Consider the following 144,179-nt stretch of genomic DNA (forward strand, 5'->3'; position numbering starts at 1 on the left):
AGTTCCTTCAGCCCTATATGCATATAAGGCAGTTTTTTACTCTCTTTATGGAATTGTATTATAAGTGTTCTACTCATGGATAGAATATTAGTTTATGAAAATCTAGAGTGGGGCTATTTCTAGGAAATGCAGGTGGCAAGAGAGAATGACTCATGGGACACCCAGCTGCCTTTGCAGCATTATTTTTGTTTCCCAGTCCTTCTACAGACTCTGTAAGCTGGGGAAGGAGGTTGAAGATGGATAGTTCTTTGAAGTATAATTTGGTCCTAGCTGACTTCAGTTTCCCACATAAGCCCTAAACATATTTTTTATCTTTTAAATTTTTTTTTTCTTTCAATCACGATGGGGAAGATGGCAAAAATGAAAATTGATTTGTTATTTCAGTCTAGTCACCTTGAAGGATAAGAAAGCAGAAATAGACCCTGCCTTCTTTTGCTCATGAGAATGTGTTTATTTTTTACCTGAACAGAAAAAGAAAAAATATTAAATGGTGAATTCTATTGAAATTATACTTTAATTGTTTTATTTATTTAAAAATGTAATTCTATGTTTCAGATGCATAGATTTCATTGATAAGTATCAATGTTAATATGACACAGAGTGGACTAGCTCAAGATATGAGATCAAGATTAATCTAAAGCTTTATAATTTTTATTAAGTTTGACGTAATTTAAAAGAAATACAAAACAGTTACTGGATGTCTGATCCTCTCCAAATGTCCTTGACATTTGGACCTGCCCAAAACACTGAATAATGAGCACAGTATGCCCTTACACCTTCTGGATAAGACCAAATGTCCTGCAGGGATTAAATTATTTACTTTTTTCTCTTGGTTTGAGAGTCATTATTTCAGCAGATACTGATGATTTAAGTACTCTGTTTCTTACCTTTCCCTTGGATTTTTTTTTTTCTTTTTGGAATCTTCACTGGCTCCAAACAAAACTAAAGATCACAGCTTCTTTCATCTCCCCCACCCCATCTCTTCCTATCATAAACTCCTGCAATGTGGAGCCCTCATTCAACTAAATCCTTGAAATGATCACTGTCCAAAAAGCTTAGGAGGTTTATGATATGCCATCTGCCTCCCCCTTTCTGATATTAGGGCACACGTGTGTCCTTGGATGTGTAGGGATGGGAGGAGATTAAATTGATCCATACACCGCAAGGAGAAAATAAGTACCGGATGAATATGCCAAGGGATGGGTACATGTAGAGAACCTCAACACCTGTAAATGTTCTCAGAATCCTTCTTCAAATCTTCAAAACAACTTGATATGATAGACACACACTGTTTTATGTGTAATGCCTCATCTGCTGAGAAATTTTGTTTGCTTGAATTTTAATACCATCCTTGGTGGATGAGAATCTCATGAGTTTTCCTGGTTGATGGGAAGTTCTTCCAAATTCTTCTTGGCTGACAGTGACATGGTAAAAGAAGCAAGCACAGGCACTAAAACAGCATTCTATTTTGTGAAACTGGATATTTTATTTAAAGCCTTTGAGTCTCTTTCCTTTATTAGTAAAATATAGTTATTATTTCACAGAATCATTCTATGATGATACCCATAAATGTGGGAGCTACTCAGGAAATGATTCTTCTGGAGGGAGAAACATAATTGAATAGTTATTTTGCTAGTTAACTGCTGTGTGAAAAGTGAGTGTGTCACTTAGTTGTGCCAGACTGTTTGCGACCCTATGCACTGTAGCCTGCCAGGTTCCTCTGTCCATGGGATTCTCCAGGCAAGAATGCTGCAGTTGGTTGCCATTTCCTTCTCTAAGGGATCTTCCCCATCCAGGGATTGAACCCAGGCCTCCCACATTGCAGGCAGATTCTTTACCATCTGGGTCGCTGTGTGCTCTAGGACAAATTACTTATAATCTGAAAACAAGTTTTAGCTATTTAATGAATGTAATCATAGTAACTATTTCTTTAATTGTTGCCCATGGTGGATTCATGTTGATGTGTGGCAAAACCAATACAACATTGTCAAGTAATTAGCCTCCAATCAAAATAAATAAATTTATATTAAAAGATATAACTGACACATTTTATGACATTTTTAAAAAGACTAATTTTTTATTTGGCTTCCCTGGGGTCTCAGTTAGTAAAGAATCTACCTGCAATACAGGAGATCATCTGTAATGCAGGAGACTCGAGTTCAATTCCTGAGTCTGGAAGATCCCTTGGAGAAGGAAATACTCCAGTTTTCTTGAAAGGGAAATCCAAGAGTCAGACATGACTTAGTGACTAAACCAAGCCACCAATGATTTATTGACATTATATTGATTTGATTCTAGATAGTGCAAGCCATACTTGATGTGGAAAAATACATACTGTAATTAATAAATTCCCTGGTAAAGGATGGAGGTGGCATGTATCTTGCCTTCATTGTTGCATATATTGCTTCAATAATCTCTAAATCCCTATCTCTTGAGAGTATAAATGTAGCATTCTTCTTCTGAATTAAATATATAAAGAAATATTTTTTTCATATATGAATTTGTATAAACTCATATACACACCCAGTTTTATGTGAACAATTGTTAAAATGCTACTTATTTGCTTCTAAATGATTTTTTTTAATGTTTTTAACTTAACATAAACTCATTATGTTTTTGTTTTTGTTTTTGTTTTTTCATTAACTTTGGGTTTCACTGAGTATGTCTTAAGGACCACTCCATTGTAATACAGAGTCCTGGCTCATTCTGTGGAATAACTATAAAGTGTTCTGAATCTGTTTTGAGAAACTATGTATACTTAATGAGATTATGTTCATGTCCAATGCAATGAACATGGATTTAGGGAAAATCCGGGAGATGGTGATGGACAGGGAGGCCTGGGACATTGCAGTTGATGGGGTGGCAAGAATCAGACATGGTGGGCAACAGAACAACACACAAATGAGCATGTCAGCTTCCCTACATCCTATCAAATGAATTTTTTAAAAGTGCTGATTAATTTGATGAGGAAAATGTCAGTTCAGTGCAGTCACTCAGTTGTGTACGACTCTTTGTGACCCCATGAATCACAGCACGCCAGGTCTCCCTGTCCATCACCAACTCCCAGAGTTCACCCAGACTTATGTCCATTGAGTCAGTGATGCTATCCAGGCATCTCATCCTCTGTCGTCCCCTTTTCCTCCTGCCCCCAAACCCTCCCAGCATCAGAGTTTTTTTCCAATGAGTCAACTTTTCGCATGAAGTGGCCAAAGTACTGGAGTTTCAGCTTTAGCATCATTCCTTCCAAAAAAATCCCAGGGCTGATCTCCTTCAGAATGGACTGCTTGGGTCTCCTTGCAGTCCAAGGGTCTCTCAAGAGTCTTCTCCAACACCACAGTTCAAAGGCATCAATTCTTCGGTGCTCAGCCTTCTTCACAGTCCAACTCTCACATTCATACATGACCACAGGAAAAACAATAGCCTTAACGAGACGAAACTTTGTTGGCAAAGTAATGTCTCTGCTTTTGAACATGCTATCTAGGTTTGTTATAACTTTCCTTCCAAGGAACAAGAGTCCTTTAATTTCATGGCTGCAGTCACCATCTGCAGTGATTTTGGAGCCCAAAAAAATGAAGTTTGACACTGTTTCTACTGTTTCCCTATCTATTTCTCATGAAGTGATGGGACCGGATGCCATGATCTTCATTTTCTGAATGTTGAGCTTTAAGCCAACTTTATCACTCTCCATTTTCACTTTCATCCACAGGCTTTTTAGTTCCTCTTCACTTTCTGCCAAAGGGTGGTGTCATCTGCATATCTGAGGTTATTGATATTTCTCCCAGCAGTCTTGATTCCACCTTGTGTTTCTTCCAGTCCAGGGTTTCTCATGAGGTACTCTGCATAGAATTTAAATATGCAGGGTGACAATATACAGCCTTGACGTACTCCTTTTTCTATTTGGAACCAGTCTGTTGTTCCATGTGCAGTTCTAACTGTTGCTTCCTGACCAGCATACAAATTTCTCAAGAGGCAGATCAGGTGGTCTGGTTTTCCCATCTCTTTCAGAATTTTCCAGTTTATTGTGATCCACACAAAGGCTTTGGCATAGTCAATAAAGCAGAAATAGATGTTTTTCTGGAACTCTCTTGCTTTTTCCATGATCCAGCGGATGTTGGCAATTTGATTTCTGGTTCCTCTACCTTTTCTAAAACTAGCTTGAACATCAGGAAGTTCACGGTTCATGTATTGCTGAAGCCTGGCTTGGAGAATTTTGAGCATTACTTTACTAGCGTGTGAGATGAGTGCAATTGTGTGGTAGTTTGAGCATCTTTGGCATTGCCTTCCTTTGGGATTGGAATGAAAACTGACCATTTCCAGTCCTGTGGCCACTGCTGAGTTTTCCAAATTTACTGGTATATTGAGTGCAGCACTTTCACAGCATCATCTTTTAGGATTTGGAATAGCTCAACTGGAATTCCATCACCTCCACTAGCTTTGTTCATAGTGATGCTTTCTAAAGCCCACTTGACTTCACATTCCAGGATGTCTGGCTCTAGGTCAATGATCACACCATCGTGATTATCTGGGTCATGAAGATCTTCTTTGCACAGTTCTTCTGTGTATTCTTGCCATCTTTTCTTAATATCTTCTGCTTCTGTTAGGTCCATATAATTTCTGTCCATTATCAAGCCCATTTTTGCATGAAATGTTCCCTTGGTATCTCTAATTTTCTTGAAGAGATCTCTAGTCTTTCCCATTCTGTTGTTTTCCTCTATTTCTTTGCATTGATGGCTGAGGAAGGCTTTCTTATCTCTTCTTGCTATTCTTTGGAACTCCACATTCAGATGTTTATGTCTTTCCTTTGCTCCTTTGCTTTTTGATTCTCTTTTTTTCACAGCTATTTGTAAGGCCTCCCCAGACAGCCATTTTGCTTCTTTGCATTTCTTTGCCATGGGGATGGTCTTGATCCCTGTAGCCTGTACAATGTCATGAACCTCATTCCATAGTTTATCAGGCACTCTATCTATCATATCTAGGCCCTTAAATCTATTTCTCACTTCCACTGTATAATCATAAGGGATTTGATGTAGGTCATACCTGAATGGTCTAGTGGTTTTCCCTACTTTCTTCAATTTAAGTCTGAATTTGGCAATATGGAGTTCATGGTTTGAGCCACAGTCAGCTCCTGGTCTGGTTTTTGCTGGCTGTATAGAGCTTTTCCATCTTTGGCTGCAAAGAATATAATCAATCTGATTTCGGTGTTGACCATCTGGTGATGTCCATGTGTAGAGACTTCTCTTGTGTTGTTGGAAGAGGGTGTTTGTTATGATCAGTGCATTTTCTTTGCAAAACTCTATTAGTCTTTGCCCTGCTTCATTCCGTATTCCAAGGCCAAATTTGCGTGTTACTCCCACTGTTTCTTGACTTCCTACTTTTACATTCCAGTCCCCTATAATGAAAAGGACATCTTTTTTGGGTTTTAGTTCTAAAAGGTCTTGTAGGTCTTCATAGAACCGTTCAACTTCAGCTTCTTCAGCGTTACTGGTTGGGTTATAGACTTGGATTACTGTGATATTGAATGGTTTGCCTTGGAAACGAACAGAGATCATTCCGTCATTTTTGAGATTGCATCCAAGTACTGCATTTCAGACTCTTTTGTTGACCATGATGGCTATTCCATTTCTTCTGAGGGATTCCTGCCCACAATAGTAGATATAATGTTCATCTGAGTTAAATTCACCATTCCAGTCCATTTTCGTTCACTGATTCCTAGAACATCGACATTCACTCTTGCCATCTCTTGTTTGACCACTTCCAATTTGCCTTGATTCCTGGAACTCACATTCAAGGCTCCTATGCCATATTGCTCTTTACAGCATTGGACCCTGCTTCTGTCACTAGTCACATCCACAGCTGGGTATTGTTTATGCTTTGGCTCCATCCCTTCATTCTTTCTGGAGTTATTTCTCCACTGATCTCCAGTAGCATATTGGGCACCTACTGACCTGGGGAGTTCCTCTTTCAGTATTGTATCATTTTGCCTTTTCGTATTATTCATGGGTTTCTCAAGGCAAGAATACTGAAGTGGTTTGCTATTCCCTTCTCCAGTGGACCATATTCTGTCAGATCTCTCCACCATGACCCGCCCATCTTGGGTTGCCCCACGGGCATGGCTTAGTTTCACTGAGTTAGACAAGGCTGTGGTCCTAGTGTGATTAGATTGACTAGTTTTCTGTTGAGTATGGTTTCAGTGTGTCTGCCCTCTGATGCCGTCTTGCAACACCTACCATCTTACTTGGGTTTCTCTTACCTTGGGTGTGGGGTATCTCTTCAAAGCTACTCCAGCAAAGCGCAGCAGCTGCTCCTTACCTTTGATGAGGGGTATCTCCTCATTGTCTCCCTTCCTGACCTTCAATGTGGGATAGCTCCTCTAGGCCCTCCTGTGCCTGTGCAGCCAGGATCCTAGGACGCAGGGTTGGTCCTCCCGGCCGCCACCCCTGACCTCAGACGCGGGGTAGCTCCTCTCGGCCATTCCTGCGCCGTCAGCTTGGCACTCTCGGCTGCTGCCCATGACCTTGGACATGGGGTAACTCCTCTTGGCCGCCACCCTTTGGGCATGGGGTCCTCCCAGCTTCTGCCCCTGACCTCAGAAGTGGGGTAGCTCCTCTCGGCCGCGCTTAGTGCGCTGGTCATCGCAGCTGCCTGTGCTTAGTGCGCTTAGAGGAAAATGTAGCATGTCATTATTTTCATATATATTTTTTGGATTATTATGAAAATTGAACACATTTCCAGGTGATTATAAACTACATGCATTTCTTTGGACCTTCATATTCACAATTTTTGACTGTTAGTACTTTTCTTTTGATATGCCTGCCCTGTCTTTTCAGATTTTATATATTACCTAAAATTATGCATAAAATCCTCTAGATTCTGCAAAATTGCAGATCTAAATTAGAGTATGACCTTTTTTAAATAAAACTTTCATATAATGAGATTTTCACTTTTCTTACCTTTTTTCTCTATGACACTAAGATTTGCCTCTTTTTAGATCTTTTCACACAACAATGTGTAAGTCATTTTCTTATATTTTCATCTAGTATAATTTTAGGATTAACACTTTTAGTACTTTAACCCATGGTGAATATTTTTATGACTGATAAAATGAATTTATTTTTTTCAAAAATATAATCAATTTTCCTAAAACTTTTACCAAAATATCTATAATTTCTATACTGTTTTGGGATACCTTACTTTTCATGCACTAAATCCCCATATATGGGTCAGTTTCAGTACTATTTACTCTGTTTCTCTTCTTTTTGATATCTTATTCTGCCATCCATGTTAATTATTATAGTTAAAAAACTTAAAGTTTTTAATGGTCTTTTTATGAACACAGTAATTGCATTCCACATATAGTTTAGGCCATTCATTCTACTAAATATGTATAGTTTATGAAAAACTAATGTATAATAATTATCAGATATAACTCCTTCCTCACCAACTCCATTTGGAGATATGCAATGTCCAGATAGTAGTTTCTAAAGGGCATTTAAGGATTGCAGGTTGAGTCTGTATTTCTAGTTCAAAGAGTCAAGAGCAGTGGTGAAACACAGGCAGTACTGACTGAAAATAACTCTTGGGTCAATATTTATCTGAGCATCATGGGAAAATGTAAAAAAAAATCTCATGCTAGGGCCTCAAACCAAAACAAAAGCAAAAATGTTTGCTGTTAACCTAATAATTTTAGACACTGTTAAAAATATTAGAATTAATGCTGGAGTGCAGTGTATTCAGTCATGGCAACTCTTTGTGACACCATGGACTGTAGCCTGCCAGGCTCCTCTGTCCATGAGATTTTCCAGGCAAGAGTACTGGAGTGGGTTACCATTTCGTACTCCAGGGAATCTTCTCATCCCAGGGATCAAACCCACATTTATTGGGTCTCCTGCATTGCATGTGGAATCTTTTGACTAGCACCACCTGGGAAGCCCAGAATTAATGCTAGATAAAAGCAAAGTCATGATTGGCTATGGATTGGATGTCATGGTTAGTGAAAAAATGTAATATAACTCTGAGTACACACACACACACACACACCAAAAAGCAAAGATAATTGAGTAATGTAGAAATAATCTATTTCTATATTGTTAGGACTTAAAAGGATAAACACTTTAAGGGAGAAGTGTTTTGCTTTGAATATAAAATTATAAGTATACAAAGACTAACTAAAAAACAACAACAACAACAAAAAGATTTCCTAAAAAAAGAGATATAGATTCTCAGATGAAGAGAAACTAAGATTTTATCTTAAAGGACTAAAGGAAATTTTATAAACAGAAAAGAAATGACCAAAGAAAAGAACTGAATGTGTGTGTGTGTGTGTGTGTGTGTGTTTATTTGTATGTCTCCAAGGGTGAGAAGAAATTTACAAGGCACTTTTTCTATAATGGCAATAATAATTACACAAACAGGTTTCATTCTATCAGTGCAGATTAGTCTACACACACACACACACACATTTCTACTTTAGTCTTATTAATATTCTATTGTATGTAGGCACTGTATTTATTTCATCACTACACTCTTGATGAAGACTTAAGATATTTTAAGATTATTGCCCTTAAAATTTCTGTGTCCTAGATGCAGAAGTTTTAGTGTTTTTTTTTTTTTTCTTTTTTAAATTTATGGTAAGAAATAATTGTTGGTTCTTTGAAAACTCTCTTCATGCTTATTTGTGTATTTGTTGGTGTATTTCCTTTTCACTTCAAAGTGTATTTTTCCCACCATATTTGTGTGTTATTAAGAATTTCTTCTACATATTTTTTTTTCTATTGATTCCATTATTTGTCCTGTCCATAAATCTTGAATTTCCAAGATAGGGGCAGATTTTTATCACTGCTTCTAAATCAAAGGAGTAAAACAGGTGAGCGAGGGGAGTTGACCTTCATTTTCAACCCCTCTAGAATAGGAAAACCGACTCCATGTCCTATGTAGTGTCACAAATTCCTTAGCGATGTTTAATCATGGTCTTTTGTAAGTGTTCATGCTTGGCCCTTCATTTTGCCAAGTTAGAGTACAATATACTACCAAGAATGTATGCTTTAGATTTCTTTTGCAATATTCTTTTGTTTATAGGATATGAGTGGGATTAAGTGACCTTTTTAAATAAGGTTGGAAATTTGCATACCTTTAAAAAAAATCTTGATGTTGCTTTGTAAATTTGGCACCACGTCTAGTCCCAATTTTTATATTTCATAGTCTTGTTTGATTTGTTCAATTTCAGTTTCAGAAACAGTAAATAATATTGGTAGAATTTATTCTAGTTCATCAAAATTCAAGAAATTGTACGAAATTTAGTAATTCTTGATTGTGGACCAAAAACAGGTCTGTCCTTAGGTGAACTAAAGTTGTTTCCATTCAGAGAAAAGAACATATGACCAGTTCACAGTTACGAGAATTCTCTTGGGAATTCTGGCCATTCAGAAAATAGAGCAGCTGGGAAGCTACTACCCAAGTAGAGGCAACTTTCCCAAACCCTTGTAAGTCACGGGTTCCAGTTCTCCCCAGTGGGAGAGATTAAACCCTGAGCCTTTGAAGTGGGAGCACTGATTTCAAGACCCTAGACTAGCAGAGAATTAACCCTATGGAGTATCAAATAGTGAGAACACCTGCAAAGGAAAACACTTGACTATAAGACACTGCATCATCCAAACACCAGTAATATCCTGTGCAGGACACCTCTTTCAAACAACAAACAAAGAAAATGCAAACCCAGTCATCAGCAGATAGGATTACCATGTCGCTCAGCCTTGCCCATCAGAGAAACAAAACAACAGCAACAACAACAACAGAAACTTAGCATGAATCTCACTCTATACAAAGCTTACAAACACTACTGCATCAACCTAGGGGGGGATAAGCCAAAAAGAAGAAAGAATTCAACTTTGAAGCCTGGGGAAAGGAGACCTCAAACACAATAAGTTTAAAAAAAAAAAAATAACGAAAAGGTAGAGAAATTCAAATGAAGGGACAAGTTAGAAACAGAGAAGTCCAAATAAACGAAGACAAAATAGGCAAATTACCCAAAAATAATTCAGAATAATGATAGTAAAAATGATAAAAAAAAAAAAACACCTTGAAAACAGAATGGAGAGAATGCAAGAATAAATTAAAAATACCTATAAAAATTAAAGAATAAACATACAGAGACAAACAACACAATTACTGAAATTAAAAATATTCTAGGAGAAATAAGTGAGATGGAATATAAAATGGTGGAAATAATTTCTGAAGAGCATAATAAAATAAAAAGAATGAAAATAATTGAGGATTGTCTCAGAGACCTCTGGGACAATAACAAATGCACCAACATTCAAATTATGGGGGGTCTCAGAAGAAGAAGACAAAAAGAAATGTGAGCAATTTTTTAAAGAGATTACATTTGAAAATTTCCTCAACATGGAAAAAGAAATATTCTATCAAGTCCAAGAGGCACAAAGAGTCCATACAGGATAAACTCAAGGAGAAACACACCAAGACACATATTAATCAAACTAACAATGATTAAACAGAAAGAAAGAATATTAAAAGCAACTAGGGAAAAGCAACAAGCAACATACAAGGAAAATCCCATACGTTTAACAGCTGATCTTTCAGTAGAAACTCTGCAGGCCAGAAGGACATGGCAGGATATATTTAAAATACTGAAAGGGAAAAGTCTGCAACCAAGATTACCCAGCAAGGATCTCATCATAATTGATGGAGAAATAAAAAGCTTTGCAGACAAGTAAAAGTTAAGAGAATGCATTATCATCAAGCCAGCTTTACAACAAATGTTAAAGGGATTTATATAGTCAAGAAATACCAGAGAAGGAAAAGATCTACAAAATCAAACCCCAAACAATTAAGAAAATGGAAATAGGAACATATATATGAGTAACTACTTTAAATGTAAACAGATTAAATGCTCCAACCAAAGACACAGATTGGCTGAATGGATACAAAAACAAGACCCATATATATGCTGTCTACAAGAAAGCTATGTCAGACCCAAAGACACATATACACTGAAAGTGAGAGGATGAAAGAATATACTCCATACAAATGGAAAGCAAAAGAAAGCTGGAGTAGCCATTCTCGGATCAGACAAAATATACCTCAAAATAAAGAATATTGCAGAGATAAGAAAGGACATTACATAATGATCAATCCAAGGGGAAGACATAACAACTGTAAATATCTATGCACCTAACATAGGAGCACCTCAATACATAAGACAGACACCAACAGATATAAAAGGAGAAATTTATAGTAACACAATAATAGTAGAAGACTTTAACACTCTACTCATGTCAATTGATAGATCATCAAAACAGAAAATTAATAAGGAAACCTAAGTCTTGAGTGATACATTAGATGAGATGGATCTCACTGATATCTTCAAGATATTCCATCTAAATGCAGAATACACCTTCTTCTCAAGGGCATATGGAACATTCTCCAGGACAGACCACATCTTGGGTAACAAATCCAAGCTCATAAATTTAAGAAAATTGAAATGATATCAAGCACCTTTTCTGACCACAACACTATGAGACTATCAATTACAAGGAAAAAAAAATGCTGTAAAAACACAAACACATGGAAATTAAGCAATACTTTTCTAAATAACCAACAGGTTACTGAAGAAATCAAAAGGGAAATTTAAAAAAAAGTCTCGAAACAAATGATAATGAATATGATATGATATGATATGATAATGATAATGAAAACACAACAATTCAAAACGGCAAAAGCAGTTCTAAAAGGGAAGTCTATAACAATATAATCCTACCTCAAGGGACAAGAAAAAAAGCAAATAGACAACCTAACTTTATACCTAAAACAACTGGAAAAAGAAGAAAAACAACAGCAAGAAAAACAAACAAAAAACATAGTTAGCAGATGGAAAGACATCAGAAAAATCAGAGCAGAAATGATTGAAAAAAGAAATGAAAGAAAACAATAGTAAAGATTAATAAAACTAAAAGCTGGTTCTTTGAGAAGATAAAATTGGCAAACCTTTAGTCAGACTTGTCAAGGAAAAAAGAGAGAAGAATCATCAACAAAATTAGAAATGAAAAAGGAGAGGTTACAGCAGACAATGCAGAAATAAAAAGGATTATAAGATTATTATGAGAAACTATATGGCAATAAAGTGGATAACAGAAAAAATGTAGATTCCTATTAAAGTTCATTTTGATGTTTGGCAAAACTAATACAATTATGTAAAGTTTAAAAATAAATAAAATTAATTAAAAATATAAAGTTCAATATTCCAAGATTGAACTGGGAAGAAATAGAAATTATGAACAACGCAAATACAAGCACTGAAACTGAGGCTGTGATCAAAAATCTCCCCAAAATAAAAGCCCAGGACCATATAGCTTAACATGAGATTCTCATCAAACATTCAAAGATCTAACACCTATCCTTCTAAAACCTTTTCAAAAAATTGCAGAGGAAGGAACATTTCCAAACTCATTCTACAAGGCTACCACCACCCTGCTATCAAAACCAAACAAAGACAACACAAAGAAAGAAAACTTCAGGCCAATGTCACTGATGAACATAGATGCAAAAATCCTCGACAAAATTTTAGCATACATAATTCAACAACACATTAAAATCTCATACACCATGATCAAGTTGAGTTCATTCCAGGAATGCAAGGATTCTTCAATATACTCAAATCAATCAATGTGATACACCATATTAACAAATCAAAAGATAAAACCCATATGAACATATCAATAGATGCAGAAAAAGGCTTTGACAAAATTAACCACTCATTTATGATTAAAACTCTTAAAAAAAATGGGCATATAAGGAACCTACCTCAACATAGTAAAGGCCATATATGCTAAGCCTACAGAAAACATTATTCTTAATGGTGAAAAATTGAAAGCATCCCCCTAAGATTAGTAACAAGACGAGGGTGGCCACTTTCAGCACTATTATTCAACATAGTTTTGGAAATCCTACCTACAGCAATAAGAGAAGAAAGAGAAATAAAAGGAATTCAGATCAGAGAAGAAGTAAAGCTCTCATTGTTTTCAGATTACATGATACTGTACATAGAAAACGCTAAAGATACAATCAGAAAATCACTAGAGCTAATCACTGTATTTAATAAAGTCAGAGGATATAAAGTCAATACAGAGGAATCACTTGCATTTCTATACACTAACAATGAAAAATCAGAAAGAGAGATTAAGGAATCAATTTCATTCACCATTACAACATAAAGAATAAAAAAATCTAAGAATAAACCTACCTAAGGAGACACAAGAACTGTACAGAGAAAAGTATAAGAAACTGATGAAAGAAATCAAAGATGACATAAACAGATGGAGAGATATTCCATGTCCCTGAGTAGGTATAATCAATATTATGAAAATGACTATCATTCCAAACACAATCTACAGGTTCAACGTGATCCCTATCAAATTACAAATGTCATTTTTCACGGAACTAGAACAAACAAGTTCACAATTCATATGGAAACACAAAAGACTCTGAATAGCCAAAGCAGTCTTGAGAAAGAAGAATGGAGCTGGAGGAATCAACTTTCCTGACTTCAGATTATACTACAAAGCCACAATCATCAAGACAGTATGGTATTGGCATAAAAAAAGAAATATAGACAAATGGAACAAGATAGAAAGCCCCAAAATAAATCCGTGCACATATGGTACCTGATTTTTGACAAAAGAGGCAAGAATTTGCAATGAGGCAAAGACAGCCTCTTCCATAAATGGTGTCAGGATAATTGCACAGTTGCATATAAAAGAATGAAATTAGAACGCCTCCAAACACCATACACAAAAATATCAAAATGGATTAAATACCTAAAAATAAGACCAGAAACTGAAAAACTGTTAGAGGAAAACATAGGCAGAACATTGGATGACATAAATCAAAGTAAGATCCTCTACGACCCACCTACTAGAGTAATGGAGCTACAAAAGTAAACAAGTGGGACCTGATTAAACTTAAAAGCTTTTGCACAACAAAGGAAATTACAAGAAAGGTGGAAAGACAACCCTCAGAAGGGCAGAAAAAGCAAAATAAACAACTGACAAAGGATTAATTTCCATAATATACAAGCACCTCAATCAACTTGAGAAAAAAAAAAAAAAAAAAAAACCTAAATAGACATTTCTCCAAAGAAGATATACGGATAGCTAACAAACACAGAAAAGATGCTCAATATCGCTCATTATTAAAGAAATGCAATTCAAAGCTACAAGAAAATAACACGTCACACCAGTCAGAATGGCCATCATAAAAAGTCTACAAACAATAAATGCTGGAGAGGGTGTCGAGAAAAGGGAATGCTCTTGCACTGCTGGGGGGAATGTAAATTGATACAGCAACTATGGAAGATGGTACGGAGATTCTTTTAAAAACCAGGACTAAAAGCACCATATGAACCAACAATCCCATTCCTAGGCATATACCCCAAAGAAATCAGTGCTGCCTTACAGCACTATTTACAATAGCTAGAACGTGGAAGCAACCCAGTTGTCCATTGACAATGGATGGATAAAGAAGTAGTGGTACATATACACAGTGGTATGTTACTCAGCCATAAGAAGGAACACATTTGAGTCAGTTCTAACGAGGTGGATGATCTTAGAGCCTATTATACAGAGTGAAGTAAGTCAGAAAGAGAAACATAAATATTCTATATTAAGACATATATACGAAACCTAGAAAAATGATAGTGAAGAATTTATTTCAGTTCAGTTCAGTGCAGTCCCTCATTCGTGTCTGACTCTTTGCGTCCCCATGAATCGCAGCACGCCAGGCCTTCCAGTCCATCACCAACTCCCAGAGTTCACTTAGACTCATCTCCATCGAGTCAGTGATGCCATCCAGACATCTCATCCTCTGGCGTTCCCTTCTCCTCCTGCCCCCGATACCTCCCAGAATCAGAGTCTTTTCCAAGGAGTCAACTCTTCCCAGGAGGTGGCCAAAGTACTGGAGTTTCACCTTTAGCATCATTCCTTTCCAATAAATCCCAGGGCTGACCTCCTTCAGAATGGACTGGTTGGATCTCCTTGCAGTCCAAGGGACTCTCAAGAGACTTCTCCAACACCACAGTTCAAAAGCTTCAATTCTTCGGCGCTCAGCTTTCTTCACAGTCCAACTCTCACATCCATTCATGACCACTGGAAAAATCATAGCCTTGACTAGATGAAACTTTGTTGGCAAAGTAATGTCTCTGCTTTTTAATATGCTATCTAGGTTGGTCATAACTTTTCTTCCAAGGAGTAAGCGTCTTTTAATTTCATGGCTGCAGTCACCATCTACAGTGATTTTGGAGCCCCCCAAAAATAAAGTTTGACACTGTTTCCACTGTTTCCCTATCTATTTACAATGAAGTGATGTATGATGCCATGATCTTTGTTTTATAAATGTTGAGTTTTAAGCCAACTTTTTTACTCTCCTCTTTCAACTTCATCAAGTGGCTTTTCAGGTCCTCTTCACTTTCTGCCATAAGGGTGGTGTCATCTGCATATCTGAGGTTATTAATATTTCTCCAGGAAATCTTGATTCTAGCTTGTGCTTCTTCCAGTGCAGCGTTTCTCATGATGTACTTTGCATATAACTTAAATAAGCAGGGTGACAACATAGAGCCTTGACATACTCCTTTTCCTATTTGGAACCAGTCTGTTGTTCCATGTCCAGTTCTAACTGTTGCTTCCTGACGTGCATACAGATTTCTCAAGAGACAGATCAGGTGGTCTGATTTTCTCATCTCTTTCAGAATTTTCCACAGTTTATTGTGATCCACACAGTCAAAGGCTTTAGCCTAGTCAATAAAGCAGAAATATATGTTCTTCTGGAACTCTCTTGCTTTTTCTATGATCCAGCGGATGTTGGCAATTTGATCTCTGGTTCCTCTGCCTTTTCTAAAACCAGCTTGAACATCAGGAAGTTCACGGTTCATGTATTGCTGAAGCCTGGCTTGGAGAATTTTGAGCATTACTTTACTAGCGTGTGAGATGAGTGCAATTGTGCGGTAGTTTGAGCATTCTTTGGCATTGCCTTCCTTTAGGATTGGAATGAAAACTGACCATTTCCAGTCCTGTGGCCACTGCTGAGTTTTCCAAATTTGCTGGCATATTGAGTGCAGCACTTTCACAGCATCATCTTTCAGGAATTGAAATAGATCAACTGGAATTCCATCACCTCCACTAGCTTTGTTCGTAGTGATGCTCTCCAAGGCCCTATTGACTTCACATTCCAGGATATCTGGCTCTAGGTGAGTAATCACACCATCGTGATTATCTGGGTCATGAAGATCTTTTTTGTACAGTTCTTCTGTGTATTCTTGTAACCTCTTCTTCATATCTTCTGCTTCTTTTAGGTCTATACCATTTCTGTCATTTATTGAACCCATATTTGCATGAAGTGTTCCATTGGTATCTCTAATTCTCTTGAAGGGATCTCCAGTCTTTCCCATTCAGTTTTTTCCTCTATTTCTTTGCATTGATGGCTGAGGAAGGCTTTCTTATCTCTTCTTGCTATTCTTTGCAACTCTGCATTCAGATGCTTATGTCTTTCCTTTGCTCCTTTGCTCTTCGCTTCTCTTCTTTTCACAGCTATTTGTAAGGCCTCCCCAGACAGCCATTTTGCTTTTTTAGCATTTCTTTTCAATGGGGGTAGTCTTGATCCCTGTCTCCTGTACAATGTCATGAACCTCTGTCCATAGTTCATCAGGCATTCTGTCTGTCAGATCTAGTCCCTTAAATCTATTTCTCACTTCCACTGTATAATCGTAAGGGATTTGATTTAGGGCATACCTGAATCGTCTAGTGGTTTTCACTACTTTCTTCAATTTCAGTCTGAATTTGGCAATAAGGAATTTGTGATCTGAGCCACAGTCAGCTTCCAGTCTTGTTTTTGCTGACTGCTTAGAGCTTCTCCATCTTTGGCTGCAAAAAGTATAATCAATCTGATTTCAGTGTTGACCATCTTGTGATGCTCATGTGTAGAGTCTTCTCGTGTGTTGTTGGAAGAGAGTGTTTCCTATAACCAGTGCATTTTCTTGGCAAAACTCTATTAGCCTTTGCCCTGCTTCATTCCATATTCCAAGGCCAAATTTGCCTGTTACTCCAGGTGTTTCTTGACTTCCTACTTTTGCATTCCAGTCCCCTATAATGAAAAGGACATCTTTTTTGGGTGTTAGTTCTAAAAGGTCTTGTAGGTCTTCATAGAACCGTTTAACTTCAGCTTCTTCAGAGTTACTGGTTGGGGCATAGACTTGGGTTACTGTGATATTGAATGGTTTGCCTTGGAAATGAACAGAGATCATTCTGTCGTTTTTGAGATTGCATCCAAGTACTGCATTTTGAACTCTTTTGTTGACCATGATGGCTATTCCATTTCATCTGAGGGATTCCTGCCCACACTAGTAGATATAATAGTCATCTGAGTTAAATTCACCCATTCCAGTATATTTTAGTTCACTGATTCCTAGAATGTTGCGTTCACTCTTGCCATCTCCTGTTTGGCCACTTCCAATTTGCCTTGATTCATGGACCTGGCATTCCAGGTTCCTATGCAATATTGCTCTTTACAGCCTCAGAAATAATTATCCAAGCCAGGCTTCATCAATATGTGAACCATGAACTTCCAGATGTGCAAGCTGGTTTTAGAAAAAGCAGAGGAAACAGATATAATTGTCAACATCTGGTGGATCATCAAAAAAGCATGAGAGTTCCAGAAAGGCATCTATTCTGCTTTATTGACTATGCCAAAGTCTTTGACTGTGTGGATCACAATAAACTGTGGAAAATTCTGAAAGAGATGGGAATACCTGAGCACCTGACCTGCCTCTTGAAAAACCTATATGCAGGTCAGGAATCATCAGTTAGAACTGGACATGCCACAATAGACTGGTTCCAAATAGAAAACGGAGTGCATTAAGGCTATATATAGGCACCCTGCTTATTTAACTTATATGCAGAGTACATCATGAGAAACGCTGGGCTGGAAGAAGCAGAAGCTGGAATCAAGATCGCCCGGAGAAATATCAATATCCTCAGATATGCAGATGACACCACCCTTATGGCAGAAAGTGAAGAGGAACTGAAAAGCCTCTTGATGAAAGTGAAAGTGGAGAGTGAAAAATTTGGCTTAAAGCTCAACATTCAGAAAACGAAGATCATGGCATCTGGTCCCATCACTTCATGGGAAATAGATGGGGAAGCAGTGGAAACAGTGTCAGACTTTATTTTTCTGGCCTACAAAACAATTGCAGATGGTGACTACAGCCATGAAGTTAAAAGACACTTACTCTTTGGAAGAAAAGTTATGATCAACCTATATAGCATATTGAAAAGCAGAGGCAGTACTTTGCCAACAAAGGTCCGTCTAGTCAAGGCTATGGTTTTTCCAGTGGTCGTGCATGGATTTGAGAGTTGGACTGTGAAGAAAGCTGAGCACCGAAGAATTGATGCTTTTGAACTGTGGTGTTGGAGAAGTCTCTTGAGAGTCCCTTGGACTGCAAGGAGATCCACCCAGTCCATTCTGAAGGAGATCAGCCCTGGAATTTCTTTGGAGGGAATGATACTAAAGCTGAAACTCCAGTACTTTGGCCACCTCATGTGAAGAGTTGACTCATTGGAAAAGACTCTGATGCTGGGAGGGATTGGGGGCAGGAGGAAAAGGGGACGATAGAGGATGAGATGGCTGGATGGCATCACTGACTTGATGGACTTCAGTCTGAGTGAACTCCGGGAGCTGGTGATGGACAGGGAGGCCTGGCGTGCTGTGATTCATGGGGTCGCAAAGAGTCGGACATGACTGAGTGACTTAACTGAACTGAACTGAACTGAATGAGAAACAGACAAACAGACATAGGGAATAGACTAATGGACATGGGGAGAGGGGAGGAGAATATGAGATGTATGGAAGTGTAACACAGAAATTTATATTACCATATGTAAAATAGAGAACCAATGGAAATATGCTGTATGGCTCAGGAAACTCAAACAGGGGCTCTGTATCAACCTAGAGGGGTAGGATGGGGAAGGACATGGAAGGGAGGTTCCAAACAGAGGGAATATCTGTATACCTATGCTTGATTCATGTTGAGGTTTGACAGAAAACCACAAAGTTCTATTAAGCAGTTATCCTTCAAGAAAAACATATACTTAAAAAAAATAAAAATAAGTGTTTTGAGTGGATGAGGTAGGGCACTGATGTCTACCATGTTCTGTTTCCAATCTTCAGATAGATAATTGCATCATTTCTTGTTTAATATGCTTTGTTTCTCTATGATCTTATTTGAAGAAAGTATCCCACTTTTTAAAAAGCATCAGAGCTAAAAAGAAAACATGATTTGATGAGAGAAATAGTGAATATGATCTTGGACAATAATTTTCTATCCTTCAGGGAAGTTCAGAGATCACAGAACAAAGTTTTGGACCTAAACCATCTTTACCTCAGGATACAACAAAACTGTCAGAGAGCTAACTTTCATGCTTATTAGCATAAGCTGTACACAATGAATACACTGGTCTATTACTCTTACACTCTTGTACATGTCTTGGCTTGGGGGTTTGAATACAATTTGAGTGAACATTGGAGACTAGCTCAGTTGTCTAGATTGCCCTGATCTGTAACATTTCTCCCAATTTACTCCCCTTTTTGTAAATATACCAGCCTTTTGTTCCTGTCATTTTCTAAATTAAAAGTAATGGATTCTTCTTGGAAATCACTGTATTATATTAGCGTATAGAAAATAGTGCAAATAATGATGAACAAAAGAAAATGCTGCCTTAATTTTGAATTAGGAAAAATCAAGAACTTTAAATGTTGATTTTTTTCTAAAAAGAAATTGTTTTGCATTTCCTATTAAGTCTTCTAATTAATTTAGTACAAGATTCATATAAACCCTAGAGGCAAAACTTTTGTCAGTCTAAAACCTTTCTCTTTCTTCCCATTGGAGATATAACTCAATTAGTTTATGTATTGTTTTCTAATAAGTCATTCTAAATATACCTTGCTGTTGAGCTAAGTGGGATATATGGCATTTCCATATCACTCCCCTTGGAATCCTGCATTTACATTCCATAAAAATAGCTACAGTATCTGCCCCAAATCTAAGTGCTCTTGGTTATCCTTATGGAGTTCACATTTTCAGAAAAAGTAGAACAAATATCAGAATGGTATTCATTTATAAAAACATATTTTTAAATCTATCACTTGGGTACATGTAAAAGATCACCATCTGGATTCCAAATATGACCTGAGTTTTATATTAAAGTGCACAGTCGATTTCTTATTGAAAATGGCACCAATTAAACTCTCTGATTATTTTGACAAACTTTTAATTTTTCCATTTGACACATAATGTGAATACAACAGTTCCCACATTAGCCTTGTCAGTCTGAGTTTTTATATTAACACTTGATAAAAGCCAGTAAATGTTTGCAAGTGTGAGTGGCAAATAATGACAGCTCTAGACAAAAAAATATTACTTTTCAGGATAAAATGTTAAAAAGGCATCTCATGCTTATATAGGCAATTATCTTTGAAGATGTAATAACTAGACTTGGCCATGGAAGATAAGGCTTACCAGATAGATCAGTTGGTAAAGAATCCACCTGCAATGCAGGAGACCCTGGTTGGATTCCTGGGTTGGGCAGAACCCCCGGTGAGGGAAAGGCTACCCACTCCAGTATTCAGACCTGGAGAATTATATGAACTGTATAGTCCATGAGGTCGTGAAGAGTTGAACAGGATTTAGACTCTCACTTTCACATGGAAGATAAAAGCACTTTATATATAAGGGCAAGGACTGAAATATGAGTTCCGGGTGATACCTGGCCCTTGGTCTTGCTATGCATTAGGAAGGTAACTGTTGTTATAGCTACTGCTGTTGCAAGGGTCGGTGTTACTCTCCAAAGGACTATCACAGAAGATGATTTGTATGTAGACTGTGAGGACAGAGACCCTAGAGGGATGGAGTGTGGAAAGAGAGCAAATTAGCCAGATGGTGTGCTCAGGTTCTCTGGAGCCACGTTTTGTAAATAATGACTATGTAACAATGGAGATTATTTATAGCACTGTGCATGCACATCATGGGGTACCGCTTGCTCACGAGGTACTTTGTTCTGTAGGGATATGTGAGCTCCACCTAGAAAGCAGTGACATTACTGTGGCATCATGACTGTGTCCGCTGAGTTAGTGAGGACACAGAGGAGAGGAGAGGAGAGGAGAGAATATAGCGAGTCTGCTGGTACGGCTGCCCTGACAGCCAACAGAGAATAATCCTGTCTGCAGTTCCTACAGCTCCTGGAGTCTCCTTGCAGCCTCTTAGTTCACGCCTTGCCTACCCTTCTTTCAGCAAACAGTTTGAGCAACAAGGCAATTGGCAAAGTTAACAGGATCAGTGACACAGTAGAAATCTTTTTAAAATGTATATCAAATCATCCATTTACACTCTAAATATATTATAGGTATTTTGTCAAGTATACCTCAGCAAAGCTGAAAAAAAAATATATGCACATTAATTCTGATAAAAAAGACTGAGTGGAATAAAAACTCAAATATGTCAATAGATGCTTTTTAGAAGAAAATAAAGCAATTGCCTATTCTATGTGTGTGATCAAACCCAAGACTCCTTTGAGACTTAATAAAATACAGCTAATCATTACCTTAAAACAGCAGAGTTAAACTGAGACTGCTCAGGCAAGTGGAGATACATGGTTGATACTAAGGGTCAGTGAATTCCTGATATTGTATACATAGTACATAATTTAATAAAATCTAATAAAGTTTCTTTTTTCTGAACAATCAACAATGAAACATTTGACAAGTATTTCTAGTGATAAAAGTTAAAAATCATTTATTACTAGAAATTTGTATTTTAGAGCAAGTGAATATCAGATAAGCTTGAACATTTGTTTCTTAAGCATTTTTAACTAAAATATATTTTTAATACAATTTCTAGTCTTAACACTAATAATCAAATTTGATTCTCTGTTTTGTGATTTAGGACTGCATATCCAACCTTTGTATGAATGAAGGTTTCTGCAGGAAGGCGTTACATAGCTTTACTTTCATCCTCCTAAATGGTACATCAGTTCAGCTCAGTCACTCAGTCATGTTCAAATTTTTGTAACCCCATGAATCACAGCACGCCAGGCCTCCCTGTCCATCACCAACTCCCAGAATTGTGAAGTAAACATTAGCAGTTGTGCTGAGCCTGAACTGAGTGTGGCCCTCTGCCTTAATGGAACTATTTGTGCTGAAGGACCTGGACACACTCTTTGCTGCAGGTCAGAATATATTTATCCACAAATAATTACATATGAAATTATGAAACTTTATAAAACATCTCACTAGTTATACACTCTGAAATGCAGAAACTAAGATTTTAAGTACGTTTTCATATTTAGAAATATAATCCCAAGTTTGAAATCAACAATTCTATAAAAAGCATTGCTTATATGTTTTACCATGAATTCATATCAACCTCAGTTGGACTCCCCAAATTAGTCCTCCTTCATTTTATAACTGTTTCATATATCTGTGCTTTCCCAGAATTTTGTTAATCTTTTTCTTAAATATTTCACCACATGAATAATTTAAAAATACTTCACATTTTTTGTAACCTTCTTAATGGAGTTTCATTTAACTGCTAGTATCTTAACAATGATAAAAAAAAAAAAAAGGTTTATTTAAGATTTATTAAAAAAAGAAAAATTGGGAAATCACTTGGCCTCCAGTTTAACCGATCAGGGTAATAATAAGTATGGCAGTCAACACTCACAGAACATACACTGTATTTTTAAATTAATTATTAATTAAGGTATCTTTTTAAAATTTTAGGAGATTAATTCTCATTATCTTTTGTTATTTATGATGATATAATATATAAATAATTTGTTGGTCATATATATGAAGGAATTGGTAATCCACTCCAATATTCTTGCCTGGGAAATTCTATGGACAGAGGGAACTAATGGGTTTTAGTCCATGGAGTTGCAAAAGAGTTGGATATGACTCAGTTACTAAACAATAACATATAAGCATATGAAAGTGAAACCACAGAGTCTTAACTACTGGACCACCAGTGAGGTCCTGGGCCATATTTCTAATAAGGCATACATATATGTTAATTTCCACATTTGTGGGCATATCGAGTGCAGAACTTTAACATTATCATCTTTTAGGATTTGAAATAGTTCAGGTGGAATTCCATCACCTCCACAAGCTTTGTTTGTAGTGATGCTTTCCAAGGCCTACTTAACATCACAGTCCAGGATGTCTGGCTCTAGGTGGCTGATCACACTATTTTGGTTAACAAGATGTTTAGGTGAAATCACATAAACCTAAGACATATGTCAAATCTTTCATTTGACATATGCAGGTAGTATTTATTTCTATGATACAGATTGTTTTTGTTACATATTTCCTAATGGGTGATTCTCATTAGTAACTGTATATGTGTGTGTGTTGCCTCACATTTTGTATTTTTGAACATGGATTTTGCTTATTTTACTCTAGATGTTTATAAATGTAGACAATAAACATATTTCTAACATCAACACTAATTTTATATAATAAAATTATAGAAATGATCACTTGGCCACAGGAGAACACTGTAGGTTATAATCTAATATGTAGCTGGATTAAGTTAGTAACAATTGGTTGAACACTTATTTTCAATGGATATGCTGTTACAAATCAAAGTTCCTTTCGTGGAAACCCTTTATGTTAAATCAAAAAACTGGCAATACGTGAACCTAAAACTAAGACGTATGTTTGGACAATCTACATTTGTATATTATTTGTTAAATCAAGCTCTATAAATGCTATGCTATCATTGTTCCTTTGGGGGGATGTTATATGTGGCTGGTTAGGCTGGCCTTTCTTAAAGTGTAAAGTTGACAGAATTCAGAATGAAGACATTTGCTTCTTCTCCTGTGTATCTCCCAAGGGCAAGTGTTCAGTTCAGTTCAGTTCAGTTCATTTGTGCAGTCGTGCCCGACTCTTTGTGACCCCATGGACACTAGACCTCCCTGTCAGTAATCAAGTCCTGGAGTTTACTCAAACTCATGTCCATCAAGTCGGTGATGCCATCTAACCATCTCGTCCTCTGCCATCCCCTTTTCCTCCTGCCTTCAATCTTTCCCAGCATCAGGGTTTTTTCCAATGAGTCAACTCTTCTCATCAGCTGACAAAAGTATTGAAGTTTCAGCTTTAGCATCAGTCCTTCCAATGAATATTCAGGACAAATTTCCTTAAAGATTGACTGGTTTGATCTCTTTGTAGTCCAAGGGACTCTCAAGAGTCTTCTTCAACACCACAGTTCAAAAGCATCAATTCTTCGGTGCTCAGTTTTCTTTAGAGTCCAACTCTCACATCCCTGCATGACTACTGGAAAAAACCATAGCTTTGACTAGACTGACCTTTGTTGACAAAGTAATGTCTCTGCTTTTTAATATGCTGTTTGGTCATAGCTTTTCTTCCCAGGAGCAAGTGTTTTTTGTTTTTGCTTTGTTTTTTTTTTTTGTTTTGTTTTGTTTTTTTTTTTAATTTCATAGCTACAGTCACAAGCTGCAGTGATTTTCGAGTCCCCCCCCCCAAATAAATAAATAAATAAATTCTCTCACTGTTTCCATTGTTTCTGCATCTATTTGTCATCAAGTGATGGGAACAGATGCCGTGATCTTAGTTTTCTGAATGTTGAGCTTTAAGCCAACTTTTTCACTGTCCTCTTTCACTTTCATATCTTTAGGTCTTCTTCACTTTCTACCACAAAGGCGGTGTCATCTGCATATCTGAGGTCATTAGTATTTCTCCCAGCAATCTTTATTCCAGCTTTTTATTCATCCAGCCCAGCACTTCACAAGATGTAAGCTAAATAAGCAGGATGACAATATACAGCCTTAACTTAATCCTTTACTGACTTGGAACCAGTCTGTTGTTCCACGTCCAGTTCTAACTGTCACTTCTTGACCTGCACACAGATTTCCCAGGAGGCAGATCAGGTGGTATGGTATTCCCAACTCTTAAAGAATTTTCTACAGTTTGCTATGATCTACACACCCAAAGACTTGGTGTAGTTAATAAAGCAAGTGTCAGATCAGATCAGTCTCTCAGTCGTGTATGACTCTTTGCCACCCCATGAATCACAGCATGCCAGGCCTCCCTGTCCATCACCAACTCCTGGAGTTCACTGAGACTCACCTCCATCGAGTCAGCGATGCCATTCAGCCATCTCATCCTCTGTCGTCCCCTTCTCCTCTTGCCCCCAATCCCTCCCAGCATCAGAGTCTTTTCCAATGAGTCAGCTCTTCACATGAGGTGGCCAAAGTACTGGAGTTTCAGCTGTAGCATCATTCCTTCCAAAGAAATCCCAGGGCTGATCTCCTTCAGAATGGACTGGATGGATCTCCTAGCAGTCCAAGGGACTCTCAAGAGTCTTCTCCAACACCACAGTTCAAAAGCATCAATTCTTTGGCGCTCAGCCTTCTTCACAGTCCAACTTTCTCATCCATACATGACCACAGGAAAAACCATAGCCTTGACTAGATGAACCTTGTTGGCAAAGTAACATCTCTGCTTTTGAATATGCTATCTCGGTTTGTAATAACTTTCCTTCCAAGGAGTAAGCGTCTTTTATTTTCATGGCTGCAGTCACCATCTGTAGTGATTTTGGAGCCCAGAAAAATAAAGTCTGACACTATTTCCACTGTTTCCCCATCTATTTCCCATGAAGTGGTGGGACCTGGTGCATGGTTATTCAAATATATTTAATGGGAGTCATTGTTTTCAAATTTTTCATTGCTGATTCATGCTCCCCCAAAGCCCCTGAAAGTCTGAATGATAAAAATCTGTGCAGGTGCAGATTCTGAGGGACTTGCTCAATGACTCAGAGAAACAACAGAGTTGTTTCCAGATTAGCATAGTCCTCACCGTCTATTGAAATTCATATTATGGGAAGGAAAGTTTTGCATGTTAACTCATCAGATTTGTATGTTGGTTACAGATTGGCCTATTACATAATCAATTAAATCATAATAATTAAATATGTTATATATCACTCATTATTCAAGAAAAGCAAATCACACTGGTCAGAATGGCCATTATCAAAACGTATACAATCAATAAATGATGGAGAGGGTGTGTAAAAAAGGGAACCCTCTCATACTGATCATGGGAATGAAAGCTGGTACTGCCACTACGGAGAGCAATGTAGATATTTCTTTTAAAAAACTGGGAATAAAACTGCCATATAACCAAGAAATCCCACTCTTGGGCATACACCTAAAGAAACCAGTATTGAAAGAGACACATGTACCCCAATATTCATTGCAGCACTATTTAAAATAGCTAGAACATGGATGCAACCAGATGTCCACTGACAGATGAATGGATAAGGAAGTTGTGACATATAAACACAGTAGAAAAATACTCAACTATAAAAAGGAACAGGTTTGAGTCAGCTAATGAGGTGGATGAACAGCTAATGAGGTGGATGAACCTGCAGCTTATTATACATAGCACAGTAAGTCAGAAAGAGAAAGATAAATACTGTGTATTAACACATACATGGAATTTAGAAAGACAGTACTGACAATCCTACATGAAGCCAGCAAGAAGATCCATATATAAAGAACAGACTTTCAGACTTAGTGGGAAAAGGTGAGGATAGGCTGATTTGAAAGAATAGCATTTAAATATGTACATTACCACATGTAAAATAGATGGCCAGTGCAAATTCAATGCAGAAGCAGGGCACAGAAAGCCAGGGCTCCGGGACAACCCAGAGGAATAGTGGGGGAAGAAGGTGAAATAGGGTTTCAGAATTGGGGAGGACACATGTATACTTGTGGCCAATTCATGTTGATGTATGGCAAAACCATCACAATATTGTAAAGTAAGTATCCTCCAATTAAAAAAAAATTAATTACAAAAATCATATGCCAATTAAAAAAACTTCACAAAGATAATAAAATAATCACTTTAATTAAAAATAAATCAAGCTTATTTTTGATCCTTATTTAGCATTCTTCAAATTTAATTCGAAAATCTTATTCTTAAAAGAATGAACAACTTTTTTTCTTTATGCTCATTTTCCTTCAACATTTATATAAATCAGTTAATGTCTTTGTTCTCATTGCTGGTTTGTTAATCAGCTTCAAAAAAAAAAAAATTGCATTTGACTTTAACTGGGAAAATAATTATCCAAACCTATAAATTTTGGCCTTAAGAATATTTATCCTGAAGTCTTACTTTGAATGTAAACGTCCATATTAAAATATTTTAACCCTCAATGATTTGTAGAATATTCTATCCTATTGGTTCCCTAATGATTTTAGAGAAGTAATTTTCTTCCAATTGAAAACTTATGCTGCAATCACATTTGCAAAGAAGAAATAGAGATAGAGTACATTACTGTTTCAAATTTCCTGGAAAAACTGCAATTGTCAACCTAAAATATTTTGTTGTTTTTTACTTCACATATGAATCAGAACTTAGCAAAATTCACATTTATTAGATCTTATGTTCACTGAGGATTACACACTTGATGCTATAATTTGGCTTTTATCTCCATCATTGCCGAAAATACAGCAGAGAACGCCCTGCTTTCATGAACACTATTTTTCATGAATTCGGTTGATTCACTTCCTTCATGGAAGTTGACATAATTTTTAATTTCTTTAATTAAAAAAGGTGTATGAAATATTTATTGCAATGACTGGTATGTTGAGAACTTAATTTAGTTTCTTTCCCTTTTATCTTCAAAGTTCAAGCATTCAATCAAGGTACATGATGTTATATATTTCTCTTATTTATTTCTTCATGTCTTGAAAGTTTTCTTGTATTATTCCTTTACATTCTTTTGTGAATAAATATTGGTTCATTAATGCTTCTTTGGGTACTAATATTGCTTACATATTTTATACCACAAATTAAACTGTGGTTTTGGAGAAGACTCTTGAGAGTCCCTTGGACTGCAAGGAGATCCAATCAGTCCATTCTAAAGGAGATCAGCCCTGGGTGTTCTTTGGAAGGAATTGATGCATGTGAGTTTGAGTGAACTCCGGGAGATGGTGATGGTCAGGGAGGTATGGCATGCTGCGATTCATGGGGTCGCAAACATTCGGAAATGACTGAGTGACTGAACTGAACTGAACTGATGAACAAATAACATAGTTGATAGTGCTCTGAATACATTATAAGCTAACCATTTCATGCAAAATAAGTTAATATCAGATTGAGATAAATAGTTACCAGGCTGTTAAGTGCATAGTAACATAAATCATTCAAAATATTTTCTATAATTATACTTCAGATCATTTCTAGGGAAGTGAAGGGACTTCAAACATCTAAACTTATTTTTACTAATCTGCATGTTAGGCATTTCAGACTCTTATTTTTAATTTGTTTTTATTGAAGTAGAGTTGCTTTACAATGTCAAGTTAGTTTCTGCTGTACAAGGAAGTAAGTCAGCTATATCTTTATACATATCCACTAGCACTTTGTCCTCTCCCCAACAGTACCCCCAATTCTACCCTTTAGGTCACTACAGAGCACTGAGTTCAACTCCTTACACTATAAAACAGGTTCCTGTTATTTCTGTTTTTTTTACACATGGCAGTGTATATATGTCAATCACAATCTCCCAGTTCATCTCACTCCCTCTTTTCCCCCACTCCATGTCCACATCCCCCTTCTTTACGCTTTTTTTATATTCCTGCCCTGCAAATAGACTCCTAAGTAAGAAAAATTTATATTGTCAAAAGAAGAAGTCAAATTAACATGAATGTTTAAAACACACACACAAAAAAAACGTGATTAACAACTGATAAGTTTTCAAAATCTTTGCCATTCACACACTATATTTATTATCTAAAATAAATAAAATATATTTTGCTCAGAAAATATAATATTTCATTATTACATTTCAAGCCTTAAATGCAAATGGATGTTTTTTATTGGCTCAATGATTTTTAGGGCTAAAGAAGATTATAATTACTTCTGGTAATCTAGTTATTGCATAGATAAATATGCAAAGTCCTGAGGAGGATTATATTTTGTCCACTACAAATTGTACAAATTCAGGATCACTCAGAAAATTAATACTAGAATCCAATGTATTGTTCCTTTCTTTTTATTCAGTTCATTTCAGTCACTCAGTCGTGTCTGACTCTTTGCGACCCCATGAATTGCAGCATGCCAGGCCTCCCTGTCCATCACCAACTCCCGGAGTTCACTCAAACTCATGTCCATCGAGTCGGTGATGCCATCCAGCCATCTCATCCTCTGCCGTCCCCTTCTCCTCCTGCCCCCAATCCCTCCCAGAATCAGAGTCTTTTCCAATGAGTCAACTCTTCACATGAGGTGGCCAAAGTATCAGAGTTTCAGCTTTAGTATCAGTCGTTCTGAAGAACACCCAGGACTGATCTTTAAAATGGACTCATTGGATCTCCTTGCAGACCAAGGGACTCTCAAGAGTATTTTTATTAGAGTATGTTTTATTTAAATTGCAAAATATAAAAGACATAGTAAAAATACATGGTTAAAAAAAGAATATATATATATATATATATATATATATAGTTGCATATCAAAACTATTATCTAGATGCAGTAAAATCTGTTTTATATTCTATATCTTGGTGCAAAATTTAAAACATTAATGACTTTGTTCAGTTTAATAATAGCAGCTTTCAGAAGTCCATAAGTATTATTAACCATGTGTAACAGTTTAATAGCATTTTATTATTTTTAAAAGTATGTTGAAATTGCACTAAAATCCAAATTAGAATCACATAGCATAGGACTAGAGAAAGAAGTGAAAATATCACACATACCTTTTTTCCATGTGTGTTGTAAACAGCATCACAAATAATTTATAAAACAAAAGCACTGAGACACAAAAATACTTGGTTTTATTTTTAATATGGGAAATCCTATTGCAGACAGTTTTCTCCTTTGAGTTCTCTGCCTCTGGTTTTGCAGGTTTCCCTCAATCCCCCAAATTCGGGAAGGAGTTCATCAAGCTGTATATTGTCACCCTTTTAAATTACCTTATATGCAGAATGCATCATGCAAAATGCCAGACTGGATGAAGCACAGCTGGAATCAAGATTTCTGGGAGAAATAGCAATAACCTCAGATATGCAGATGACACCAACCTAATGGCAGAAAACGAAGAACTGAAGAGCCTCTGATGAAAGTGAAAGAGGGGAGTGAAAATGGTGTCTTAAAACTCAACATTCAAAAAACGAAGATCATGGCATCCAGTCCCATCACTTCATGGCAAACAGATGGGGAATCAATGGAAACTGTGACAGACTTTATTTTCTTGGTCTGCAAAGTCACTGCAGATGGTGCAGCCATGAAATTAAAAGATGCTTGCTACTTTGAAGAAAAGATATGACCAAATCTAGATAGCATATTAAAAAGCAGAGACATTACTTTGCCGATTAATGTCCATCTTGTCAAAACTATGGTTTTCGATAGTCATGTATAGATATGAGAGTTGAGCCATAAAAAAAGCTGAGCACTGAAAAACTAATGCTTTTGAATTGTGGTGTTGAAGACTCTTGAGTGTCCCTTGGACTGCAAAGAGATCAAACCAGTCAATCTTTAAGTAAATTTGTCCTGAATATTCACAGGATGGACTGATGCTAAAGCTGAAACTCCAATACGTTGGCCACTTGATGTGAAGAGTTGACTCATTGGAAAAGATCCTGAGGCTGGGAAAGATTGAAGACAGGAGGAGAAGGGGATGATAAAGGATGAAATGGTTGGATGGCATCATTGACTCGATCAACATGAGTTTGAGTAAGCTGCAATAGTTGGTGATGGGCAGGGAAGCCTGGCATGCTGAAGTCCATGGGGTCACAAACAGTCAGACATGTCTGAGCAAGTGAAGTGAACTAAACTACTTCCTCCTTGACTTCCCACACTCCAGGGGCAAGTGTTCATAACTCTGATGCTTTCTTCCAAATCCAGCTCTCCCTGATCACTACCTCCACATTCTTGAAGTGTTTCACATTCTGGCCCTTGTCATTCACCTAAACTTCATTTCATTTTCTGCCACGAAATGAGCATACTCAGTTCATACTACTGACTGCAGTAACATTAAAGGCAAGCATTGTTATGTTTCATTTCTTACATTAGAATCTCTCCTTTAACAAAAATAAAACAAAATAAAATCTCTAAAAGCTAATGAAATGTTTGTTATTAGATTTCAGCAGCCATAACATACTGTTAAATGAAACATCTGAAATAAGCAGGCCCTCCTGAATGACCTTGTATCATTCTTAAGGAAGAATGGATGCAATGTCTTTATATGCTGGGATAGAAAATTTAGAAATGCAGGCTCAGAGATGGTAGACAACTTATGAAAGTTACTGGGTAAGTGTATTTATGGGTATATAGATATATACCTGGTATAATGGACATATAATAACCCATTGTTAATAATCATCAATCACTTTTTTTGTTGCAAGTTAATCGAATTTATAACTTAGAATAAAATATCTGTATTTTAACAGTTAAAGTTGGTGACTTTCCATTATATAGCTCTTATGTTTTCAAAAATATTAAATGGGCCATGAAAGTGAAAAAATGAAAGAGCTAATCACTTAGTTGTATGTGACTTTTTGTGACCCCATGGACTGATGATCACCAGGCTCCTTGTCCCTGGAATTCTCCAGGCAATAATACTGGCGTGGTTAGCCACTCCCTTCTTCAACGAATCTTTCCAATCCAGTGATTGAACCCAGGTCTTTTGCATTGCCAGCAAAATTTTTACCATCTGAGCCATGTAATACTTTAAATTTAAACTTATTTTAGTCTCACACTCCAAAAAAAATAAATAAAATTTTACTCGAGAATCAAAAACTGAATTAATAACAGGAAAAATCCATTTATGAGAAAAATAAACTGCATTTTTGCATTTTACAAAATGTTCCAAGGGATAGCATAATAAGCTGAACCCACATTTATTAATATTAATAGAACTTTATATTCTATGATAGGACCTACATTCCTTAATGGACATTATATTTCCTATTTTAGCACACAACTCCAGAATATGAAGAAACAATTGATTGTTATAGATAAGGTGTTTTAATAATTACAATTTTACTTTAAAGTATATATTTTATTTATTTTTTTAATTTTATTTTATTTTTAAACTTTACATAATTGTATTAGTTTTGCCATAAAATTAGTAAATCCTTTGTTGTATTGAAATGTAAGCTATATGTTTTCAACATTTATATTCAATTTTATTTGATGAAATAAATTTGATTACTTTTGACGACCCTATGAACCATCACACAACACTTATAGCAATCACGAAATATTTTTCTATGAACATGCTTTGATGACAGTCACTGGCTTTTCGAATTTCTTTAGAGTGATTGGTAAATTATACATTTCACAATTTTTCTCCAAATGAAATGAGCCACTGTTCTTTAACAACTGATTATAGATTTTTCATAACAGTATAAATAAATAGCTCTAAAATAAATATTTACTAAAAAAAATGACAAAACATTAAAGCAAAATTATATTAAAATATGCACAACCTCTGTAATTGAAATTGAACATAATGTGTTGCATTTTCTTCTCAGTTTAGTGTTGTTATAATATATATTTGTCTTTGTCATTCCACAGCCAAATAAGTAAATAGGTAAATAATTAAAAATCTATTATGAACAGTGAGCATTTTTATTGTAGTTTACCTTTCAAAATTCCTGACAGTAATTCATGACCAAATCATTACTTTTTAAAAAATAAACATAGATTATTTTAAACACAAAGCAATGTCAAATTAACCAAATGTGGTAAAAATCCAAAGAAAAATTAAATTTATTTGCTAAACAGAAAATTTAAATTAGTGATGGAGAAAGCCTATTTATTCAATATGATATATATGATTCTAAAAAATACACGAAGAGTTTGTCCTGTTTCACCAATTTAAAGTTTAAATACATGAATTTTTATTTCACTTGGGGACACAATTATTGCCACTTTATTAACACATGTAGAAAATGAAATAAGGTAACTCTTATTTAATCTACTAAGTATTAAAGAACTTTTATATGCTATTCTCAGAATTATGAAATTTAGTGATTGCTGCAATTTTCAGGCAAATATTCAGTCAAATAAAATAAAATTAGAATTATCTAAAGCATGAATTTCATTATAAAATCGAATTATTATATAATTTATTTCAATATTTCTTTGAAAATCACTGTGTATAAAAAAATAATTCAAGTTAGAATATTCAAGTTTAAAAGTCAAAGTCTTATTTATATTTCCTTACAGAAATTAGTGTAAACTATAAAGATTTTAGCAGAAGCTAATATCTATGTGATACATTTTTGGAGGATTACTGTGCCATTTTAAAACAAAAAATTAGTTTTAATCTAGAATCAAATATGTTTGATTTCTTTGCTGATCTTGATATATCTTTGAGGATGTACAACAGAATTAATAAACACAGAATATAAGCAAATCTCCTTAAGTTGAAGTATAGATAGTCCTAAATTGGTTAATAAATGTAGGTATACATATATATGAAGAAGGAAATGGCAACCCACTCCAGTATCCTTGCCGGGAGAATCCCATGGACAGAGGATCCTGGTGGCCCATGGGGTTGCAAAGTGTTGGAAATGACTGAGTGATGAAGTACATACATACAAACACATATATATCTTTGGCATGACTATCAAGTTCAAAAGAATTGGAGAGGAGCATATCAGATCAGAACATAGTGAGATTCATTATTTCTTGGAGCCAGAGGAATAAAGGAAGGAGAAATTAGACAATTTAATTACATTAAACAGATTTGTGAAAGTAGTAATTCTTAAGTAATAAGGATCAGTTGATCATTATGCCTACACATTGAATGAGGTTGGTGATTTTTTGCAGGAGGTAAGATGCGAGACCCCATCCCACATCAAAGGAGTGGTGGCTGTGTGGATGCAGGAGAGCAGAGAGGAGCTAATCCAAGTTCAATGTCAGGAGGGGCAGCCAGTGAGGAGATACCCCTTGATCAAGGTAAGGAGCAGCAGCTGCGTTATGCTGGAGCAGCCATGAAGAGATACTCCACATCCAAGGTGAGAGAAACCGAAGTAAGATGGTAGGTGCCGTGAGAAGGAATCAGAGGACAGACACAATGAAACCATAATCACAGAAAACTAGTCAATCTAATCACACGGATCACAGCCTTCTCTAACTCAATGAAACTAAGATATGCCAGGTGGGGCCACCCAAGATGGGCGGGTCAGGGTAGAGAGTTCTGACAGAATGTGGTCCACTGGAGAAGGGAATGGCAAACCACTCCAGTATTCTTGCCTTGAGAACCCCATGAATAGTATGAAAAGGCAAAATGATAGGGTACTGGAAGAGGAACCCCCCAGGTCAGTAGGTGCCCAATATGCTACTGCAGATCAGTGGAGAAATAACTCCAGAAAGAATGAAGGGATGGAGCCAAAGCAAAAGCAATACTCAGTTGTGGATGTTACTGGTGATAGAAGCAAGGTCTGATGCTGTAAAGAGCAATATTTAATAGGAACCTTGAATGTTAGGTCCATGAATCAAGGCAAATTGGAAGTAGTCAAATAGGAGATGGCAAGGGTGAATGTCAACATTCTAGGAATCAGTGAACTAAAATGGACTGGAATGGGTGAATTTAACTCAGATGACCATTATATACTACTGTGGGCAGGAATCGCTTAGAAGAAATGGAGTAGCCATCATGGTGAGCAAAAGAGTTCGAAATGCAGTACTTGGATGCAATCTCAAAAATGACAGAATGATCTCTGTTCACTTCCAAGGCAAACCATTCGATATCACAGTAATCCAAGTCTATGCCCTAAGCAGTAACGCTGAAGAAGCTGAAATTGAACGGCTCTATGAAAACATACAAGACCATTTAGAACTAACACCCAAAAAAGATGTCCTTTTCATTATAGGGGACTGAAATGCAAAAATAGGAAGTCAAGAAACACCTGGGGTAACAGGCAAATTTAGCCTTGGAATACAGAATTAAGCAGGGCAAAGGCTAATAGAGTTTTGCCAAGAGAACACATTGGTCATAGCAAACACTCTCTTCCAACAACACAAGCGAAGACTACACATGGACATCACCAGATGGTCAACACCAAAATCAGATTGATTCTATTCTTCGCAGCCACAGATGGAGAAGGTCTATGCTGTCAGCAAAAGCAAGACAGGGAGCTGAATGTGGCTCAGATCATGAGCTCCTTATTGCCAAATTCAGACTTAAATTGAAGAAAGTAGGGAAAACCACTAGACCATTCAGCTATGACCTAAATCAAATTCCTTATGATTATACAGTAGAAGTGAGAAATGGATATAAGGGACTAAATCTGATAGAGTGCCTGATGAACTATGGTCAGAGGTTCATGAAATTGTACAGGAGACAGGGTTAAGAACATCCCAATGGAAAAGAAATGCAAAAAACAAAATGGCTGTTTGGGAGGCCTTACAAATAGCTGTGAAAAGAAAAGAAGTGAAAAGCAAAGGAGAAAAGGAAAGATATTAGCATCTGAATGCAGAGTTCCAAAAAATAGCAAGGAGAAATAAGAAAGCCTTCCTCAGGGATTAATGCAAAGAAATAGAGGAAAACAACAGAATGGGAAAGAATAGAGATCCCTTCAAGAAAATTAGAGATACCAAGGGAACATATCAGGCAAAGATGGGCTCAAAAAAGGACATAAATGGGATGGACGTAACAGACCAGAAGATATTAAGAAGAGGTGGCAAGAATACACAGAACTGTAAAAAAAGATCTTCACGACCAAGACAATCACAATGGTGTGATCACTGACCTAGAGCCAGACATCCTGGAATGTGAAGTCAAGTGGACCTTAGAAAGCATCACTAGGAACAAAGCTAGTGGAGGTGATGGCATTCCAGTGGAGCTATTTCAAATCCTGAAAGATGATGCTGTGAGAGTGCTGCACTCAATATGCCAGAAAATTTGGAAAACTCAGCAGTGGCCACAGAACTGGAAAAGGTCAGCTTTGATTTCAATTCTAAAGAAAAGGCAATGCCAAAGAATGTTCAAACTACCACACAATTGCACTCATCTCACACACTAGTAAAGTAATGCTCAAAATTCTCCAAGCCAGGCTTCAGCAGTACATAAACCGTGAACTTCCAGGTGTTCAAGCTGGTTTTACAAAAGGCAGAGAAATCAGAGATCAAATTGCCAACCTCTGCTAGATCATCAAAAAAAAAAAAAAAAAAAAAAAAAAGAGTTCCAGAAAAACATCTTCTTCTGCTTTATTGACTATGCCAAAGCCTTTGACTGTGTAGACCACAATAAGCTGTAGAAATTTCTGTAAGAGATGGGAATACCAGACCGCTTGACCTGCCTCTTGAGAAACTTATATGCAGGTAAGGAAACAATAGTCAGAACTGGACATGGAACAACAGTATGGTTCCAAAGAGGAAAAGGAATATGTTAAGTTTGCATATTGTCACCCTGCTTATTTAACTTATATTCAGAGTACTTCATGAGGAATGCTGGGCTGGAAGAAGCACAAGCTGGAATCAAGATTGCTGGGAGAAATATCAATAACATCAGATATGCAGATGACACTACCCTTATGGCAGAAAGTGAAGAGGAACTAAAAAAAAACTCTTGATGAAAATGAAAGACAAAAGTGAAAAAGTTGGCTTAAAGCTTCAGAAAAAGAAGATCATGGCATCTGGTCCCATCGCTTCATGGCAGATAGATAGGGAAACAGTGGAAACAGTGTCAGACTTTATTTTGGGGGACTCCAAAATCATCACTGTAGATGGTGACCGCAGCCATGAAATTAAAAGATGCTCACTCCTTGGAAGGAAAGTTATGACCAACCTCGACAGCATATTAAAAAGCAGAGACATTATTTTGCCAACAAAGGTCTGTCTAGGCAAGGCTATGGTTTTTCCAGTGGTCATGTATTGATGTGACAGTTGCACTGTGAAGAAAACTGAGCACTGAAAAATTGGTGCTTTTGAACTTTGGTGTTGGAAAAGACTCTTGAGAAGCCCCTGTACTGCCAGGAGATCCAACCTGTCCATTCTAAAGCATATCAGTCCTGGGTGTTCTTTGGAAGGACTGATGCTAAAGCTGAAACTCCAGTACTTTGGCCACCTCATGCGAAAAGTTGACTCTTTGGAAAAGACTCTGATGCTGGGAGGGATTGGGGACAGGAGAAGAAATGGACGACAGAGGATGAGATGGCTGGATGGAATCACCGACTCAATGTACATGAGTTTGAGTGAACTCCCGGAGTTGGTGATGGACAGGGTGACCTGGCATGCTGCAATTCATGTTGTCACAAAGAGTTGGACATGACTGATTGACTCAACTAAACTGAAGATGTGAGAAATAGTGAAAAGAAAAGTTCACTATCAAAAATTTGACACAAGGGGCGTGCTCCTAAGATGGCAGAGGAATAGAATGGGGAGACCACTTTCTCCCCCACTAATTCATCAAAAGAACATTTAAAGGCTGAGTAAATTCCACAAAACAACTTCTGAATTCTGGTGGAGGACATCAAACACCCAGAAAAACAGCCCATTGTCTTCAAAAGGAGGTAGGAAAAAATATAAAATACAAAAAAAAAGAGGCAAAAGAGGTAGGAATGGAGCTCCATCCCGGGAGGGCAGTCTTAAAAAGAGAGAAGTTTCCAAACACCAGGAAACACTCTCACTGCCGAGTCTGTGGTGAGCCTTGGAAGCACAGATGGCAACATAAAAGGGAGGGAAAATAAATAAATAATTAAAGTCCACAGATTACGAACCCAGTGGTAACTCCCCTAGCGGAGAAGCAGCACAGACGTCTGCATCCACCACTAGCAAGCAGGGGCTGGGCAGGGAGGCATGGGCTGCATTACTTAGAGTAAGGACCGGGTCTGAATGCCCTGAGGGCAATCTGAGCGAACTAACTTGGGCTAGGAAACCAGACTGTGGGATAGCTACCATGAGAAAATCCCTAACCTAAGACACCATCAGGACTGCACACAGAACAAAGGACTGAACAGAACTAGCTAGCTGCAGACCATCTGGTGACAGGCAGCCAGAGCCAGAAAGGGGCAATCACAGCCCCAGAGAGAGTTTATCTACCAAACTGCAAGCAGGCTTCTTTGCTAACTAAGATTTCTTGGGGTTCTGGACAGTCAACATCTGCCTGAGAAGGTTCGCTGGTTGTACACCCAGAAAACCGAGTGGCAGGGATGGGAGAGGCGATAAGTTGCAGCAACCACGCTCACCAAACACCTCATCACCTGAGCTGCTCGGACCTGGGAAGGGCACAAAATGTAGGCCCAACGGAGTCTGCACTTCTGAGGACTACCCGAATGCCTGAACCTGAGTGGCTTAGACCTGGGAGGTGCATGCAGCCCAGGGCAGGCCTCGGATGGTTCCCAGTGGAGCAACCTAGAGCCTGAGCTGTGTGGGTAGGGAGGGCACATGCACCGTGAGCAGGGGGCAAGCCCAGTGTGGCTGAGACACTGTGAGCACACACCAGTGTTATTTGTTTGCAGCGTCCCTCACTCCCCACAGAGTGGCTGAACAAGTGAGCCTAAAAAAAGTGTCCACCACCGCCCACCTTGTGTCAGGGCAGAAATCTCTCCACTGAAGAGACCAGCAAACAGAAGAAGCCAAAACAGAGGGAATCACCTTGGAAGTGATACGTATAATATATTAAAACCCTGAAGTTAGTACTGACTACATAGGAAGGGGGCTATAGACCTTGAGAAATATAAATCGCACCAAGGAACTATCCAAAAATGAATTGACCCCACACTGCCCACAACAACACCAGAGAAAGTCCTAGATATATTTTTACTATTTTTACAATCATTCTTTTTTTTTTTAAACTTTTTAAAATTTTTAAGTTCTCTATTACTCCTTTAATTTTCATTTTTATAACCTACTATTACTTTTCAAAAAAAAGACCCTATTTTTTAAAGCAAACTTTATATATATATATATATATATATATATATATATATATATATATATAATTTTTGTGACTTTGTTCTTCTTCTTTTTTTTAGCATTGTATTTTTGAAAATCCAACCTTTACTCTAGATTTTTAATCTTTGCTTTTTGGTATTTGTTATCAATTTTGTACATTTAAGAACCCAATCTTCAGTACCCATTTTTACTTGTGAGCGAGATTACTGGCTTGACTGCTCTCTCCCCCTTTGGACTCTCCTTTTTCTCCACCAAGTCACCTCTGTCTCCTCCCTTCCCCTTTACTTCTCTACCCAACTCTGTAAATCTCTGTGTGTTCCAGATGGTGGAGAACACTTAAGGAACAGATTACTGGCTGGATCTGTCTCTATCCTTTTCATTCCTCCCTTTTATCCTCGTGGCCACCTCTGCCTCCTTCCTCCCTCTTCTCTTCTCTGTATAACTCCGTAAGCATCTCTGAATGGTCCAGACTGTGGAGCGCACATAAGGATGTGATTACTGGCTAGCTTGCCCTCTCCTCTTTTGATTCCATGTCATCTCATTCAGGTCACTTCGAACTCCCTCCTCCCTCTTCTCTTCTCCATGTAACTCTGTGAACCTCTCTGGGTGTCCCTCACTGTGGAGAAACTTTTCATCTTTAACTAGATGTTTTATCAACGGTGCTGTATAGAAGAAGAAGTCTTGAGACTACTGTAAAAATAAGACTGAAAACCAGAAGTAGGAGGCTTAAGTCCAAATCCTGAGAACACCAGAGAATTCCTGACTCCAGGGAACATTAATCAATAGGAGCTCATCAAACGCCTCCATACCTACACTGAAACCAAGCACCACCCAAGGGCCAACAAGTTCCAGAGCAAGACTTACCACACAAATTATCCAGCAACACAGGAACACAACCCTGAGCTTCAATATACAGTCTGCCCAAAGTTACTCCAAAACCATTGACATCTCATAACTTGTTACTGGACACTTCATTGCACTTCATAGAGAAGAAATCCAGCTCCACCCACCAGAACACCTACACAAGCTTAGCTAACCAAGAAACCTTGACAAGCCACTGATACAACCCCACCCACAGTGGGGAAACTCCACAATAAAGAGAACTCCTCAAACTGCCAGAATACAGAAAGGCTACCCCAAACTCAGCAATATAAACAAGATGAAGAGAAAGGGGAATACCCAGCAGGTAAAGGAACAGGATAAATGCCCACCAAAACAAACAAAAGAGGAAGAGATAGGGAATCTACCTGATAAAGTATTCTGAATAATGATAGTGAAAATGATCCAAAATCTTGAAATAAAAATGGAATCAAAGATAAATAGCCAGCAAAAGAGACACAGATGTATAGAACAGTCTTATGGACTCTGTGAGAGAGGGAGAGGGTGGGAAGATTTGGGAGAATGGCATTGAAACATGTAAAATATCATGTATGAAACGAGTTGCCAGTCCAGGTTCGATGCACGATACTGGATGCTTGGGGCTGGTGCACTGGGACGACCCAGAGGGATGGAATGGGGAGGGAGGAGGGAGGAGGGTTCAGGATGGGGAACACATGTATACCTGTGGCAGATTCATTTTGATATTTGGCAAAACTAATACAATTATGTAAAGTTTAAAAATAAAATAAAATTAAAAAAAAAAAAAAGATAAATAGCCAGGAGACAAGGATTGAGAAGATGCAAAAATGGTTTAACAAAGACCTGCTGCTACTGCTAAGTCCCTTCAGTCCTGTCCAACTCTGTGCGACCCCATAGACAGCAGCTCACCAGGTTCTCATGTCCCTGGGATTCTCAAGGCAAGAACAGTGGAGTGGGTTGTCATTTCCTTCTCCAATGCATGAAAGTAAAAAAGTGAAAGTGAAGTAGCTCAGTCATGTCCAACTCTTCACGACCCCAGGGACTGCAGCCAAGAGGCTCCTCCATCTATGGGATTTTCCAGGCAAGAGTACTGGAGTGGGGTGCCATTGCCTTTTCCTAACAAGGACCTAGAAGAAATAAAAAAGAGTCAATCTATAATGAATAATGCAATAAATGAGATAAAAAACACTCTGGAGGCAACAAATAGTAGAATAACAGAGGCAGAAGATAGGATTAATGAAGTAGAAGATAGAATGGTAGAAATAAATAAAACAGAGAGTAAAAAAGAAAAATGGATTAAAAGAAATGAGGTCAATCTCAGAGACCTCCAGGACAATATTAAATGCTCCAACATTAGAATCATAGAAGTCCCAGAAGAATAAGACAAAAAAGAAAGACCATGAGAAAATACCTGAGGAGATAATGGTTGAAAACTTCCCTAAAATGGGGAAGTAAATGATCACCCAAGTCCAAGAAACCCAGAGAGTCCCAAACAGGATAAACCCAAAGTGACACACCCCAAGACACATATTAATCAAATTAACAAAGATCAAACACACAAAAACAAATATTAAAAGCAGCAAAGGAAAAACAACAAATATCACACAAGGGGATTCCCATAAGGATAACAGCTGATCTATTAATAGAAACTCTTCAGGCCAGGAGGGAATGGCAAGACATGCTTAAAGTGATGAAAGAAAATAACCTACAGCCCAGATTACTGTACCCAAAAAGGATCTTATTCAAATATGAAAGAGAAATCAAAAGATTTACAGACAAGCAAAAGCTGAGAGAATTCAGCACCACAAAACCAGCTGTCCAACAAATGCTAAAGGATCTTCTCTAGACAGGAGACACAAAAACGGTGTATAAACTAGAACCCAAAACAATAAAGTAAATGGCAACAGGATCATAGTTATCAATAATTACCTTAAACGTAAATGGGTTGAATGCCCCAACCAAAAGACAAAGACTAGCTGAATGGACAGAAAAACAAGACCCCTATATATGTTGTCTACAAGAGACCCACCTCAAAACAAGGGACACATACAGACTGAAAGTGAAGGGCTGGAAAAACATATTACATGCAAATAGAGACAAAAAGAAAGCTGGAGTAGCAAAATTCATATTAGATAAAATAGACTTTAAAACAAAGGCTCTAAAAAGAGACAAAGAAGGTCACTACATAATGATCAAAGGATCAATCCAAGAAGAAGATATAACAATTATAAACATATATGCACCCAATATAGGAACACCACAATAAGTAAGACAAATACTAACAAGTATGAAAGGGGAAATTAACTGTTTGCAGATGATATGATCCTCTACATAGAAAACCCTAAAGACTCCACCAGAAAATTACTAGAGCTAATCAATGAATATAGTAAAATTGCAGGACATAAAATCATCACACAGAAATCCCTTGCCTTCCTATACAATAATAATGAGAAAATAGAAAGAGAAATTAAGGAAACAATCCCATTCACCATTGCAACAAAAATAATAAAATACTTAGGAATATATCTACATAAAGAAACTAAAGACCTATATATAGAAAACTATAAAAAACTGGTGAAAGAAATCAAAGAGAACATTAATAGATGGAGAAATATACCATGTTCTTGGATTGGAAGAATCAATATAGTGGAAATGAGTATACTACCCAAAGCAATCTATCAGGTCAGATCAGTCACTCAGCGGTATCCAACTCTTTGCAACCCCATGAACCTCAGCACGCCAGGCCTCCCTGTCCAATACCAACACCTGGACTTCACTGAGACTCATGTCCATCGAGTCAGTGATTCCATCCAGCCATCTCATCCTCTGTCGTCCACTTCTCCTCCTGCCCCCAATCCTCCCAGCATCAGAGTCTTTTACAATGAGTCAGCTCTTCGCATGAGGTGGCCAAAGTACTGGAGTTTCAGCTTTGACATCATTCCTTCCAAAGAAATCCCAGGGCTGAACTCCTTCAGAATGGACTGGTTGGATCTCCTTGCAGTCAAAGAGATTCTAAAGAGTCTTCTTCAACACCAAAGTTCAAAAGCATCAATTCTTCAGCACTCAGCTTTCTTCACAGTCCAACTTTCACATCCATACAAGACCACAGGAAAAACCATAGCCTTGACTAGATGGACTTTTGTTGGCAAAGTAATGCCTCTGCTTTTGAAAATGCAATCTAGTTTGGTCATAACTTTCCTTCCAAGGAGTAAGCGTCTTTTAATTTCATGGCTGCAGTCACCATCTGTAGTGATATTGGAGCCCAGAAATATAAAGTCTGACACTGTTTCCACTGCTTCCCCATCTATTTCCCATGAAAGTGATGGGACCAGATGCCATGATCTTCGTTTTCTGAAAGTTGAGCTTTAAGATAACTTTTTCACTCTCCACTTTAACTTTCATCAAGGGGGCTTTTGAGTTCCTCTTCACTTTCTGCCATAAGGGTGGTGTCATCTGCTTATCTGAGGTTATTGATATTTCTCCCGGCAATCTTGATTCCAGCTTGTGTTTCTTCCGGTCCACCATTTCTCATGATGTACTCTGCATATAAGTTAAATAAACAGGGTGACAATATACAGCCTTGACGAACTCCTGTTCTTATTTGGAACCTGTCTTTTGTTCCATGTCCAGTTCTAACTGTTGCTTTCTGACTTGCATACAGATTTCTCAAGAGGCAGCTCAGATGGTTTGGTATTCCCATCTCTTTCAGAATTTTCCACAGTTTATTGTGATCCACACAGTCAAAGGCTTTGGCATAGTCAATAAAGCAGAAATAGATGCTTTTCTGGAACTCTCTTGCTTTTTTCATGATCCAGCGGATGTTGGCAATTTGATCTCTGGTTCCTCTGTCTTTTCTAAAACCAGCTTGAACATCAGGAAGTTCACAGTTCACATACTGCTGAAGCCTGGCTTGGAGAATTTTGAGCATTACTTTACTAGCGTGTGAGATGAGTGCAATTGTGTGATAGTTTGAGCATTCTTTGGCATTTCCTTTCTTTGGGATTGGAATGAAAACTGGCCTTCTCGATTCAACGAAATCCCTATCAAGCATACCAATGGTATTTTTCACAGAGCTAGAACAAATAATTTCACAATTTATATGGAAATACAAAAAACCTCGAATAACCAAAGCAATCTTGAGAAAGAAGAATGAAACTGGAGGAATTAACCTGCCTAATTTCAGGCTGTACTACAAAGCCACAGTCATCAAGACAGTATGGTATTGGCACAAAGACAGAAAATAGTTCAATGGAACAAAATAGAAAGCCCAGAGATATACCTATGCACCCATGGACACCTTATCTTTGACAAAGGCACCAAGAATATACAATGGATTAAAGACATTCTCTTTAACAAGTGGTGCTGGGAAACTGGTCAACCACTTGTAAAAGAATGAAACTACAACAGTTTCTAACACCACACACAAAAATAAACTCAAAATGGATTAAAGGTCTAAACATAAACCAGAAACTTTAAAACTCTTAGAGAAGAACATAGGCAAAACACTCTCCGACATACATCACAGTAGGATCCTCTATGACCCACGTCCCAGAATATTGGAAATAAAAGCAAAAATAAATAAATGAGATCTAATTAAAACTAAAAGCTTCTGCACAACAAAAGAAACTATAAGCAAGGTGAAAAGACAGCCTTCAGAATGGGAGAAAATAATAGCAAGTGAAGCAACTGACAAACAACTAATCTCAAAAGTATACAAACAACTCCTGTATCTCAATTCCAGAAAAACAAATGACCCAATCAAAAAAATGGGCCCAAGAAATAAATAGACATTTCTCCAAAGAAGACATACAGATGGCTAACAAAGACATGAAAAGTTGCTCAATGTCATTCAGTATCAGAGAAATGCAAGTCAAAACCACAGTAAAGTACCACTTCACCCCAGTCAGAATGGCAGAAATCCAAAACTCTACAAGAAATAAATGCTGGAGAGGGTGTGGAGAAAAGAGAACCCTCTTACACTGTTGGTGGGAATGCAAAGTAGTACAGCCACTATGGAGAACAGTGTGGAGATTCCTTAAAAGACTGGAAATAGAATTGCCATACAACCCAGTAATCCCACTGCTAGGCATACACATTGAGGAAACCAGAATTGAAAGAGACACGTGTACCACAATGTTTATCACAGCACTGTTTTTAATAGCCAGGACATGGAAGCAACCTAGATGTCCATCAGCAGATGAATGGATAAGAAAGCTGTGGTACATATACACAATGGAGTATTACTCATCCATTAAAAAGAATACATTTGAATCCATTCTAATGAGGTGGATGAAACTGGAGCCTATTATACAGAGTGAAGTAAGCCAGAAAGAAAAACACCAATACAGTATACTAATGCATATATATGTAATTTAGAAAGATGCTAATGATAACCCTGTGTGCGAGACAGCAAAAGAGACACAGAAATATAGAACAGTATTTTGGACTCTGTGGGAGAGGGAGAGGTTGCGATGATTAGGGAGAATGGCATTGAAACATATATAATATCATGTAAGAAATGAATAGCCAGTCCAGGTTCGATACAGGATACAGGATGCTTGGGTCTCGTGCACTGGGATGACCCAGAGGGATGGTATGGGGAAGGAGGTGGGAGGGGGATTCAGGATTTGGAACACGTGTACACCCGTGTTGGATTCATGTTGATGTATGAAAAAACCAGTACAATATTGTAAAGTAATTATCCTCCAAATAAAATAAATAAATTTAAATTAAAAATAAATGAATAAAAATTTGACACAAGTAAAAAGGAGTTGTCATAACTCAATTTACTTAATAAATAAAGAATGAAAGTAAGTAAATGTTGATAATCGCCTCTACTAGCTTTGAGTTTATTCTGTAGTCTTTGAGTGTGATCATCTAGACTTACTCTTTTTTTTTCTGAAGATTGCTTTTGCAATTTGTGGTTATTTAAATCACGATGGTGTGATCACTCATATAGAGCCAGACATCCTGGAATGTGAAGTCAAGTGGGCCTTAGAAAGCATCACTACAAACAAAGGCAGTGGAGATGATGGAATTCCAGTTGAGCTTTTTCAAATCCTGAAAGATGATGCTGTGAAATTGCGGCACTCAATATGCCAGCAAATTTGGAAAACAGCAGTGGCGACAGGAGTGGAAATGGTCAGTTTTCATTCCAATCCCAAAGGAAGGCAATGCCAACGAATACTCAAACTACCACACAATTGCACTTATCTCACATGCTAGTAAAGAATGCTCAAAATTCTCCAAGCCAGGCTTCAGCAATTCGTGAATCATGAACTTCCAGGTGTTCAAGCTGGTTTTAGAAAAGGCAGAGGAACCAGAGATCAAATTGCCAACATCTGCTGGATCATGGAAAAAGCAAGAGAGTTCCAGAAAAACATCTCTTTCTGCTTTATTGACTATGCCAAAGCCTTTGACTGTGTAGATCACAATAAACTGTGGAAAATTCTGAAAGAGATGGGAATACCAGGCCACTTGACCTGCCTCTTGAAAAATCTGTATGCAGGTCAGGAAGCAACAATTAGAACTGGACATGGAAAAACAGACTTGTTCCAAATAGGAAAAGGAGTAAGTCAAGGCTGTATATTGTCACCCTGTTTATTTAACTTATATGCAAAGTACATCATGAGAAACGCTGGACCGGAAGAAGCACAAGCTGGAATCAAGATTGCCGGGGGAAATATCAATAACCTCAGATAAGCAGATGACACCACCCTTATGGCAGAAAGTGAAGAGGAACTCAAAAGCTCCCTTGATGAAAGTGAAAGTGTAGAGTGAAAAAGTTGGCTTAAAGCTCAACATTCAGAAAACGAAGATCATGGCCTCCGGCCCCATCACTTCATGGGAAATAAATGGGGAAACAGTGGAAACAGTGTCAGATTTTATTTTTCTGGGCTCCAAAATCACTGCAGATGGTGACTGCAGCCATGAAATTAAAAGACGCTTACTCCTTGGACGGAAAGTTTTGACCAATCTAGATAGCATATTCAAAAGCAGAGGCATTACTTTGCCAACAAAAGTCCATCTAGTCAAGGCTATGGTTTTTCCTGTGGTCTTGTATGGATGTGAAAGTTGGATTGTGAAGAAAGCTGAGCGCTGAAGGATTGATGCTTTTGAACTTTGGTGTTGAAGAAGACTCTTTAGAATCCCTTTGACTGCAAGGAGATCCAACCAGTCCATTCTGAAGGAGTTCAGCCCTGGGATTTCTTTGGAAAGAATGATGGTGAAGCTGAAACTCCAGTACTTTGGCCACCTTATGTGAAGAGTTGACTCATTGGAAAAGACTCTGTTGCTGGGAGAAATTGGGGGCAGGAGGAGAAGTGGATGACAGAGGATGAGATGGCTGAATGGCATCACTGACTCGATGGACATGAGTCTGAGTGAACTCCAGGAGTTGGTGATGGACTGGAAGGCCTGGAGTGCTGCGATTCATGGGGCTGCAAAGACTCGGACACGACTGAGCCACTGAACTGAACTGAAGGTTGTTTATTGTAGTTCTGTGAAAAATGTCATAGATATTTTGATAGGCATTGCATTAAATTTGTGCACTGCTTGGGGTAGAAAAGTCTTTTAACAATTTTAATACTCCAAATCTTAGAGCGTGATATATCTTTTCATTTCTTTTGTGTCATCTTCAGTTTCGTTCATCAAGAAAGAACTATTTTTTTTTAACTGAATTGCAAGAAAGACATTTGCTTTTTGTTGTTGCTTTGTTTTCATTTAAAAAGCATGTCTTTATAAGGAGCAACCCTATACAACCTGCACATGCCCAACTGGTTTGTTGAGAGAGCTAAATTTTACATGAGCAAAAGTTATATCTTTCTCCAAACTGTGCTGGTTGATATCAGCTAAGTAGGGTGTAGGACTGGAGTCTGAGGGGCTAGAGCCAGAGACAAGGTGAACCAGGGTTCTCCAAAGTTCAGCGGCCTTCACTACTCTATCATTTATTTATGGAGTCAGGTCCCACGGTGCTGGAGCAGACACTGGAGATTTGGGTTCAGGTTTGCTCAGTTCCCTTTAACTGAGGGCCCAGAAACTTCGGCCTCAGAGAGGAGCAGTGCTGGAGCAATTCAGGCATGGATATTCTGTGAGGGTCAGGGCACAGGTTGTGGCCATCTGGCTACCATGAGACATCCAGTCTTGCCCGCATCTGAATTTCCACCTCTGCAAACTGCCAGCAATGCTGCCCCAGCCTGCTCAGACAGTACTTAAGCTTTGAGCCACCACAGCACCTCACATGCAGGAGTTTTCCTCTGTCATGGCTGCCCTCACTCTGATATCGAGTTGTGACTAGAGGCAAATGGTGCCAAGGTACTGGAACATTTATTTGGCTCAGGATGAGCTCATAAGGTGGTCACTGAAATGAGTCAGCCAGCATCTGCTTTCTATCTGCTTCAGGAGCAAGTGTTTGTGATCCTTATGAAAGGAGTCTGGGCTTTCCACAGGCCTCTTATTAGTCTCAGGGGTTCTTCAACCAGTTAAGGGAGCTTGTCTTCCTTGTGTCAGACCTCAGGGCTGGGACACCAAATATGTGGCTTGAATCACTCCCTCCCCAGGGAGGGTCTCTACCCGTGTAATTTTCTTATTCCTCTGAGTCTGTCCCAGGGATATAGATTCCAACCTGGTTCCTAGGCTTCCCTTACTAGCAGATTTATGTGAGTTTTTTTTTTTTTTTTTTTTTTTTTTTAACCTTGATTGTACAGGAGTTCTCCAAGTTTCCAATTAGTTTTCAGTGAGAATTGTTCCACATGTAGAAGTATTTTGATATGTTTGTAGAGGGGGATGAGTTCACCATCCTCTTGTACCACCATCTTGATCAAGTGGAACTAATTCTAATAAAGTTAATCTCTAATAATGTGTGTGCATGGTAAGTCTCTTTAGTCCTATCCAACTCTTTGTGACCCTATGGACTGTAGCCTGCCAGGCACCTCTGCCCATGGGATTCTCCAAGCAAGAATACTGGAGTGGGTTGCCATGCACTCCTCCAGGGGATCTTCCTGACCCATAATACTGAACAAGTTATTCCAAATAGAATATTTTTTTTTCTAGAGGAAGAATTTAAAATAGTTTAGTTGAAAAAAAAAAAGTTTAGTTGACAGATATCAAATGGCTGTTTCTATGCAAAAATACCACAATTATACAATGATTTTCATAAATAACAAATTATGTATACCTCAGAAATTCAGCCAAATAATCTTGGTGATTCTGTCTAGTCTCAGCATTTTTTTCATAGCTAACTAGATATACACATACAGAAATGTAGAAAACTGGCACATAAGCGATGTTAAAAAGTAATTTAGCTGCATGTTTCAATAGTTAAGATCACCCAGTAATTGAAAATGATAAAGTGTGAATGAACAAGTAGGAATTAATATGAATTTTATAAATTGGGATAATACATAATCATTTATTGTCTTGTTTTTCTCATCATGGCAAGTAGTGAGCCATCTTCCAGGACTTAGAAGGACCTGCTTCATCTGATAAGAAAGCATTACCTAAGGCAAGAGCAAGGCCTATGAGGTCAAAGTATTACTCTAGGAGCCTATAATCAATGAATGCTTACATAACTTAGAACAAGTCAGTAAACCTCATTGAAGCTTAGCTTCTTCATTTATTAAATATTTAGAAAATTAAGCCTAATCAGACTGTGGCAAGGACTTAATGGGATAAAAATAATTTATACTGAAAACTTCTATTCAATGATTAGTTAAAGGAAGTAGGATATGTTTCTTTCTACTCCTACTATTTCATAAAACTCTCTTTTCCAATGTGTGTTGTAAAATAATTAGAAAATGTGTAGTAAAATAATTAGAATAAAAAAATAATGCATCACACTCACTCTTACAAATAGCCATTTCAAACTTTGGTGTTAGATATTAGTCATGGCATTTTAAACAAAAATAATTTGTATATATATATATATACATGGAATCAAAACAAAGAATGACTATGGCTAAATTGCTAAAAAATATTTAATTAATCCACAAAAGAAGAAATTTGAAGTCAATTGTAACCCAAACATACAGCCATTTCAGCAGCTCTTTCTTTTTAAAGTTTAATACATACAAAAAATATTAAAAGGCATGAAAGCCACTTAGACTTGAGGCAGTTCACTCCTCCCATGATTGGGAAAGAATATCCTTGAATAAGAAATGCATTTTTAGTGCATGTAATTTAGCAGTTCCTCATGGTTTTAATTTGTTTGGGTTATCAGCAGAGAGAATAACAGTTTAATACATCTTTTTCTTCAAAAGTATAATTTTGCTAAATTGCTTGTAATTCTCAATGCTTTGCTTGTGTAAAATATAACTGTGTGAAATATGCAATTATTCAATCCTTTCTATTAATTACTGGCCCTAAAATTATTATGTTTATATATATTTTAATGTTTTCTGAAAGTAATACCCTTCTAAAAGTATGGATTCATTTTCCAGAGCTTTAAAGTTATAACAATCACATTAAATGTGTTTAATAGTTCAGTCAGTTTGACAGAGAATCACAGAAATAGTGATTTTGAACACTGCTAACTTCGCTGTGCATCCCTGTTAAAACAGACTAACCTGACTTTTGCAGTTGCTGAAATTAAGTGTTTTAATTCTATATATTTTTCTTTTTTGTTTGTAAAAATATAACACATTTTTCAGTTAGGTTTTCAAATTTGATCTCTACTTCATTGTTGGATTCTGCTGAATTTAAAGGAAAAAACATTCTATGAACATTATTTAAGTGAAAAAGATAAAACTTTTAAAATTCTAATGTTCTAATACCAATTATTTGATATTAATTTTTTCCAATTAATACCCAAGTTTTTAACCCAGTTATATAACAGTGAAGTGAAAGTTGCTCAGTTGTCTGACTCTTTGTGACCTCATGTACTGTACAGCCATGGAATTCTCCAGGCCAGAATACTGGAGTGGTTAGCCTTTCCCTTCTCCAGAGGATTTTCCCAATCCAGGGACTGAACCCAGGTCTCCTGCATTGCAGGTAGATTATTTACCAGTTGAACCACAAGGGAAGCCCAAGGACACTGGAATGGGTAGCCTATCCCTTCTCCAGTGGATCTTCCCAACCCAGGAATATAACTGGGGTCTCCTGCTTTACAGGCAGATTCTTTACCAACTGAGCTATCAGGGACTATATAACAGTACTAATGCAAAAAAATGATAACTGGCCAGGAACCTAAAGGATTAAAAATGGGGAAAGTTTAAACTTCAAAATAAATAAAATGCTTGCTCTGAAAATGCAGAATAAACTGTTCAATTACACTTAACAGTATACTTATACATATACTTGATTAATGAAATAAAATTAAAGCTGGGAATGTTTCTTTTTGGCTCTGATAACATTTTGACGTCCTACAGTGGTTTATAAGAATTTTCAGAAAGTTCCAATTCTTTTACCAAAAAACAAACAAACAGAAAATTAAAGGTCATAATTTTGATCTCTGCCCACCTGGTTGGATAGTTAATGCTATACTCTGCAGTCCAGGTCGATAGTACTTTTCCATCACAGACACTGGGCAGTGAGAAGAGAAGGAAGAGATCATACTTCTTATTGTCAGTGGAATTACTGTTTCTGCACAGGTCAGGGAACCAGCACATTATGGCTTACTTTAGTTCCTTAGCAATACCTTTTGTAAATCAGTTTATAAAGCTGAACACTCTTCTTGCCTTCCAATTTTGAAAACATGATTTTGATTTTTCCTTATACTTAAATTTTTCCAAAATTTTTCCAAATGTGTTGTCTCTGTAAATATAAATTTGAAATGGAAAATTTTAAGATAATCTTGAAAGTAGTTTAAACTGAAGTATCAGTGTGTGTATGTTTTTGTGTGTGTATGCGTGTGTTTGAGACAAATAGGATGACAACGAGAAGGTTATTAGTACCTCCCAGTTCTTTAGAAATAAAAGACATTAATGTTGTTTATATGTATGTGTGTGTGTGTGTGTACACACATACTTAAGAGATTATATATATATATATATATATATATAATGCAACAGATATGTATTGCATTATACATGACCTACTCATGCTCCATAAACATATTTTTTAAATTGATTAACTTGTCTATACCACAAGCATTCATTGACTATCTGGGATATAGTAAAGTCAGACAAAGTAGATACATATCTTAAACAAATGAACTTGCAATTTATTAAGGAAAGCTGTAGGATATTGATGAAATGGAATTGATATTTCATACATAAATTGTTCTTTTCCCGTTTGGACCTCTTTTCTTCCCTTAATGTGTGTTGTACATCCATGTAAAACCAGACCTCCTTCAGAGATAACATTCATTTTAATCACATCAAGAGTCAAAACTCCTTAGGAGATAAATTCCCTTGTTAATTTTGTAAGGGACTATGATGACCTGTGACCCAGTTATTACTCATTTCCTATGTGTAGAATTGAAATGTGTAAACTATCAATATGTCACTTAATGTATAGCCTTTCATTAAAAAAAAAAAAAAAAAAAAAAAAAAAAAAAAAAAAAAACTTGCATAACTGTGTTTTGACCTCTAATGGGCTGAACAGGTCTCAGAACTTTCTAAGAAGCTGTGCCTGGATTATAAAGTTCAGTTTAACTGGAATAACATTTTCTATTTCTTTCTTCAATGGACTGATTAATATTATCATCAGTAAATGTAACAACAAAATGTAACAGTGTGTAACAGCTACATGCTGCAAATATACAAAGCTTCAGTGGAGGAATAATATAGAAAGTAACCTACTCTGCTGTGAGGGTTCATATGAGGCTCCAAAAAGAAATGTCCTTTGATTTCAGTCTTAAAGGATGAACTCATGACCCTGATATATTTGATAGCAAAGGCAGAAGAAAAATGTGAAGGCAGGAAAGGTGAGACTAAGGAACCAGTCCTTCAAGAGACTTGTAAAAAATGTTTCCTGGATTTTCTACCTAATCCTGTAAATTATGAGAGCAGGTTTCTTAGGGCTTGTAAGAAGAAGAGTCAAATAAATGAATTTACATTAAACAATAATTACTGGGGCAATTTTTCTAGTAAAGGAAGCATTATATGAAATACTAAGATGAACTTCATGGGGAGATGGAAAGGTGAATCCAGCAGAAACAGTAAAAAGGGAGATGATGGGTAGAGTTGAGGAAGATTTGGAAGGTAAACATTGCGGATTTCAACAGTGACTGAATGTGGGAGCATAGTGAGAGCCAGAATGGTGCTCTGTTTTAGGCTTTGGTGAGGATGGACTCAAATGTAGAAAATATCCTGACTGTGTATTCAATGATCACTGTCTTCAGTCCAAGGAGGAACCAGTTGCAGGTCTCCAAACTTAATGTAACTCTATGATTAAGTCAGAATGAACTGTTAAGCCCAAAGTCTTTTAACTTAAAAGGTGCTGAAGAGCCAGTCAGAGTGAATCTTCCCTCCAGTCCTAATGACCCAGGGACATAATAAATTTTAGAGTTAGGAGGCATTGAATTATATAGATAAGATAGCTTCACTCACATACACATTCTTCTTCTATTTAATTAGAATAATCTAATCACTATTCAAGAAAAATGAAAAATAATGTAACAAAAACAGGTGGTAAATTTTTTCTTTGGTTTTTCAAGACTTTATTAAATCTCTATGGATTGAAAATTGTCATCATGCTCTTAATTATGTCTTAACATCTCTGTGAACAAAAACATAAGGATGCTTACAAATCCTTAGAGATATCTAAAGTGCATAACTTCAGAATTCTTAAAATTGATGAAGCAATGGATGAGTTAAAGTATTTTGTCCTCAGTTCAGTTCAGTTCACTCACTCAGTTGTGTCTGACTCTTTGTGACCACATATCCTACTCAATATGCCAGCGAATTTGGAAAACTCAACAGTGGCCACAGGACTGGAAAAAGTGAGTTTTCATTCCAATCCCAAAGAAATGCAATGCCAAAGAATGCTCAAACTACAGCACAATTGCGCTCATCTCATAGGCTAATAAAGTAATGCTCAAAATTCTCCAAGCCAGGCTTCAGCAATATGCAAACCGTGAACTTCCAGATGTTCAAGCTGGTTTTAGAAAAGGCAGAGGAACCAGAGATCAAATTGCCAACATCCGTTAGATCATGGAAAAAGGAAGAGAGTTCCAGGAAAACATCTATTTCTGCTTTATTAACTATGCCAAAGCCTTTGACTGTGTGGATCACAATAAACTGTGGAAAATTCTGAAAGATATGGAAATACCAGACCACCTGACCTGCCTCTTGAGAAACCTATATGCAGGTCAGGCAGAAAGTTAGAACTGGACATGGACCAACAGACTCATTCCAAATAGGAAAAGAAGTACGTCAAGGCTGTATACTGTCACCCTGCTTATTTAACTTATATGCAGAGTACATCATGAGACATGCTGGGCTGGAAGAAACACAAGCTGGAATTAAGATTTCTGGGAGAAATATCAATAACCTCATATATGCAGATGATACCACCCTAATGGCAGAAAGTGAAGAGGAACTAAAAAGCCTCTTGATGAAAGTGAAAGAGGCGAGTGAAAAGGTTGGCTTAAAGCTCAACATTCAGAAAACGAAGATCATGACATCTGGTCCCATTACTTCATGAAAAATAGATGGGGAAACAGTGGAAACAGTGTCAGACTTTATTTTTGGGGGCTCAAAAATCACTGCAGATGGTGACTGCAGCCATCAAATTAAAAGATGCTTACTCCTTGAAGAAGGAAATGGCAGCCCACCCCAATATTCTTGCCTGGAAAATTCCATGGACGGCAGAGCCTGGTAGGCTACCGTCCATGGGGTCGCAAAGAGTCGGACACAACTAAGTGACTTCACTTCACTTCACTCCATGGAAGGAAATTATGACTAACCTAGATAGCATGTTGAAAAGCAGAGACATTACTTTGCCAACAAAGGTTCATCTAGTCAAGGCTGTGGTTTTCCCTGTGGTCATGTATGGATGTGAGAGTTGGACTGTGAAGAAAGCTGAACACCGAAGAATTGATGCTTTTCCACTGTGTTGTTGGAGAAGACTCTTGAGAATCCCTTGGACTGCAAGGAGATCTAACCAGTCCATTCTGAAGGAGATCAGCCCTGGGATTTCTTTGAAAGGAATGATGCTAAAGCTGAAACTCCAGTACTTTGGCCACCTCATGCGAAGAGCTGACTCTTTGAAAAAGACTCTGATGCTGGGAGGGATTGGGGGGAGGAGGAGAAGGGGATGACAGAGGATGAGATGGCTGGATGACATCACTGACTCGATGGACGTAAGTTTGAGTGAACTCCGGGAGTTGGTGATGGACAGGGGGGCCTGTCGTGCTGCAATTCATGGGGTCGCAAAGAGTCGGACATGACTGAGCAACTGAACTAAACTGAACTGAACTGATCCTACTTCAAGTTAAATACTCATTGTACATCATCAAGCAGGCATATGTACTGTGGCAAGATTTTTTTGTCCCCTTTAGGAAATTAATATACAAGAAATGATCTACTTTTTGATTTGGGAATTTTGGAATGTTTATTGCATGTTACAACATATTAGAATTACAAAGAATTAAATAAAAATCTCAATTACATGAATATATATATCATTGATTTTTAAAATAATTTTTATATAAGATATTAAGCCCACTCTTTATTTAGTCTCTCTTTTGGGTGTCTAATAATCTAGATAGGCAGATGTTTTATGAGTACTGGAAAAGTTCTGTCTTTCTTTTTATTTGAGCCCCATCTGGGTTGTTGGCAACATTAATAAACAGTTTGTGTAAGTTTAGAGATCTCATGGGTCTGTTGCTTGTTTAAGTTTTACAGGGAGATTTAAGAAGTACAAGCACTTACATCCAGTCACCGTACTCAAAACTCATTCAAAATAATGTTTTCAGAATAGTTGGTAGAAAGTAAATACATATTTCATAATTTATATTTTGTGATTTGTAATATTCACATTACTTTTTAACATAAGTCTATGCTCAGAAACAATGCAAGTGATTATGTCTTACAACTGATCAACCAAGTAAGATGTTAATATTAATATATAATATGTTAAATATACCATTTTCAACATTTTTTTTTTACTTATTATTAGGGGTGTAATATTAGTGTACTTTGGTAAAACAGCAATGCCAATGGATGTCACTGACAATTGTATTTTCTTTTCCTTTTTCAGTCATATTTTTTTTCTGAAAAACCACCCATTTAATCTCAAACCTATAAGATCATGAACATATATTTAGATAAACTGTGGGAGCATGAAGCATCTTTCAACATTAAGATCTTTGAACTAGAAGCCATCAATGTAATTTATTTGGTCCATTCTGATTATAACTTCAGTGTTCCATCCCTTAATGTAATTAGTCCTACTATCCTGAACCTTTAAAGAATAAAGCTATTCTTACCATCATGTTCACTTTGCATTCTATTCTTGCATCTGATCCTTGTGTTCTGTTTTTTAACCAATTATTTGCTTCCAGAACTTTTACACTATGTATTATAACATTTGGCATTTGGATGCTACAACTGGTTGATATTGACTGACCTAATAATAATTTGCTAGGTAGGAAAGGAAATCCATAAGATTTGTCTCCTTCTTTGAAATTCTACAATGCTTTGAAAAGCAGTTATGTTTGTGACTCTCATGAAAAGCATTGACAATACAGTTGTGAATGGTATGAAATTTCCTTCACTGTACCCCAGGACAAGAAATGCTAACTATTTAATCTCTAAATCAAAACCAATGACCACCAAGCTCTGAGTTACAAGAATGGTGTAAAATTGAATTTCATTTATACATTTTGGCATCTCTAGAATAACCATGGGTCACACACACACACACAAATATGTCTTGGAATTAAATGGTATCTAGGATATTCAGGTAATGGAGTCTTCATTTTAGTACAAATACTCAAAGTCAAGTCTACATCATTAAGTTGAAAAGAGGCAATTCTCTTTCTGACTCAGCTGGATTGTGCAGAATTTGGACAGACCTGGAAGCTTGGGTAGTTTGGAACACAGCCTCTCTCTGTGACAGGATACTTGTCTCCATAGTGTGTCATTTCTCGAGGGAACTTGGAGGAGGTATGAGTTGGTCCTTATTATTTTCAGAACCTAAACTCAATTTTGTATCCAATAACTAGAGTGTGCTCAGTCACTTCAGTCATGTTTGATTCTTTGCAGCTCCATGGACACCAGGATCCTCTGTCCATCGGATTCTCCAGGCAAGAATACTGGAGTGGGTTGCCATTTCATCCTCCAGGGGATCTTCCTGACACAGGGATAGAATGTGATCGCTCTTCATCTCCCTCATTGTAAGCAGATTCGTTACCCACTGAGGTACCTGGGAAGCCCCAATAACTTGAGGGTCAAACTAAATCTCTTTTTAAGTGGTTGATTGTCCTATCATATCTCTAAATTCTACCTCTACTGGGCCGTTTCAGTCTATCTGCCTTCAATGGTGTTTTAGAAACTGGCTGCTTGTCTGTCCTTCCTGAGAGTAATGGAGGGCAAGTAACCAGTCAGATGATTCTTTCCTCACTATTTATTCTATAATCCCTTCCACAAATAAGCCTATGTGTCCTTAATGAAAGTTCCATCCCAGTACCCTTGCATACATTTGAGGCATTAAATGAATTCCTGGGGTAATTGCTTCGACATAAAAAGCACTATCTTCCATTATGGAGTCAAATATTAATAACCAATTATATGACTTGATTACAGAATGGATTTTCAGAAGCATATTTTAGTCTTCTTTATTTAGTACTGATTGTCTACCATCTAGATGTGTGCATGTTTGCTTTTTGTTTCATTTTGTTTATTATGTAATCAGTTTTCACACCAACCTTCAGCATAAACTAGTGTGCTGAAACTGTGCATGAGTGCTAAACTGCTTCAGTGGTGTCCAACCGTTTGCCACCCCATAGACTTGCCCACCAGACTCCTCTGTCCATGGAATTTTCCAAGTAAGAATACTGGAGTGTGTAGTCACTCCCTTCTCAAGGATATCTTTCTGACCCAGGGATCAAACCCAGGTATCCTGCATTGCAGGCAGATTCTTTATTGTCTGAGCCACCAGAAAATCCATTTACTAGGGATATATTCAAAATTAGCAGTTATTCCTAAGAGTGAAGGATCAACCCCATGTCCCAGTTCTGCACCTGGGCCTAACTCTTGTCTGAAAATAATTTGCTTCATTTCTATAGATTGCTATCATTTTGTAGTACACAGATTGAAGTTTCTTAGCACTCCTGGAAGAAATGTTCACATATAGCACATCTAGATGTGTGTATCTTTGTGAGAAATGGCACGGCCTCTATTTTTCTTTGAATCAAATCAACTGTACGCCAGGGACTTTGCTGGTGCTCCAGTGGTTAAGTTTGCCTTCCAAAGCAGGGGGTATGGGTTTGAACCTTGATCATGGAGATAAGGGCTTCCCTTGTGGTTCTGCTGGTAAAGAATCCACCTCCAATGTGGGAGACATGGGTTTGATCCCTGTGTTGGAAAGATCCCTGGAGAAAGGAAAGGCTACCCACTTCAGTATTCCAGCCTGGAGAATCCCATTGTCTGTATAGTCCATGAGGTGGAAAAGAGACAGAGAAGACTGAGCAACTTTCACTTTCAGGGAGATAAGATATCTTACGCTTCACTGCCAAAACAAACAAACAAAAAAAGCATAAAGCAGAACCAATAATAAATTCAGTGCAAAGTAAAATGATCCACAACAAGAGAAAGATTCTTAAAAAAAAAAAAAAAAAAAAAACAAAACTCAACCCTGCTCTAAAACTCTAGCACAGTAGGACAAGGTATCCATGAAAGAACATTTACAGATGTGTTCCCCTACCAAGAGCCATGCTGTTCATGGGGTTGACACTTTCAAACTGTTGTGCTGAAGAAGGCTCATTAGAGTCCTTTGGGCAGCAAGAGATCAAACCAGAAATTCCTAAAGGAAATGAACCCTGGATATATTTATTGGAAGAACTGATGCTGAAGCTATAGCTCCAATACTTTGGCCACCTGATGAGAAGAACTGACTCAAGGAAAAACACCCAAATGCTGGGAAACATTGAGGGCAGGAGAAAGGGACGACAGAGGATGAGATGGTTGGATGGCATCAGTGACTCGATGGACATGTGTTGGAGTTATCCCCGGGAATTGATGATGGACAGGGAAGCCTGGCATGCTGCAGTCCATGGGGTCGAAGAGTTGGACACCACTGAGCGGCTGAACTGAACTGAACTGAACTGAAACTATTACTTGTGTGATCTTGTGAGTACTGTATTATTTTTTTTTCTCTGGTTATATAGTTCTACACAAACTATAAAACACTATGTAAGCATAGTTTTTTATTTGTTTTGTGTAAGCCTATGTTTTATGTTTGTTTCTTTTTTAAATGATGTACTAAAAGCAATTTAGTGCAACATGGGGGAATGAAATCATAGCATTTTCTTTAAAATAGGTCCTAAGCTTGACAACCTTTTACTTTAGTGTTTTCGTCTACTAATGTAGTTGCTAATTTACACTACTATACAGATTTAAGACAATTAACACAAAAGAAGATGAAATGGTGTTACAGTTATGGGTAACAATGGATCCATCACTATTTCAAAGTTGCAGATTTTCTTTTTTGAAGATTTTTCTTTGCTTACACATCCAACTAACTGCTATTTTTAAATCATTCATTAAAATATTGCTTCATTTCTACCATTCCTTTTCTGTCATAAAGTTTTTAAATTTACTTTCTTCAATTAACAAGAAGTAGGAAAACTTTATAGTGTACGATTGTTGTTTTTCAATCTCTCTGTTTGATTCTTTGTGACTCTGTGAACTGCAACACTCCAGGCTTCCCTGTCCTTAACCATCTCCTAGAGTTTGTTCAAAATCATGTGCATTGTGTAGATGATGCCATCCAACCAACTCATCCTCTGTCTCCTCCTTGTCCTCTTGCCCTCAATCATTCCCAGCATCAAGTTCTTTTAAAAGTCGGTGCTTTGCATCTGATGGCCAGAGTATTGGAACTTCAGTATCAGTCCTTCCAGTGAATATTCAGAGCTGATTTCCTTTAGGATTGTCTGATTTGATCTCCTTGCTGCCCAAGAGATTCTCAAGAGTTTTCTTTAGCATCGTGATTTCAAAATTGTCAATTCTTCAGCGATCAGCCTTCTTTATGTACCAACACTCACATCTATACATGACTACTGGAAAAAACATAGCTTTGAGTATATGGACCTTTCTTGGCACAGTAATGTCTCTGCTTTCTAATACACTGTCTAGATTTGTCATAGCTTTCCTTCCAAGGAGCAAGCATCTTTTAATTCCATGGCTGCAATCACTATTGGTAGTGGTTTTGGACTCCAAGAAAATATACTTTGTCACTGTTTCCACATTTTCCCTATTTCCTATGAAGTTATGGGATTGGATGCTGTGATCTTTGTTTTTTGAATGTTGAGTTTTAATCCAGCCTTTTCACTTTTCAGCTTTTATATGTTATATAGTGCTTGGCATTCATTCTGTAGGAGTCACAAAGTACATGGACAGGGAAATTTAGGTCCTAATGAATGCATGCCTAGTGTGGGGATTTTATTATTATCATTTCAATAACATTTATTTAACAACTTAAAAACCATTGAACAGGTTAATTTTCTCCCAGAGAGACCTTTCAGGTGGTTTTTACAGGGCATGTATAGTTTATATACTTCTTATAGTTTGAAGTGGATTTCTTTAGTTTGACATGAATAGGCTATACATTATGTTTCTTTTGTGCACCTTAAGCAGAAACAAACTATAATGAAGGGAGACTTTGATCATAGCAATTCCCTTGCATTTCACAAAGACACCAGCAGTCGTATCTTTGAAATGATGCCTTTTTATTTTAAGTCCTTACATTGTGGTAAGAAGCAGTTGAGAAAGAATGGAATCATGTTATTTCTTTTACCTACATTTTGCTGTAGTGATACTGAACTAGGAAAAAATTACTTTGCTACTAAAAATCTTCAATGAAGGATATATTGCAATTTTTCTTGATTTCAGTTCCATAAACCTTTATTAGAAAATTTCTCTAAATATATTCCTTTCTGGCACTCTTATTTGACATGAAAAATAGTCATGAGAAATATGTATTATTGGCTTTCTAGTAACTTATCAGGAGATTGTTAATTAGGTGTACCCATATATTTCCTCTTCATGTCTTTTGATCAAACTTACTGTGAATTTATAATTCACATTTAATTGAGGTCACCTTTTAGATGATAAGGGATTCCCTGGTGGCTCAGACTGTAAAGAGTCTGCCTGCAATGTGGGAGACCCATATATGATCCTTGGATTGGGAAGATCCCCTGGAGAAAGAAATGACAAATCACTTCAGTATTCTTGCCTGGAAACTCCCAAGGACAGTGAAGTCTGGCAGTCTACAGTCCATAGGATCACAAAAAGTCAAACATGACTATGCGACTTCACTTTCAATTTCACTTTTTTAGATGATGTAAATAGTTACTATACTTTCATATTCTTGAAGTTGAAATATGTTTAAAGGTCTTATTCTACTATCTTCTATATTTTTTAGTCATTTTGGTGGCTATAAACATAAACCTTGTTCTTTTCTTTATTTGCTTTTACGTGCAAAATGCTTACAATGAAAATACCCCTTTTAGTCTTATTCAGAAGATAAAATTTTTCTTAAAAAAAATCTGATGAGAAAATTAGTGTGGTGATAAATGATTCATTGATTGTTTTGTATCAAGATTTAGCTGTAGCTCTTAAAAAAATAAAATAAAAAACAAAAAATCAAATAACAAACTGCTTATCCAAAAACAAAGATTATTCATATACAAAGATTATTCATATTCTCCTAGTTTTTTGGCCTTTAGAGTAGTCTCTAGGTATTTGTTTATCGAAGTACTCAGTGAACATGTGCCAAGTGGTGTGGCAGGAATTAAACTTGAATCCCAGAAAATATACAAGTGACCTTAAAGAGCTTATCCTCTTGGGAGTAAAGCTTAGCCAGTGGTAGGAAGGGAAGTCAGAAAATAGAGAAATCATTGCAATGCGGTAAATGACACTGTTCTAATTAAGGACATATGTCTTCTCATGAGGGCATATCTATAATACAGAATCAGGAAAAATATCTAAGTCACAATATAAACAAAATGAAAAAGATGCAATTTTGATAGAGGAATTGGAAGTAGTTAGTCCAGTGTGAAATAAATTTTGGGAGTACGTGTACACCCATGGTGGATTCATGTTGATGCATGGCAAAACCAATAGAATATTGTAAAGTAAAGAAATAATAATAAAAATAAAATGATACATTGCATATAAAAAAGAGAGATAAAAAAACAAATTTAGGAACACTTAGAGAACTGAAAATAGCTCAATATTTATGGATGGTGTGTGTGTGTGGGGGGGGGAAGTGGTGGTTGGGTGTGTGTGTGTTGTGTGCACCCCTATGTTTATAATCTTCAAGATGGGAAAGAGATAGCGGTAGTTTTTGAGTGGAATCCAAGTGCAGAGCACAGCTGACTGAGTTATTACGTGTTTTGTGTAAATAACTAAGAACTTTAGGGGTTATTCTTAGGAATTAAACTGTTAAAAAGCTTTTCAGAAGCAGTATGATGTAGCCATGCTTGTATTTTAGAAAGAAAAGTATATCTGTTGCAGTTGAAAAATGGCATTGTTTAGGGCAAGACTGGAAATGTACCTCTCATCAATTATTATGTTTTGAAATTATATAGTAACACAGGGACTGGAAATGAGTGGGAGATACATTCCTGTGCTTTAATTGAAGCTGCTAAATAACTGAGAATTAAATGTGAGATTGACACCTGCTGTCATTTTTTGAGATGATTTATGGACTTTACTACAGCAAATTTCACAAACACTACTAAAATAGCTATATAAATGATTTTTTAAAAGATATGATCTCATAGAGCTGAGAGATAAGGACAGGACATCACAAGAGAAAATATATTAATTGATTAATGAAAACTTCCAATTCATTGTTAACTTTGCAGAAAAGACTATAGGGGAAGAAACTAAGAAGAAGTGAAACCCTTACAAAGACGAAGAGTTGGAGGCTTTGCTTCCTGTGAAAGTCATATTTGAAGATGGCTGAAGAATGAAGGTTCTAGAACATCACCATTGAAAGCATTCAGTCCCTTGGATACACTCCCCTTTCCAATCCTCTGTCATTCCTTGGAACCCTGTCTACACTACATGTATACATATGAACACCAAGAAAAATATTGAAAATGTACTCTCTAGAGAGTATAAAATTGAAGGAATTTGGAATTATGAACAATAAACTCTATTAAAGCTCAGAGCATCATGTTTAAACTGCTTGTGGAATTCTACACACTGAATGCTAAGAGTCTGAACCCCACTGAACTTCCAGGTATCAGACACTGGGACTACAGATAGCATCCATTGTCTTTCCAGGATGGAAGTACAAGTAGATGGTGACTTCTGGGGATACTAATGAACTAGCCGTATTTCTCCTTGGTAATCATCACGTATATTTGACACTTAAAATTCTGCAAGTGCACAACAGATTTCCAGTCTGCTATTTAGGGTCTCATTCTTAAATAGCACCAGATAGATAGAGACACTAGACATCTAGAAAAATCTAACATAAAACGGATCAGACAAAGAGACTTTGAGGAGGAACACAAGGGGATAGGAGTCAGTGATGAAGCAAGGGTATAATGCTTCAATAATATAATGAATACCCTCAGAGAGACAATAAATATATTTAAAATATTTTAAATAACCACACCAAAATAACATGATATAAAGAATAAAAACAAAGAACATAATTAGAGATTTTGGAAAATAAAGAATGAGAGAATAAATTTTAAAAATGAGAAATTTTTTTTTTTTTTTTTAATTTGTGTAGGAGGCCCGCAGTTGCATGTTAACCAGGCGGTTGACGGCGGCCTCCACCTCGGTAGAATAATTCTGACGAATCTGGGAGCTCATGATTGGTCGGTAATAATAAGGAGTTAAAAAATGGTGGCTGGTCCCGGTGATCGAGGACAGCTGAGTGGCTGACTCCGAAGGTTGCAACTGGAAAAAAGGTTGGAGGGTAGTCAGAGGCTGGAGCAAGGGGCGTCCCTGGGTCTGTTCCGTCCAAGCACTGTTGAAGCAAGAGACAGATCCGCGGGGCCGCCGAGCACACTTCCAAAAATGAGAAATTTTTAATGAAAAAAATAGTGAAAATTTCAGGAAAGCAGACCCCCTGCAAAAAACATATATATTATATATATATATATATATATTATTTGAGATGATTTATGGACTTATATATATATATATTATATATATATACACACACATATATAATATACATATACATATATATGTATATATATACATATATATAATATACATATATATTATATATATACATATATATGCATATATATACATATATATTATATACATATACATACATATATTATATATATATATAATATACATATATATATATTATATGGGTGTATATATATATATATGTTATATATATATAACATGTGTATATATATACACACATATCTAACTTATATGTGTATATATATACATATATGTGCATATATATGTTATATATATACAAATATATATGTATAAATATATATATTTATTTATTTATATATGGGTAGATAGCTATAGATAAAAAATGAAAGCATAAGAAGAGAAAATAAACAAATAAAACAAGATGATCCAACTCAGATGATTCTTAGTATCTTAGAAAGATACAACATGGAAGAAAAAATTAACAAAGAAAAAATTTCAAAATGGTTTCTCAGTACTGAAGTTTATGTGTTTATAGATTAGAAATCTCTATGCAGGTCAAGAAGCAACAGTTAGAACAGGACATGGGACAACAGACTGATTCCAAATCAGGAAAGGAGTAGGTCAAGGCTGTATATTGTCACCTTGCTTACTTAACTTATATGCAGAGTACATCATGAAAAATGCTGGACTGGATAAAGCACAGGCTGGAATCAAGATTGCTGGGAGAAGTATCAATAACCTCAGATATGCAGATGACACCACCCTTATGGCAGTAAGTGAAGAACTAAAGAACATCTTGATGAAAGTGAAAGAGGAGAGTGAAAAAGTTGGCTTAAAACTCAACATTCAGAAAACTCATATCATGGCATCTGGTCCCATCACTTCATGGCAAATTGATGGGGAAACAGTGGAAACAGTGGCAGACTATTTTGGGGGGCTCCTAAGTCACTGCCTGTGGTAACTGCAGCCATGAAATTAAAACATGCCTGCTATTGGAAGAAAAGTTATTACTAATCAGACAAAATATTACAAAGCAGAGACATTACTTTGCCAACGAAGGTCCACTTGGTTAAACCTATGGTTTTTCCAGTAGTCTTGTATGGATATGAGAGTTGGACTATAAAGAAAGCTGAGCGCTGAAGAACTGATGTTTTTAAACTGTGGTGTTGGAGAACACTCGAGATTACCTTGGACAGCTAGGATATCCAACCAGTCTATCCTAAAGGAGATCAGTCCTGAATATTCATTGGAAGGACTGATGCTGAAGCTGAAACTCCAATAGTTTGACCATCTGATGTGAAGAGCTGACTCATTGCAAAAGACCCTGATGCTGGGAAAGATGAAGGTGGGAGGAGAATGAGATGGTTGGATGGCATCACCAACTCAATGGACATGAGTTTGAGTAAACTCTGGGAGTTGGTGATGGGCAGGGAGGCCTGGTGTGCTGCAGTCCATGGGATTGCAAAGAGTAGGACACGACTGAGCAACTGAACTTAACTGAACTGAACGAAGACCTGGAATAATTAACTTCAACATAAGACCCTCTTGAATTTCTAAGACTGGTTGCTTGGGGCTGGTGCACTGGGAGGACCCAGAGGGATGGTACAGGGAGGCAGGGGGATTAGGGATGGGAAACACATGTATACCTGTGGCGGATTCATGTTGATGTATGGCAAAACCAATACAATATTGTAAAATAATTAACCTCCAGTTAAAATAAATAAATTTATATTAAAAAATAAAATAAAAATTAGAGTAATAGTATTATTAAGGAAATTTCCTTTTCAACACAAACAAGAGGTGGGAAAAATAAAAACAAAACAAAGAAACAAAAAACAACTCTGATAAATTGAAACACCAGTGTGTATGAAAAGACTATAATATGATATTTATAGAAACACAAGAAGAGAAATAAATAATGTAAAAATTGACCTAAGGCAGCTGAAACCTCTAGAACCCAAATCATTTATTCAACAAGTAATTAGTGATGTTTATTGTGTGCCAAACTCTCTTCTGACTCAGGGATTATGAAAATCAACAGAGCAGACAAACTGTCTTCCTATAAGGGATTTATGTTCTAGTGACACAGAAAGACAATCAGCATGGCAAGTAGATGAACCAGACTACAGTTTTCACTGCAGAACAACATTAGAGTCTGTGACTGAAAAAAGAAAGCTAACATATATGCATATATATTATACATATATTAATATTTATAGAGCGATAAAATGGAATTTTTATTATTTAGTATACACATTGGAAAACACAAAGTACATACAACTAGAAAATTAATCTTTAACTCAAAAACGAGGGGAGGAAATAGCTTTAAAGAGACTGTAAGGAAGGAAATACAAATAATAAACATTAGAGTGGAAATCAATCATAAATAAAGAACTGAAAGAAATTGCAATAGGCCAAAGTTGGAAACTGCTTGATTAAGAAGCTCTCACAAATAACTTTAAAAATGTTAAGAGCAACCTCAGTATTGTAATTAATATTAAATACAAATTTAAAAGGTCTTCCCAGGTGGCAATAGTGGTATAGAACCCGTTGGCCTATGCAGGAGACATAAGAGGTAGGGCTTAAATCCCTGGGCTGGGAAAATCCCCTGGAGAAGGGCATGGCAACCCACTCCAGTATTCTTGCCTAGAGAATCCAATGGAGAAGGAGGAGCCAAGATGGCGGAGGAGTAGGACGGGGAGAACACTTTCTCCCCCACAAATTCATCAAAAGAGCATTTAAACATCGAGTAAATTCCACAAAACAACTTCTGAATGCCGGCAGAGGACAGCAGGCACCCAGAAAAGCAGCCCAACTCTTCGAAAGGAGGTAGGGAAAAAATATAAAAGACAAAAAAAGAGACAAAAGAGGGAGGGACGGAGTTCCGTCCAGGGAAGGGAGTCTTAAAAAGAGAGAAGTTTCCAAACACCAGGAAACCCTCTCACTGCCGAATCTGTGCTGAGCTTTGGAAGCACAGAGGGCAACATTAAAGGGAGGGGGAAAAAAAATAAACAATTAAAAATCGCGGATTGTGAGCCCTACGGTAACTCCCCCAGCGGCGAAGCAGCGCAGACGCCTGCACATGGCATTAGCAAGCGGGGGCTGGGCAGGGAAGTGCGGCGCGGGCTGTGTCCCTTAGAGTAAGAATCGGGCCGAATGTCCTGAGCGCTATCTGAGTGAAATAATTTGGGCTAGCAAACCAGACTGTGGGATATCTACCACGCGAAAAGCCAGCCCCAACCTAAGACACCGCCAGGCCCGCGCACAGAACAAAGGACTGAACAGAGATAGCCGGCTGCAGACCTTCCCCCTCCGGTGACAGGCAGCCAGAGCCGGAAGGGGGCAATCGCAGCCCCAGAGAGACACTATCTATAAAACTGTAAGCAGGCTTCTTTGCTAACTAAAACTTCTTGGGGGTCTGGACGGTCAACAGCTGCCTGAGAAGGTGCGCCGGTTTTACACCCAGATAACCGAGTGGCGGGGAGGCGATAAGTTGCAGCATTGGCGCCCGCTGAACACCACAACACCTGAGCTGCTCGGATCTGGGAAGAACACAAAACGCAGGCCCAACCGAGTCTGCGCCTCTGAGGACTACCCGAGTGCCTGAACCTGAGCGGCTTGGACCTGGGAGCTCAGCCCAGGGCCGGCCTCTGATTGTTCCCGGCGGAACAACCTAGAGCCCAAGCAGCGTGGGCAGGGAGGCTACACGCGCCGTGAGCGGGGGCAGACCCAGTGTGGCTGAGGCACTGCGAGTGCACGCCAGTGTTATCTGTTTGCAGCATCCCTCCCTCCCTCCCCACAGCGCGGCTGAACAAGTGAGCCTAAATTAAAAAAAAAAAAAAAAAAAAATAGTGTCCTCCACCATCCCCTTTATGTCAGGGTGGGAACCAGACACTGAAGAGACCAGCAAACAGAAGAAGCTATAATAGAGGGAAACGCCTTGGAAGCTACAGGCCATAGATTAAAACCCTGTGGTTACTACAGATTACATAGGAAGGGGCCTATAGATCTTGAGAAATATAAGTCAGACTAAGGAACTGCCAAAAATGAACTGAACCCACAATACGCACAACAAAACCAGAGAAAGACCTAGATATATTTTTACTATTTTTACGATCAATCTTTCTTTCTTTTTTTTTTAATTAAAAAAAAATTTTTTTAAGTCCTCTATTGTCCTTTAATTTTCACTTTAATAACTATTACTTTGCAAAAAAAAAAAAAAAAGACCCTATTTTTTTTTTCTTCTTCAGCAAACTTCATATATATATTTTATAATTTTTTGACCGTGTGTGTTTTTTTTTTTTTTTCTTTTTTCTTTTTCTTCTTTTCTTTAACATTGTATTTTTGAAATTCCAAACTCTACTCTAGATTTTTAATTTTAGCCTTTTGGTATATGTTATCAATTTTGTACCTATAGTTTTTTTCATAATTTCTGTGACTTTTTTTCCCTCTGTTTCTTTCTCTTCTTCTTTTATATAACATCGTATATCTGCAATTCCAAACTCTACTCAAGATTTTTAATTTATGCTTTTTGGTATTTGATATCAATTTTGTACCTGTATTTTCTTTATAATTTTTGCGACATTGTTTTTGTTGGTTTGTTTGTTTTCTCTCTTTATTTTTCTTCTTCTTCTTCTTTTTTTTTTTTTTTTTAACGTTGTATTTTTGAAATTCCAAACTCTACTCTAGATTTTTAATTTTTGCTTTTTGGTATTGGTTATCAATTTTGTACCTGTAGTTTCTTTATAATTTTCACGACCTTGTTTGTTTTTCTTTGTTCATTTTTTCTCTCTTTCTTTTCCTTCTTCTTTTCATTAACATCGCATTTTTGAAATTCCAAACTCTACTCTAGATTTCTAATTTTTGCTTTTATGTATTTGTTACCAATTTTGTACCTTTAAGAACCCAATCTTCAGGACCCATTTTTCACTAGTGTACGAGATTACTGGCTTGACTGCTCTCTCTCCCTTTGGACTCTCCTTTTTTTCCACCAGGTCACCTGTATCTCCTCCCTAACCCCTCTCTACTCTACCCAACTCTGTGAATTTCTGTGTGTTCCTGACGGTGAAGAACACTTAAGGAACTGATTACTGGCTGGATCTGTCTCCCTCCTTTTCATTTCCCCCTTTTATCCTTCTGGCCACCTCTGTCTCCTGCCTCCTTCTTCTCTTCTCTGTATAACTCCGTGAACAACTCTGAGCGGTCCAGTTGTGGAGTGCACATAAAGAAGTGACTACTGGCTAGTCCACTCTCTCCACTATTGATTCCACCTCATCTCATTTGGGTCACCTCTAACTCCCTCCTCCCTCTTCTCTTCTCCATGTAACGCTGTGAACCTCTCTGAGTGACCCTCACAGTAGAGAAACTTTTCATCTTTAACGTAGATGTTTTATCAGTGGTGCTGTATAGAAGGAGAAGTTTTGAAACTACTGTAAAATTAAGACTGATAACTGGAAGTAGGAGGCTTAAGTCCAAACCCTGACTCCAGGGAACTCCTGATTCCAAGGAACATTAATTGACAGGACCTCATCAAACGCCTCCATACCGACACTGAAACCAAGCACCACACAAGGGCCAACAAGTTCCAGGGAAAGACATAACAAGTAAATTCTCCAGCAACAAAGGAACACAGCCCTGAGCTTCAAGATACAGGCTGCCCAAAGTCACCCCAAAACCATAGACATCTCATAACTCATTACTGGACATTTCATTACACTCCAGAGAGAAGAAATACAGCTCCATCCACCAGAACATCGACACAAGCTTCCCTAACCAGGAAACCGTGACAAGCCACCTGTACAAACCCACACACAGTGAGGAAACGTCACAATAAAGAGAACTCCACAAACTGCCAGAATACAGAAAGGACACCCCAAACTCAGCAATTTAAACAAGATGAAGAGACAGAGGAATAGCCCGCAGATAAAGGAACAGGATAAATGCCCACCAAACCAAACAAAAGAGGAAGAGATAGGGAATCTACCTGATAAAGAATTCCGAATAATGATAGTGAAATTGATCCAAAATCTTGAAATTAAAATGGAATCACAGATAAATAGCCTGGAGGCAAGGATTGAGAAGATGCAAGAAAGGTTTAACAAGGACTTAGAAGAAATAAAAAAGAGTCAATATATAATGAATAATGCAATAAGTGAAATTAAAAACACTCTGGAGGCAACAAATAGTAGAATAACAGAGGCAGAAGATAGGATTAGTGAATTACAAGATAGAATGGTAGAAATAAATGAATCAGAGAGGACAAAAGAAAAACGAATTAAAAGAAATGAGGACAATCTCAGAGACCTCCAGGAAAATATTAAACGCTACAACATTCGAATCATAGGGGTCCCAGAAGAAGAAGACAAAAAGAAAGACCATGAGAAAATACTTGAGGAGATAATAGTTGAAAACTTCCCTAAAATGGGGAAGGAAATAATCACCCAAGTCCAAGAAACCCAGAGAGTCCCAAACAGGATAAACCCAAGGCGAAACACCCCAAGACACATAGTAATCAAATTAACAAAGATCAAACACAAAGAACAAATATTAAAAGCAGCAAGGGAAAAACAACAAATAACACACAAGGGAATACCCATAAGGATAACAGCTGATCTTTCAATAGAAACTCTTCAAGCCAGGAGGGAATGGCAAGACATACTTAAAATGATGAAAGAAAATAACCTACAGCCCAGATTATGGTACCCAGCAAGGATCTCATTCAAGTATGAAGGAGAAATCAAAAGCTTTTCAGACAAGCAAAAGCTGAGAGAATTCTGTACCACCAAACCAGCTCTCCAACAATTACTAAAGGATATTCTCTAGACAGGAAACACAAAAATGGTGTATAAATTCGAATGCAAAACAATAAAGTAAATGGCAACGGGGTCATACTTATCAGTAATTACCTTAAACGTAAATGGGTTGAATGCCCCAACCAAAAGACAAAGACTGGCTGAATGGATACAAAAACAAGACCCCTACATATGTTGTCTACAAGAGACCCACCTCAAACAGGGGACACATACAGACTGAAAGTGAAGGGCTGGAAAAAGATTTTCCATGCAAATAGGGACCAAAAGAAAGCAGGAGTAGCAATACTCATATCAGATAAAATAGACTTTAAAACAAAGACTGTGAAAAGAGACAAAGATGGTCACTACATAATGATCAAAGGATCAATCCAAGAAGAAGATATAACAATTATAAATATATATGCACCCAACACGGGAGCACCTCAGTATGTAAGACAAATGCTAACAAGTATGAAAGAAGAAATTAACAATAACACAATAATAGTGGGAGACTTTAATACCCCACTCACACCTATGGATAGATCAACTAAACAGAAAATTAACAAGGAAACACAAACTTTAAATGATACAATAGACCAGTTAGACCTAATTGATATCTATAGGACATTTCATCCCAAAACAATGAATTTCACCTTCTTCTCAAGCGCACATGGAACCTTCTCCAGGATAGATCACATCCTGGGCCATAAAGCTAGCCTTGGTAAATTCAAAAAAAATAGAAATCATTCCAAGCATCTTTTCTGACCACAATTCAGTAAGATTAGATCTCAATTACAGGAGAAAAACTATTAAAAAATCCAACATATGGAGGCTGAACAACACGCTACTGAATAACCAACAAATCACAGATGAAATCAAAAAAGAAATCAAAATTTGCATAGAAACAAATGAAAATGAAAACACAACAACCCAAAACCTGTGGGACACGGTAAAAGCAGTCCTAAGGGGAAAGTTCATAGCAATACAGGCACACCTCAAGAAACAAGAAAAAAGTCAAATAAATAACCTAACTCTACACCTAAAGCAACTAGAAAAGGAAGAAATGAAGAACCCCAGGGTTAGTAGAAGGAAAGAAATCTTAAAAATTAGAGCAGAAATAAATGCAAAAGAAACAAAAGAGACCATAGCAAAAATCAACAAAGCCAAAAGCTGGTTCTTTGAAAGGATAAATAAAATTGACAAACCATTAGCCAGACTCATCAAGAAACAAAGGGAGAAAAATCAAATCAATAGAATTAGAAATGAAAATGGAGAGATCACAACAGACAACACAGAAATACAAAGGATGATAAGAGAGTACTATCAACAATTATATGCCAATAAAATGGACAACGTGGAAGAAATGGACAAATTCTTAGGAAAGTACAACTTTCCAAAACTCGACTAGGAAGAAATAGAAAATCTTAACAGACCCATCACAAGCACGGAAATTGAAACTGTAATCAAAAATCTTCCAGCAAACAAAAGCCCAGGTCCAGACGGCTTCACAGCTGAATTCTACCAAAAATTTAGAGAAGAGCTAACACCTATCCTGCTCAAACTCTTCCAGAAAATTGCAGAGGATGGTAAACTTCCAAACTCATTCTATGAGGCCACCATCACCCTAATACCAAAACCTGACAAAGATCCCACAAAGAAAGAAAACTACAGGCCAATATCACTGATGAACATAGATGAAAAAATCCTTAACAAAATTCTAGCAATCAGAATCCAACAGCACATTAAAAAGATCATACACCATGACCAAGTGGGCTTTATCCCAGGGATGCAAGGATTCTTCAATATCCGCAAATCAATCAATGTAATACACCACATTAACAAATTGAAAAATAAAAACCATATGATTATCTCAATAGATGCAGAGAAAGCCTTTGACAAAATTCAACATCCATTTATGATCAAAACTCTCCAGAAAGCAGGAATAGAAGGAACATACCTCAACATAATCAAAGCTATATATGACAAACCCACAGCAAACATTATCCTCAATGGTGAAAAATTGAAAGCATTTCCTCTAAAGTCAGGAACAAGACAAGGGTGCCCACTTTCACCATTACTATTCAACATAGTTTTGGAAGTTTTGGCCACAGCAATCAGAGCAGAAAAAGAAATAAAAGGAATCCAAATTGGAAAAGAAGAAGTAAAGCTCTCACTGTTTGCAGATGACATGATCCTCTACATAGAAAACCCTAAAGACTCCACCAGAAAATTACTAGAACTAATCAATGGCTATAGTAAAGTTGCAGGATATAAAATCAACACCCAGAAATCCCTTGCATTCCTATACACTAATAATGAGAAAACAGAAAGAGAAATTAAGGAAACAATTCCATTCACCATTGCAATGGAAAGAATAAAATACTTAGGAATATATCTACCTAAAGAAACAAAGCTGGCAGCCTTTGATGGCCCTAATGTAACATAAAGACCTTGGCCAGATGGAAAATTTTTATATTTATATTTCTGCTGTAGGCCTTGATTACACACATATTCTAAGTGGTAGAGCCTTAAAATGATGCTGAATTCTGACCTCCTTCATGGACATAGGACACATTTCACAATGTGTTTGTGTATCAGCACAATGTGTTTAACAACTTTAGATAAACCATGGGCACATAAGAGTACATGAAGATAGCTTTGCATAACTTTTTAAATATTGATTTTTTAGTGCATAGTGAAGAGATAAACTGAATAGTGTACTTGAGTCATAAATACTAAAAATACTAGTGGGCTGTAATGAATTATTAGTTACTTATATTTTTGAATGATGAGCATGTAACTTAAAATTGAGAACTGTCCCATTCTCATCCTTTAGTCATCTCAACTACTGTCATATATAATGTTTAATGACATATTTATCTTATCTTGAGAACTAATAAATTTAGATTCATTTGATAAAGTATATTCTTAAACTGTGAGACAAACTAAAAAATTTTAAGTTGAGGACAATAATCATCCATCACTGTCTTTGGTAGTAATGTTAAAAAGGGGGAAAAAATAAATGGACATATCCCAGACTGGGGATAGAGGGGAAAATAATGCTTATTAGTCTATTAAATTTAAAAGAAATACCTCATTTTTGCCACTTAAGAAAGCAGTGTTAGTACTTGAAATCCACTTCTGTGTCCATTGTGCAAGATAAATCTTAATTAAAATTCATGAAAGTTTTGTTGTTTCTACTTCATAATTCTAAATAGGCCATTGGTTATTTTGCAGGTGAGCTGAAAGCAAAACACATTTATTTCCTCTAAAACTGAATTTCAATTTTCTGAAAGGTTCATAGGATTACTATCAAGGTAGACTTCAAATTTGTCATCTACATTTAATATCTAATACCTCTCCCAGATAACAAGTATGGAGCATAAATATCTATTATACTGCATTTTATCTCATTATTTTACTTAAAAGACTTGCCTCTTATAAAATAGTCTGGAGATGTTAATAATCTAATAACTTGCATATGCCAATCTTAGTTTTTCCACAAGACAATTTAAAAACTAAGCCTTATATATTTTTATAATTTGACAGTCATCAAGTCATACTGTCAATTTTATCAATGAGGTAACTGTGACTCAAAGAAGTTAATGCCATACTTAGGAAGCACATGACTGGATTTTCTGATGTAATCAATTTCCTATCTGCTCTACCATTTTTAGCATCCTCAACCATCTCATATGTTTTGAGATGAAACATAATACCCATTGTACTGGTAATTAAATTCTTCACACATTGGATAGACAGTTTTATAAAAGACATTATTTTTTATTTCTGTACCTATTCCCTGATGACCTTGAACATGAGGAAATGAACTGAGTGGGGGGACTTGTGCTTATTCTCCAATGTAGGAAAAAAGGAGCCCGAGTGGAAATGAAGGTGAGGTTGAAAACTTGATGTTAACCCTCAACCAACAGAGAGCATCATGACTCACAGAATGCACAAGGGCTCGAGTTAATCTGCTCCTGGATTTGCTGTGTGGCTGTGGCTGTCATTGTACATATGTGATAGGTGATTTCACTAATAAATAACTGCTAATCACAGTGATTCTCAAACTTGACTTCATATTAAATCACTGAGGAAATTTTAAACCAGAGGCTTTAGTCCCCTTCTTCATTAGTTGTGATTTAACAGATTTGGGTTAGGGCTGGAATATTAATATGAAAAGCTCAGGCCTATATTACTACAATTTATCAATTATTTACTAGAAATCCGAATTTAACTTGACATCTGGTACTTTTATTTGCTAAATCTTGTACTTTTGAAGCACTTCCATTCTTTGTGAGAATTTGTCAGTATGTTACAAGCATTTCAACACCTTGTGACTTTAGCACCACTTTCACCTGAGAATCCACAAGTTAGATTAATGAAACATAGATTGATTTTACAGATCAACTATGGCTTAAAGAAATGCAGTGTGAAAAATATTTTATTCCCTTGTTTTCTTTCTTAATTTCTCAAATTAAACTGTTATTTGAGAAGGAAACGTATGCTTATTTCTTTGTCCAGAAATTCGTCCTTGGATGGTAACTCCAGAACTTTGGTGAAAGAATAACGAAAAACTTTAATTCTCCTCTGTAATTTGTTTTAAAGAGAATTTTTGATCAAAATGCTTTATAATATATTTCATAGTTTTCATCTGAGTGTTATAATTCCATATATCCCTTTATCTTTTATATTAAAAAATAGGAAAAATATAACATTTTGCTTTAAATTTCATGTTAGTTGTAAAAAATGAATTATGAGCTTTCCATATCATGAACTTCAGTTCAGTTCAGTTCAGTTCAGTTCAGTTCAGTCTCTCAGTCGTGTCCGACTCTTTGCAACCCCACGGACTGCAGTACGCCAGGCTTCCCTGTCCATCACCAACTCCTGAAGCTTGCTCAAACTCATGTACATCGAGTTAGTGATGGCATCCAACCATCTCATCCACTGGCATCCCCTTCTTCTCCCTCCTTCAATCCTTTCCAGCATCAGGGTTTTTTCCAGTAAGTTAGTACTTTGCATCAGGTGACCAAAGTATTGGAATTTCAGCATCAGCATCAGTCCTAATGAATATTCAGGACTAATTCATTTAGGATTGACTGGATTGATTTCCTTGCAGTCCAAAGGACTCTTGAGTCTTCTCCAACACCACAGTTGAAAAGGATCAATTACTTTGTGGTCAGCTTTCTTTATAGTCCAACTCTCACATCCAAACATGACTACTGGAAAAGCCATAGCTTTGACTAGATGGACCTCTGGTGGCAAAGCAATGTCTCTGCTTTTTAATATGCTGCCGAGGTTGGTCATAGCTTTTCTTCCAAGGAGCAATGTCTTTTACTTTAATTGCTGCAGTCACCACCTGTAGTGATTTTGAAACCCACTAAAAGAAATTCTGTCACTTTTCCCATTGTTTCCTCATCTATTTGCCATGAAGTGATGGGACCGGATGCCATGATCTTCATTTTCTGAATGTTGATTTTTAAGCCAGATTTTTCACTCTCCTCTTTCACTTTCATCAAGAGACTCTTTAGTTCTTTTTCAGCTTTCTTCCATAAGGGTGGTGTCATCTGCATATCTGAGCTTATTGACATTTCACCTGGAAATCTTGATTCCAGCTTGTGCTTCATCCATCCTGGCATTTTACATGATACACTCTGCATATAAGTTTAAAAAGCAGGGTGACAATATGCAACCTTGATAAGCTACTCTCCCTATTTGGAACCAGTCTGTTGTTCCATGCACAGTTCTAACTGTTGCTTCTTGACCTGCATACAAATTTCTCAAGAGGCAGGTAAGTGGTCTGGTATTCTCATCTCTTTAAGAATTTTTCACAGTTTCTTGTGATCGACACAGTCAAATACTTTGGAATAATCAAAAAAGCAGAAGTGTATGCTTTTCTGGAATTCTCTTGCTTTTTATATGATCCAACAGATGTTGAAAATTTGATCTCTGGTTCGTTCTTCCTTTTCTAAGTTCAGCTTCAACATATGGAAGTTCATGATTTATGTACTGTTGAAGCCTGGTTTGGAGAATTTTGAGTATTATTTTGCTAGAGTGTGAGATGAGTGCAATTGTGCAGTAATTTGAAAATTCTTTTGCATTTCCTTCCTTTGGGATTGAAAAGAAAACTAACCCTTTCCAGTCCATGGCCACTGCTCTATTTTCCAAATTTGCTGGCATACTCAGTGCAACACTTTAACAGCATCATCTTTTATGATTTGAAATAGCTCAACTGGACTTCCATCACCTCCACTAGTTTTGTTCATAATGATGCTTCCTAAGTTTCACTTGATTTTGTATTCCAGGATGTCTGGCTTTAGGTGAATGGTCACACCATTATGGTTTTCTGGGTCATGAAGATCTTTTTTGTATAGTTCTTCTGTATATTCTTGCCACCTCTTCTTAATATCTTCTGCTTCTGCTAGGTCCGTACCATTTCTGTCCTTTATTGTGCCCATTTTGCATGAAATATTCTCTTGGTATCACTAATTTTCTGTAAGAGATATCTAGTCTTTTCCATTCTATTGTTTTTCTCTAGTTCATTGAATTGATCTCTGAGGAAGGCTTTTGTATGTCTCCATGCCATTCTTTGGAACTCTGAATTCAAATAGGTATATCTTTCCTTTTCTCCCTTTCCTTTCACTTCTCTTCTTTTCTCAGCTATTTGTAAGACATCCTCAGACAAGCATTTTGTCTTTCTGCATTTTTTTTTTTTCTTGGATATGGTCTTGACCACTGCCTCCTGTACAATGTCATGAACCTCCGTCCATAATTTCCAGGCACTCTGTCTATCAGATCTAGTCCCTTAAATCTGTTTGTCCCTTCCACTGTATAATCATAAGAGATTTGATTTAGGTCATACCTGAATGTTCTAGTGGTTTTCCATAATTTCTTCAATTTGAGTCTGAATTTGACAATAAGTAGTTCATGATCTGAGCCACACACAACTCCCAGTCTTGTTTGTTTGTTTCTGATTGTATAGATTGTCTCCATCTTTGGCTGCAAAGAATAAAATCAATCTGATTTTGGTATTGACTATTTGGTGTGTCCATGTGTAGAGTCTTCTCTTGTGTTGTTGTAAGAGGGTGTTTTCTGTGACCAGTGCATTCTCTTGGAAAAACTCTGTTATCCTGTGCCCTGCTTCATTTTGTACTCCAAGGCCAAATTTTCTTGTTACTCCAGATATCTCTGTTCCAACAGCTACCTTCCCTGTTTCAACAGGGTACCCAATTGTTCTATAGAAGTTCTAAACTCTATGACCAAATTTCAGGCAGCAAGCAAGAATCTGTTAATTTCTTAAAACTGAAAGTGTTCCATACCTAAAATGGCTATATAGAGTATCTTTCCCCATTACTGGGTTAAGACTTCTGTAAAACCATTGTACGCCTTTTAGAATACATGGAAGTTTACAGAAACAGTCTCAAAAGAATACTTGTATGGGGGCTAATTCCTCAGAAATTTGTTATAATGTTAACTATATATCAATAAATTTCTATAAGTTGATGTCAGTCTGTTCAGAATATAAACTCTAAAGAAAGTAAGAGTTCTTGAAATGGCAACTCTGCTTTTGGAAATCAGCTGTGGAAAATTATTGTTGACAAATGTGTGTTCTGAAAATTTTACTGAATAATAATTAATTATTTATATTGGTTGTTTTTCTCTAATAATAATAGCTATGCTTTTAAATTGAAACACACATGTATGTCTTTCTATTAATTAAAAAAAAAGACATTTTGAAACTGAGTATAAGCGTATAAAACGTATAAGCGTTCATGCTACTTAAATTTAGCAAAAGCTGATTTAAAATGTTAAAGGGAGTCACAAGATTTATTCTTGTCAACTGATTTAACAGTTTGTTTTGACCATATTCAGATCATGTTATTTAGCCAAGTCTGCATTTCATTTATTTGAATTATGTAGTTCTTGATTTACCCTCTAGTTATATAGTTCTTGATTTACCCTCTAGTCTCTAAGATTTTTTTAAAGAAAATTAATTAAAAAATGATAATCCATATTGGTTTTAGTATATGTTTGGAATAAAATATTGTTGCCACTGATTGACTTTATACTCAGTTAAGGTATTGAAGTGATGAGGAAAAAAAAAATATCTAAATGTATACACTTCTGAATTGTTTCAAAAGTTTGCGCATGTGCCCATGTATGAATCCCATTAATTTCTCCTTTCATAACTATATTGTGTGATTTAGACTTTAGTAACATAAAAATATATACTATTGTATGCTCTGAAAACTTCTCTGAGATGCCTTCTAGAAGAAAAATATTATTCACTAAAGATCAACTTCTAGCCTAAGTAATATAGAGAATAAACCTGGAACCTACATGAGAGAAGGGATGGTGTGAGACAATCAAAAGACATGTCAAAATGATCAAAAGTCAAAAGTTTCTCTCAGTCTTTTGCATAAATGTCATAAGTTGCTGAAACATAATCTTTACTATTGTTTGTTTTGATAATAACATATTACATTAATGTAGCATCTTAACTGGTGCAAAGAGTAAGCTCTAGATTTATCTGGACTTTATAGCCCTAAACTAGACTACTGAGAATTACTTACAGTGAATCTGAGCAGTAAAACTAATTGTAACTCGCATGTGTAGTCAATTGTTCAATTGTGTTTCTTTGTGGCCCAATGGAATGTAGTCTGCAGGCTCTTCTGTCTATGGGATTCTCCAGGCAAGAATACTGGAGTGCATTGCCATTTCCTCCTCTAGGGGATCTTCCTGATCCAGGAATTGAACGTACATCTTTTGGGTTCTTTATGAATCTGCCACCTGGGAATTCCAACTGTATTTTAATTTGAACCAAATTAATTTCTGCAAAGTACTCAATTAATTATATGTCTCCTCACCATTATCCTTCAATAATTCCCCTTTATGTGGAATACAAGTTGCTCTATATATGCAGGTAAGATTTAAATCAAATTTAACTTTCATTTTTGGAAATAAACTGAAAATTATCTGGTTTTCAAACCATGACACCCTTTCTGCAAAATTTCTGGAAAACGCAACTTTGCAAAGATACTGTTTCTAGCCTAGATCATTTAGTTGGTATGAATGCTAAATATCTTTACTAGAGCTACTGACAGAGAAACTCTTAAATATCATAGGTCCCCTACCAGGCATTATATTGCATTGAAAGTATAGTTTAATGTAACCTGCTCCGTAAAATAAGAGCTAGCAGTGAATATAAATGGAAAGCTGAGGATAATAATGTTAATAAAATGCATTGGAGAGGTCAAACATGATCTATTTTAATTTGTTGATAATTTATAATTTAGGTGGCTAGTGGGGAAAAAAAAATAGAAATTATTCCAGTCTAGAGAGTGCATTGCTGTTTTTCTGATTTTGTTTAAAAGTAAAAAGATGAAGAAATTAATTAAGCATTAAAAGATGCTCCAGGAGTTGGTGATGGACAGGGAGGCCTGGTGTGCTACAGTCCATGGGGTTGCAAAGAGTCAGACATGACTGAGAGACTGAAATGAACTGAAAAGAAGTTCTTATTTTTGATAGCCGAATCTGCTGACTGAACACTGCGAGAAAGCAAAAAGGTCTTTGGGAAGACCTAATAGTTCTTCAAGTGCTATATTACTATTGTACCTATATACTTGTTTAACAGTAGTGGAAAGTTTTCTAAATGATTTTTATCATTTTTTTCTGGAAAGCATGGTTTACTAAAGTCATTCACACCTAATACTGGGAATTGAATCTAGTCTTTATTTACAAAAAAAAAAAAAAAAAAGACTGAATTTTAAAACTATTGTGTGAGCCATAAAATTATTTTATGAACTGTAAATAATCCTTATTATTCATCACCTTTGTAAATAACATGTTTCAATCTTGATAAGAAAGTAAATAACATTTATTTTCTTAAAAATTTTATAAACTATCTTTTCTCTACTGGACTATTTCTAATTTCTTTAGACATAATTGCTTATTTCACTATTATGAATTTAGTACTATGTACTAACATCATATTTTGCTGTACTACTAATTGTACAGTATATCCTGAAAAATGCAAACCTATTTTATCATCATATAAAATATGATCTTATAATGTAATACAATACTATATGATCTTGACATCTAAAAGATCTTTGAAGTAATATAATCATGTTTTTAGATGAATATCACCAATATTATTTATATATCATTTAAATAACTTTTACACATTCACACAAAACAACAGAACAGAAACAACACATAGAATTCCTTGCTCACACACAGCAGCAGCCATGCTAGTGAATATATATATATATATATATATATATATATATATATATATATATATATCTTGGAAACAGGCACAGTATAGACAGAACCATCACATTCTTCAGGATGAACTTCTTTCTTCATTCATAACAATTTTGGTGTTTAAAAATCCTTTCTACCATGTTATTGTCTTCAACTACTGTATTTTTCATATGCCAGAAAACCAACCTTAAGTGAGATCTTATTTCTGCCTCTTATTACTTATAGTCTCCCTTATATATTTAAGGCTATGTAACTCACATTTTTAATCCTTCTGATTTAAAAGTCTGTTTCTTTTAGCATATGTTGATTTCCTTTTACAGTGGTTATATGCTTCGGTTACCTACTTATTTGGCCAGTGTTCACCTGGGAATATCAACACCTAACATTTATGTTCAGAAAGACCTGGGTACCAGGACCTGCATGCTCAGTCATTCAATCATGTCCAAATCTTTGCAACCCTGTGAATTGTAGCTAGCCAGACTCCTCTATCCATGGGATTCTCCTGGCAAGAATGCTAGAGTGGGTTGCCATTTCCTCCTCCAGGGAATCTTCCTGATCCAGGAATCGAACCCATGTCTCCTGCATCTCCTGCATCTCCTGCATTGGCAGGAAGATTCTTTACCACTAAGTCACCTGAAAAGTTCCACAGCAGGGCTGGGGTGGTGCTTATTCTTAAGTTAAGAGAATAAGAAGGTTTGGATGAGGCAGATAATTTGTAGGTTGACCCATGAACTGAGACAGTCATCCACACAAAGAATCACAGTGTCTGTGGAGACAGTACAGTTCTTAACCAGTCCTGGTCACTGTCATTTGTAATTAATACATTAAATATATATATATATATATATATAATTTTTTAATTTTTATTTTATTTTTAAACTTTAAAATATTGTATTGGTTTTGCCATATAACAAAATGACTCCACCACAGGTATACATATGTTCCCCATCCTGAAACCTCCTCCCTCCTCCCTCCCCATACCATCCCTCTGGGTCGTCCCAGTGCACCAGCCCCAAGCATCCAGTATCGTGCATCAAACCTGGACTGGTGACTCATTTCATATATGATAGTATACATGTTTCAATGCCATTCTCCCAAATCATCCCACCCTCTCCCTCTCCCACAGAGTCCAAAAGACTGTTCTATACATCAGTGTCTCTTTTGCTGTCTCGTATACAGGGTTATTGTTACCATCTTTCTAAATTCCATATATATGCGTTAGTATACTGTATTGGTGTTTTTCTTTCTGGCTTACTTCACTCTGTATAATAGGCTCCAGTTTCATCTACCTCATTAGAACTGACTCAAATGTATTATTTTTAATGGCTGAATAATACTCCATTGTGTATATGTACCACAGCTTTCTTATCCATTCACCTGCTGATGGACATCTAGGTTGCTTCCATGTCTTGGCTATTATAAATAGTGCTGTGATGAACATTGTGGTACACGTGTCTCTTTCAATTCTGGTTTGCTCAGTGTGTATGCCCAGCAGTGGGATTGCTGGATCATAAGGAAGTTCTATTTCCAGATTTTTAAGGAATCTCCCCAGTGTTCTCCATAGTGGCTGTACTACTTTGCATTCCCACCAACAGTGTAAGAGGGTTCCCTTTTCTCCACACCCTCTCCAGCATTTATTGCTTGTAGACTTTTGGATCACAGCCATTCTGACTGGTGTGAAATGGTACCTCATTGTGGTTTTGATTTAGATTTCTCTGATAATGAGTGATGTTGAGCATCTTTTCACGTGTTTGTTAGCCATCTATATGTCTTCTTTGGAGAAATGTCTATTTAGTTCTTTGTCCCATTTTTTGATTGGGTCATTTATTTTTCTGGAGTTGAGCTGTAGGAGTTGCTTGTATATTTTTGAGATTAGTTGTTTGTCAGTTGCTTCATTTGCTATTATTTTCTCCCATTCTGAAGGCTGTCTTTTTACCTTGCTTATAGTTTCCATTGTTTTGCAGAAGATTTTAAATTTAATTAGGTCCCGTTTGTTTATATTTGCTTTTATTTCCAATATTCTGGGAGGTGGGTCATAGAGGATCCTGCTGTGATGTATATCAAAGAATGTTTTGCCTATGTTCTCCTCTAGGAGTTTTATAGTTTCTGGTCTTACATTTAGATCTTTAATCCATTTTGAGTTTATTTTTGTGTATGGTGTTATAAAGTGTTCCAGTTTCATTCTTTTACAAGTGGTTGATCAGTTTTCCCAGCACCAGTTGTTAAAGAGATTGTCTTTAATCCATTGTATATTCTTGACCACTTTGTCAAAGATAATGTGTCCATATGTGCATGGATTTATCTCTGGGCTTTCTATTTTGTTCCATGGATCTATATTTTTGTCTTTGTGTCAGTACCATACTGTCTTGATGACTGTGGCTTTGTAGTAGAGCCTGAATTCAGGCAGGTTGATTCCTCCAGTTCCATAAGTTAATAGTCTTTTTAAAAAACATTCTTACATACACAAAGGGACTGAATGGAAAGTACAGATTGCATTCATCTGATAATACCTAGAATTTGTTACAATTGATGAGATGACACTGAAACATCACTATTAACTGAAGTCCATAGTTTACTATGGGTTGCCATTCTATGAGATTAAGAAAGGAATAATGGCATGCATCCATTGGTAAAGTATTATTTAGGATAGTTTAACTAAGCTAAAATATACTTTTTTTCTATCTCTTCTTTTGTCCTCCCACACTTAATCTCTGGCAAATACTGCTTTTTTCACTACATCCGTAGTTTTGCTTTTTCCCAAAATATCATTGGTATAGTGAAGATCATGCAGTATGTGGCTTCTCAGGATTGACTCTTTTCACTTAACAATATACATCTAAGAAGAGGTGGCAAGAATACACAGAAGAACTGTACAAAAATATTTTCACGACCCAGACAATCACCATGGTGTGATCACTGGCCTAGAGCCAGACATGCTGGAATGTGAAGTCAAGTGGGCCTTAGAAAGCATCACTATGAACAAAGCTAGTGGAGGTGATGGAATTCCAGTTGAGCTATTTCAAATCCTGAAAGATAATGCTGTGAAAGTGCTGCACTCAATATGCCAGCAAATTTGGAAAACTCAGCAGTGGCCACAGGACTGGAAATGATCAGTTTTCATTCCAATCCCAAAGAAAGTCAATGCCAAAGAATGCTCAAACTACCCAACCATTGAACTCATCTCACACGCTAGTAAAGTAATGCTCAAAATTCTCCAATCCAGGCTTCAGCAATACATGAACTGTGAACTTCCTGATGTTCAAGCTGGTTTTAGAAAAGGCAGAGGAACCAGAGATCAAATTGCCAACATCCGCTAAATCATGGAAAAAGCAAGAGAGTTCCAGAAAAAAACATCTATTTCTGCTTTATTGACTATGCCAAAGCCTTTGACTGTGTGGATCACAATAAAGTGTGAAAAATTCTGAAAGAGATGGGAATACCAGACCACCTGATCTTCCTCTTGAGAAATTTGTTTGCAGGTCAGGAAGCAACAGTTAGAACAGGACATGGAACAACAGACTGGTTCCAAATAAGAAAAGGAGTACGTCAAGGCTGTACATTGTCACCCTGCTTATTTAACTTAGATGCAGAGTACATCATGAGAAATGTTGGACCGGAAGAAGCACAAGCTGGAATCAAGATTGCCTGGAGAAATATCAATAACCTCAGATACGCAGATGACACCACCCTTATGGCAGAAAGTAAAGAGGAACTAAGAAGCCTCTTGATCAAAGTTAAAGTGGAGAGTGAAAAAGTTGGCTTAAAGCTCAACATTCAGAAAACGAAGATCATGGCATCTGGTCCCATCACTTCATGGTAAATAGATGGAGAAACAGTGTCAGACTTTATTTTTGGGGGCTCCAAAATCACTGCAGATGGTGACTGCAGCCATGAAATTAAAAGACGCTTACTCCTTTGAAGGAAAGTTATGACCACCCTAGATAGCATATTCAAAAGCAGAGACCTTACTTTGCCAACAAAGGTCCGTCTAGTCAAGGCTATGGTTTTTCCTGTGGTCATGTATGGATGTGAGAGTTGGACTGTGAAAAAGGCTGAGCAATGAATAATTGATGCTTTTGAACTGTGGTGTTGTAGAAGACGCTTGAGATTCCCTTGGGCTGCAAGGAGATCCATCCCGTCCATTCTGAAGGAGATCAGCCCTGGGATTTCTTTGGAAGGAATGATGCTAAATCTGAAACTCCATTACTTTGGCCACCTCATGCGAAGAGTTGACTTATTGGAAAAGAGTCTGATGCTGTGAGGGATTGGGGGCAAGAGGAGAAGGGGACGACAGAGTATGAGATGGCTGGATGGCATCACTGACTCAATGGACGTGAATCTGAGTGAACTCCGGGAGTTGGTGATGGACAGGGAGGCCTGGCGTGCTGCAATTCATGGGGTCGTAAAGAGTCAGACACAACTGATCGACTGAACTGAACTGAACTGAAGGTTCCTTCATATATTTTAGTAGCTTGATGGCTCATTTCTTTTTTTCACTGGTAACTATTCTATTGTTTGGAGATATCTCAGTTAATTTACTCATTTACCTAAGGAAGGACATTTTTTGATGCTTCCAACTTTCAAGCCACTGTAGTAAGTTTAGTGCAGTGTGACAGTGTGACTATATGGTAAGAGTATGTTTATTTCATAAGAAACTGGCAAAATATCTTGTCAAGTGCCTATGCCCTTTTGCAATCAGAGTTTCTTCTGCACCACATCCTTGCTCACACTTAGTTTTTTCAGAGCTTTGGATTTTAGCCATTCTAGTATGTGTGCAGTGATATCACATTATTCTAATTTGCATTTCCCTAATCATTCAAAAGATGCTGGCAGGATAGAATGACAGCAGCAAACTGAAGAGACAGCGGCAGCACAAGGATTGGCCTTGTGCAGATCAGGAAAGAGGAGGGGACAGGGTAGTGAATATTGCCTTGTGTTCCCAGCCCAGCAAGTTGGAAGGCCTCGAATCACTCTGCTCTCCCATTGGGGCAGCCAGGCTAGACAAGCCTGGACAAAAACACTGAGGAACAGGGCTGGGAGGGAAGGTGGGGGCCAGAGCTCATTCAGCAGCAAGCCACACAGGTAGCAGATCAGCCCCAGGAAGGCCAGAAGGGAAGCCTTCAACTCCTGGGTATCCTCGAAACTTGGGTCCAACCTTCCTTGGACTCCCTTCCCAGAGATCCCAGCAAAGCCTTTGCCCTGACCCCAAGCAACCACTGAAGGTTTGCACACTCAACAAGGACCAGTAATGGGACAACTAGCATGCCAGGCATGTCGTCAGACTAAGTGAAGCAGCTGAAGGCTATGTCCCTCCTAGGCAGGGCTTGAGAAAATGTTGTCCACTGGAGAAAGGAATGGAAAGAAACTTCAGTATTCCTGCTTTGAGAACCCCATGAACACAATGGAAAGGCAACAAGATATGACACTGGAAGATGAACCCCCAAGGTTGGTAGGTGATCAGTATGCTACTGAGAAACAGCTCCATAACGAATGAAGAGGCTGGACTAATTTGGAAACATTGCTCAGTAGTGGATATGTCTGGTGGTAAAAGTAAAGTCCAATGATGTAAAGACCAATACTGCACAGGAACCTGAAATATTAGGTCCATGAATTCAGATAAATTGAACCAGATCAAACAGATGATGACAACAGTGAAATCAACTTTTCAGAAATCAGTGAACAAAAATGGATGGGTTTAGGCCAATTTAATTCAGATGACCATTATACCTACTACTGTGGGCAAGATTCCCTTAGAATAAATGGAGTAGCCCACATAGTCAAAAAAAGAGCACACAATGCAATTTTCAGATGCGATCTCACAAATGAAAAAATGATTTAAACTCAATTCCAAGGCAAACAATTCAACATCACAGTAATCCAAGTCTATGTCCCAACCACAAATATAAAAAACGCTGAAGTTGAACAGTTGTATAAAGACCTACAATTCTATCTTCTAATTCACTAATCCTTGATATATGGCAAAACCAATACAATATTGTAAAGTTAAAAAAAAAAAAAAAAAAAAAAAAAAGACCTACAAGAACTTCCAGAACTAACATAGAAACAAACAAACAAACAAACAAATATGTCCTTTTCATCATAGGGGACTGGAATGCAAAAGTAAGAAGTCAAGAGATACCAGGAGTAACAGGTAAGTTTGGCCTTGAAGTACACAATGAACAGGACAAAGAGTAACAGAGTTCTGCCAAGAGAATGCACTGACTATAGCAAACACCCTCTTCCAATAACACAAGAGATGACTATACACATGAATATCACCAGATGGTCAACACCTAAATCATATCAGTTCTATTATTTGCAGCTAAATATGGAACACTATAACAAGACCTGGAGATGACTGTGGCTCAGAAATGAACCATTTTACTGCAAAATTCAGACTCAAGTTGAAGAAAGTAGGGGAAACCACTAGGCCATTCAAGTACAATTTATTGCAAATCTATTTTGATTGTACAGTGTAGGTAACAGACTGAAGAGATTAGATCTGATAGATAGAGTGCTTAATTAACTACGGATAGAGGCTCATCACATTGTACACGAGGTTGTGACCAAAATCATCCCTGAGAAAAAGAAACACAAGACAAAGTGGTTGTCTTAGAAGGCCTTACAAATAGCTAAGAATAAGCGAAGTGAAAGGTAAAGGAGAAAATGAAAGATATACATACCTAAATGCAGAGTTCTACACAATAGGAAGGAGAGATAAGAAAACTTTCTTAAGTAAACAATGCAAAGACATTTGCAATAGAAAAGGAAAGCAATAGAATAAGAAGGACTAGAAATCTCTTCAAGAAAATTAGAGATACCGTGGGATATTTCAGGCAAGATGGGCACAATAAAGGAGATAAATATAATGAGATTAACAGAAGCAGAAGATATTAAGAAGAGGTGGCAAGAATACACAGAACTGTACAAAAAAATATCTTAATGACTGGGATAATATGGTCACTTCAGTTCAGTTCAGCCGCTCAGTCCTGCCCAACTCTGTGTGACCCCATGAACTGCAGCATGCCAGACTTCCCTGTCCATCACCAATTGCCAGGGTCCACACAAACCCATGTCCATTGATTTGGTGATGTCATCCAACTATCTCATCCTCTGACGTCCCCATTTCTTCCTACACTCAATCTTTTCCAGAATCAGGGTCTTTTCAAATGAGTCAGCTCTTTGCATCAGGTGGCCAAAGTATTGGAGTATCAGCTTCAAAATCAGTCCATCCAATGAACATTCAGGACTGATTTTCTTTAGGATGGACTGGTGGGATCTGCGTTCAGTCCAAGGGACTTTCAAGAGTCTTCTCCCACACCACAGATCAAAAGCAGCAATTTTTCGGTGGTCAGCTTTCTTGATAGTCAAAATCTTACATCCATACATGACCACTGGAAAAACTATAGCCTTGACTAGATGGACCTTTGTTGACAAAGTAATGTCTCTGCTTTTCAATATGCTCTCTAGGTTGGTCATAACTTTCCTTACAAGGAGTAAGCATCTTCTAATTTCATGACTGCAACCACCATCTGCAGTGATTTTGGAGCCCAGAAAAATAAAGTCATTCACTGTTTGCCCATCTATTTGCCATGAATTGATGGGACCAGATGCCATGATCTTAGTTTCCTGAATGTTGAGCTTTAAGCCAATTTTTTCATTATCCTCTTTCACTTTCATCAAGAGGTTCTTTAGTTCTTCACTTTCTGCCATATGGGTGGTGTCATCTTCATATCTGAGGTTACTGATATTTCTGCTGGCAATCTATTCCACCTGTGCTTCCTCCAGCTCATCAGCGTTTCTCATGACATATTCTGCAAATAAGTTAAATAAGCAGGGTGACAATATACAACCTTGACATACTCCTTTTCCTATTTGGAACCAGTCTGTTGTTACATGTCCAGTTCTAACTGTTGCTTCCTGACCTGCATATAGGTTTCTCAAGAGGTAGGTCAAGTGCTCTGGTAGTCCCATCTCTTTCAGATTTTTCCACAGTTTATTGTGATCCACACAGTCAAAGGCTTTGGAATAGTCAATATAGCAGAAATAGATGTTTTCTGGAACACTTTTGCTTTTTCCATAATCCACTGGATGTTGGTAATTTGACTTCTGGTTCCTCTGATTTTGCTAAAACCAGCGTGAACATCTGGGTGTTCCTGGTTCATGTATTGCTGAAGCCTGGATTGGAGAATTTTGAGCATTAGTTTACTAGCGTGTAAGATGAGTGCAATTGTGTGGTAATTTGAGCATTCTTTGGCATTGCCTTTCTTTGGGATTGGAATGAAAACTGACCTTTTCCAGTCCTGTGACCACTGCTGAGTTTTCCAAATTTGCTGGCATATTGAGTGCAGCACTTTCACAGCATCATGTTTCACGATTTGAAATAGCTCTACTGGAATTCCATCACCTCCACTAGCTTTGTTCGTAGTGGTGCTTTCTAAGGCTCACTTGACTTCACATTCCAAGATATTTGGCTCTAGGTCAGTGATCACACCATCGTGATTATCTGGGTCGTGAAGACCTTTTTTGTACAGTTCTTCTGTGTATTCGTGCCACCTCTTCTTTATATCTTTTGCTTCTGTTAGGTCCATACCATTTCTGTCCTTTATTATGCCCAACTTTACATGAAATATTCCCTTGGTATCTCTAATATTCTTGAAGATATCTCGAGTCTTTCCCATTCTGTTGTTTTCTTCTATTTCTTTGCACTGAATGCTGAGGAAGGCTTTCTTTTCTCTCCTTGCTATGCTTTGGAACTCATCATTCAGATGCTTATATCTTTCTTTTTTTCCTTTGCTTTTCACTTCTCTTCTTTTCACAGCTATTTTTAAGAGCCCCCCCTCCCCCTCGGACAGCCATTTTTTTTTTTTTTTTTTTTTTTGCATTTCTTTTCCATGGGGATGGTCTTGATCCCTGTCTCCTGTACAGTGTCACAAACCTCCATCCATAGTTTATCAGACACTCTGTCTGTCAGATCTAGTCCCTTAAATCTATTTCCCACTTCCAATGTATAGTAATAAGAGATATGATTTAGGTCATACCTGAATGGTCTAGTGGCTTTCTGTACTTTCTTCAATTTAAATCTGAATTTGGCATTAAGGAGTTCATGATCTGAGCCACAGTCAGTTCCCTGTGTTTTTGCTGACAGTATAGAGCTTCTCCATCTTTGCTTGCAAAGAATATAATCAATCTGATTTCGGTGTTGACCATCTGGTGATGTCCACGTGTAGAATCTTCTCCTATTTTGTTGGAAGAGGGTATTTGCTATGACCAGTGTGTTCTCTTGGCAAAACTCTATTAGCTTTTGTCCTGCTTCATTCTGTATTCCAAGGCCAAATTTGACTGTTACCCAAGGTATTTCTTGACTTCCTAGTTTTGCATTCCAGTCCCCTTTAATGAAAAGGACATTTTTTGGGGGTGTTAGTTCTAAAAGGTCTTGTAGGTCTTCACAGAACCATTGAGCTTCAGCTTCTTCAGCATTACTAGTTGGGGTATAGGCTTGGATTACTGTGATAGTGAATGGTTTGCCTTGCAAACGAACAGAGATCATTCTGTTGTTTTTGAGATTGCATCCAAGTACTGCATTTTGGACACTTTTGTTGACCATCATGGCTGCTCCATTTCTTCTAAGGGATTCCTGCCTACAGTAGTAGATATAATGGTCATCTGAGTTAAATTCACCCATTCCAGTCCATTTTAGTTTGCTGATTCCTAGAATGTCAATGTTCACTCTTGTCATGTCTTGTTTGACCACTTACAATTTTCCTTGATTCATGGACCTAACATTCCAGGTTCTTATGCAATAATGCTCTTTAGAGCATCAGACCTTGCTTCTATCACCAGTCATATCCACAACTGGGTATTGTTTTTGCTTTGGCACCATCCCTTCATTCTTTCTGGAGTTATTTCTCCACTGAACTCCAGTAGCTTATTCGGCACTACCCACCTGGGGAGTTCCTCATTCTGTATCCTATTATTTTGCCTTTTCTTACTGTTCATGGTGTTCTCAAGTCAAGAATACTGAAATGGTTTTCCATTCCCTTCTCAGTGGACTACATTCTGTCAGACCTCTCCACCATGACCTGCCCATCTTGGGTGGCCCCACACAGCATGGCTTAGTTTCATTGAGTTAGACAAAGGTGTAGTCCATGTGATCAGTTGACTAGTTTTCTGTGATTATGGTTTCAGTTTGTCTGCCCTATGATGCCTTCTCGCAACACCTATCACCTTACTTGGGTTTTTCTTACCTTGGACGTGGGGTATCTCCTCACAGCTGCCCCTCCTGACCTTGAATGTGGAGTAGCTCCTCTAGGCCCTTCTGCGCCCAAGCAGCCACCACTCCTTGGACATGGGGTTGCTCCTCTCAGCCATGGACCCTGACCTCGGGCTTGGGGTAACTGCTCTTGGCCGCTCCTGTGGCATCACAGCCTGGAGCTCTCGGCTGCACCCCTGGCCTCAGGCATGGTGTAGCTCCTCTCGGCCACTGCCCCTGTCCTCAGATGTGGGGTAGCTCCTCTAGGCAGTCGCCCCTGACCTTGGGTTTGGGGTAGTTCCTTTCGGCCACGCTTCTGCGCTGTCCATCACAGCTCATTCCTTTAATAAATATGAGTTTCAGAAATATTTTCTCTCAGTTTGTGGCTTGTCTTTTCATTCTTCTGACTAAGCAATATATATTACTTAACTATATATATATATATATATATATATATGATTAATATATATTAATATATAAAGGATTACCTTTTAATTTGTGTGTATATGGCAGAAGTTTTATTACAGTGAAAAAAGATAGAGAAACTTCTTACATAGACATCAGAAGGGAGATGGAGAGTTTAAAATTGTTTAAGAAGCAGCCACAAACAAGGAAGTTCTTTTGACTGTAAATCATCAGAATGGGTTGATCTGGGTGGCTAAGGATGAGAAGAGCATGTCTAAGGAGAGGGATTTTCTCCTCTTGTATCTATATCCCTGAAAAATATTTTTGACTGATTTCATTTAATTTCACTAACACTTGGAGTCCAAGTTTTTACAGATATAGTTGAACATGGAGTAAGCCATATCTTACTTTGACATTCAGTTCAAAAATGGTCTCTTTCTTTTCATGATCATTAGCACTCTCACTTGAAGACAAAAACTAAGACCAACTTCCAGAAAATTCAAAGGGTTCTCAGAGAAGAGAAGATAAATCCTTTAGCAGCCATAAGGGCAAAAGCTCTCATCGAAGTTCTTCTGGCACCTGAGATATGTGTGAACACACTTATTCTTGGCAGCAACTACACAATGAGTTATTCATTTCAGTGTGATTACTTTTAGCAATCCTTTCTTAAAAAGCACAGCCAGCAAGTTAATTTAAAATGTAAGCATATTATCAGATGTTTAATTTTTTGAATCTTATTTAAATGTAAACATGATCCATAACATCCATATACAATTAATTTATCTGTACTTAAATATTTTCTACTGACATTGGATAAATGTAGAATTCACTTTTTTTCATGGTCTTGAGATTACTTTTAAATTCATGTCTGTTTCTTCAGATTAAAATAGCTTTTGTCATTGGAATTTAAGTTTATAGAACAAAAGGCATTTTTCAATAATCATGATGATTGCTAATTTCCCCCAGAAGACTTTACATATGGTCCAAAAGCAGAATATTCTCTACTAAAAAACAAATGAACAAAAAAAAAAAAGAAGAAGAAGAAGAAGAAAATGCAAGGGTTTTATTACATATAGTGTATAGTGTTCATCACCTGCAATGCTTGGAAAAGTTTTTATTTAGAAAAAGATCTATGCTGTAGTCCCATTAGGAAAACTAATCAATATATTAATGATAAACCAAATAGATAATATATTTAAGTTAAGTTCAGGACCTATTCATGACTTCTTGGTCAGAGTATGATATTTAAAGCAATATAAATAAAGTAAAATAAGAAGTGCCCATCCTTCTGTGCCTCATGTTTCTTCATTCTTTCAGTTCAGTTCAGTTCAGTCGTTCAGTTGTGTCTAACTCTTTGTGACCCCATGGACTGCAGCACGGCAAACTTCCCTGTGCATCACCAACTCCTGGATCTTTCTCAAACTCATGTCCATAGAGCCGATGATGCCATGCAATCATCTCATTCTCTGTCGTGATATTCTCCTGCCTTCAACCTTTCCTGGTATCAGGCTCTTTTCAAATGAGTCTATTCTCCTCAGGTGGAAAAAGTATTAGAGTTTTAGCTTCAGCATCAATCCTTCCAATCAATATTCAGGACTGATTTCCTTTCAGCTTGATTGGTTTGATCTCTTTGCTGTCCAAGGGACTGTTAAGAGTCTTCTCCACTACCACAGTTGAAAACCATAAATTCTTTTGTGCTCAGCTTTCTTTATAGTCCAAATCTCACATCCATACACGACTACTGGAAAAATCATACCATAGAGTAGACAGACTTTGTTGGCAAAACAATGTCTCTGCTTTTTAATATGCTCTCTAGGTTGCTCATAGCTTTTCTTCCAAGGAGCAAGCATCTTTTAATACCATGGCTGCAGTCAAGATCTGCAAGATTTTGGAGACCAAGAGAATAACATCTCTCATTGTTTCCCAGTCTATTGGCCATGAAGTGATAGGACCAGATGCCATGATCTTCGTTTTGTGAATGTTGAGTTATAAGCCAGCTTTTCTACTCTCCACTTTCACTTTCATCAAAAAGCTCATTAGTTTCTCTTCACTTTATGCCATAAGGATGTTGGCATCTGCATATCTGATGTTACTGATATTTCTTCCAGCAATCTTGATTCCCGCAGTGCTTCATTCAGCACAGCATTACCCACGATGTACTCTGCATATAAGTTAAATAAGCAAGGTGACTATATACAGACAGGACGTACTCCTTTCCCAATTTGGAAGCAGTCTGTTTTCCCATGGCCAGTTGTGACTGTTGCTTCTTTACCTGCATATAGATTTCACAGGAGACAGGTAAGGTGGTCTGGTACTCCCATCTCTTGAAGAATTCTCCACACTTTGTTGTGATCCACAGTCAAAAGCTTTGGCATGATCAAAAAAGCAGAAGTAGATATTTTTCTGGAACTCACTTGCTTTTTCTGTGATCCAACGGATGTTGACAGTTTGAACTCTGATTCTTCTGCCTTTTCTAAATCCAGCTTGAACATCTGGAAGTTCACGGTTCATGTACTGTTGAAGCCTGGCTTGGATAATTTTGAGCATTACTTTACTAGTGTGTGAGATGATTGCAATTGTGCAGTAGTTTGAGCATTCTTTGGTATTGTCCTTCTTTGGGATTGGAATGAAAACTGACTTTTTCCAATCTTGTGGCCACTGCTGAGTTTTCCAAATTTGCTGGCATACTCAGTGCAGCGCTTTCACATCATCATCTTTTATGATTTGAAATAGCTCAACTGGAATTCCATCACATCCACTAGCTTTGTTTTCAGTGATGCTTCCTAAGATCCGCTTGACTTCGCTTTCCAGGATGTCTGGCTCTAGGTGAGTGATCACACCTTCATGGTTATCAGCATCATGAAGATGTTCTTTGATTAGTTCTTCTGTGTATTCTTGCCACCTCTTCTTAACATTTTCTGCTTCTGTTATGTCCATACCATTTCTGTACTTTATTGTGCCCATCTTTGCATGAAATATTCCCTTGGTATCTCTAATTTTCTCTAAGAGATCGCTAGTCTTTCCCATTCTATCACTTTGCTCTATTTGTTTGCATTGATCACTAAGGAAGTCTTTCTTATCTCTCCTTGCTGGTTTTTTTTTTTTTTTTTTAACTCCTCATTCAAATGGATATATCTTCTTTTTTTCTTTGCCTTTCACTTCTCTTCTACCCTCAGCTATTTGCAAGGCATCTTCAGACAACCATGTTGTCTTTTTGCATTCCCCACCCCCCTTGGGGATGGCCCTGATCACTGCCTCGTGTACAAGGTCACGAATCTCTATCCATAGTACTTCAAGCACTCTGTCTATCTGATCTAATCTCTTGAAACTTTTTTGTCACACCCATTGTATAATTGCAAGGGATTTGATTTAAGTCATACCTGAATTGCCTAGTGGTTTCCATGCTCTTTTTTTTTTTTTTTTTTAAAGCCTGAATTTAGCCACATGGAATTCATGGTTTGAGCCACAGTCAGCTCCCTGTCTTGTTTTTGCTGACTGTATAGAGCTTCTCCATCTTTGGCTGCAAACAATGTAATCAACCAATTTTTGTGTTGACTATTTGGTGATGTCCACGTGTAGAGACTTCTCTTGTGTTGTTGGAAAAGTGTGATTGCTATGACTAGTGCATTCTCTTGGCAAAACTCTGTTATCCTGTGCACTACTTCATTTTGTACTCCAAGGCCAAATTTGCCTGTTACTCCAGGTATCTCTTAACTTCCTGCTTTTGCATTCTAGTCCCCTTTAATGAAGAGGACTTCTTTCTGGTGTGTTAGTTGTAGAAGGTCTTGTAGGTGATCATAAAATATTTCAACTTCTGCTTCTCCAGCTCTACTGATTGGGGCATAGACTTTGATTACTGTGATATTGAATTTTTTCCCTTGGAAAGAGATCATTGTCATTTTTGAGACTGGAAACAAGTACTTCATTCAGACTCTTGTTGACCATGAGTGCTACTCCATTTCTTCTATGTGAGTCTTTCCCACAGTAGTAGATATAATGGTCATCAGAATTAAATTCACTCATTCTGGTCCATTTTAGTCACTGATTCTTAAAATGCCAATGTTCCCTCTTGACATCTCTTGTTTGACCACTTTTAATTTACCTTGATTCATAGACCTAACATTTCATGCTCCTATGCAATATTGCTCCTTACAACATCATACTTTACATCCATCACCAGTCACATCCACAACTGAGAGGTGTTTTTGCTTTGGTACTATCTCTTCAATCTTTCTGAAGTTATTTCTCCACTCTTCTCCAGTAGCATATCAAACACCCATCAGCCTGGTGCATTTATCTTTCAGTGTCATATCTTTTTACCTTTGCATATTGTTCATGGGGTTCGCATGAAGAGTGAGTTTCTAGATGTTCAAGCTGATTTAGAAAAGGCAGAGGAACCAGAGATCAAATTGACAACATTCGTTGGATCATTGAAGCGCCAAAGAGTACAGAAAAACATATATTTCTGCTTTATTGACTGTGCCAAAGCCTTTGACTGTATGGACCTCCACAAATTGTGGAAAATTCTGAAAGAGATGGGAATACCAGACCACCTGACCTGCCTCTTGAGACATCTGTATGCAGATCAGGAAGCAACAGTTAGAACTCGACAGGGAAGAACAGACTGGTTATCAATGGCAAAAGGAGTACATCAAGACTGTTTACTGTCACCCTGCTTATTTAACCTATATGCAGAGTATATCATGAATGAAGATAATGGCAACCTCATTCAAAAGGTCCCATGCCTGCCCTTTTGCACTCAGTGTCCCCAACACTGCAGTAGGCCACTGCTCACACACACCTCTGCCAGAGACTCCTGGACACTCACAGTCAAGTCTGGGTCAGTCTCTTGTGGGGTCACTGCTCCTTTCTCCTGTGTCCTGGTGCACTCAAGGTTTTGTTTGTGCCTTCCAAGAGTCTGTTTCCCCAGTTCTGTGTAAGTTCTGTAATCGAATTCCAGTCCCTCCAAAGTAAAATTCTGAGAGTTCTCAGTCCCTTTGCCATATACCCAGGTTGGGAAATCTGTTGTGGGTTCTAAAATTCTCTTAACAGTACGAGAATTTCTTTGGCATAATTGTTCTGCAGTTTGTGGACCATCCAGTTCGTAATTCTATGGTGGGGTTAATTGTGGCCTCCTCCAAGAGGGCTTATGCCACAGGCTGTGTTACCCAGGTAGCTGCACCCAGAGCCTCTGTCCCTATGGCAGACCACTGCTAACCTGTACCTCTGTAGGAGAGTCAAGCACAATTCTGATGCAGTCTCTGTGGGGTCTCTAAGCCCTGGTGTGCACAAGGTCTTGTTTGAACCCTCTGAGCATCTGTGGTGGGTTAATGGGTTTGATTTTAAAAACTGTTTTGCCCCTCCTCCCTTATTGCTAGGGCTTTTCCTTTGCCCTTGGATGTGGCATATCTTTTTTGTTGGGATCCAACATTCCCCTGTTGATGGCTGTTCAGCAGTGAGTTATAATTTTGGAGTTCTTGCAGGTGAAGATAAGCACATGTCCTTCTACTCCACCATCTTGAGAGCTATCAAGATGTTCTCTATGGTATGAAAGCCCCTTTCTTTGCAGATGAAGACAAGAATGTGAAGGAGATTTTCCATGTGAATGTATTACCTGGGCCACTCATTAGCCTCACTCTGGGCCACTTTCCGCTCTTGCTGTCCCTGAAGACACTTCATTTCTTAGATGTCATTTATTTATTTTGATTATTTAACTATGCAAAACTCAACATTCCAACAGCATGTTCATGACCAAATAAGGGTCTTGGCCTGTCAAGTGCTTTAATGATACAATAATTACTAAAATCATGTTATTCTCTGGAAGCCAGAGTTCTACTTAATACAGCAAAGTGTCTTACCTTTTTTAATCATAATCTGCTCTATAATTAGATAGTACCTGAAATCTAGCAGAAATAGATGCTTTTCTGGAACTCGCTTGCTCTTTCAATGATCCAGCATATGTTGGAAATTTGATCTCTGGTTTTTCTGCCTTTTCTAAATCCAGCTTTAACATCTAGAAGTTCACAGCTTACAAATAGCTGAAGACTGGCTTGGAAAATTTTGAGGATTATTTTACTAGCGCGTGAGATGAGTGCAATTGTGCAGTAGTTTGAGCATTCTTTGGCATTGCCTTTCTTTGGGATTGGAATGAAAACTGACCTTTTCCAGTCCTGTGGCCACTGCTGAGTTTTCCAAATTTGCTGGCATATTGAGTGCAGCACTTTCACAGCATCATCTTTCAGGATTTGAAATAGCTCAACTGGAATGCCATCACTAGCTTTGTTCATAGTGATGCTTTCTAAGGCCCACTTGACTTCACATTCCAGGATGTCTGGCTCTAGGTGAGATATCACACCGTTATGATTATCTGGGTCATGAAGATCTTTTTGGTACAGTTCTTCTGTGTATTCTTGCCACCTCTTCTTAATATCTTTGCTTCTGTTAGGTCCATAAGATATGTCTTTTATCGAGCCCATCTTTGCATGAAATGTTCGCTTGGTATCTTTAATTTTCTTGAAGAGATCTATAGTCTTTCCCATTCTGTTGTTTTCCTCTATTTATTTGCATTGATCATGGAGGAATACTTTTTTATCTCTCCTTGCTATTCTTTGGAACACTGCATTCAAATAGGAATATAATTCCTTTTCTCCTTTGCTTCTCTCTTCTTTTATTTCACAGCTATTTTTAAGGCCTCCCCAGACAGACATTTTGCTTTTTTGCATTTCTTTTCCATGGGGATGTTCTTAATCCCTATCTCCTATACAGTGTCACGAACCTCTGTCAATAGTTCATCAGGCACTCTCTCTGTCAGATCTAGTCCCTTAAATCTATTTCTCACTTCCACTGTATAATCATAAGGCATTTGATTTAGGTCATACCTGAATGCTCTAATGGTTTTCCATACTTTCTTCAATTTAAATCTGAATTTGGTAATAAGGCATTCATGATCTGAGCCACAGTCTGCTCCTGGTCTTCTTTTTGCTGAGTGTATAGAGCTTCTCCATCTTTGTCTGTAAAGAATACAATCAATCTGATTTCGGTGTTTACCATGTGGCGATGTCCATTTGTGTCCAGAAAAAAATCTATTTCTGCTTTATTGACTATGCCAAAGCCTTTGACTGTGTGGATCACAATAAACTGCGGAAAATTCTGAAAGATATGGGAATACCAGACCACCTGATCTGCCTCTTGAGAAACCTGTATGCAGGTCAGGAAGCAACAGTTAGAACTGGACATGGAACAACAGACTTGTTCCAAATAGGCTCTTGTTCCAAATAGTACGTCAAGGCTGTATATTACCACCCTGCTTATTTAACTTATATGCAGAGTACATCGTAAGAAATGCTGGGCTGGAAGAAGCACAAGTTGGAATCAAGATTGCCAGGAGAAATATCAATAACCTCAGATATTCAGACGATACTACCCTTATGGCAGAAAGTGAAGAAGAACTAAGAAGCCTCTTGATGAAAGTGAAGGAGGAGAGTGAAAAAGTTGGCTTAAAGCTCAACATTCAGAAAACGAAGATCATGGCATCTGGTCCCATCACTTCATGGGAAATAGATGGGGAAACAGTGGAGACAGTGTCAGACTTCATTTTTTGGGGCTCCAAAACCACTGCAGATGTTGACTGCAGCCATGAAATTAAATGACGCTTACTCCTTGGAAGGAAATTTATGACCAACCTAGATAGCATATTGAAAAGCAGAGACATTACTTTGCCAACAAGGTTCATCTAGTTAAGGCTATGGTTTTTCCAATGGTCATGTATCAATGTGAGAGTTGGACGGTGAATAAATATGAGTGCAGAAGAATTGATGCTTTTGAACTGTGGTGTTGAAGAAGACTCTTTAGAGTCCCTTGGACTGCAAGGAGGTCCAACTACTCCATCCTAAAGGATATTAGTCCTGGGTGTTCGTTGGAAGGACTGATGCTGAAACTCCAATATACTTAGGCCACCTCATGAGAAGAGTTGACTCATAGGCAAAGACTCTAGTGCTTGGCAGGATTGGGGACAGGAAGAGAAGGGGACGACAGGGGTTGAGATGGCTGGACAGCATCACCAACTAGATGGACATGGGTTTGAGTAGACTCTGAGAGTTGATGATAGACAGGGAGGCCTGGCGTGCTGTGATTCATGGGGTCACAAAGAGTCGGACACAACTGAGCGACTGAACTGTACTGAAATCTAGCCAGGCTTCTAATGACAGGAATATTCCACATGACTCCTTAGTCTAGTATGTGAAGCTGGGGGAAAATTTTCAGGATATCAACCACTTTAGATTGTGCTACCAACTAGACATTATGGCAAGTGGTACTTCTTTGCTATGTCCCAGAAGAAATGACCATTACTTAACTGTTTACGTTTTGATTTGAAAATAAATGTTAATGATGATGTGCTTGGTATTAGCTTAGAACAGTCTCGCTTTAAACATCTGTCAACTGATTTCAGTTGTGGGCAACTCTTTGTGACTCCATGTACTGCACCATGCCAGACTTTCCTGTTCATCACCAGCTCCATGAGTTTACCCAAACTCATGTCCATTGAGTCGATGATGCCATCCAACCATCTCATCCTCTGTTGTCCTCCTCTCCCCCAGACCTCAATCTTTCCCAGCATCAGGATCTTTTCAAATGAGTCAGTAGTTCACATCAGGTGGCCAAAGTATTGAAGTTTCAGCTTCAGCACCAGTTTTTCCAATGAATTTTCAGGTCTGATCTCCTTTAGGGTGGACTTGTTGGATCTCCTTGCAGTCCAAGGGACTCTAAAAAGTCTTCTCCAACACCACAGTTCCAAAGCATCAATTCTTCGACACTCAGCTTATTTTATACTCCAACACTCACATCCATACATGACTACTGGAAAAATCATAGCTTTGACTAAATGGACGTTTGTTGGCAAAGTAATGTCTCTGTTTTTTAATATGCTGTCTAGGTTGGACATAGCTTTTCTTCCAAGGAGTAAGTGTCTTTTAATTCCATGGCTACAGACACCATCTGCAGTGATTTTGGAGGCCAAAAATAAATAAATAAATAAATAAAAATAAAGTCTGTCACTGTTTCCCCATCTATTTGCCATGGAGTGATGGAACCATGTCCGTGATTTTAATTTTCTGAATACTGAGTTTTAAGCTAACTTTTTCACTCGCCTCTTTCACTTTCATCAAGAGGCTCTTTAGTTCTTCTTCAGCTTTCTGCCATAAGGTTGGTGTCATCCGCATATCTAAGGTTATTGATATTTTTCTCATGATCTTGATTCGAGCGTGTGTGTCATCCATCCCAGCATTTCTCATGATCTACTCTGCAAATAAGTTAAATAAGCAGTTTACATATACACAGCCTTAATTTTATATAATTACATAGAAACAGCTATAGTCAGCAAAGAACAGAATAGAATTTATCTTCTAAATTTCTCTGGACAGTCTTCCAGAAAGCAAGATATATATATATAAATAGATATAGATATATAGATATAGATAGATATAGATATAGATAGATAGATAGATATATCTACAAATATAAATGGTTAGCTACAAATATAAATGGTTAGCTGTTTATCTTATATATGTTCAAGAAATGTCTCCTTATGTATGCTGCATCACAGTGGAAAATCTGTGTGCAATGTTACAGATTGACACAAATCTTTTATAATGTAAATAGGATACCCTATAGTTATTTCTGCTGCTGCTGCTGCTAAGTTGCTTCAGTCGTGTCCAACTCTGTGCGACCCTATAGACAGCAGCCCACCAGGCTTCCCCGTCCCTGGGATTCTCCAGGCAAGAACACTGAAGTGGGTTGCCATTTCCTACTCCAATATGTGAAAGTGAAGCCGCTCAGTCCTGTCCAACCCTCAGCGACTCCATGGACTGCAGCCTTCCAGGCTCCTCCGTCCATGGGATTTTCCAGGCAAAAGTACTGGAGTGGGGTGCCATTGCCTTCTCCAATAGTTATTTCAAGAGTAATTCAAAACTCATCCTCTGAAACTTCATAAGCCAAGGAAATAAGAAAAGCATCTCTGGTGAGAAAAACAGGTTTTCTAGAACTGCTCAAGCAATGAATTTTTAAAAGGTTTGCTTAAAAACCTTTTAAAAATTCATTGCTTGAAAAAAAAACAAAACAAAACAAAACAACAACAACAACAACAAAAAAAACAGAGTATGTCAATTGGCAACATCAGCCCACATAGGAGCCTTCAAACACTCTTTTCCTAAGCCCAGGCATCTGGCTGATTTGTACTATATTTGATTTTTAGTTTTTCAGCAGCCCACTTTGATATAGTGCCATTTGCATTTTTATAGACAACAGTAATCCTGCAGCAGGCTCTGTTCTGATAAATTTTGCAAGCAGATAATAGTAAAGGAAGTGTAGAATGTGAAACTGATAGAGATATGTTGTTTGAAAACATCAGCACTACTGAGAGATTAGTCTCAAAGGAAACAAAGCAAAATAACTAGAAATTATATTTTATTATTTTCTTTTTGTTTCAGTTGTAGATATAACCTTTTTGTTTGCCCTTTCTCTATATATTTGCAATGTTTTAGGCTTTTGACAAGGATTCATTAAAAAAATCACTATATAAACACACTAAGATAGGTACTGGGAAATTTTAAAATAAATAATAATGCTTCTATATAATAAACTCTCTGGTCATAAATTTTAAATGCTAAGGGCAGGATTGTTCTTAAGAATGCTTGTGGACTAAATAAAAAAAAAAAGAAAAGAAAAACAATGGAATGTGTAGAAGGCATATATGAGAATGTTCAGTCAGTTCAGTTCAGTCACTCAGTCGAGTCTGATTCATTGCAGCCCCATGGATTACAGGACACCAGACTTACCTGCCCATCACCAACTCCCAGAGCTTCCTTAAACTCATGTCCATTGAGTTGCTGATGCTTCATCTGCTGTCGTCCCCTTCTCCTCCTGCCTTCAATCTTTCCCAGCATCAGGGTCTTTTCAAATGAGTCAGTTATTCACATCAGGTGGCCAAAGTGTTGGAGCTTTAGCTTCAGCATCAGTCCTTCCAATGAATATTCAGGGTTGATTTCCTTTAGATTGACTGATTTTGATCTCCTTGCAGTCCAAGAGATGCTCAAGAGTCTTCTCCAACACCACAGTTCAAAAGCATCAATTCTTTGGTGCTCAGCTTTATTTATGGTCCAACTCTAACATCCATACATGACTACAGGAAAATACATATTAATGAATAGACTGAACTTTGTTGATAAAATAATGTCTCTGATTTTTCATATGCTGTCTAGGTTGGTCATAGCTTTTCTTCCAAGGGACAAACATCATTTAATTTCATGGCTGCAGTCATGATCTGCAGTGATTTTGGAGCCCAAGTCTGTCACTGTTTAAATTGCTTACCCATTTATTTGTCATGAAACGATGGGACAGGATGCAAAGGTCTTCGTTCTTTGAATGTTGAGTTTTAAGCCAGTTTTTTCACTCTTCTCTTTCACTTTAATCAAGAGGCTCTTTAGTTCATCTTCACTTTCTGCCATAAGGTGGTACTATCTGCATATCTGAGGTTATTGATATTTCTCCTGGCAATCTTAATTCCAGCTGTGCTTCATCCAGCCTGGCATTTCACATGGTATATCCTGCATATAAGTTAAATAAACAGAGTGACAATATATAGCCTTGACATATTCCCTTCTTAACCCAGAATCTGTCCATTGTTCCATATCTGGTTCTAATTATTGCTTCTTTAATTATACACAGATTTCTGAGGAGGCTGGTAAGGTGGTCTGGTATTTCTATCTCTTTAAGAATTGTCCAAAATTTGTCTGGATCCACACAGTCAAAGGCTTTGTGTAGACAATGAAGCAGAAGTAGACTCTTTTTTTTTTTTTTTTTTTCTGTAATTCTATTACTTTTTCTATGATCCAACGGATGTTGGTAATGTGATCTCTGGTTCATCTGCCTGTTCTAAATCCAGCTTAAATATCTAGAAGTTCTCCATTCACATACTGTTTAAACCTAGCTTGGAGAACTTTGAGCATTACTTTTCTAGCATGTGAGATGAGTGCAATTATTCAGTAGTTTGAATGTTGTTTGGGATTGCTTTCTTTGGGATTGGAATGAAAATGACTTTTTCCAGTGTTGCAGCCATTGCTGAATTTTCCACCCTTGCTGGCATATTAAGTGCAGCACTTTCATAGTATGACCTTTGAGGATTTGAAATAACTTAGCTGGAATTCCATCCCCTCCACTAGCTTTGTTTGTAATATTGCCTCCTAAGGCCCACTTGACTTTGCACTCCAGGATGTCTGGCTCTAGGTGAGTGATCACACCATTGTGGTAATTTGGGTCATAAAGATCCTTTTTCTATAGTTCTTCTGTATATTCTGGCCACCTCATTTTGATATCTTATGCTTCTGTTAGGTCCATACTATTTCTGCCCTTTATTGTCCCCATTTTGCATGAAATGTTCCCTTGGTATCTTTAATTTTCTTGAAGAGATCATTAGTCTTTCTCATTCTATTTTTTAATTAATTAATTATTTTAGTTTAAAATATTGTATTGGTTTTGCCATATACTGACTTGACATTCTGTTGTTTTCATCTATTTCTTATCTCTCCTTGCTATTGAAACTCTATATTCATATGGGTATAATCTTTCTTCTCCTCCTTTGCCTTTCATGTCTCTTCTTTTCTCAGCTATTTGTAAGGCCTCATCAGTCAACCATTTTGCCTTTTTTGCATTTCTTTTTCTTGGGGATAGTCCTGATCACTGCCTCCTGTACAATGTCATGAACCCCCATCCATAGTTCCTTGGCACTCTATTTATATGATCTAACTCTTAAATCTATTTGTCACTTCAAATGCATAATTTCAAGGAATTTTATGTAGGTCATACCTGAATGGTCTAGTGAGTTTCCCTATTTTCTTCAATTTAAGTCTGAAATTTGCCAATAAGAAGTTCATGATCTGAGTCACAGTCATTACCTGGTCTTGTTTTTGTTGATTGTATAAAGCTTCTTCATCTTTGGCTGGAAAGAATTTGGGGAGGATTAACCTTCAAAAAAAAAAATGGATTTCATTTTGTCCTAAATTCTCTTTTAGTTTATATTTAACCTTCTCCATGTCAGTTTTATTTATAAATTATTTTACATTTTTATCCCATTTTATGAAAAAGGAATGCAGAAGCTTAGGAAAGCTAATCATGTGCTTCAGGTGGGTCAATTCCTAAATGAAAGATTTGTGTTTGAAACAAGGTCTTTCTTACATCCTGTTGCTTCAGGATAATATCACTGAGACAAGTTTTCTAAAAATGGATCACGTGAGTCATGTTGATGTAAGGGAAACCAGAGTCAGAAAATGATATGTTGTCATTCTTGAGTTTGGAGAAGTCTATCTTCACTGGTCTCAATTATCATTGAGTGTCTCAATAATAGGGCACAATTTTGCAATGCTGATCATACTTATTTTGTTTGTTCATTGCTTTGGACATCAGAGTTTCCAATTTGATTGTGAATGTCTTGGGCAGTCACAAGCTCTCAGCCCTATCACTGTCTGCTGTCTTAAGCAAGAACTTCACTCACCTGCATCCTCGGTCATGACTGTGTCCAGGTGTCCAAAGCTACTCTCCTTTGTTCAAAGGCCATTTACTCCCCTGATAGATACAGAAATTCTGTCTCAAGGGACAAAACACTAGTGTGTGAGAAAAATTAAGCAGTTGTAAATACAATATTATTTGCAGTACTCCAATTTAGCAACACATGGAAGAAGTAGAAGTAGGACCAGGTATCAGGTAAAGTCAAGGAATCAGATGAAAAGTCATAAATTTAGCAGACCAAGATACATAGGACAAAAATCTAGTCTGAGACTTTACAGGGAAAGGCTCAAGTGAACGTGAGAAATTTGGAACTCTAATATTGGAAAGGCCACAATAGGGCTGACTGAGAACTAAGAGTAGGCCCATATTATTAAGGCAGCCATAGGAATTGCATTTTATACATGACAGATTGTGGTTCAAGAAGAGAATTAAAGCCAGTACAGTGGTCTAAGCCAAACATCAGGATGGTACCCCTGTTTTTAGGAAAATGGTGTACAGAGGTCAGTGGAAAGCTAGTACTATAATTAACATGCTAAATTTTATCAAAATGCTAAATAACTTCATGCTGAGCAGATACATAAGGGAATTTATGTGTACTTATGCTTCTCCTTCTCAATGTCAGTCTAGGGGTAACTCAGAAGGATATAGGCTTGTACTTTAATATTACATAATCCCAAATACAAGCTTTCACACTTATGACCATCAAGCTTTGTTAAACTTTTCCTTCTGTACTCCTTCCTTTTTCACCATAAAAGGAAGATCAATTATAAGGAAATATTTATTCAAGGAGGAGATTTGGCGAATGACCTTCAGTTTCCTGAATCTCTCTCCTACAATTAATCCCCATTGAACCTTAGAAGTACAAGCAGGATTCTGAGGAATTGATTTGAGATTTGCAAGATATTCTTGAAGAAATGCAGTCCCTTTTTACAACTGGACTGGGAGCTAGCGAAGCACAGGCCACAGGGAGATTGGCAGCTGGAGGAGAGCAAGGGCACACAGGGAGAGGGCTCTCATGTTCCACTTTTCTGATTTCTCGACTTTACTTGGAGGTTTCCTACCACTTACATAAGATTCTAAGCTGAAGGCAGCTATGGTCACCCAAGCTACCACCAGTTCACATCAGATATAACAGAGATCTTAACTTGGCAGGTCTCAACTGTGGCATGGCTCATGTGGCAATGCTCACATAACTGAAAACTGGTTAGTTTTTTGTAATATTGCTCATATATTTTTCTAAGAGCTACATTCCTGTAATTGTAAAAATTATCCTAGTTTTCATACTCAAATTGCTTGCCATAATAAATAGTGTAGGACAAAGTGCTTTATGCCCTTTATTTCCCCCATACTGTTATGATTTATATCCACTGGTAGTTGAACTTCTTTAATCATAGAATGCAATGAAATAGTCCCTTTAAAGGGTTTTCTATATTGTAAATATTTAAATATACATAATTCAGTATATATGTTTTTGTTTGAATTTGAGTGTGATGCATTCTTATATATTATAAATGGATCACATTTTTGGAAACGTTTTATTTTTTTAGGAAATTTTGGGTTCACATAAAAATGAGGAAGGTGCAGAGATTTCTCATATACACTCTGACTTTACAAATGCAGAGCCTCCTCCACTACCAACAATTCCAACCAGAATAATATATTTGTTGCAATTGATGAACCTACATTGACTAGTCATAATCACTAAAAGTTCATAATTTTCCTTGCAGTTCAGTCTTCATGTTGTACATTCTAAGTGTTTGGGCAAATGTATATTGATATGTATCTACCATTTCAGTATCATATACAGTATTTTTACTGCATTAAAAATCCTGTTTTTTCCATCTATTCATCCCTATCTTTCTCCTCCAACACGGGAAACCACTGATTTTTCTACATCTTCCTTAGTTTTGACTTTCCAGAACATCATATACTTGAAATCACATATAATATAACTTTTTCAGATTGACTTTTTTCATCTTGTTTTTCTACTGTGACCATCATTTTGCATTTCTCATAGCAATGAAATTAGAATTCCTTTTTCTCCATATTCTCGCCAATATTTGCATTCTCAGTGCTGTGGATTTCAGCCATAATATTAAGCAAATAAGGTATTTCATTGTCATTTTAATTTGTGCTTCCATGTTGTAGAGTATCTTTTCATATTCTTATTTTCCATTTACATAACTCTTTCATAAGGAGTCTGTTCATCTTTGGCCCATTTTTTAAATCATATTTTTAAAATTTTTGTATTGAGGTGTTTTAGAGTATACTTTGAGTAACAGTCTTTATCAGATATGTATTTTGCAAATATTTCTCCCTAGTCTGTGCCTAATCCTCTCCATCTCTTGTTAGTGTATTTTTCAGAGAAGAAAATTTTAATTTTAATAAATTATACATACCTTATTACTTGTTTGTTTCATGAATGCTACACTTTTTATTGTATTTAAAAATTAATTGACAAGCTCAAGGTTATCTAGATTTTCTACTGTGTTATCTTCTGTGAGTTTTATAGTTTTCTGTTTTACATTTAGGTTTCTGACCAATTTTGAGTTGATTTTGTAAAAGGTATAAGAACTATGCCAAGAATCAATTTTTTTTAATTGGAGAATAATTCCTTAACAAATGTGTGATAATTTTTGTTCATATCAACATGAATTGGCAGTAATCATACATGTATCCCATTTTTCCTAAGCACCCTTCCCCCTTGCCTTCCCACCCTATCCCTCTATGTTGTTATAGAGCACTGGCTTTGGGTTGCCTATGTTACATGTCAAACTCCCACTTTTACATATGGTAATATATATGTTTCAATGTTATTCTCTCAAATTATCCCACCCTCTCCTTCTCCTACTGAATCCAAAAGCCTATTCTTTATGTCTGTGTCTCTTTTGTTGCCCTGCATGTAGTATTGTCAGTATTATCTTTTTAGATTCCATAGATATGCATTAACATACCTTATTTGTCTTTCACTTTCTGACTTACTTTACTCTATATAATAGACCCCAGGTTCATCCACCTCATTAAAACTGACTCAGATGTGTTCCTTTTTATAGCTGAGTAATATTCTATTTTGTATATGTACCACATTTCCTTATCCATTCATCTGCCAATGGATATCTAGGTTGTTTCCATGTTCTAGTTATTGTAAATAGTGCTGTAATAAATATTGGGATCCATGTGTCTTTTTCAATTCTGGTTTCCTTAGTGTATATACCTAGTAGTAGGATTAATGGGTCATATGGTAGTTTTATTTCTAGTTTTTTAACAAATCTCCATACTGTTCTCCAGAGCAGTTTTATCAGTTTGCATTCACACCAACGGTGTAAGTGTTCCCCTTTCTCCACTTCCTCTCCAGCATTTATTGTTTGTATACTTTTCGGAGAAGGCAATGGCACCCCACTCCAGTACTCTTGCCTGGAAAATCCCATGGACAGAGGAGCCTGGTAGGCTGCAGTCCATGGGGTCACTGGGAGTGGGACACGACTGAGCGACTTCACCTTCACTTTTCACTCTCATGCATTGGAGAAGGAAATGACAACCCACTCCAGTGTTCTTGCCTGGAGAAACCCAGGGACGGGGGAGTCTGGTGGGCTGCCATCTATGGGGTCGCAGAGAGTCAGACACGACTGAAGCGACTTAGCAGCAGCAGCAGCAGCAGCAGCAGACTTTTTGATGATAGCCATTCTGACCAGAATGAGATGATATCTCATTGTGGTTTTAATTTGCATTTCTCTAATAAGGAGCAATGTTGACCAACTTCTCGTGTGTTTATTGGCCATCTGTAAGTCTCCTTTGGAGAAATGTCTGTTTAGGTCTTCTGTTCACTTTTTGATCGGGTTGTTTGTTTTTCTGGTATTGAGCTATATGAGCTGCTAGTATATTTTGGAGATTAATTATTTGTCAGTTGTTTCATTGGCTATTATTTTCTCCCATACTGAGAGTTGTCTTTTCACCTTGCTGTTTTCCTTCATTGTGCAAAGGTCTTTAAGTTTAATTGATACCATTTGTTTTTTATGTTTTTATTTCCATTATTTGGACCATAAGAATATTTCTGTGATTTATACCAGAGATTGTCTGCCTATGTGTTTCTCTAACAGTTTTATAGGTTCTGGTTGAAGGTTTAGTTTGTGCCAACATCATCTGTGAAGACTCTATCCTCTCTCCATTAAATTATTTTTGCTCTTTTCTTTCTCTTTATTTTTAATCTTTAAATTGTAGAAGTATGATAACACAATTACAAGAGACATGGAAAATACAATACAAAGTTACAGTTACTTTTGCTCTTTTGTCAAAAACCTTTTCATTATATTTGTGTGATTCTATTTCTGAGATCTCTATTCAGTCCACTAGTCTGTTCATCTTTTTTTTTTTTTTCTAAGTCAAAATCACATTGTCTAAATTACTGTGGCTTCAAAGTAAATATTGTAGCTAATTGGATAGTGTCCCCAGTTTTTTTCTCCTTCAACATTGTGCTGCTTTCTGAGTCTTTTGCTTTCACATGTAAACTTTAGAACTAGTTTTTCAAAGTGTTTACAATAACTGTTGGTATTTTGATTGGAATTTCATTTAATCTACAGACTAAGTTGGTAAGAGCTTTCACATTGACAATATTCAATCTTTTAATCAATTAACATGAAATATCTCTCCACTTATTTAGTTCTCTTGATTAATCTGAATTTTATAGATTTTCTCATATAAATCTTGTGCATGCTTTGTTGTATTTATACTTATGTATCTCAATTTTGTTGCTAATGTAAATATCCCTTTTTAACATGAATTATTTGACATTTTCTAATAGACAATCATGTCACCTGTAACCAAAATTGTATTTGTTTTTATTGTTTTATTGAATTAGCCAACACTTGCAGTATGATGTTGAAAAGGAGTTCTTAAAGGAGACATCCTTTCTGAATATATATAATATAAAAGTCACCTCACTTTTTAAAACTTTATCAGTTGTATTGATTACTAATATTTTTCCATTATTGATATCTCTATTTCAAATGTATTAGATATGAAAAATATTGGTGTCTGATGTGAAATAGAAATCCAACATTTTACTTATTTTTACTTTCTAAAATTTGATATAAATATTTCAACATAATTTTTTAAATAATGAACTCATTCGCACTGATTTAGCTTGCTACTTTAACTGAAAGAATATTTCTGAAATTTTCAGTCTATTCCAATCAGAATGTCAATTCCTTTTTTTTCTTTTTTCCTTTTCTTTAATGGCAACTTAGTTATCTTTGTATTGAAGGATACTAGTTAAATGGTATTTTTAATTCTAATCAATTAATTCATAACTGCAATGATAGTGACAGTAAACATATCATCAAAGAGGATAGATGCACAAACACATAAATAAAAATATATAAACTTATTATGTTCTAGAGGTGATACTATACTATTTCAATAAAATTGCTTTCTAATGGATTAAAATGTTGTCATGTGAAATTTAAAATTATATTGGAAGAAAATATAAGTGGATATTGATATAATTGAGAATAAAAATATCTTTAGAAATATGACAAAGGAAAAATAGAAAATACTAAGGAATCTGACTATGTAGGTTTATAAACATTATGTGTATCAAGAAACAAATTAAATTTAAAAGCAAAAGAAAAATTAGAAACAATATGATTCATTTTCATAAATTTGTAAAAGATTTAAATTGATAATAAAGCAATAACAAAACATGAATAATAACAAAAATGAGCAAAAGTATAAATATTTAAATGCTGGGAAACATAAGGAATACACTGAAAATATATCCAATAATAAGTGATTAGATACGTATGTGCATATATATGCAATGTTCAGTCATTCAGTTGTGTCTGACTCTTTGCAGCCCCAAGGACTGTAGCCCACTAGGATTCTCTGTCCATGAAATTTCCCAAGCAAGAATACTGGAGTGGATCGCTATTTCCTACTACAGGAGATTTTTCCAATGCAGGGATTGAACCTGCGTTTCTCACATCTCCTGAATTTGCAGGCAGCTTCTTTACCACTATTGCGACCTGGGAAGTCCATAAGTATATAAGTACACATGTGTTTATATGTGTGTACCTACATTCTTGTATTGTTTTATACATTTAAGTATATAGTCAGGTGATATTGAATTATTGAATTTTTCTTTTATTCCGTAATAATAACCTCACTTGAAGAATTTGTTTCTAGAATATTTCTTATATTTTTATACAAAATAATCATAAATGGCCATAAATATGATGCTATAAATTATTTTATTATAATGGAAGTGTTAAAATTGCAATATTTACATGGAAATGCCAATATCTAGGCATCATAACCAAGACCTTATTTGACATTTAAGCACTTATAGTCCTGAAAAAAAAACACAAACAAACACAAACACAAGGCTATAAATGTATTTATCTCTCATGGGTAGAATTCTTTTCTTTTCTTTTTTTTTTTTAATTGGAGGCTAATTACTTTAAAATATTGTATTGGTTCTGCCATACATTGACATGAATCCGTCAGGGGTGTACATGTGTTCCCCATACTGAACCCACCTCCCACCTCCCTCCCTATCCCATTCCTCTGGCTTATCCCAGTGCACCAGCCCCGAGGATCCTATATCATGCATCGAAACTGGACTGGCAATTCAATTCACCTATGATACACGTTTCAATGCCATTCTCCCAAATAATCCCACCTTCGCCCTCTCCCACAGAGTCCAAAAGACTGTTCCATACATCTGTGTCTCTTTTGCTGTCTCGCATACAGGGTTGTTGTTACCATCTTTCTAAGTTCCATATATATGCGTTAGTATACTGTATTGGTGTTTTTCTTTCTGGCTTACTTCACTCTGTATAATAGGCTCCGGTTTCATCCACCTCATCAGAACTGATTCAAATGTATTCTTTTTAATGGCTGAGTAATACTCCATTATGTATATGTACCACAGCGTTCTTGTCCATTCATCTGCTGATGGACATCTAGGTTGTTTCCATGTCCTGGCTATTATAAACAGTGCTGTGATGAACATTGGGGTACACGTGTCTCTTTCAATTCTGGTTTCTTTGGTGTGTATGGCCAGCAGTGGGATTGCTGGGCCATAAGGCTCTTCTATTTCCAGTTTTTTTAAGGAATCTCCACACTGTTCTCCATAGTGGCTGTACTAGTTTGCATTCCCACCAAGAGTGTAAGAGGGTTCCCTTTTCTCCACACCCTCTCCAGCATTTATTGCCACCATTTTGGATAGCCACCATTCTGACTGCCATGAAATAGTACCTCATCGTGGTTTTGATTTGCATTCCTGTAATACTGAGTGATGTTGGGCATCTTTTCATGTGTCTGTTAGCCATCTTATGTCTTTTTTGGAGAAATGTCTGTTTAGTTCTTTGGCCCATTTTTTGATTGGGTCATTTATTTTTTCTGGAATTGAGCTGCAGGAGTTGCTTGTATATTTTTGAGATTAATTCTCTGTTGCTTCATTTGCTATTATTTTCTCCCATTCTGAAAGCAGTCTTTTCACCTTGCTTATAGTCTCCGTTGTTGTGCAGAAGCTTTTAAGTTTAATTAGGTCTGATTTGTTTATTTTTGCTTTTATTTCCAATATTCCGGGAGGTGGGTCATAGAGGATCCTGCTGTGATGTATGCCGGAGAGTGTTTTGCCTATGTTCTCCTCTAGGAGTTTTATAGTTTCTGGTCTTTTGTTTAGGTCTTTAATCCATTTTGAGTTTATTTTTGTGTATGGTGTTATAAAGTGTTCTTGTTTCATTCTTTTACAAGTGGTTGACCAGTTTTCCCAGCACCACTTGTTAAAGAGATTGTCTTTTCTCCATTGTACGTTCTTGCCTCCTTTGTCAAAGATAAGGTGTCCATGGATGCGTGGATTTATCTCTGGGCTTTCTATTTTGTTCCATTGATCTATATTTCTGTCTTTGTGCCAGTACCATACTGTCTTGATGACTGTGGCTTTGTAGTAGAGCCTGGAGTCAGGCAGGTTGATTCCTCCAGTTCCATTCTTCTTTCTCAAGATAGCTTTGGCGATTAGAGGTTTTTTGTATTTCCATACAAATTGTGAAATTATTTGTTCTAGCTCTGTGAAGAATACCGTTGGTAGCTTGATAGGGATTGCATTGAATCTATAAATTGCTTTGGGTAGTATACTCATTTTCACTATATTGATTCTTCCAATCCATGAACATGGTATATTTCTCCATCTATTAGTGTCCCCTTTGATTTCTTTCACCAGTGTTTTTTAGTTTTCTATATATAGGTCTTTAGTTTCTTTATGTAGATATATTCCTAAGTATTTGATTCTTTTCATTGCAATGGTTAATGAAATTGTTTCCTTAATTTCTCTTTATATTTTCTCATTATTAGTGTATAGGAATGCAAGGGATTTCTGTGCATTGATTTTATATCCTGCAACTTTACTGTATTCGTTGATTAGCTCTAGTAATTTTATGATGGAGTCTTTAGGGTTTTCTATGTAGAGGATCCTGTCATCTGCAAACAGTGAGTGTTTTACTTCTTTTCCAATTTGGATTCCTCTTATTTCTTTTTCTACTCTGATTTCTGTGATCAAAACTTCCAGAATAGGCTGAATAGTAGTGGTGAGAGTGGGCACCCTTGTCTTGTTCCTGACTTTAGAGGAAATGCTTTCAATTTTTCACCATTGAGGATAATGTTTACTGTGGGTTTGTCATATATAGCTTTTATTAGGCTGAGGCATGTTCCTTCTATTCCTGTTTTCTGGAAGGTTTTTTATCATAAATGGATGTTGAATTTTGTCAAAGTTTTTCTCTGCATCTATTGAGACAATCATATGGCTTTTATTTTTCAATTTGTTAATGTGGTGTATTACATTGGCTGATTTGTGGATATTGAAGAATTCTTGCATCCCTGGGATAAAGCCCACTTGGTCATGGTGTATGATCTTTTTAATGTGTTGTTGGATTCTGTTTGCTAGAATTTTGTTAAGGATTTTTGCATCTATGTTCATCAGTGATATTGGCCTGTAGTTTTCTTTTTTTGTGGCATCTTTGTCAGGTTTTGGTATTAGGGTGATGATGGTCTCAAAGAATGAGTTTGGAAGTTAGCCTTCCTCTGCAATTTTCTGGAAGAGTTTGAGCAGGATAGGTGTTCACACTTCTCTAAATTTTTGGTTGAATTCAGCTGTGAAGCCGTATGGTTCTGGGCTTTTGTTTGCTGGAAGATTTCTGATTACAGCTTCAATTTCCGTGCTTGTGATGGGTCTGTTAAGATTTTCTATTTCTTCCTGATTCAGTTTTGGAAAGTTGAACATTTCTAAAAATTAATCCATTTCTTCCAAGTTGTCCATTTTATTGGCATGTAGTTGCTGACAGTAGTCTCTTATGATCGTTTGTGTTTCTGTGTTGTCTGCTGTGATCTCTCCATTTTCACTTCTAATTTTATTGATTTGATTTTTATCCCTTTGTTTCTTGATGAATCTGGTTAATGGTTTGTCAGTTTTATTTATCCTCTCAAAGAACCAGTTTTGGCTTTGTGGATTTTTGCTATGGTCTCTTTTGTTTCTTTTGCCTTTACTTCTGCCCTAATTTTTAAGATTTCTTTCCTTCTACTAACCCTGGGTTCTTCATTCCTTCCTTTTCTTGTTGCTTTAGGTGTAGAGTTAGGTTATTTATTTGGATTTTTCTTGTTTCTTTAGGTATGCCTGTATTGCTATGAACTTTCCCTTTAGCACTGCTTTTTACAGTGTCCCACATGTTTTGGATAGTTGTGTTTTCATTTTCATTAGTTTCTATGCATATTTTTATTTCTTTTTTTATTTCTTCTGTGATTTGTTGGTTATTCAGCAGCATGTTCTTCAGCCTCCATATGGTGGAATTTTTAATAGTTTTTCTCCTGTAATTGAGATCTAATCTTTCTGCATTGTGGTCATAAAAGATGTTGTGGACAGTGTGGGGTCCTTTCATTTTTAGATAGTTCCTTGATCCGGCTTATACTTCTCAAGGTCTATAGGCCCCTTCCTATGTAGTCGGTGCTAACTACAGGTTTTAATCTATCGTACCTGTCACTTTCAAGGTTCCATCTGTTGTTTTAGCTTCTTCTGTTTGCTGGTCTCTTCAGTGTCTATTTTCGCCCTGACACAAGGGACCAGTGGTGGACACTTTTTTTAGCCTCACTTGTTCAGTTGTGCTGTGGGGAGGGAGGAACACTGCAAAAAATTAACACTGGCATGTGTTTTCAGTATCTCAGCCACTCTGGGTTTTCCCTCCCTCATGGTGTGTGTGCTTTCCCTGTCTACACTGCTTAGGCTCTAGGTTGTTCTGCCGGGAACTGTCTGAGGCTGGCCCTGGGTTGTATGCACTTCCCAGGTTTAAGCCGCTCAGGTTCAGGTACTCAGGTACTCCTCAAAGGTGCAGACTCGGTTGGGTCTGCGTTTTATACCCTTCCCAGGTCCGAGCAGCTCAGGTGACAGGTGCTTGGCATGCACAGTCACTGCGACTTATGGCCTCCCTCTCCCTGCCCCTCTGTTTTCTGGGTGTACAAATGGTGCACTTTCTTAGGTGTGCCATGTGTCTCTTCTGGGAGAAGGCAATGTACTCTTGCCTGGAAAGTCCCATGGATGGAGGAGCCTGGTGGGCTGCAGTCCATGGGGTCACTAAGAGTTGGGCACGACTGGGAGATTTCCCTTTCACTTTTTGCTTTCATGCATTGGAGAAGAAAATGGCAACCCACTCCAGTATTCTTGCCTGGAGAATCCCAGAGACAGAGGAGCCCCATGGGCTGCTGACTATGGGGTCGCACAGAGTCAGACATGGCTGAAGTGACTTAGCAGCAGCAGCAGCAGCAGCAGTGTCTCTTCTGGGGAGCTGATCTCTGGCTGTGACCCTCCCAGCAGATGTCAACCATCCAGAATCCCAAGAAATTTTCATTAGCAAGGAAGCCTGCTTGGAGTTTGGTAGATGATGCCTCTCTGGGGCTGAGATTGCCACCTTCCGGCTCTGGCTGCCCTCGCCTGCCTGTCTTCAGTGGGGAATTGGCCAGTATGCAGCCGGCTAGCTCTGCTCAGTCCTTTGTTCTGTGAGCATGCCTGATGTTGTGTTAGGTTAGGGCTTTTCACAGAATAGCTATCCCACAGTCTGGTTTGCTACCTCAAGTTAGTTCCCTCAGATTTCCCTCAGGGCATTCAGGCCTGGTCCTTACTCTAAGCAATGCAGCCCATGTCTTCCTACCCAACCCCCGATTGCTAGTGGTGAATGCGGGCGTCTGCACTGCTTCTCCACTGGGGGTTACCGTTGGGCATGTAGTCTCCTTTCCAAAACAATGGGCTACTTTTCTGGGCACCTGATGTCCTCTGCTGGCATTCAGAAGTTGTTTTGTGGAATTTGCTCAGTGTTAAAATGTTCTTTTGATGAATTTATGGGGGAGAAAGTGGTCTCCCAGTCCTATTCCTCTGCCATCTTAGGACTGTCCCCGAATTCTTGAGTCCTTGTTTAATTTTACTTATCGATTCTCTATATTTTATAAAAAATGGAGAACTGTTTATAAGAATATAAGTTTATTGTTGAATTGATTTGAGTAGAAGATGAATTTAGATGACAAGGTGGCCATATGCTTTTACATCTCCTTCCAATTAAATTATTTGAAAATAAAGTATTTTTTTATGATACAGTTTTCACAATGATAACAATTAAAAAGAACATTTTTTATGACTAAAACATTTTGACAGATTCCTGGGAGGGAAAGTCATGGCTGCCAAAGAGGCAAGAATGATGCAAACGTTAGCAGGAAAAAAACATAGAGTTGAAATCTAGTGCAGAGGCCTCTGCAATTTCAGCAATAATCAAAGCTTGGTGCTCATATGAAGAGAAAATAAGGGTCCAAGCCCAGGAGACTCCAGTCAATTAAGACACAGTGCTCAAGCAGTCTAGCCCAACTTGCTCATTTTCTGAATTAGACAATAGTGGTTCTCATCCCAGACAAAACACCAGGACTATTCTGAAAAAAAAAAAAAAAAAAAAAAAAAAAAAAAAACAGAATTATCAGCCTAGGAAGTCTTTTTAAATGGCAGTGGACCCTGATATTTAAATTACACTCTAAAAACAAACAAACAAACAAACAAAAACAAACAAAAAAACGCTCTGGATTTACAAAACGGAGACTTAAGGGAACACGAAAGAAAAGACAAGGAGAAAAATAATCAAAAGTGTTCTAGTCTTACAGCAAACCACTTGTAATTTTAAAAATTGGAAAATGGTATGCCCCCCACACTCCTCTATCTGTATTCACTGAACCTAAATGAACTGTACCACACCATATCGGAAGCAGTTTGAAGAAAACATCCTTGTCAGGTCATGACCCTAGTGAACATCCTCATGCCAGTGAAGGCTAAGTGGCTGCCAACACTAATAGACAGGTCTTTACAACAAAAGTAAATGATAGTCACATGCACAAATTTTGAAAAACCAAAAGCACAGAAAGAAAGATCCTACTAAATAAGAGAGGTGGAACAAGAGAGAATATATGAAAGCCTATACCAAAATAAGTGAATGAAAGAAAATAGGTGCATTTTGATAATAAATACATTTTTTTTTTTGCTGCTGTTTAGTCCCTAAGTTGTGTCCAACTATTTTGTGAGCCCAATGGACTGTAGCCTGCCACGCTCCACTGTCCATGCGATTTCCCAAGCAAAATATTGGAGTGAGTTGCCATTTCCTTCTCCAGGGTTCTTCTCAACCCAGAGGAGAAACATCAGTAATCTCAGATATGTAGATGACATCACCCTTATGGCAGAAAACAAAGAGGAATAAAAGAGTCTCTTGATGAAAATGAAAGAAGAGAGTGAAAAACCTGGCTTAAAACTCAATATTCAAAAAATGAAGATCATGGCATTCAGTCCCATCATTTCATGGCAAATAGATGGGGAAGCAATGGAAACAGTGACAGACTTTCGTTTTGGGGGGGCTCCAAAATCACTGTAGATGGTGACTGCAGTCAGGAAATTAAAAGACGCTTACTCCTTGGGAGAAAAAAAAAAAAAAAGCTGTGACACACTTAGACAACATATTAAAAAGCAGAGACATTACTTTGTTAACAAAGGTCCATGGGCTGATTCATGATGAGGTTTGACTGAAAACAAACAAAAAAATCTGTAAAACAACTATCCTTCAATAAAAAATAATTAAAAGCCTAAAAAAAAAAAACCCTGTGATTTTTCCAGTGGTCATGTATGGATGTGAAAGTTGGGCCAAAAAGAAGGCTGAGTGTCCAGGAATCAATGCTTTTGAACTGTGGTTTTGGAGAAGATTCTTGAGAGTCCTTTGGACTTGAAGGAGATCAAACCAGCCAATCCTATAGGAAATCAGTCCTGAATATTCATTGGAAGGACTGCTGCTGAAGCTGAAACTCCAAAACTTTGGCCACCTGATGTGAAGAGCTGACTCTTTGGAAAAAACCCTGATGCTGGGAAAGATTGAAGGCAGGAGGAGAAAGAGACTTAAGAGGATGGGATGTTTGCATGGCATCAGTGACTCAATGGACATGAGTTTGAGAAAGTTCTGGGAGATGGTGAAGGACAAGGAAGTCTGGCGTGCTGCAGTCCTTGGGGTCGCAAAGAGTCAGACAAGACTCAGTGGCTGAAAAACAACAATGATAAACTAAAATCAAAACTGAAATTATAATCTATTTAGTAATGCACAGCAGTAAAACATTACATAGTAAAAACTGTGATGTAGAAAAAGAGGAAGAAGGAAAATATGTAGCCTTAAATAGATATAGTAGAATTTAACAATGAGTTAAGATTTATGAATTAAAGTAAGCTAAAGGGGGAAAAGGGACAACAAATTAATTAAGAAATAAATAAAGGAGGCATTAATCAAGATACAATCAGATATCAGTATTCTAGATTGAAGCACTAGCAAGAAATAAAGTAACAAGAAAGTTATAGATTTGATCAACAAAAACACATTGTGGTTTGTTGAAGTTTCATGAAATAAGCAAATAATTGGCAATTTATAGAGAAGAAGATCACAATAAATATTAGGAATAAGCATGTGAATTTCACTATATAAATAGTAAAAAAAATAAAATATAACTAGTATTTGCAAGTACATTGCAAAAGTTTGAAAGATCTAGATGAAAGAATTATATCTATATAGCTATGCAAGAGACATAGGGAAATAATATGTGAAGATGTTTGAAAAGCTGTTAAACAAAGTGGAGATGTGGATTGAGATCTATTCTGGAGTCAGAGGGTGGAAACTACAGAGGGGAGTGTCTACAAGCATTTACTGTCAGGAAAAATTCACACAGGCAAGTGTTCCATCAATGATTACTTTTGGTAATTTGGAGTTACTTGAGTTGCAATATCTTATACCTATCTCTCTTCTCAGTAACTGTGGGTTTTTGAATATGTACAAACTCAAGTAGACTCCTGTTCTGTCTTGGAAGCAATTACCTACAATACATGTGGCCTTAGTGTTACTGGCCTCTTTCATTTATTTCTTAATTATTTTATTATTCCTTATAGAATAATTAACTCCTTTATTATTAATTGCTATTAATTATATTAATATGTATACTTATATAATATATATAATTATAGAAATATATATAATATATATTATATTATATATATTAATTCCTATATTCCTTAATTCCTTTATTATTCCTTATAGAAAAGGAATTCCTTTTCTATAAGGATGTTTTATATATATATTATATATATATATATATATATATACAGCTATAAAAATATAAAGCTGTATATCTACAGAAACAACAAAAATTTATTTACAGACTATTTTTATTTTGGTTTGTATTTACATCCACTTTGCATGTGAAATATGTTTATATGATTATTTCAAGAGCAACTCAAAGGAAAATATTGATAGGGTCTGGTCTTAAATAATATCACCAACTCTATTAATCCTTGCTATTGGGGATATTTTTTATGAAACAATAAATATCAAATAATACCAAAAAGACCAAGTTACAAGCAGTGACTCTTGGCATCTAAGCTTCAAACTTCATGTCAAGGGATCTAAGGACAAAAGTATAGAAAATCAGTTTCTTAGCAAGAATAAACACATGTATTTATAAACATACAAGGCAGAGACTTACACTTTAAGACTACACAGTCATGCTAAAATTACTTCATCTTTACTCCAATATTTTTAGTTCCTTAAACTGGCTTTACTCTTTTTGACCCCTACTTAGATCCACACACTTTCTGCCAACTATAGCTGGTACCTCCCACCCTTCCTTCCTGACACAGCTTTCTATTTCCTTCAAAAAGTTTTCCTGAACCTATCAAAACAGTCTGGAGGTATTTTTTAGGTGATCCTGTCCTTTCGCCTTAGCATTTATCACACTATTTTTGATCACCTGATTAGCCATGTAATAGGTCTATTTTTCATCTCTAGACTAGCTACAACACAGGTAGGCTAACTATGGAGGCCAAACCCAGACAGACACTTTTTTTTTTTTGTATTGCTTATGAACTAAGGGCAATTGTTACAAAATTAAAAATTTAAAAACAAAATTAAAAAAGTCATATTTCATTGTACATGAAAATTATATTAACTTAAAATTTCAATGTCTATGAATAGCTGTATAGGAGTACAACCATGCTCATTCATTTACATATTGGCCCAGGCTACGTTTGAGAAAGAATGGCAGAATTCAGTGAAACAGAGGATTTATTTATGAAACAATAAATATCAAATAATACCAAATATCAGAGTTAAGATATGTACAATCAGACTCACTACAGAAAATGTTTCTAACATCTGTCTCCCAGTATTAACCTACAATGATATCTAAAATCATAACAGCTTTATCAACTACTGTTTTCACTCAGTAGTTGAGTTTTCCTGCTCACTGTCATGGGAAGCCAGATATCACTGCTGCCATTTCTAATGCCTAATGCTCCAAAAACAATGTCCTAAATGATCATTGCTGTGGCCAGTACCATTGAAACCAACTGGTATGGGAGAGGGGGCAACACTCTAAGTGAGCTGACACCTTGGCCACCTCTTAGAAAGAGCCTAAAAAGCATAAGAAAAACGCATAATTCAGCCTTGAAATAATACCTATGCTGTTAACTGGTAGATCTTTTATCTTGAGTATGACAAGAAAGTAATGCAAGCTCTTATTTACCTCTAAATAAACTTAATTAATATGAACTTAAATATGGCATTGGCCTTGGATACAGTAAACAAGCTATCAGATGATTCAAGGAAGCAGCTGGACAAACTTAGTAGAGTCCAGCTAAGGTGGTCAGGTATTACCAACTTTTTAAAGAATTTTCCACAGTTTGTTGTGATCCACACAGTTTGTGGTGATTAAAAAAAAAAAAAAAAAAAAAAAAAAAGGCTGTCTGAAGAGACCTTACAAATAGCTGAAAAAAGAAGCAAAAGGCAAAGGAGAAAATTAAAGGTAAACCCATGTGAATGCAGAGTACCAAAGAATACCAAGGAGAGATAAGAAATAGATGAAAACAATAGAATGGGAAAGACTGGAGATCTCTTCAATAAAATTAGATATACCAAGGGCACATTTCATGGAAAGATGGGCACAATAAAGGGCAAAAATAGTACGGATCTAACAGAAGCAGAAGATATTAAGATGAGGTGGCCAGAATATACAGAAGAACTCTAGAAAAAGATCTTCATGACTCAGATATCCACGATAATGTGATCACTCACCTAGAGCCAGCAATCCTGGAATGCAAAGTCAAGTGGGCCTTAGCAAGCATCACTAAAAACAAAGCTAGTGGATGTGATGGAATTCCAGCTGAGTTATTTAAAATCCTCAAAAGTGATACTATGAAAGTGCTGCACTCAATATTTCAGCAAATTTAGAAAACCCAACAGTGGCCACAGGACTGGAAAAGATCACTTTTCAGTCCAACCCCAATGAAAGACAATGCAAAATAATATTCAAACCACCATCTAATTGCACTCATCTCACATGCTAGCTAAGTATGGTGAAAATTCTACAAGCTAGGCTTCAACAGTACATGAACTGAGAACTTCCAGATGTTCAAGCTTGTTTTAGAAAAGGCAGAGGAACCAGAGATCACATAGCCAACATCTGGTGGATCATAAAAAAAGCAAGAGAGTTCCAGAGAAACTTCTACTTCATTGACTATGCTAATCTTTGACTCTGTGGATCACAAAAAACTGTGGAAAATACTTAACGAGATGATAATATCACACCACCTTATCTGTTTCCTGAGAAAACTATATGCAGGACAGGAAGCAACAGTTGGAAGCAGACATGGAACAATGGACTGGTTCCAAATTGGGAAAGGAGTACGTCAAGGCTATATATTGTCATCTTGTTTATTTAACTTATATGCAGGATACACTATTCAAAATGCTAGACTGGATAAACATGAACTGGAATCAAGGTTGCCAGGAGAAATATCAATAACCTCAGATATGCAGATGACAGCACCCTTATGGCAAAAGTGAAGATGAACTAAAGAATCTTGATGAAGGTTAAAAAGGAGAGTGAAAAAGCTGACTCAAAACTCAACATTCAAGAAGCTAAAATCATGGCATCCGGTCCCATCACTTCATAGCAAATAGGTGATGAAACAACCGAAACAGTGACATATTTCCCACCCCCCTTGGGTGCCAAAATCACTGAAGATCATGACTGCAGCCATGAAATTAAAAGACCCTTGTTCTTTGGAAGAAAACCTAGACAGAATTTTAAAAAGCATAAGCATTGCCTTGCAGAAAAATGTTGGTATAATGAAAGCTATTGTTTTTCCAGTAATCATGTATGGATGTGAGTTGGACAATATAGAAAACTGAGCACAAAAGAATTGATGATTTTGAACCGTGGTGTTGGAGAAGACTCTTGAGAGTCCCTTGGCCTGCAAGGAAATCAAGCCAGTCGATCCTAAAGGAAATAAGTCATGCATATCCATTGGAAGGACAGATGCTGAAGCTGAAATTCTAGTATTTTGGCCACCTGATGCAAAGAACTGATTGATTGGAAAAGAACCTGATGCTGGGAAAGATTGAAGGCTGGAGGAGAAGAGTACAACAGAGAATGAGATGGTTGTATGGTATCACCGACTGCATGGACATGAGTTTGAGCCAGCTCCAGGAATTGGTGATAGACAGAGAAGCCTGACAGTCCACATGCAGTTCACAGGGTCACAAAGGATCAGACACGATTGTGCAATTGAACTAAACTGAGTTCAATTCAAAAGCAGGTGGCAAGCACCTTTTCCCGGCATCATCAAGACTTACAGTGTTCTGCTTCCATCAGTGTTACTAGCCAAGCTCAAAGAAAGAGAAAGTAGAATGGTGGTTTCTAGGAGCTGGAGGGAAGAAGAATAAGGGAGATTGCTGTTCAACAGAGAATAGATATTTATCAATATTATGTAAGATGAATAGGTTCTACAAATCTGTACAACATTGTGCCTCTAGATAACAGTGCTGTACTGCATATTTAAAATTTTGTTAAAATGGTACTTCTCAACTGAAATGTTTTTACAGCAAATTAAAAAAAAATTGTTATTTTAATAATACTTCACAAACATGAATAATGACAGAGAAGAAGATGAAATCATAAACAGTAGGTCCTTTGTAGGTAAGGGGTGATCTGGTAGTCAGCACTTTGTTCATTAAGATAATTTATGGGAAGTTAGCTTTCCTCAAGCTCCAAAACACCTAGGAGAGAAAGTTTTACTCCTGAACCTTTATAGCTTAAGGGCATATTTTATGGTTATATGTTCATTTAAATACATTTTTATTAATTTATAAAAGAGCTACCCTGAAGTTATAATAAAACTTTATAATATGGCAAAGGACATATTTAAGGAAAATGGTGATGCCTATAGAAAGAATTCCTCACCAACAAATTTCTACAAAACCATAAAAGTAACTGACCTTTTAAAAGGAGTGTGCACTGTCATGTGGTTTTAAGACGCCTCTTTATGAGAGACCCAACATGGGTTTTAGCAAGGACAGCAGCACTGAGGAAGCTTGGCACTGTTCAAAAGTGCTTCTGTAAAACCTACTTAATGGAGAAAATAATTGCAAATGCTATGACTGATAAGGGGTTAAATTCTAAAATATATAAACTGCCCTTACAACTTGACATAAAAAAAAAAAAAAACACCCAAATGAATTAAAAAGTGGGCAGAAGAAGTAAATAGATATTCTTCCAAAGAAGACAGACAGATGGCCAACAGGCACATGAAAAGATATTCAACATCACTAATCCTTAGGGAAATGCAAATCAAAACCACAATGAGACATCACCTGGCGCCTGTGAGAATGGCTACCATCAAAAAGACCACAAATTACAAATGTTGATGAGGATGTAGTGAAAGGAAACACTCCAGAATTTCCACTCTTAGGTATTTATCTAAAGAAAACAAAAACACTGATTTGAAAAGATACATGCATTCCAATATTCACAGTAGCATTATTTATAGTTTCTAAGATATGGAAGCAACTGATGTGCCCATCAACAGATGAATTGATAAAGAAGATGTTGTATATAGATGTACACTGGAATATTATTTGGCCATTAAAAATGAAAGTTCACCATTTGCAACAACATGGATGGATTTGGGTGGGATATTATGCTTAGTGAAGTAAATAAGACAGAGAAAGACAAATACTATATGATATCCCTTATATGTGGAATCTAAAAAATGTAACAAACTAATGAATACAACAAAAATGAAGCAGACTCATAGATAACACACTAGTGGTTACTGCTGAGGAGATGGGGAGAGGGCAAGATAGGGGAAGGGGATTAAGAGGTACAAGCTACTGCGTATAAAATAAATAAGCTATAAAGTCATATTCTACAGTATAGGGAACTCAGACAATATTTTATAATAGCTATAAATGGAGTTGTTCAGTTACTAGGTTGTGTCTGACACTTTTGTGACCCAATAGGCTTCAGTCCACCAGGCTCCTCTGTCCATGGAATTTTCCAGGCAAGAATGCTGGAATGGGTTGCCATGCCCTCCTCCAAGGGGGTCTTCCTGACCCAGGTATCGAACCCACATCTTCTGCATTGCAGGCAGATTCTTCACCACTGAGCCAGGGAAGACCCTATAAATGGACTATAATCCTTTAAAAATGTGAATCACGATGTTGTATACCTGAAACATGCAATATTATATCAACTGTACATCAAGGAAAGAAAATAAAATTAAATCAAAATCATCACAAAAATAATAATTAAAAAAAAGGAGCATAGCCTACCATCAGCTCTGCTTCAATCACTAAGTGTCTGCTAAGACACTCATAAAACAAAATTTAATGTCCACATCCCTGCTCATTTCTTGTTGGTATCCCTTTTGCTAAATATACACATGAAGGCACTACTATAAATCATTATGAGCATCATCTTTTTTTATATATTCTATCTTAAAAAACAATATTTTTTCCTAAAATTACCACATTTTACTTATTTTTAATTAATTTATTTTAATTGGAGAATGATTTCTTTACAATATTGTTGTGGTTCTTGCCATACATCGACATGAATCAACTACTGGCGCACATGTGTCTCACCATTCTGAGCTACCCTTCTACCTCCCACCCTACCCCATCCCCCTGAGTTGTCCCAGAGCACTGGCTTTGAGTGCCTTGCTTCATGCATCAAACTTGCACTGATCATCTATTTCACATATGGTAATATACATTTTATATAGTACCATATATAAAATATACATTTTAATGCTATTCCCTCAAATCATCCCACCCTTCCTTCTCCCACATAGTCCAAAAGTCTGTTGTTTCCCTCTGTGTCTCTTTTGCTGCGTTACATAAAGGATCGTCATTCAGTTCAGTTCAGACGCTCAGTCCAGCTCTTTCTGACCCCATGGAGTGCAGCATGTGAGTCTTCCCTGTCCATTACCAAGTACCAGAGCTTGCTCAAATTCATGTCTATCTAGTCGGTGATGCCACCTAACGATCTCATCCTCTGTCATCCTCTTCTCCTCCTGCCTTCAATCTTTTCCAGCATCAGGGTCTTTTCCAGTGAGTCAGTTCTTCGAATCATGTGGCCAAAATATGGGAGTTTCAGCCTCACCATCAGTCCTTCCAAAGGATGTTCACAGCTGATTTCCTTTTAGGATCGACTGACTTGATCTCCATGAAGTCCAAGAGACTCACAAGAGTCTTCTCCAACACCACGGTTCAAAAGCATCAATTGTTTGGGGCTCAACTTTCTTTATTGTTCAACTCTCACATCCATATATGACTACTGAAAAAAAAAATTAGCTTTGACTATAAGGACCTTTTTCAGCTAAGTGATATCTCTGATTTTTATTTTATTTTATTTTTAAACTTTACAATATTGTATTGGTTTTTGCCAAATATCTAAATGAATCCACCACAGGTATACATGTGTTCCCCATCCTGAACCCTCCTCTCTCCCCATACCATCCCTCTGGGTCATCCCAGTGCACCAGCCCCAAGCATCCAGTATCGTGCATCGATCCTGGACTGGCAACTCGTTTCATATATGATATTATACATGTTTTAATGCCATTCTCCCAAATCATCCCACCCTCGCCCTCTCCCACAGAGTTCAAAAGACTGTTCTATACATCAGTGTCTCTTTTGCTGTCTCATATACAGGATTATTGTTGCCATCTTTCTAAATTCCATATATATGTGTTAGTATACTGTATTGGTGTTTTTCTTTCTGGCTTACTTCACTCTGTATAACAGGTTCCAGTTTCATCCACCTCATTAGAACTGATTCAAAAGTATTCTTTTTAATGGCTGAGTAATACTCCATTGTGTATATGTACCACAGCTTTCTTATCCATTCATCTGCTGATGGACATCTACGTTGCTTCCATGTCTTGTCTATTATAAACAGTGCTGAGATGAACATTGGGGTACACGTGTCTCTTTCAATTCTGGTTTCCTCAGTGTGTATGCCCAGCAGTGGGATTGCTGGATCATAAGGCAGTTCTATTTAGAGTTTTTTAAGGAATCTCCACAGTGTTCTCCATAGTGGCTGTACTACTTTGCATTCCCACCAACAGTGTAAGAGGGTTCCCTTTTCTCCACACCCTCTCCAGCATTTATTGCTTGTAGACTTTTGGATTGCAGCCATTCTGACTGGGGTGAAATGGTACCTCATAGTGGTTTTGATTTGCATTTCTATGATAATGAGTGATGTTGAGCATCTTTTCATGTGTTTGTTAGCCATCTGGATGTCTTCTTTGGAGAAATGTCTATTTAGTTCTTTGTCCCATTTTTTGATTGGGTCATTTATTTTTCTGGAGTTGAGCTCTAGGAGTTACTTGTATATTTTTGAGATTAGTTCTTTATTGGTTGCTTCATTTGCTATTATTTTCTCCCATTCTGAAGGCTGTTTTTTCACCTTGCTTATAGTTTCCTTTGTTGTGCAGAGCCTTTTAAGTTTAATTAGGTCCCATTTGTTTATTTTTGCTTTTATTTCCAATATTCTGGGAGGTGGGTCATAGAGGATCCTACTGTGATGTATGTCAGAGAGTGTTTTGCCAAATGCTGTTTAAGTTTGTCATAGCTTTACTTCCAAGGAGCAAGTGTAATGTAATATAATGGCTGCAGTCATGATCTGCACTGATTTTGGAGCCCAAGAAAATAAAATCTGTCACTATTTCCATTGTTTACCCATCTATTTGCCATGAAGTGAAGGAACTGAAGGATAATTGTTACCATCTTTCTTAATTCCATATATATATATATATATAATAATTATACATATATATATATGTTAATATACTGTATTGGTGTTTATCTTTATAACTTAATTCATTCTGTATAATAGGCTCCAGTTGCATCCACCTCATTAGTACTGATTCAAATGTGTTCTTTTTTATAGCTGAGTAATATTCCATAGTGTATATAACCACAACTTTCTTATCCATTTGTCTTCCGATGAACATCAAAGTTGCCTCCATGTCATATCTATTGTAAACTGCTACAATGAACATTGTGGTACTTGTGTCTCTTTCACTTCTGGTTTCCTCAGTATACATGCCCAACGGTGGGGTTGCTGGGTCATATGGCAGTTCTATTTCCAGTTTTTAAAGGAATCCATAGACTGTTCTCCATAGTGGCTGTGTCAGTTTGCATTCCCACCAGCAGTGAAAGAGGTTCCCTTTTCTCCACATCTTCTCCAACAATTATTGTTTGTAGATTTTTGATGGTGGCCATTCTGACCAGCGTGAAATGATATCTCATTGTTGTTTTGATTTGCATTCTCTAACAATGAGTGAGGTTGAACATCTTTTCATATCTTTTTATGTGTTTACTAGCCACCAGGAAGTCTTCTTTGGAGAAATGTCTGTTTAATTATTTGATCCATTTTTTGAATGAGTTGTTCATTTTTTTTCTGCTATTGGGTTGCATAAGCTGCTCATATATTTTGGAGATTAATTCTTTGTTATTTTGTTTGCTATTATTTTCTCCTATTCTGAAAGCTGCCTTTTTGCCTGGCTTATAGTTTCCTTCGTTGTGCAGAAGCTTTTAAGTTTAATAAGGTCCAATTTGTTCATTTTTGTTTTTATTTCCATTACTCTAGGAGGTGGGTCATAGAGGATCTTGATGTGATTTACACACGAGAGTGTTCTGCCTATGTTTTCCTCTAAGAATTTTATAGACTCTGGCCTTACATTTAGAGTTGTAATGCATTTTGAGCTTTTTTGTGTGTATGGCGTTATAAAGTGTTCTAGTTTCATCCTTTTGCATGTGGTTGACAAGTTTCCCCAGCACCAATTGATAAAAAGATTGTCTTTTCTCCATTGTGTGCTTTTGCCTCCTTTGTCAAAGATAAGGTGTCATAGGTGCATGAATTTATCTCTGGTCTTTCCATTTTGTTCCATTCCTCTATATTTCTGTCTTTGTGCCAGTACCATACTTTCTTGATGACTGCTACTTTGTAGTATAGTCTGAAATCCAGTAGGTTGCTTCCTACAGGTCCATTCTTCTTTCTCAAGATTGCTTTGGGTATTCTAGATTTTATTTGTTTCAATACAAATTCTGAAATTCTTTGTTCTAGTTCTGCGAAAAATACTGTCTGTAGCTTGATAGGGATTGCACTGAATCTATAGATTGCTTTGGGTAGTGTATTCATTTCAGTATATTGATTCTTCCAGTCCACAAACATGGTATGTTTCTAGATCTATTTGTATCATCTTTGATTTTTTTTTATCAGTGTTTTATAGTTTTCTATATATAGGTCTTCTGTTTCTTTAAGTAGATTTATTGGAAAAGAGTCTGATGCTGGGAGGGATTGGGGAGCAGGAGGAGAAGGGGACAACAGAGGATGAGATGGCTGGATGGCATCACTGACTCGATGGACGTGAGTCTGAGTGAACTCAGGGAGTTGGTGATGGACAGGGAGGCCTGGTGTGCTGAGATTCATGGGGTTGCAAAGAGTCGAACAGGACTGAGTGACTGAACTGAACTGAAATGAACTGATTCCTAAATATTTTATTCTTTTCATTGCAATGCTGAATGGAACTGTTTCCTTAATTTCTTATTCTGTGTTTTTTTTTTTTTTTCATTGTGAATGTATAGGAATGCAAGGGATTTTTGTGTATTAATTTTATATACTGGAACATTACTATATTCATTGATTAGCTGTAGTAACTTTCTGGTGGTATCTATAGGGTTTATTAATTGGAGGATCTATATTGAATCTATTTCTCACTTACACTGCATAATTATAAGGAATTTGATTTAGGTCATATCTAAATGGTCTAGTGGTTGTCCTTACTTTCTTCAATTTATGTCTGAATTTGGCAATAAGGAGTTCATGATCTGAGTCACAGTCAGCTCCTGGTCTTGTTTTTGCTGACTGTATAGAGCTTCTCCATCTTTGGCTGCAAAGAGTATAATCGATCTGATTTCAGTGTTGACCATCTGGTGATGTCCATGTGCAGAGTCTTCTCTTGTGTTGTTGGAAGAGGGTGTTTGCTATGACCAATGCATTCCCTTGGCAAAACTCTGCTAGCCTTTGATCTGCTTTGATTTATACTCCAAGGCCAAATTTGCCTGTTACTCCAGGTGTTTCTTGACTTCCTAATTTTTCATTCCAGTCCCCCATAATGAAAAGCACAGCATGGAATCAAGATTGCCAGAAGAAATGTCAATAACCTCAGACATACAGATGACACCACCCTTATGGCAGAAAGTGAAGAACAACTAAAGAGCCTCTTGATGAAAGTGAAACAGGAGAGTGAAAAAGTTGGCTTAAAACTCAATATTCAGAAAACTAAGATCATGGCATTTGGTCCCATCATTTCACGGAAAATAGATGGGGAAACAGTGGAAACAGTGACAGAGTTTATTTTGGGAGACTCCTAAATCACTGCAGATGGTGATTGCAACCATGAAATTAAAAGAGGCTCAGTCCTTGGAAGAAAAGTTATGACCAACCTAGATAGCATATAAAAAAGCAGAGATATTACTTTGCCAACAAAGGTCTATCTTGTCAAAGCTGTGTTTTTTTTTTGTTTGTTTGTTTGTTTTTTCGAGTAGTCATGTATGAGTGTGAGAGTTGGGCTATCGAGAAAGCTGAGTGCCAAAGAATTGATGATTTTGAACTGTGGTGTTGGAGAAGACTCTTGAGAGTCCCTTGGACTGTAAGCAGATCCAAACAGGCTATCCTAAAGGAAATCAGTCCTGAGTATTCATTGGAAGGACTGGTGCTGAAGCTGAAACTCCAATACTTTGGCCACCTGATGCAAATAAATGACTCATTTGAAAATACCCTGATGCTGGGAAAGATTGAAGGTGGGAGGAGAAGGGGACAACAGAGGATGAGATGATTGGATGGTATCACTGACTCAATGGACATGAGTTTGAGTAAACTCCAGGCATTCATGATGGATAGGGAGGCCTGGTTTACTGCAGTTCAAGGGTCAGCAAAAAGTCGGACACAACTGAGCGACTGAGCTGAACTGGTATAGAGGATCATGTCATCTGCAAGCAGTGAGGATATTACTTTTATTCTTTTTTGAGATAATATTCTTTTCCAATCTGTATACCTTTTATTTATTTTTCTTCTCTGATATCCTGGCTAGGATTTAAAAAACTATTTTAAATAGCACTGGTGAGAGAGGGTACCCTTGCCTTGTTCCTGATTTTAGAGGAAATGCTTTCAAGCTTTTGCCATTGAGGATAATGTTTACTGTGGGTTTGTCATATATGGCTTTAAGTATGTTGAGGTATGTTACTTTTACGTGTGCTTTCTGGAGAGTTTTTATTAGAAATGAGTGTTGCATTTTGCCAAAGGCTTTCTTTGCATCTATTGAGATAATTATGTAGTTTTATCTTTCAATTTGTTATTATGGTGTAAAACATTGATTAATTTGTGAATATTGAAGAATCCTTACATCCCTGGTATAAAGCCCATGTGGCCATGATTTATGGTATTTTTAATATGTTATTGGATTATGTTTGCTAGAATTTTGTTATAAATTTTTGAATCTATGTTCATCAGTGATATTGGCCTGTAGTTTTCTTTTTCTTTTTTGCATCTTTGTCTGGTTTTAGTATTAGGATGATGGTGGCCTCATAGAATGAGTTTGGGAAGTTACCTTCCTCTGCAATTTTCTGGAAGTGTTTGAGTGTGCTAGCTTTTCTCTAAAGTTTTGGTGGAATTCATCTGTGAAGACATCTGGTCCTTCTGTTTGTTGGAAGATTTTTGTTTGTTGGAAGATTCTTGATTACAGTTTCGATTTCTCTGCTTGTAATGTGTTTATAAATATTTATTTCTTCCTGGTTCAGTTTTGGAAGGTAATACTTTCCGAGAATTTGTCCATTTCTTCCAAGTTGTCCGTTTTATTGGCATAAAATTGCTCATAGCAGTCTCTTATGATGTTTTGTATTCTGTGTTGTCTGTTGTGATTTCTCCATTTCATTTCTAATTTTATTGAATTGATACTTCTCTCTTTCTTTCTCGATGAATCTGGCTAATGGCTTGCCTATTTGATTTATCTTCTCAAACAATGAGCTTTTAGTTTTGTTGCTCTCTTTTGTTTCTTTTTCATTTTTTTCTGCTCTGTTTTTTATGATTTCTTTCCTTCTACTAACTTTGGGGTTCTTCTATTCTTCTTTTCCTAGTTGCTTTAGGTATAAAGTTATGTTGTTTCTTTGATGTTTATCTTGTGCCTTTCATTACTATAAACCTCCCTCTTAGCACTACTTTTACTGAATCCCATTGGTTTTGAGTTGTGTTTTCATTTTCATTTGTTGCTATGCATATTTTTCTTTCCTTTTTGATTTCTTCTGTGATCTGTTGTCTGTTGTTATTCAGGGGCATGTTGATTAACCTCCATATGTCTGTGTTCTTCATAACTTTTTTTTTTTTTCCCTGTAGTTGACATATAATCTTACCACATTGTGGTCATAATAGATGCTTGAAATAATTTATTTATTTATTTACTATTTAATTTACCAAGGCTAGATTTATGGCCTAGAATGTGATCTATGCTGGAGAATGTTCTGTGTGCACTTGAGAAAAAAGGGAAATCCACTGTTTCAGGGTGAAATTCCCTGTAGATATCAATGAGGTCTAACTGGCTCATTGTACCCTTTAAAGCTTGTGGTTCCTTGTTAATTTTCTGTTTGGTTGATCTACCCATAGGTGTGTTTGGGGAATTAAAGTCCCCCACTATTTTTGTGTTACTGTTAATTTCACCTTTCATACTTGTTACCATTTGCCTCATGTTTTGAGGTGCTCCTATGTTGGGTGCCTATATAGTTATAATTGTTATATCTCCTCCTTGTATTGATCCTTTGATCATTATGTAGAGTCCTTCTTTTTCTCTTATCACTATCTTTATTTCAAAGTCTGTTTTATCTGATATGAGTATTAGTACTCCTGCTGTCTCTTGGTCTCCATTTGCATGAAATATCTTTTTCTAGTTCCAGACTTTAAGTCTGTATGTGTCCCTAGGTTTGAGGTGGGTCTCTTGTAGACAACACATATAGGGGTCTTGCTTTTGTATCCATTTGGCCAGTCTTTATTTTGGTTGGAGCTTGTAACCCATTTATATTTAAGGTAATTTTTAATAAGTATGATTCCGTTACCATTTATTTATTTATTTATTTGGTTCATTTTTATAAAACTTTTCTGTGTTTCCTGTCTAGAGAAGATCCTTTAGCATTTGTTGAAGAGCTGTTTTGGTGGTGCTGAAACCTTTTTTTTTTTTTTTTTTTTTTTGCCTTTCTGTCAGTTTTTGATTGTCTGTAAAGCTTTTGATTTCTCCTACATATCTGAGTGAGATCCCTGGGTAGAGTAAACTTGGTTATAGTTTTTTGTTTTTGTTTTTGTTTTTTCCCTTTTCATCACTTTATGTCCTGCCATTCCCTTCTGATATAAAGAGTTTCTATTGAAAGATCAGCTGTTTTCCTTATGGGGCTCACCTTGTGCTTCATTTGTTGTTTTCCCCTTGCTTCTTTTAATATTTGATCTTTGTGTTTAATTTTGGTTAGTTTGATTAATATGTGTCCTGGGGTGCTTCACCTTGGGTTTATCCTGTTTGGGACTCTCTGAATTTCTTGGACTTGGGTGGCTATTTTCTTCCCCATTTCAGGGAAGTTTTCAACTATTATCTCCTCAAGTAGTTTCTCATGTCCTTTCTTTTTGTCTTCTTCTGGGACACCTATCATTCAAATATTGATATGTTTAACATTGTCCCAGCTATCTCTGAGGTTGTCCTCATTTATTTTAATTATTTTTCCTCTTTATTTCATTTATTTCCACGATTCTATCTTCCACCTCATGTATCCTCTCTTCTGCCTCAGTTATTCTACCATTGGTTCCCTCTTTTAATCTCAGTTATTGAATTGTTCATTACCGATAGACTCTTCTTTACTTCTAAGTTGTTAAATATTTATTGCATCTTCTCAATCCTTGTCTCTAGTCTATTTATTTGTAACTATATTTTTTTCAAGATTTTGAATCACCTTTATTATCATTATTCTGAGTTATTTTTCAAGTAGATTCCCTATCTCCTCCTCTTCTGTTTGGTTTGATGGGTTTTTGTTATGTTCCTTCCCTTGGTGAATATTTTTCTACCTTTACATATTGTTTAGATTGCTGTGTTTGGGATGCCTTTTCTACAGGCTGAAAGTTTGTGGTTTCTTTTAACTGTGGAGTCTGCTCCCTGTGGGTGGGGTTGGAACAGTGAGTTGTCAAGGTTTCCTGGTTGGGGGAACTTGTGTATGTGACCTGGTGGATCTCTTCTCTGGAGTGCAATGAGGTGTCCACTAGTGAGTTTGGGGCTTGGCATGGCTTTGGGCATCCTGTCTTTTAATCTTCAGGGTTGTGTTTCTGTTTTGCTGGAGAATTAGTTTGATGTGTCTTGCACTGGAACTTGTGGGCTCTTTGGTGGAGTTTGGTTTCCGTGTAGGAATGGAGACTTGGATGAGCTCTTTTCTATTACTTTTCCCTGATGTCAGGAGTTCTCTGATGTTCTGAAGTTCTGAAGTTAAGCCTCCTGCCTCTGGGTTTCAGTCTTTCTCTTACAGTAGCCTCAAGTGTTCTCCATCGATACAGCACAGAAGATAAAACCCCTAGGTTAATATCAAAACAACTCTCTACAGCCAGGAACACCCAGAAATATTTATAGAGTTATACAGAGAAAAGAAGAGACAGGAGGGAAATATATGTAACCAGGAGGAGCAAAGGCCGAGTCATGTTTTATTTTTAAGAAATACTTTGTACAATTTTAATGTGAACTGATCATAAAGTATTTTCACATGATAGTCTACTCTGGTTATTCTGAGATATTCATATTGGCAATAAATGAATCAAACATGTTTTAACACACTGCTGCTCTGATAGTTTTTCATTTCTCTATATTGCACTAAACTTTATTCCATCTTAATAATGGCAATATCACAAGACTTCAACTGTCACTTTACCCATGAAAGAATGATTTTACCTTTACCTGATTTAGCAGTAAAATGTATTTGTAACTCATGTGAACATAAAATGTCTCTCTGATTACCCTAATATATTCTTATAACATTTTAAAATTTTCTTCAATTTATATTCATATCTTTGAATGATATTTAGAGTAAAGCAACTTTGACTAAATTTTAACTTTCCTGTCAATTAGCTGGACATATTCTTTTCCTCTAGGAATAAATTCTTCCCCTGCCTGACTCAGTCATTCTTAAAAAAAAAAAAAAAAACTCAAATTAATTAATGCTACAAAATAATAAAACATTAGATTTGTGCTTAAGTATATAAATTCTTAAACCTTATTATAACAGAAAAAATAAATTATTTTTAAGTAGAGGGCAAATAAAAAAGGATTTTCTTGGATATCTTTTCATGGAAAGAAAGGGAAAGGAGGAAAAAAGGAAAGGGAGTAAGGAAATATAGCATTAAATATCATAGTATCTCAAGTACTAAGACTAAGGAGCAGTGAAGGGTTAATTTATACCTTCTACCCTTCCTTGTGGTTGTTCTTCAGTTACTCAGTTGGTTCCAACTTTTTGAGACCCCAGGACTGTAGCACAGCAGCTCTCTGTCCTTCATCATCTCCTGGAGTTTGCTCAAACTCATTTCCATTGAGTAGGGTAGGCCATCCAACCATTTCATCCTCTGTTGTCCAGTTCTCCTGCTTTCAATCTTTCCTGCATCAGGGTCTTTCCTAATGAGTTGGCTCTTCACATCAATACGCCAAAGTATTAAAGTTTCAGCTTCAGCATAGTACTTCCAATGAATATTCAGGACTGATCTCCTTTAAGATTGACTGTTTTGACTTCCTTGCAGTCCAAGGGACTCTCAAGAATCTTCTCTAGCACCACAGTTCAAAAGCATCAATCTTGGACACTTAGCTTTCTTTATGGTCCACCTCTTATGCCCATACATAATTTCTAGAAAAGCAATAGCTTTGACTATATGGACCTTTGTCAGCAAAGCAATGTATGTCTTTTTTAATATGCTGTCTACATTTGTCATAGCTTTTCTTCCAAGGATCAAGCATCTTTTAATTCCATGGCTGCAGTCAGGATATGCAAGATTTTGGAGACCAAAAAAATAAAGTCTGTCACTTTCATTGTTTCTTCATCTATTTGCCATGAAGTAATGGGACTGGATGCTCAAACTACCGCACAATTGCACTCATCTCACACGCTAGTAAAGTAATGCTCAAAATTCTCCAAGCCAGGCTTCAGCAATACGTGAACCATGAACTTCCAGATGTTCAAGCTGGTTTTAGAAAAGGCAGAGGAATCAGGGATCAAATTTCCAACATCAGCTGGATTATCAAAAAAGCAAGAGAGTTCCAGAGAAACATCTATTTCTGCTTTATTGACTATGCCAAAACCTTTGACTGTGTGGATCACAATAAACTGTGGAAAATTCTGAAAGAGATGGGAATACCAGACATCTGACCTGTCTCTTGAGAAACCTGTATGCAGGTCAGGAAGCAACAGTTAGAACTGGACATGTGCCAGGAGCCAGCACGGGAGTTCCCACCCATGGCAAAGGCCATGCAGAGAGCCCTGATATGCAAAGGCGACTCAGGGCTCGAGGGGACCCCCTTGATCTGCCTGAGCGTCTACCCCAAAACCAGAGTCTGTCTGTTTTACTGCTTCATGACTTTCACCAACTCCTCTGACAGTCACGGATTGGGGGGCAGGGGGAGGCTATCCCCAACCACCTTTTCTCTGAAGGGAATCAACTTAAAGCTCCAGCTAATTAGCCTTCTGGGCATAATAGGAGAGTTTCAATCCAAACCCCTCAGATGGCTCTCTAACTTGCCTGACAGATTTACCCAGACTCCTACAGCTATGCATATGATTCTTTACAGTCTCCCAACAGTGAGAGGCATGGGAAGCTTAAGATATTCAAATAGTATAGAGCCTCGCAGAGAGTTAGAAATTGTCAGAATACAACTAGTAGAAGATTTCATTATTGAGCCAATGCTTGCTGCCAAGTTTCCACATTCCCTGTATTGTATCCTTGGAAGTGTATTAGTTAATATAGTTGGTATGTAGAAAAAAATAAGTAGTGGCCTTGGTGTTAGCAACTTTAGACCCTTAAGTTAATATATTCTTTTCTTTGTTGTAAGCCCACTGCACCTTTGCCCTATAGGAATGCAACTTTATCTAACACCTTCGGAGGATGGTGCCAAACTTTAAAATAACTACTCTTGGAGGAAATAAGTCTTATGGTTGACAAACCTTTGTCAGAGTCATAAAATGTTAACAGGCCTTCTGGCCAGAAGATGATGTAAATCACCTAAAACATTTGTATATGGTAAATTTGCAGAAAAGAAAGCCTGGTCTCAATAAGATCAAAGACTGCTGACTTTGCCTGATTTCACACCCCCTATTATGGTGGCTCAGATGGTAAAGCATCTGTCTACAATGCAGGAGACCTCGGTTCAAACCCTGGATTGGGAAGATGCCCTGGAGAAGGAAACGGCAATCCACTCTAGTACTATTGCCTGGAAAATCCCATGGACAGAGAAGCCTCATAGGCTACAGTCTATGGGGTCGCAAAGAGTCGGACACATCTGAACGACTTCACTATTATCCTCTATGTGCAACTTAGGGTATAAAAAGTCCCTGTTGAAAATAAAGCTATGGGCCTTGCTCACCGAATCTTGGTCTCCCCGTGTCGTTCTTTCTTTCTTTCTTTTTTTTTTTTTTTAATTTTATTTTTAAACTTTACATAATTGAATTAGTTTTTCCAAATATCAAAATGAATCCACCACAGGTATACATGTGTTCCCCATCCTGAACCCTCCTCCCTCCTCCCTCCCCATTCCATCCCTCTGGGTCGTCCCAGTGCACCAGCCCCAAGCATCCAGTATCGTGCATCGAAACTGGACTGGCAATTCGTTTCATACATGATATTTTACATGTTTCAATGCCATTCTCCCAAATCTTCCCACCCTCTCCCTCTCTCACAGAGTCCATAAGACTGTTCTATACATCAGTGTCTCTTTTGCTGTCTCGTACACAGGGTTATTGTTACCATCTTTCTAAATTCCATATATGCGTTAGTATACTGTATTGGTGTTTTTCTTTCTGGCTTACTTCACTCTGTATAATAGGCTTCAGTTTCATCCTTTCTTTCTTGATTCCTTTTCCTCCTTTTCCCTTCTGTTCTTCCTTCATGCCAAAATAATTGGAGTGTGGGGGTCCTCTGTGACTCCTTATTTGCCTGGGCTTCTAAGACCCACTCAAGAAGATGCCTAAGGTGGAGCACCTTCTGCTATTCGAGAGGGCGCCTGCGGCCTTCGTGGTCAGAGCTAACCTGGTGTCACAGGTTATATTGATTTTCTGCAAAAACCAGTTATTATTGAGCATCTAATAAATCTCTGCTTTGCTATTCTAATAGCCAATGCCATCTTCCTGAGGGAATCCATGGATCCAACTGGGGCTGGACCCCAGGAGACATGGAGCAACAGACTGGTTTCAAATAGGCAAAGGAGTATGTCAAGCCTGTATATTGTCACCCTGCTTATTTAACTTATATGCAGAGTATATCATGAGAATCACTGGGCTAGAAGAAGCACAAGCTGGAATCAAGATTGCCAGGACAAATATCAATAACCTCAGATATGCAGATGACACCACCCTTATGGCAGAAAGTGAAGAGGAACTCAAAAGCCTCTTGATAAAAATGAAAGAGGAGAATGAAAAAGTTGGCTTAAAGCTCAATATTCAGTAAATGAAGATCATGGCATCTGGTCCCATCACTTCATGGATAATAGATGGGGAAAAAGTGGAAACTGTATCAGACTTTATTTTTTTAGAACTCAAAAATCACTGCAGATGGTGACTGCAGCCATGAACTTAAAAGACGCTTACTCCTTGGAAGAAAAGTTATGACCAGCCTAGATAGCATATTGAAAAGCAGAGACATTACTTTGCCAACAAAGGTCCGTCTAGTCAAGGTTATGGTTTTTCCAGTGGTCATGTATGGATGCGAGAGTTGGACTGTGAAGAAAGCTGACTGCCAAAGAATTGATGCTTTTGAACTGTGGTGTTGGAGAAGATTCTTGAGAGTCCCTTGGACTGCAAGGAGATCCAACCAGTCCATTCTAAAGGAGATCAGCCCTGGGATTTCTTTGGAAGGAATGATGCTAAAGCTGAAACTCCAGTACTTTGGCCATCTCATGCAAAGGGTTAACTCTTTGGAAAAGACTCTGATGCTGGGAGGGATTGGGGGCAGGAGGAAAAGGGGACGACAGAGGATAAGATGGCTGGATGGCATCACCAATACGATGGATGTAAGTTTGAGTGAGCTTCGGGAGTTCTTGATGGACAGGGAGGCCTGGAATGCTGTGATTCATGGGGTCGCAAAGAGTCAGACATGACTGAGCAACTGAACTGAACTGAATGGGACTGGAAGCCATGATCTTCATTTTCTGAATTTTGAGTTTTAAACCAGTTTTATCACTCTCCTCTTTGGCTTTTATCAAGAGGCTCCTTAGTTCCTCATTTCTTTCTTCCATAAGGGTGATGTTATCTGCATATCTGAGGTTATTTATAATTCCCTCTGCAATTTTGATTCCATCTTGTGGCTCATCCAGCCCAGCATTTTACATGATGTACTCTGCATATATGTTAATTATTTATACAGCCTTGATGTATTTTTAACCAGTCTCTTGTTCTATGTCTGGTTCTAACTCTTGCTTCTTGACCTACCTACAGATTTCACAGGTGGTAGGTAAAGTGGTCTGGTATTCCCATGTCTTGAAGAGTTTTCTATAGTTTGTTGTAATCCAACCTGTCAAAGGCTTTATCATAGTCAATGAAGTAGAAATAGATGTGTTTTTGTTTTGAATTATCTTGCTTTTTCTATGATCCAACAGATGTTGCCATTTTATCTCTAGTTCCTCTATATTTTCTTAATGCAGCTTGAATATCTGGAAGTTCTAAGTTCATGTACTGTTGAAGTGTAGTTTGGGAATTTTGAACATTATTTCGCTACCTTCCTAAAATGCTTAATTCTGGCAAGATATATGTATTATTTTGTACAATATATTTTTTTACAAAAAGTTAGAATTTCAAAACTTTTTCTTAGCCTAGTTAATATGCCCTAGTTATCTGAAAATAGTGCCAACTGTTTAATGAAATAAAACTGAAGGTATGATGACAAATGTTTTTGAAATTTATTAAATCTTAAATGCACCCCAAAGATATTTCTTTTAAATCCAATTTCATTTTTTAAAATTTATACCTGTTTTAAGTTGTAATATTAAATCAAGTATATTTTTTCTTCAAAATAAAGAAACACTAAAGATTTGTTAAATAATTACTATGGAAAACAAGGTAAGTAAGTCACTTCAGTCGTGTCCAACTCTGTGAGACCCCATAGACAGCAGCCCACCAGGCTCCCCCATCCCTGGGATTCTCCAGGCAAGAACACTGGAGTGGGTTGCCATTTCCCTCTCAAATGCATGAAAGTGAAAAGTGAAAGTGAAGTCAAAACAAGTCAGTGTTTATTTCATACTATGTTCTTAATCCCTTTTTAGAGTTGGGCTTTACAATAAATTGCTTTAAATGATTTTGTTAATATTCTTCTCCAGTGAATTCGTTTCGAATGTGATATTCCATAACTTGGAGATGGAAATGGCAACCCACTCCAGTACTCTTGCTTGGAAAATCCCATGGAAGGAGGAGCATGGTGGACTACAGTCCATGGGGTTGCAAAGGTTCAGCCAGGACTGAGCTACTTCACTTTAAAGTTTCACTTTCATGCATTGGAGAAGGAATTGGCAACCCACTCAAGTATTCTTGACTGGAGAATCACAGGGAGAGAGGAGCCTGGTGGGCTGCTGTCTATGGGGTTGCACAGGGTCAGACACTACTGAAGTGTCTTAGCAGCAGTATTCCATAACTAATTTTCTGAAAGAAATTCCATTTCAAAACTAAAGCAACCAAACCCAAAGGAGACTGCTGCTGCTGCTGCTGCTAAGTCACCTCAGTCGTGTCCGACTCCATGTGACCCCACAGACAGCAGCCCACCAGGCTGCCTCATCCCTGGGATTCTCCAGGCAAGAACAATGGAGTGGGTTGCCATTTGCTTCTCCAATGCATGAAAGTGAAAAGTGAAAGTGAAGTCGCTCAGTCGTGTCTGACTCTTAGTGGCCCCATGGACTGCCAGGCTTCTCCGTCCATGGGATTTTCCAGGCAAGAGTACTGGAGTGGGGTGCCATTGCCTTCTCTGCAGATATAACCAAAAACAAGACACTATAAATACATGCTTCTTTTCAAGACAATAAAGCAGTGGTGTATAAAACAGTAGAGTCACTCTTCCAAAAAAAAAAAAAAAAAAGACTCAAGGTACCAAATAAATTTGAGCAAGTGTCTATCTAAGGAAAATTATGTTTGTGTTTCTGTGCATACAGGCATATATCTGTATATGCGTGTATGTGTGTATATGCGTGTATGTGTATACATGCATGTGTGTATTGTGGGTGTTCATTCTCAAATGTATGAAAATAACATATTTACTTTTGGAACCTACCCGTGCACATATCTGCTTCTCTCAGTGTGGAGAAACAGGACAAAATATAAGAAAAAGAAAAAGAAAGGAAGAATCTTTTAGATAAATTAATCATACCTAATTCTCAATCGAGGAAGTGGAATTGACCTCAATTTTCTATCATATCACTCTCATGCTTCCCTTTAGAAGAACATTATGAGCAGTGAAGTCCTCTACAATTAGTAAGTTTTTAGAGACCTCATGATTTTATTTCAGTGTTTAGTAGACAAATAGTATGCATTGCAGAAACAAGTTAGCCTTTGCCTTCTGGAAATTACTGGATGAAGACTTCCATTAATTTCTTCTTTAAAAAATGTCACCAGCCAATTATTACAATACTTACAAAAGCGAGTTTTACATTTTCATACATGTGATTTGATAAATTAAATAAGAAATAAAAGAGAAGGAGATATAAGGTATTTGCAGTATGTTACATCTGTGGTATTTTTTTCCATTTACTTTTAAGGCCTTATATAAAGCAATACTTCCAATAACAGCATTAAAAATTATTTTTTTGTTATGCACTTAATATATGCCAGAAACATATATCATTTTTTCTATTCTCTAAAAAAAAAATATGAGGATCTAGATATTCTTATTCCCCCCTATTTAAATATGGAGAAATGAACGTGGAGAAATTGAGTCAGTCTCTGTAGACGAGGTAAGTTACAAACAATTTTTTAAATGATAACCAGATTTTGGGTTATCTTCAAGCAGATTATTCTTTCCAACTTGACTGAGAAAGTAATCATCTATTCACTCTTTTTTTTTTTTTTTCCTAAGCCTTATATCTCCACCTTTCTGAATAAAATTGCAATTGTTTGAAATGTAATAGTCTCAATTCACTTGTGCAGAAAACTCTAATTCAATTCAAGTAAAGTCAAGAAATCTCCAAATCCACTGATGGCAGAAAAATGTGACAGAAAATTGTTTAATCATTTCTTCCCCATTCCAGTCTCCTTTAGTAAAATATTCTCAAAAAAAATCCTTTTTCTTTTCCCTCTTCCCTCTCCTTGCAAAGTACATCAACGAGTTAAAGAGGATGACTGGTTCTGAGGAGTTGTTTACCCTTACTGGTATGCCCCATATGCTTTAACACGTCTGGTCTCACCAACTGCCTGGGTGTCAGCCTTTGACTTCACAGAGTTTCAACTCAAGCATGCAGTGCTGGTGTAACATGTAGAATTTGGGGAGGGGGGGGTTCCTGTAAATGCACTGCACCCTACAAATGCCAAGCCCCAATGAAAGGCTCTGCTGATTCACTGAAATTCAAGACTGTTCCACAAAACAGCTTCTTGTTTCTCGTCTACAGCCTCTGCAGGACACACTGGCAATTTTTCTCAGCCTTCTTTGCTGTGACAATAGGGAATATAGAGGTACACTTGTTCTCTCTCCATTTCTGCCTAAAACTGCACTGATGACATTCTGGTTCTGAGACAGCCTTAAGACAGAAGCTATAATGTGAAGAGCAAACAAGTTGGAAGACCAACCATCCTGATATTATGATTTTCTGGGACTTAAGGAGTTTGTGATATAGGACTTTCAGTACTAAAATCTGGATGGTTCACATTACATACAAGATAATACCTAAAAATCCTCACCAATCTGGAGTGTGCAGGAGAGACCAGGGCAGATGGTGTGCATCAATAGAGAAAAAGTGTTCAGAAATTTTGGATTTGGCATTCTGACAATCATGTGGTATTTTCACACACCATCTCCTTGGCACCCTCAGTGAGAGTATGCAAATGTAGGTCAATAAAGAAAAGTGAACTCCAGTAAGATGTGCTGTGCACTTTTGAGGATGTCGTTTGGATTCAATGTTATAAAAAGTTTTAAATATTACAGGGAAGGATTTAATTTACTTTGACTAATTTTGCCTTTTTGAGCATTTTTACAGATGGACATCATCCATAGTAATTGTATGTAGTATTTTATTATCTTAGTAGATGCCACACTCCTCATTTTATACAGTATTCAGTTAGCTTGTTTTCAAAATATTTACTCTTGAAAATTTTACTCTTCATTAATTGTCAAAATCTGCTCTTGATTGTTCCTATTCAAAATAACTCCCAAGTTTTTATCTCAATAATTTTTACATTATTAAATAATTACATCCTGTTTTATTTTTATTTTAACCACAGTTCTCTTTTTACCTGTGAAATATCTTTAGAAACACTAGTTCATTTTTGCTCTCAATTGTGAAAATTTTCTGTCCTTGCAATGCAACTGATTATATGTTAAAGTGAGATATTAGAAATGCAATAAAATGATTAGCATTATATATCCTAAAATAGGATGACTCTTCATATACATTTTGATTCACTTCACATTT

The sequence above is a fragment of the Bubalus bubalis genome, chromosome 10 (genome assembly GCF_019923935.1).
Source record: "Bubalus bubalis isolate 160015118507 breed Murrah chromosome 10, NDDB_SH_1, whole genome shotgun sequence".
NCBI classification, from domain to species: Eukaryota; Metazoa; Chordata; class Mammalia; order Artiodactyla; family Bovidae; genus Bubalus; species Bubalus bubalis.